Source organism: Oryzias latipes, chromosome 1 (assembly GCF_002234675.1).
Source record: "Oryzias latipes chromosome 1, ASM223467v1".
NCBI classification, from domain to species: Eukaryota; Metazoa; Chordata; class Actinopteri; order Beloniformes; family Adrianichthyidae; genus Oryzias; species Oryzias latipes.
The window spans coordinates 19,693,689-19,816,053 of NC_019859.2; the positions used below are offsets into that span (position 1 = coordinate 19,693,689).

General features: G+C 38.8%; 9 protein-coding genes and 1 non-coding gene across 18 annotated transcripts; 7 read left to right on the forward strand and 3 right to left on the reverse strand.

The window, feature by feature from the left end:
- Positions 1–233: 233 nt before the first annotated feature.
- LOC101159322 lies at positions 234–2,870 on the forward strand. Its single transcript, XR_908974.3, has 2 exons — positions 234–733; positions 867–2,870. It is a non-coding gene; the product is annotated as an uncharacterized LOC101159322 (transcript).
- Positions 2,871–3,590: 720 nt separating this feature from the next.
- On the reverse strand, positions 3,591–5,854 carry fgfbp2 (fibroblast growth factor binding protein 2). The gene is made up of 2 exons (XM_004065944.4): positions 3,918–5,854; positions 3,591–3,780 (listed from the first exon to the last, which is right to left on the reverse strand). Exon 1 carries the CDS (start codon positions 4,622–4,624, stop codon positions 3,941–3,943), a length of 684 nt encoding a protein of 227 aa, XP_004065992.2. The 5' UTR covers positions 4,625–5,854; the 3' UTR covers positions 3,591–3,780; positions 3,918–3,940.
- A 502-nt stretch (positions 5,855–6,356) lies between these two features.
- LOC101156064 (prominin-1-A) lies at positions 6,357–39,207 on the reverse strand. Of its 7 annotated transcripts, XM_023957866.1 has the most exons (30): positions 38,507–39,206; positions 22,127–22,188; positions 21,509–21,535; positions 21,191–21,396; positions 19,939–20,059; positions 19,792–19,855; positions 19,612–19,701; positions 19,249–19,272; positions 18,800–19,017; positions 18,615–18,689; positions 18,450–18,513; positions 18,312–18,320; positions 17,165–17,324; positions 16,862–17,014; positions 15,595–15,718; positions 15,363–15,466; positions 15,053–15,137; positions 14,821–14,967; positions 14,532–14,603; positions 13,636–13,728; positions 13,375–13,392; positions 13,167–13,220; positions 12,999–13,079; positions 12,492–12,560; positions 12,116–12,205; positions 9,215–9,330; positions 8,752–8,814; positions 8,516–8,603; positions 7,306–7,340; positions 6,357–7,222 (listed from the first exon to the last, which is right to left on the reverse strand). In XM_023957866.1, exons 1-28 carry the CDS (start codon positions 38,775–38,777, stop codon positions 8,543–8,545), a joined length of 2,721 nt encoding a protein of 906 aa, XP_023813634.1. In that variant the 5' UTR covers positions 38,778–39,206; the 3' UTR covers positions 6,357–7,222; positions 7,306–7,340; positions 8,516–8,542. The 7 variants fall into 7 exon arrangements, with proteins under 7 accessions (XP_023813634.1, XP_023813640.1, XP_023813616.1 ...); XM_023957872.1 differs by lacking the exons at positions 8,516–8,603; positions 8,752–8,814; XM_023957848.1 differs by lacking the exon at positions 6,357–7,222 and having other exon boundaries at positions 8,516–8,814; positions 38,507–39,207.
- A 1,339-nt stretch (positions 39,208–40,546) lies between these two features.
- LOC101156305 (transmembrane anterior posterior transformation protein 1 homolog) lies at positions 40,547–49,491 on the reverse strand. 2 transcript variants are annotated; one of them, XM_023957881.1, is made up of 14 exons: positions 49,267–49,491; positions 48,387–48,517; positions 48,167–48,285; positions 47,609–47,771; positions 47,371–47,506; positions 46,949–47,046; positions 46,794–46,863; positions 46,535–46,615; positions 46,269–46,378; positions 45,153–45,212; positions 43,585–43,653; positions 43,409–43,485; positions 43,141–43,313; positions 40,547–43,048 (listed from the first exon to the last, which is right to left on the reverse strand). In XM_023957881.1, exons 1-14 carry the CDS (start codon positions 49,439–49,441, stop codon positions 42,795–42,797), a joined length of 1,716 nt encoding a protein of 571 aa, XP_023813649.1. In that variant the 5' UTR covers positions 49,442–49,491; the 3' UTR covers positions 40,547–42,794. The 2 variants fall into 2 exon arrangements, with proteins under 2 accessions (XP_023813649.1, XP_011475168.1); XM_011476866.3 differs by having other exon boundaries at positions 40,547–43,051.
- Positions 49,492–53,003: 3,512 nt separating this feature from the next.
- Positions 53,004–56,285, forward strand: clrn2 (clarin 2). The gene is made up of 3 exons (XM_004065945.4): positions 53,004–53,808; positions 55,533–55,712; positions 55,819–56,285. Exons 1-3 carry the CDS (start codon positions 53,556–53,558, stop codon positions 56,085–56,087), a joined length of 702 nt encoding a protein of 233 aa, XP_004065993.2. The 5' UTR covers positions 53,004–53,555; the 3' UTR covers positions 56,088–56,285.
- A 1,300-nt stretch (positions 56,286–57,585) lies between these two features.
- lap3 (leucine aminopeptidase 3) lies at positions 57,586–66,169 on the forward strand. The gene is made up of 13 exons (XM_004065946.4): positions 57,586–57,789; positions 57,920–58,035; positions 59,470–59,524; positions 59,607–59,712; positions 60,027–60,186; positions 62,058–62,222; positions 62,295–62,453; positions 62,544–62,668; positions 62,920–63,008; positions 65,179–65,281; positions 65,422–65,501; positions 65,586–65,698; positions 65,785–66,169. The coding sequence occupies exons 1-13, from the start codon at positions 57,697–57,699 to the stop codon at positions 65,969–65,971; spliced, it is 1,551 nt and encodes a 516-aa protein (XP_004065994.3). The 5' UTR covers positions 57,586–57,696; the 3' UTR covers positions 65,972–66,169.
- A 734-nt stretch (positions 66,170–66,903) lies between these two features.
- Positions 66,904–69,632, forward strand: med28 (mediator complex subunit 28). The gene is made up of 4 exons (XM_004065947.4): positions 66,904–67,115; positions 68,744–68,810; positions 68,896–69,008; positions 69,108–69,632. Exons 1-4 carry the CDS (start codon positions 66,957–66,959, stop codon positions 69,309–69,311), a joined length of 543 nt encoding a protein of 180 aa, XP_004065995.1. The 5' UTR covers positions 66,904–66,956; the 3' UTR covers positions 69,312–69,632.
- Positions 69,633–72,852: 3,220 nt separating this feature from the next.
- klhl2 (kelch like family member 2) lies at positions 72,853–86,507 on the forward strand. The gene is made up of 16 exons (XM_023957903.1): positions 72,853–72,943; positions 73,073–73,327; positions 74,914–75,033; positions 75,135–75,241; positions 75,345–75,466; positions 77,654–77,816; positions 78,192–78,301; positions 78,381–78,497; positions 81,229–81,378; positions 81,498–81,615; positions 82,272–82,469; positions 82,571–82,672; positions 82,800–82,928; positions 84,348–84,488; positions 84,575–84,718; positions 85,081–86,507. Exons 2-16 carry the CDS (start codon positions 73,260–73,262, stop codon positions 85,107–85,109), a joined length of 1,818 nt encoding a protein of 605 aa, XP_023813671.1. The 5' UTR covers positions 72,853–72,943; positions 73,073–73,259; the 3' UTR covers positions 85,110–86,507.
- A 1,905-nt stretch (positions 86,508–88,412) lies between these two features.
- msmo1 (methylsterol monooxygenase 1) lies at positions 88,413–93,659 on the forward strand. The gene is made up of 6 exons (XM_020704079.2): positions 88,413–88,501; positions 89,077–89,358; positions 89,448–89,596; positions 90,159–90,285; positions 90,407–90,561; positions 92,952–93,659. The coding sequence occupies exons 2-6, from the start codon at positions 89,104–89,106 to the stop codon at positions 93,139–93,141; spliced, it is 876 nt and encodes a 291-aa protein (XP_020559738.1). The 5' UTR covers positions 88,413–88,501; positions 89,077–89,103; the 3' UTR covers positions 93,142–93,659.
- A 2,895-nt stretch (positions 93,660–96,554) lies between these two features.
- Positions 96,555–110,730, forward strand: cpe (carboxypeptidase E). Of its 2 annotated transcripts, XM_011476912.3 has the most exons (10): positions 96,555–96,957; positions 103,500–103,696; positions 103,793–103,960; positions 104,083–104,200; positions 104,544–104,726; positions 107,275–107,414; positions 108,161–108,260; positions 108,517–108,635; positions 109,631–109,745; positions 109,898–110,730. In XM_011476912.3, exons 1-9 carry the CDS (start codon positions 96,723–96,725, stop codon positions 109,727–109,729), a joined length of 1,359 nt encoding a protein of 452 aa, XP_011475214.2. In that variant the 5' UTR covers positions 96,555–96,722; the 3' UTR covers positions 109,730–109,745; positions 109,898–110,730. The 2 variants fall into 2 exon arrangements, with proteins under 2 accessions (XP_011475214.2, XP_011475207.2); XM_011476905.3 differs by having other exon boundaries at positions 109,631–110,730.
- The last annotated feature ends 11,635 nt before the right edge of the window (positions 110,731–122,365 follow it).

The following is a 122,365-nucleotide window of genomic DNA, read 5'->3' on the forward strand; positions in this document are numbered from 1 at the left end:
GTACTGCAGGGGGTACGTGAAGCTTTTCAAAATATCTATCTAAATCAGTAGGCTCATCCTAATAATAAGTCTTGAAAAAAATATTTAGTAAAAAGTTCGATAAAATATAAATATGTGTTCATGCACAGTATTTTACAGTCAGTATTTAGTTTCAATATCCTTTGAAATAAAACCGCCCCCCCACCAAGTTAGTTTGACCCACTGACGTCACGTACTCATCAACGACACGTCGTTACCATAACACTGTAACTATGGAGACGTGGTTAAGGCACAGCAGCCATGCTGCTGAAAGTACAGATGGACAAATGAAAAAGAAAACAAAACAAGTGGCGACGAAGGCCAGAAAGTACATGGAAGAATATGTTTTAAAGGGATTTACGTCCACGAGCTCTGACCCACCCCAGGCACTGTGGGGTTTTTTTTGCCGGCAGAAGTTAGCCAACGCTAGCATGAAGCTAGCGCTCCTCCAGCGGCATCTCACCACAAAACATGGATGTCACGTTGGTAAGGCACCAGAGTTCTTCAGGAGAAAACTTTCTGATTTCAAGTCATCCCAAGCCACAATTAAATGATTAACGATTTTTGTAATGATCACATTAAAAAATGTGCCTCTGTCTAATAATGACACCGTTTGCTGCAGAATAGATTGATATCATGGGCACAGACATTATCGAACAAGTTGTGGGGGAAACTTGGCGACTCATTTTCACTGCAGCTGGATGAAAACACAGATGTGAGTGGACATTCGCAACTTGTTGCATTTGTAAGATACATTGACTGTGAACACATTCTATTCTGCAAAGAAGAAATGGAGGGGCGAACAACCGGGGAGAACATTTTAATGTCGTTAACATGTTTTTCACCAGAAACGCTATCAGCTGGAAATCCTGCAGCAGCGTCTGGACAGATGCGGCTGCATCAATGACGGGCAGCGCGAAAGGCCTCATAGCACGGATCATTAAAAAAGAAAATCCCGACATCAAGTGGACGCACTGTGTGTGATACACAGGGCAGTGCTGGCGTCCAAGAAAATGAGCCCTGTGTATCACGATGTTTTGAACGACAGCATTAAAGTTCTAAACTTTATCAAGTCAAGGCCACTTAATGCACGTTTGTTCCGCAGCCTCTGTGAAAATACGGGAGCTTGCAAAGCTTTGCTATCTGGCAGATATATTCAGGAAACTGAATGAACTGAACATGTCCCTGCAGGGCAAGGACACCAGCATCCTGAACCTGTATGACAAGGTGGGTGGTTTCCTGAAGAAAGCAGAGATGTGGAAAAGGGCACGTGATCAGGAGGATTTCACCTGCTTTCCTCAGTTGGATGTGTTTCTCTCAAATGAGGATGTGGCGACAGCTCCGGTGAAGTTAGTCACAGTGGGACATTTGGCTAACTTGCTCAGTGGTTTTCACTCCTACTTTACTGACATTGATGAGAAATCTGTGCAGCTGGATTGGGTGAGAAACCCATTTCTCTTGTCTGAAGCAAACAGAAGCAAGCTTCACTGTCACTCATCAGGAAAAACTGATGGAAGTAGCATCTGACCGTGGCCTGCAGATGAAGTTTGGTGCATCCACTCTCACACAGTTTTGGCTGTGTGTGAGGCAGGAGCACCCTGAGCTGGGACAGAAAGCTTTGGAGCAGCTGCTACCGTTTGCATTAGGGCTGGGAATCACTGGGTACCTCACGATACGATACGATTAAATACGATTTTTGTTATTCATGTATATTTCTTATTTTATGTATTATTAACAGCATTTTTACATTTGAGTTTTGACTGGTTTTATGCCTTCTGGTGGTCAACGTCTTCTGTTTTTCTTTTTTGTTTGTACATGCAATGTTTGCCATCTGAATCTTTTTGTCTGGTTCACTGTTGTTTGGCTTGAATAAATCTGACTTTACAGCACTGTACCTCCTTTTTCTTCCAAAAATGTTTTGCCCATGTCAGGGGGTACTTGACTAAAAATATATTTCTAAAGGAGTACAACACAGAAGGAAGTTTGAGAACCACTAGTCTAACAGACAACATCAATGCCCAAATGATGTCACCAATGGCAGTCTGCACCTGGGTCGGGTTCACCATTTTGCTGATTCCTGCCAGTGAATCCAATTCAGGTTCGTTGAGAAAAACAATGACTGTTATTCTGTTGAGGATAGTTTTTCCTATAGTTGTAGAGTTGACCTTACTCCTTTATTCGGGCTTGGGACCGGCAAAGTGATTGTAAAGTCACTCTGGTAGAGTTCATTTTTCTTTTTTTTTCTTTCCAAAGACTATAGAATTTTCCGGACAATAGCTATACTTGTCGGTGTTTACAATGACTTTATAAAGCCATTGGTGACATCATTTGACCTTGATGATGTGTGTTAGAGCATACGTCATGTTGTTGATTGGTTGTTGTTGTTTTTTTAATCATTGGGAGTGAATTTTAATTTTCATGAAAACAAAAGTTGATAACGAAGAAGCCACACAGTGATCACAGAGGCCCATGTCAATATTATAAAGACATTTGGGATATTTTTGGATCTGGCAGCGACTGATCTAGAATTTAGCAGAGATTAATCTTCTTTTTTTTTTAATCAAAACCTCAATTTTTAAGTTATTTTTTAATTTAGTGCTCATAATTTTTATTTCTGGAAACATGTATGAAATATTGTTCAGTTTGTTTGTCTATTTGTCTTTAATTGCTCCCAGAGCAGATGCTTTTTATTGAGCTATGGGAGACGCACAGATGTAGTTTCAGACTGTTTTTAACGTAAACAAAGGCTGTAATTCTCAGAAATAATGTTAATACATTGCCAACAACGTAGAAGTTTTCTGAGGAATTCACAATAAAGTGACTTGATTGATTTTTTTTCTAAACTCAACAGCTCCATCCTGTGGTTTACTGGAATAATTCACATCAAGTTGTTTCTGTGTGAGTTTCTGAAAGTACCTCATCACTTTTCATGATACATTTTTTTGGTTTCTAAGGAAAAATGCAACATTCCATGACTTTTTCAAAATAAAATGTTTACTGACAGAATAAGAGTAAACATTAATAAAAAAAGAAATACATTTGAAGTTAACATATTTTTTCAGTTTTTTTTTTATTTTATTTCATTGTGTTCTTTAATCTTACTGTCATTTAGAAAATCAGACATTATTTAGGTTAAACTGATGAATTTTGATTAGTGAATTTCCATGCCACTAATTGACGCATTTAACTCTTTCTTGGGGGGAAAAAAGGAGTTTTGGGGAAACAAGTACAGAACTGTCCTGTATGACATTCACTGTGAATCTGTGTGGGTTCAGTGTGTACTTTTTGGGGTGGGGGTAGGGGGTAAGTGAGTGTGTAGCTTCGACCACATGCATTTCCAATCATCTACAGCCTCCACACAAACCTCCTCTGTTTCTGCACAGCACCTCCTAAGACTCATTTCATCAGCTCACATAAAGAAGCGTTTAGCTCCACTCAGACACCTTATGTGTCTGCAAAGTAACGACTTCCTCAGCCAGGCAGCAGACATAAACTTTTATGCATGGTGATCATTGGAGCAGAGTCTCTTTTTAACACACTTTTTCGGATAATCAAACAAAACAAAACACTAAAGAAGATCAAAACAACTTTATTATGTTAATTTGTTTGGGAATACATTTGAATTCATACATCATACATGGCTTTTAAATGGAAACATACAATGTTTTCTCTGTGAGTCCCTCTCTTTTTTAATGCAGGAGTTATGTCCTCACACAGAACCAGAGAAGTCAGATAGAAGAGTGGATTGTTGATCAGTCCAGCCTAAAACAACAACAACAGTAAAAAACTCAATCATCTGTAAATTTATAAATATATATATATATATATACATACATATACACACACAGTTTTTAGCTCCAGTGTGCACCTTAGCTTTATCATGTCTTTCTTTCACCCACCTGGAGGCATCTGCAGCACAATCTTAGCTTTGGAACCAGTTGATGAAGTAGGCACAGATTCCTTGGAGACTCTTCCAGCAGTACTCAGAGGCAAGGTGGGATGCCATGGAGTCTGGCTGCTCTGTGGCCAAAGTGGTGGTCATCAAAGTTTTAGGGGTGGTTCTCTTGTTCTGGGGGCTCCTGCCTGGTTTGGGTTTATTCGGCTTCATGGGTTTTGGAGTATCAATGGGTTTTGTCTGAGCTGGCAGGTCCTGAACAGGCTTTGCCTGCTTGGGAGGGCTAGTCTTGGGCCAGGAGGTCAAGAAGGTCATTTGAGCCTCATCTGGGTAGTTCCTGCACATATGTGGTCGGTAAAGTTTGGCTCCCTGGCAGGCATGCTTCATCTTCCTCAGCTCCCACATCATCTGGGTGAAGTAATGGCGAGGGTTGGTGCTGTAGGGACGGCACAGGCTGGGTTTGCCTTGGAAGTCACAGTAGTAGGACCGTCCTGTTGCCTGGCTCGGATTTCTGCAGGACACGCGCAGGCGAGTGTAGTTCCCTGCTGCAGATACAACCATGGTGCACAAGTCTTTAGTCTTTGTGCTGAATCGGATGGGCTCATCCCAGAGGCTGCGCGGCTGCTGCTTGCCATTGTTGTTAGTTTGAGCAATTGACACATAAGCAGTTGCTCCGAGAAGTAGCAGCAAAACTCTCACCCTCGCTCCCATTGCAAAGTTGGATGTGGACTTCTGTGGTCCAAGAAGGAAAAGCCGTATCCGTGTGAGCACAAGGGTTAAGATGTAAAAGGGCAAAAAGCACACATGGGGCACTTTATAAAGCAGGAACACACAAAGATGGTATTATTCAGTAAAACTCTGAGTCTGACTCCTCCTTCAGTTCCTCACATTGGTTCTCACACACACACACATATATATGTGCACAACGCTCCAATTTAAGAAAATGATGTATAGTCTAGGTGGAAGGGGTGGGGGATTACCATAAACTGAAGGAAAAGAAGGGGGGTAATTTGCAGAACACACAGAGCTGGGCTCCAAAGAATCTTTTGAAAAGAATATGTTTTTGGAGTCATCATAGATGACTCTAGATAGAGGAGAGGGAGAAACTGGAATTAGAAGTGGTCCTTCTTTATATGAAATGTTTAGTATGGAGTCATCAAAACCACAAAAGAATGTACAAAACTTCCTTAAGAGATGCATGATTCCTATAGTGGCAAATAAGCCACAACGATGAATTGCATTGTGATGCAGAAAACATATTTTTCTTGTGTTTGAGAGACTTTTTTACATGAACATTCAGAAAACCTTGAAGGCTTTTGAGACTTCAGGCATGAGGCTCACAGTCCACCATTTCCAAGTTTTCATGGAGAACGGATCTTTACATTAACTGGTCTGGTAATTATGCTTAACAAAAACACCAATAACTGTCCTCTCAGCTTACATGTGGTTGCAATTTAAAACTGTTCTTGCTTGCCTTTGCTTTTCAAGGAAGCAAGGAGTAAGTTTTCAGGATAATAGCCAATCTAGGCCCTCTATATCAATGAATGATTTTAGAATCATTGATGATTTTTAAATATTACAGTTTCCAGTCATAAACTACAACGGCCATTAAGGCCAAAATACAAAAAAATACTTACATTTACAAGCAGTCGTAAAAGTAAAGTTGTAATATTATGAGGAAAAAATAGTCAAACATTTTGGAGAAATTATAAGACAATATTTACAAGAATGAAGTCATAACATTATGGGAAAAGAGTGGTAATTTAACAAGGAAAGAGACATTTTTCAAAAATGTAGTTGGGTGTGTGCTGTTTTTTCAAGTGGCACTTCAGGTTAAAGAGAAGCAAATTGACACAAGACAACAATCATGACAGAAACTTTGTCCTTCAAAGATGAAAATCAGGCGTATGAGCGTCAACGTGAGGTCACTTGAAAAAAAAGTATTTAAATATTTTAACACAAGTAGTCACGTTTAACCTTTGTGCTATCTTAGATGACCCCACCCTTGCATTGACGTGTTCTCCCTACCATGACAAAGGTGGATAAAGGTGGAAAGATTTCATGTAATCCATGGACACCAGTGAGGTTCACAAATCATTGAAGAAAAAAGGTTCAGAGCACTGTCTAGTGGGTCTAGATGACCCAACTTCCAAGGTTAAAGTGCCTAGGATAGCACAAGGGTTACACAGAAGAACAATATTGGGAAAGATAAATACTGTTAGCGCATGTCTTTTGAATTACACATACTTTGCATTTAAACATTACACACAGTAATTTTGTGTGTGATATTGTAGTTTTTATTTTGTGAAGATGTCCAAACACAGGAGCGTTTTTTATATATATGAAAATCCATGATAAAACTAAGTTGCAATTGCTTTTTGTCAGAGAACAGTCCCTTTCTTTTGTTATTAGTACTCCTCTGGTAATAAAAGAACAAGAAACATGTTAGGCGGACGTTTTATTACAGATCTGCAACCTCTCCACAAGCTCCAACATTGTTGGTGTACATCAGACCTCTGTTGTCAAATCTACAACACTCTTACTAACAGTCAGGTGAGATTGAAAAGTCTGTTTGTTAGCCGTCTCGAAAACTTTGCCGAAAAAGATGTGCTGAATGAAATGCGACACTTTGAAGAAACAAGGATAAACTCCTGGGCTCCTAATAAAGATTACAGAGCAAAACTGAGCTGCCAGTTAACTCGTTAGTGTTTAGAGGAACAGTTCAACATTTTTGGACGATGCCTTTCTTTGGTAAAAAACAAAAGAAAACACTGGCTTAAATTCATTTTACACCTTGTATTTGGTTTGTAGAAAATACAAATCCTTTAAAACTTTATTTGAGATACAATCATCTGACCTGAAAGTGAGTCTTTTATTTTTTTCCCCAAAATGTCAAACCATCCTCTAAACATCTACCTGATAAGTGCGTCTGATAAATCAAAAATAATGAAAAACTATGTTACAAATATTCACCAAAAAAAGCTATCTCTAAAAAATACTAGTGACATGTTATAAAACAAGGATTAGTAAAAATATATAAAACTTTCAAAAGCTTTGAAAGTGTAAAAAATGTTGTGTCACCATGACGATGTAAGCTGACGATGTTGTTGTACATATAAATCCAATCCTCTACATGTAATTCTGAATATGCAGAAGTTCAGCATGAAAAGTTACAGAAGCAAGTGTGGTTGAGAGAAAACATCAAAGCTTGGCAGCTGGTGAAAATTGGAGGGAAGAGATGCCGTCATCACTCATCCAGAATCCTACCGTACGTCATGTTTTGGTCTTAACATGAATCCAGAACAGATTCTGGAAAAAATAAGAATCATTTATTTGTGTGGCTGTCAATAGATATTTTGCTATAATAGAGTGAGGCAGTGATGATAGATTACCAGAGAGATCACATCAGTTCCAGTTCTCCTGACCACTGTGGGGGGAAAAAAACAAAGAAATTTGACTTAATCCAAAAATAATCTTTTAAATTTTAAACCACACGAAAGTTATTTATCACTTCATTGATAGACTGACTCAAGAAGCTTAAGCATTTTTTGTTATTTCACTCTCCTGTCATGAAAAAAGCTGTGAAAGTTGATTTGCTGTCTTCAAATAAAAAAAAAACTGTCAAAATCTGAACTTTGCTAAAAATATGAGACATGTTCTAGGTCAGAAAAATGTTTATTCAATTTTTTTAAACACCTGTTAAACATTTGTCTTTTCAGGAGCTGCACATCCCTACAGATGATCCTTCTCTATCTATTTTATCCCTAAATAACCATTCATATCATATTTGATACAGGCAGTTCTCAGACCACTATCCCATTAAAATGATCCAAACTTTCCTTAATAACCAATTGTAGGGCTCTAGAGTGCGATCAATTTGGTCGCACATGCGACGGGATTTTTCAAATGTGTGCCTAAAAAAACAACCATAGTCGCACTGCTGCGGCCAGCCGTTCTGTGAAAAAAGGAAAAAGCATAATCTCTGCAACTCTGAAAGTCTCACAAATTTAAAGGTAGGGAGAAGCCAAAAGGATAAGGAACCATATCGGGTTTGGCAAAACATTGTTGTGACAACAGCTTAACAAATCACCCGACGTATAATAATAATAATGCATAATAATAATAGATAATGATATCTATAACTCGTAAAAAACAAGAAATGTTTTCCCCTGTCAATTCTTTGATGTATTGGGCTTTTTTAAGGTCTCCCAGTCCTTTAAATTTATAAAAGTGGCGTCAGGAACTTCTAATGCTCCTCTATGAATAATCCAGCTTTATATTTCAGTCAGTCTATCAAATGCAACTTTAACAAACCGGTTCTGAAACAAATACAAGGATCATCACAGATGAAGTGAAATGATAGAGGACCAGCACAGTCAGATTAGTTGACTATTACAGGTGAATTCAGTTTGTTTATTCTTGGTAATGATAGAATGTCAGATGAGATTGACTGAGGATGAAAAAGAAAAAAAAAGGAGAATGAGATGTTAGTTTCAGCAGCAACAGGGTGATCTGAAGATGCTTTGACTCCTAGTGGTTCTTGAATGAGTTAGCAAGATGTCAGAAGAGGGTTAATGGATGGTTGTCTCTTCTCGTCCATACCTCTGTAAGGCGGACCGATCCTGTGAGTCACCATTCGCTTGGAGGTGCAGAGGCCCGAGAGAACCAAGTCAGAGTGTCATAAGGAGAACTAAACGTACACACATAGGGGCAAGTCTTTGGAATTTGTGGAAAAATATGAAACTTTAACCTTCCGCCTGTTTGAAGGCAAAAAGTTCCCCCCGGGAGCTGATAACCCAGAATGCAAGTGAAGGGGGTTAGGTAGACACGGCTCGTACCTGACCTCATTGACGTTCCCGCGGATATCAAACACTTGACCACGATTACCTGTATTATCCAAACTGCAACACAAGATTGAGGAAGGACATGAAAAAAGTGATGGGAGAGCTCCCGCCCCTCCCCAAAAAAACAAGTGGAGCGATCCATTAAGAGCTTATGAAAGAATTGATGTTGAAAAATAACTGAAGAATCCGGGCGAGAGAAAAGGGAAAATGAAGGAATCCAAATCATCCCATCCCAAAAGAGTGCCTTTATTTCTTTAAGGCAACAAGGTGCATGAATAGCAGACAAACTTTACAGAGCAACAAGCCATGGGTAAGAGTAGCTGAAGAGGAAATGACATGAGGATAACGCATGTGGATAATTGACGACCAAGAGAAGGAATGATAACAGAGAGGTAAAAAAAAAAGCATCATTAATTCCACTACAGTCTATGACAACAGACTTTGTCTTTGTACTTACTCTTCAAACACGTCCTCAGTGTCCATTCGTCTGTAGTACTTGGCCAGTTTAATGGAGAAGATGATGCTGGGGATCAGAAGGATGCAGCAGCCTCCCAGACCAAACCAGAAGGTGTTCTGTAAAACAAGAAAACATCAGATTATGACATAAAACGAGAACAGATTACTACAGGAGGATAACTGTTTTTTGGAACAATTGGAAATAAGTAGTAACATGAGATTAAATATTACCAATGAGCATAAAATATCCACTCAGAATTAGCCAATTTAAATGTATGATGCTTTAAAGTCCAAACAAAAGAATTGTTCTGTCCTGTTTCCTTGTTTTTTTTTTCCTTTTTACCGTTGTTGTTTTTTTATCATTGTGACATTATAACAGCTCTATAGATTGCCTCCATTGATGACCAGCTTTGTTTTTTGAGTGAAGGTTATCGTATAGCAAATCATCACACCCCTCCCATCAAATGATGTTACCCTATCAATGTAGCAATGAGCATTGTTGTCAATGTCTTCGCCACATTTTGACCCTTAAAATCCACTTCCTGATCTTAGTTTTCCTCGACATGTTCAGTGCTTGTGGACTATTAGTAGGGCTCATTTCAGATAAAGTTTCCAACATTTGTAAGCATTCTTAGCTGACCGCAATCTGCTTTCAAACAACATTATATTCCCCTTTATATAGGATGTACCAGAACTAAAGCAATAAAAAAACGAGTTGCTGAATGACCTCCATTGTTGTTGTTTTTTTAAGTCGTCGCAACTAACAAACTGCTCAACTTCACTGAGTGGAAATGCCCCTTAAAATTAACTTGACCGTACCGTACCACTCTGTATCGTACTGTACCGGACCATACAGCTCAGTAGAAACGGGACTCTACGGGCACTTACATCTCAAGTGCACACCCCCTGTGTGTAGTAGTTGCGCACAATCAGTAAGGAGCCAGTACATGCAATGACTAGAGTGTAGCGTAAAGACACCATATGACAGCATCACCCGTACACCATAAGTGTGTGTAACTTCCATTATCTTTACAAATACTTTACAAAACATTTACCACATGTTACAACCGTATGTTACATATTCACAATGGCCCTTGAGGTGGGCGTATGACAAACCTGCAATCCCCTTAAGATGGCAGCCGCTTCTGTCTACAACCCTCTACTGCAGGGGTGGGCAATCATTTTAACTCGCGGGCCTCATTGGGTTCTAAAATTCAATAGAAATGCCGGACCACGAGCAGATGCGTGGAGTGAGAATGATATAACATGGAATGTAGATGAAAACATTTATATTGAAAATTATATTCTAAACCACAATTTTCTAGAGTTTTTAGTTTAAAACTTTTGTTCCCATTTTAAATCTCATTTTTTTAAGTCGTTTGCTACCTTCAAGGAGTTGTAAAGTGCTATATGAATAAAGTTTCATTCATTCATGATCCTTTTAAAAAAATTAATAACATAATTTATGAAATAAAACAATGACCAAGTAATACTCTATGCTTTTCAAAGACAAAAATTCAGGAAAAATATACTGATACATAAAAAAAATAAAATAAAATAAATCATCGATCCTCTCCCGTCATAATCCTAAAGACTTTGAGGGCTGCAGCACAACTCCTCACTGCCTAAATACACTTTTCTCACAGAAACATGAACATTTTCACCGTTTTCACTTGTTTAAATCCTCAAACCTTCCTAGAAATTAGGTCCAGGATCTTAGAATGAAAACAAAGATCTGATCGATCACAGATTTCTGTAGATCTGAAGAGCTCCGCGTTTCTGCACAGGAGAAACGGCTCGTAAGGAGATTTATTGACAGGGTCTCCAGCCACTCAGGACACAGAACAAGGTGCACGGTTTAAAAAAAGCCACATAATTGCTTTAAAAGAATGAGCTAAACCTGGAAAGATGAACTGTGATGTAGAAAGGAAAGACTGTCTTCTGTTCTGTTTGACAGAGATTTTTAGAGGGTTTCAGATCACATTTTGATCGTGTGGTCAGATTAAAAAAAAACAAAAAAACATGGGTCTCTGATTTTGTGGGCCGGACCAAACATGGAAGCGGGCCAGATCCAGGCCGCGGGCCGTAGTTTGCCCACCTCTGCTCTACTGCGACAGGACAACCCAAAAACCTGCAGCATCTGTATGGGTCAACCCCCAGTACAGGTACATGTGACTGAGGCCTTAGCTTAAGTTTGGAGATGGTACTAGGGCTCACTCCAGACAGTGCTGCAGCTAAATTTTGAGCAACTCCAATTTGAAGTTGGTCTCTCATATATTCTCTGTTCCACATTAGTAAAATGTGACAGGATTATTTTTGACACCTACTGAGCACTGTAGCAGGGCTCATGTTTACAGGGGCTGGTATCAGAATTTGTCAAGATTTATTAAGAACAGTGACATGAGAAGGCTGGCACTGACAAAAAAAGACATGGCCTTTTTTTATGGGCGTAAACCACAAACTCAGCTTCACAAAACATTTTTGTGCTAAGTTAAAACTCATAAGAAACTCATACTAAACTGACTCAACTCACAATGAAGCCTTACAGATGTGTCTATAATTAGGAATCCACTAACATAGATGTCAGACATCAGTGGGGTTCCAAGTGGAAACAGAGTATTTTTTGTTCAGATGACACACATCCAGTCTTAAAAAAACACCATGAATGCAAGTAAGAAATTTCAGAACATCCTGTTCCTGAATGTATAGGTAACTAACTCAAGTCCAAAAACTCCACGGCCCCCACCAACTGTCAAAGAGCCATTTATATTTGCAGTAACCAGCAGCACTCATAAAGGATCTGTGTACTGTGCACACAGCTGCAAAGTGAACAAGTTCACCTCAATAGCCACCATGCTGGTCAGTGAAGCACAGAGAATAAATAAGGACACTGAATTCTTACCACTGAGTCCACTATGAAGCTGCAGCCAACTATCTCCATGCTGTCCACCATGTTGCTGATGGGCTTGCACTGAGCAACCTCTGATGTTAGCTAGGAAAAAAACACAGATGCACATTTCTGAATGCCCTAAAATATTTGTGGGAATGTGCTAACACTGACTGAGAAGCTGTGGATCCTAACAGGAAAACCTCTAAATCTGCTGTAATTGACTAAAACCAACACAGCTAGTTCAAGTCTGCTTATTAAGGCACACATCGGTTAATTCACTTCTGTCTTTACACTGTTCCTTTGTGCAGTTGAGTATTTCCAACTCAATTAATCAAAACAAAGACTTATGATCCTCTGGAAATCGAACAACTTATGATCATATACTCACAGAGCTTTTAACCCATCCTGTGTACTGTTTGAAATATCCCTCTAAGCTTTGCATGAAGTTTTTTGTTTCCTAGAAACCAAACAAAAGAGAAAAATGGTTATTGGGGACGATAAAATGAGTGATTTGCAGGCATTTTTCTTTTTATTTTATAGAATAAATTCTATATTTCCTTTTATTTTCCTTTTGCACATGTTCTATAAATCAAGTGAGAAAACATGAAAAACAAGCAACATTTAAATAAAAAAAACTTTCAATCTAAAGAAATCTTTAAAAACAAGAAATGCATGCAAAAAAAAACAGCATCTCTGCCTCTTAATGCCCTCTAAATATAACTTCACAGCTTTGACTAGCTTTGCATCTAAATGGAAATGTGGATAAAATTGTTTTGTTTTTTTTACAATTTTTTCTTGTAATGCGTTGAACACATTTTTTAAGTTTAGAATGACTGTAAAACCACACATCTATTTAGAAAGTTAACTTCAGATGTCATTCATCACAGTCTTTTACCTGCTTAACCACAAAGGAAGCATTATGAACGATGAGAAACTCTGCTGCATCAATGGCGCTCAGGATATTTGTCACTTTAACCTAAACAAAAAATAAAAAGTATTTGATTTTAGTTTTGTTCAGCAGGTTGACTGAATATTAAGTCTTTTAATGGGTAATGTAGCTCACTGGCAGGTCGTCTGAAGTCTTCTGCAGCAGCTTGATGCTCTGGCTCAGGGTGCTCTGCAGGAGACACAAAAAGCACATGCTGTTAGAAGGTTGAGAAGTTTCACTTTGTACACTATTCCACAAATAGTTTTTCCAAACTTGCACCATATGGAAAACACCACAGCAACCCAACTAAACCACCATCACAGTGCCACTGACAGCCTCTTACCCGCGCTCTGACATATTTCTGTCATCATTTTTTGAAAGAAAAGAACAAAAAAAGAAAAGTGTTGAACAAAAAGAAAACAGGAACATTCTTTGCACCCAAAAAATAAGTACATCATTCTGAAATGGTAATTTATCATGTAGTATTATTGGCTGTGGAGTCATTTTGTTTGTGACAGGATCTAGTCTGTATTTACTCCTGAGATTGTAAATGTGAAGTGAAAGTTTTCCTGTTGATTTTTGATGTTGTGGGATGAGTAATTACCATTGCTTGCTCCAAAAGCACCACCTGTTCTCTGTGAATGGTTCTGATGCTGCTGGCATGTCCTTTCAGTGCATTCTCCAGAGCTCCACGTGGCTACAAACACAAAGAGTGGACAAAAAAGTGAAAATGTAAGACAAAACAGAAAAACTGCTTGTAATTGCTTGTAAATCCTTGATAAGTTAGGCACAGTTGCAGAGTGCTTACATCAAAATACATGTTTACAGAACTATCATGCACAAAAATATTTGCAATGTGAGGGGAAAAAATGCAAAAAATGTACACATAATTAGGCCATAATGATTTGTTTTTATAATTTTGCTTTGACATGAAAGAATATTTTCACTTCACATGACAGTAAATAGAGTGTTTTAAAGGCAAATACCTCGTACAGCTAAAGTGCTTTAAAATCTATGTGTATGTGATTACAGTAAAAGAGCAGTTTTTTCAGACGAGTCATAAACTCAAATTAAATTCTCTTAAGGGAGGGTTAACTATACTCTGACACATTACAAAAAATTATGAAAAGTCTTAGTGTACTTATTTCAACAAATGTCTATTCAGAAACAGTCAAAGAAACACAAAAACTATTCTGCTTTAGCGAAAATAAAATTAATTCTCTTCACCGTTTGTGTTGAACCTAAAGGTAAAATTTGAAGATATGTTAGAATTACACATTTAGAAAACCCCTTTTTAGAAATGTAGCTAAAAAGTGTTTTATTTAATAATTTTCTGTAATAACATTATCCTGTCAGATCCCTTAAATATACATTTCCAATAACAGATTTTCTAAGACATACATCAGTAAAAAAAAAAAATCAACTATTTTTAAAGTGGAACATTTTCCTTAAACAAATGGTTTTTGTTTTTCTTTTGATAGATTGCGATGAAGGACTCACCAACTGGTCAGCCTGATCCTCCAGATCAGCGCAGAAAGACAACAGATCCACAAGAGTAACTCCTTTATTAACCTAAAAAGACAATAATACTTATGTTTATAAAGCAGTCAACACAACAAAAAGGGGCTTTTACAACAAAAATATTGCTAATAATCATTAAAAGTGTCACAAGCAATGTTGACTGTGTAAAATAAAAAACAGACTTTTACACATTATTGTTTTCTAAAAAAAAAACATATAAAATTATTTAAAAAATACCAAATTTTGATTTTGTTTTAGACTTCATCACCTCAGAAAGGAAAGCGGCATAGTCAATCTGTCCTATTCCAGAGTTGGCAAAGTTCATCAGATTGTCTCTGCCTGCCTGCTCCAGCAGGGTGATATCTTTTAGGTCCACTTTCACACTTTCAAACAGTTTGGCCAGATCCTTGTTGTACTATTAGGAAACACAAAATAAAAGGGGTAATACGTCTTTTTTTTTTAAGTTGACGTAGCATCAAGTGAGCTGAAGTGATGCCTACCACTGTTCTGTTGAGGAATGAGTTGATGTTGAACATGGTCTCCAGCTGCAGAGCGTGATACAGACCGTTGTTCTCATAGCACTCCCTGTTAGACAAAAATCTCACATTTTACTTCCACATGTTCTGAATATTTAAATCCTTATAGGACTTTAGATAATTATGAAAAATTTGCATTTTGATCTAAACTGCTTTACTTTTTTTAACTGTCAAATGTGAAATTGTATTCGAATGGGCAAGAAATTCTTTAATTGACTTTATATTTGGTGTAATTTCTAGGCTTTTTAGAACTACTAAACATGATTAGATGTACCTGTAAACACTACCCAAAGTCAAGTCAATGTTTGGATTTTGGAAGAGCATCCCAGGAAGAAAATTCTTCTTTTCAGGATGAACCAGGAATGGCGTGTCTATAATCTGCAGACATACAGGTAAACAGCTCTGTTTATTTTGCACTTGCAATGGTAATATGTTTAGATACATTTTTATAAAAGAATCTTAGAGAAAGGATGGGAGAATATGAAAAAAGAGCTTGTCTTTCATACCTTGAAAAGCTGTCTGTTGGCCAGAGGTTCACATATTAGCTTCTCCGTGTTTCCACTGACAGCAAACAGGGTTGTTACGATAGCCATCAGTGCCCAGGAAAAGATGAAGGAGAAGCCTACCCCACTGAAACAGATAACTTTGCTTTAAAAATGTCTTATATTTCATGTCTTCAACAATATCATCCCAGCTAATGCCAAAATAAACACCAAGGGTATGAAAAATACTGACATCTGAAACTACTGTGACTCTCTCAGTGCAATATCAAAGCCCAAAATATGACCATACTATACATGAACAACAAAAGCTGATAGTTTGATTGTGGAATCTAAAGAAAAGTGTGGTGCTGTTTGCCTTTTTGTTAACAGTTTTAATTTAAATGGAAAAACAACCTGAATATTTTTGTGAAGCTAAGTGTATATACTATCTAACTAACCACTCCCACTGACTTTAGTTATGTTAAATTTATGTTAACTTGGTGTTTTTTCTTCTTCAGTTCCTGTGTTTCTTCTTTCCTTAGCTACTGTTTACAGCATGTTTCAATGATCAGTGATCACTGGATTACTAGTACTGGTTTCCTGTCAGGTCCTCCTGCTATCTTTTCGTTTCTTTTCTCATTTCAGATTTGTCAATTTAGTTCCTGCTCTTGTTATTTTATCTATCAATTTGCATTAAAAAAAGGTTTAGGTTTTTCCCCCAACTCCATCTAATCTGCTGCTCATACCTTTGCTCACCCACGGTCCTTGATTAATTCTTACAAAAATTGATCTTAAAACTCCAAATGAATTAGAGCTTTTTCGGTATCCATGAAATAACCATGTTATAAAAAACAAAAACAATCATAATAGTTGTTGAAGATTATAAAGATCTGTGAAAATTATCTTGAAATGTAGCTCTTGCACAGAGTAACTTAGAATAATCCTAGATTAATATCAACTTTAAACAAATTAAAAAAGGTCAAAGAAGAATGAGGATGATTAATCAAAACATGGTTATATTTCAAAAGACCTTTTACATCTACTCATGTCATGTTTTTATGTTAACTCCACACAAAAGAAAGAGCGGCAATATTTAAAAAAATCAATCACATGTTATCCGCCCAGTATCAGTGCAGGAACACGTCTATTATCAAAATGATCATGCAAGGTGTGCTTAAGGAGAAAAAAAAAAACCCCTGAAACAACAGTTGATTGCATTGCAATAATTTAAAAATGAACTGACAAGAATCTCCCCGGGTAATGAAAAAGGGGTGATGTTAGGGTGACCTACGCCATCAGCAGATTTCCTCCAGTGTTTGACAGGCAGCCGCGCGTTGTTGGGGTGGCCTGCTTATCGTAGCCGCAGGAGCCGCAAAGCAGGCCGAGAATGTTGAAGGCCAGGATCAAAACAATCGTGCAGAGCACTGCTACACAGGCAATCCACCTGCAGCAACAGACACGCTGATGACTGAACGCTAAAAAAACACTGACTTAAATCTACTCAGAAAGATTTAAGATGTGACATGTCACACATGACAAAATAAACAGCAACCTCACCACATTTCTGAGTAGTTTATTATTTATAGACACAAACCTGTAAAAATCCATTTGGTCAATCTGTGGGTAAAATGCCTCAATGCTCCGGTGTCTTTCATTAAGGAAGTTAGTGAAATTGGCAAGTGAGGCTTCCACTGGGAACATCTTGGAGAAGCCGTTGATCTCTGCACCAATCTTGTCTAGCATGCCTTTTACTCCTACAAACACACAAAAAGTCATATTACATACCACACAAGACCAGTGGTGGGCCGTCAGGGCCTTCAAGGCCTTCTCTGAAGGCCTAAAAAAAATATCTGAATCATGTGTTTATTATATTTTGTCCATGCATGCTCATTAAATCATTCCAAATGGTCTGTCTATTCCCTTTTATTGTGTTTATGATTGTTATGCTGCTTCCAGAAAAATGAATTTTCATATACTGTAGGAGCATTTAACCAATTGCATTTCAGCTGTCCTTTGTTGCCGGGCAGGATAAGGGTCTTCAGCAAGAGTTGTGAAGGTCTTGTAATGCAAAATCTAATGTTGGACATTAATTTTTTTCAACCAATCTAGCAGTCTTAGGCAATGTCACAGTATTCAGACCTTCTGAATCACCAGAAAAATCTGAGTGAGAGCATGAACCAGCTATGCACATTAGTGTGTTTGGCACTGACCATCCCCATGCCCACTGTCTGTCGAGCGGACATTTTCGGCTCTAAAGTGAATTAAAAGCTATGCAGAAACACAACTGGACAGATTCGGCTCTCAGCACTGGCCTTGATGGAATAGAAAAGGACTTCTTGACGGAACTGAAGACCATAATCTACATGACAGGGTGATCAAACTGTTTTTGAGGAAAGAGAAGAGGATGGATTTTGTCTTCAACTAATCAGATGTTTTGATGAGTGAAATGATAAATATCGTAATAAATAAAATTCCAAATAATATTCCATATGTGGTTGTTTTCAGTGTTCTGTTCTGGCTGTAGTTGCACAGCGAGAGTTGTTTACAATTTTGTTTATTTAGTTTATTTAGAGGCATTCAGATGTAGCCCTACTGAAGGCCCAGGTGTGTAATGCATGGTCCGCCACTGCGCAAGACAGTAATAAATGTACTGTTCCACTGTTCCACACGTTTTTATTGGAGTGATTGTACAAGAGGTCATATGAGCCAAAAATATGAGATGAGATCAAAATCGTACTTACGTGGCAAAGCTGAGTTTCATCAAACACAAGAAGGCATGTGAGAAACAAAAAGGTATATGAGAGATCCTTCATTCAACACATTATCTGATCTTATTTACAAGGTAGAGCTGAATAAAACACACCAGTGAGCTTTCATACCTGTGACAATGTTTCTGGTTTGTTCTTTGACCAGCTTTGGAGTGTCATTAAAAGAGGCATAACCCTACATGAGAAAACATGCAGAGAAAAGGGGAGGAAACTGATGGTGAATTATACAAACATTAGTAGAATGAAGAGCAAAATGAGCTGCAAATAGACACCAACCCTTTGAACGATGTTGCTGAGGTCTATTCTCAAAACAGTGTTGATATTGGCCAAAGCATGACCAACATTAGGAAGCTGGGAGAAAAGACACAATGCCAAAAAAAGCAAAACACGTTGATATTAAAAACCAAGTTTCCATGAAGTTAAATCTCTTTAATAAGTTCTGCTTGACCGTTTCTCATTACCTTGGAGTAGTCGGCATTGATTCCCAGCTGAGGCAGAGTGGAACGGATGGTGTTACAGGTGGGTGACACGGCTCCGTTGGTGCATGCGGGGTCAGACAGAGTGTTGGACAGAGAAGCACGCTCCTCAGACAGACTCGCCTGAAGTTTCCCTATTCCTTCCTGAAGAATTTCCAAAGAGGAGCTGACATTCTCCAGGGCCTCTTTGGTCTCCCGCATGGCTACAAACATGAATCAATTCAAGAATATTTTAGGACAAACATGTTTAGTCAAGCCGTGAACATTTTAAACTCACAAAAAAAAGGACTGATAAAAAGAGTGAAACACCAACACAGGCTTACAATTCACAAAGGAAACCATGACAAAGGATGGAATTGAAAACATCAATATTTGTTTCCACTAACACAAAGTCTTGAGAACGACACCAATGAATCCAAATCAGCTAAGTTTACCTTTGATGGCATTCTCAATTTTTGCTTAAAATGAAAGGAAATGTGAGAAAATCACAGAAGAAAAGAGGATGTGAGGATGACAAAAAAAAGAATAAAAAGTTGTAAAGAAAGGATTGTGATTGGTAAAAACAATTAGGAAAACTCAAACAACATGTATTAACAACCTTTGCAAGTTTTTCTGCTGGGGGACCAAATACGGTAGAAACAAATCAGTTATTAACAACTGATGGAAATGAAAGTGTTATATGATCTAAAAAAGTGTTTTACTTTTGCTTAAAGCTCTCATCATTTAACAGTTGGCTTGTAATTCACAGAATGTACAGAAACTTCTTTTGACACTCCAACAAATAAAATCATGATTACCTCCTGCCAGTCGCAGAGCACCGTCCAGTGCAGGAACCACTTCTTTTTCCAGATGGATGTGGATCCTACCTCCAAGTAAAGGTCCAATGTCTGCAAGGCAGCACAGACAGAGCTTCATGACAACTTGTGTAAGACCGTGAACGTGTCAAATAGGAGGTGAAAGAAGACTGCATGGCTTACTGTCAAGGTCTGACATGACTTTGTTCTTTGCTGTAGTGTACTGGGCTGTCAGGTATTCGATTTGCTGCAGCAGGAAACACAGTAAAATCAGAGTCTGCCCTCCTTTCCATGATTTACATGTAGATTTGTGTTTGTGGAAGAACCTACCGCAGGAGTGTTGTTAGCAAATGTCTTCAAGTCTCTCATGTTGGTGTTAATGAGTCGCCGAGTGTTTCGGATTTGAGAGCTGATATTGTGATTGGCAGCATATGCGACAAACACCCCCAGGCTAAAAAAACGCAGTAAGCGGTTAGGGTCAGGGGTTAAGAGGGATTAGGAGATGTCAGTTAGCCAGCAGGGGGCCTCAGTGACACATAGGAAAGACTTCTGCACTGTTCGGGTTCAAATGTTGGAGAACTCACTTGGGTTTAGTAGCCAGGATGAGGTTACTTACAGTTACTTTATAGGACAAATACGAACAGTTAGGAAGAATAGGCCAGTGTTTCTGTAACACCAACTTCCTTTCCCATAGTTCACATGCTTTTTTTCATTTCTGTTAAAACACTGATATCATCAAAAGATGAAAATATTCACTATGATTCTTCAAAAACTTTTGGGCAATATTTTTAATTAAGGTGGCTAAAAACACGAAATACAAGATTCAAGCTAAAAATTAAAATCCTGACCTTAGTCACAAGAGCCAAACTCTTATGCAAAATTGTTGGAAATAAAAGAAAGATGAGCAAAAATGAAAAGTACAGCAACATAACTAAACCTACCTTAGGGAGGCTTAATGTGTGGATTTTGTCTGTATGACCATTCATGTTTGTAATATGAAAGAACTCATTCAGGCAGAGGGGCTTTTCCCCGCCTATCAGTGATATCAATAACATCTAACTGTCCTGCACCCTCTGGATCTAGTTTCTGAGCAACTACGTCCTTCACATTTGCAGATACACATACGCACAGATCTGGATTGTTTATTCGAGGGTGGATTTCAGCAAAAATTCAACAAGGAAAAATGTTGCTTTCAAATTTATTTTGATGTTTACGTGTTGCTTTAGTTTAATAACAAAATAACAGAAAACTATTTTATACAGAAAACCAAAAAAATCTTACATAAATTAACCAATAAAATGGAAAAGCTGTGGTAAATATTCCACATTTTTATTCTTAAGGGTCTAACCAACTGTATTTGTTAATGTGGGCTCAAATTAATGCAAACATTAGGTTGCAATACATTTTAGTCCACTAATACTAAGTTAAAAGTATTTTCCAAATGTCCTTAGTTGCAATCCCAGTATGACATAACAGGGTCCCCAAATCCTCCCAATGCCACTCAAATATTTCCTGATAATAAACAATAACTGTATTAGGAGAGCTACAAATAATCTTAATAAAGAAGAGGATGACAACTCACATGATGAAGATGGTGGTGGCGATAAGAGAGGCGGTGAAGAAACCTCTGTGGCAGTCTGCGTTTTTCCTCTGCCTCTGATGCATCTCACCTCCGCAGTTATCACAGCATCGACACATGCAGAAACACGTGGCTATGATGGGAGTCAGGACCACAAACACGATGCCAATGCTCGTACAAAGTAGGAATCCAGCTTCATAGTGGATCCACTGCAGAGTAAACCAACAGTCAGGCGGTCATTACGATACTCTGTGCTCCTGGATGGGATTGTGATGAAATGTGCAACGTGTCGGTCAAAATGTCAGTTTTGAGGAAGTTTACCTGTAGCAACAGCACAACGTTTTCTGGCTGGAAGAACAAACACAGACACAAAAAGCAGGGTGAGTGCAACAATAACAAAAAAATCCATGAGAATTATTGCTTTGAACATTATTACAAATAAAAATTCACTATTATTTCTGTGACAGAATTTATAATATTTAAGAGTTGAACTATTTATACTTTAATATAAATAAGACTACCAAAAATGTTTGTAAACTGGTGCTGCATTGGTGAATTAAATTCATTTTCCCTTACATAAAAATGCATCCACCAAGCTGGTGCAAATTTGAAGCCAGGTCCTGCCTAAAGCCCTTTTTTCTTTCTTTTTTGTTGTGGGAGAACCAACCCCATGCTTCTGCTGTCTAAACACCAACTTTAGAACATGTTCTTAACATACGCTAACACTTAGCATTTCTGTTGGTTTGCCAACAACCAGGGGTGGAGGAAAGAGGAACATTAAAACACCAAACCCACAGCCTTATTTACCAGCACGATGCGGTTTGGCTCTACAAACAGGATTAATTGGAAGCAAATGAGTGTAACCAGCTGAGCACTGGCTCTAGAATAAAAAGCACCAGCTCTTGTTTGATGGAAAGGTGGGTTTTAGAAGAAACATACCTTTCTCCACTCTTCCATTTTAATTCCTCCCATGTTCTGCTGAATGACTCTGACAATAAGATCTGCATGAAAAAAAAATTTGGAAAAAAAAATGTACACAGGCATGATATCATGTACAAGTATTTAAGCTGCGTATGCTTCATCACAAGTGTTTCACAAACAGGTGCTGGGATGGTATTTCCTCCAAAATCTAAACAGCTGTCCACTTTGACGGACTCGTTTGAACTGTGTGTTCGACCACTGAGGATTTCAGTTCGCTTCAGCTGTCACCCTGTTTACTGTATATAGGTCAGCCGACACTAAGCCTACCTGCACAATGACTCATCCAGACTGTTACTCATCAGGAAACTCAGATTACTTCACAGATATAAAAACCATTAGCAGTTGCACACAGTGTTTAATAGCGGGTGCTTGAATTTGCGTGCCACAAAAGTTAAACACAAAATGATGTTCAACTGGCATAACTTTTTTACAAACCTTTTAAAAACAGGACCAAATTTTACTCTTCTATAGTCTTGGACTGCAACATTTTCTGAAAAACAACCTTTTGGAATAAATTTAGATATAGCACAGAGGAGCACGTCATATTCATTTTGTATATACTAAACAGGCGGTCTCAAATTTGGTAATCTAACATAAAACCTTTATCCATAACAGCCACGTTTAGAAGTTTAAAGGTCTGGGATATTTGCATTTTACTGCAAAAATGATAAATAGACATTATCCCAAGAATTCTTCATCCAGTAAAGAATTTAAATACAGTAATATAAACAATTTATATATATCAAATCGAACTCTAGTCTCTAAATAGTAAATGTAACCTTAATTAAACTGTTCTGGACAAAAAGGTGCTAGGTATTTAAAGTTAAAAATTTAACCAAAAGAATTCTGGGGAAAAAAAGATAAATATTTGCTGATTTAACTTAAAAAAATCTTAAAATACCACAGTCTAAGCTCGGTGACAAATTATCAAATTATTGGATTGTGTATTGTGTGTCAGAAAACATCCAGAATTTGGTTTCTTTTTTGCAAAAAAGAGAACTTCAAACGAAATTGTCCTCACTAAACAAAGGTTAAATTTGCTCATTAGGCAAAAATAATCAATTACACTTCTGACTTGGTATAAGTAGTCTACAGTATGTAGATGTGAAGGAAGGAGCATGGACCAATCTGGCCTCACTAAAAAGTGCTGGGAAATGTGCAGCGTTTAAAGGGGAATGATGACTTGACAACTCAAATGCTTCATATTTTGTTGTTACAAAGCTGCATTGTCTATCGGCTATTTCTATTTAAATTCAACAAAAATTTCAAATGCCATGTTGTATTGCTTTTTCGACGTGAATTTTCCATATTTATTATCTTAACAATTCTTTTGTGCTCTTATCATTTTTACCTTTCACTGTTAAAAGCTTGAAGCTGAGTTTAGGCACATTTGACACATGTGAAGGTAAAGGTCTGTTTATTGTGCTGATGCTGGCGCAACTATCACAAACAACAACGAGCGCAACAACCATGTTTAAAGTACTTAGAACTTAGCATTAACCTTGGTTTTTTTTCTGGAATTGCACTTTTTTTTCTACACGCAAACAGACACAAAGATATTTCTGTTTACACACTCAGTGACACTCAGGTGACATAAACTACCATCCTGACAATTCCTGGTTCAGGTTTCAGGTAAAGTAGGGTTAAACTTGGGTGTTATGGATGCCTAGCAGAGTTTGTCCAACTCCTAATGTGCTATGGTGCCATTAAGCAAGGTCCTTGACCCCATTGAAGCCTTTCAGAGTCAAAAAGGGCATCTAGAGATGTCTGTAACAATGGGAGTGTGTACTTGTAAAAGAAAGTGTGCTCTATACTGACCCTTTAGTATAAAAAAAGGTTTGAATAAAAAATAAAAAAAATTCCAATATCTGTCTTTTCTTTTTAACTAAGAAGGTATTTTAAGACACACAAGATTGTTCTGACCTACCGATCTCACTCCTTACAAAAGCATAGTTTAGAATTAGACCATAAATGGATAAGGGGCTGCATAAGGGCGCAATGGTTAGCGCTCTTGCGTCATAGCGAGAAGGCTCTGGTTCAAAACCCAACCAAGTCCTCTCTGTGTGAGGTTTGTGTGTTCTCCCCGTGCATACATGGGTTTTCTCCTGGCATTCTGGCTTCCTCCTGCAGTCCAAAAACATGCTACATAGGTTAATTGATGTCTCAAAATTTCCCCTAGGAGTGAATGTGAGTGAGGCCCTGCAACAGTTTGGAGACCTATTCAGGATGGACCCCGCCTTTGCCCAACAGTAGCTCAGTTGGCTCCTGTATCTCCCTGATTAAGCAGGTTTAGAAGATGGATAGACGGATAAATGAATAAGATTAAAATGTAAAGAGATCTTGAACCATAAATGAATACAGTATCCTTTACCTGTGCTTGAAGTGCTAGCACAGGTGTATTAGGATCATAATACATGCCTACTCCCCAATTCAAGTCTTTGTCAGTCTCTGCAACAACAAAACAGAGCAAGGTGACATCAAACTCCATACAAGATGCTAAGAATGGGACAACTGTAACTTTCTGCCCTACATCATGATAACATGAAACTATAGCACTTTTCGCCTATTAATCCACGTAACCAAATCATGTTTTTTTTTAGATAACTACATTTCTTAAGGAGCCGGTTTCAGTTATTGAAAAGAGTGTTACGGATGTTTTTACACCCCATCACTTTTGATCAGAAACTAATTAATGTGGTAGGTACTTTTTCCTAACCGCAGAGAAACCATGTGGCACACAGTTTAAGTTAAAGCAGAATACCACAGATGTAATTCTTTTAGCCAAATCCAGACTATAAATTCACTACAGAATTTCCTTAAACTGCTATGAGGTTTGACATCAATGCTTTTTTAACTGGCCAGAAAACTACTCCCCTTACGAATTTCTTTATGACAAGCTGTTAGCTTAGCTATCAACAGGTAGCTCCAATAAAGGAAATCAAAAACAAATAAACAAAAAAAAGAAAAGGAAGAAAGAGAAAGGACTTTTTCTGTGTCCCTGGTGAGCAAAATAAAAAAACAACAGTGATTTGGGGTGTCTTTCATGACCATATGGTTAATCCTCTCAACAACATCCTTAGATCTTAGTGGGAAACGACCACCTTGCACCTCTTGGATTGTTGGTGCTGTACAAAATGGCTGAGGAAAGAGGCTGGCCGTCAGACTGTGCCAGACTTTGACGGTGTAATGACACCTATCCCTGCAGCTTACTCTGCAGATATGCCTTATGAGCATATCTGAGTTGTGTCAATGCCACCTGCTGTTGCTCAACTACTTAGTTAGCTTAACCACTGAGGGGCAGTTAAGCTTAGACAGCTTAGTTCAGTGACCCAGTATAAGAGGTAACTACAGTAAAGGAAAAGAAGAGAGGGAAAATGATAAACATCATAAAATAGTCAAAAATAAAAACTGAGCAATGTGATCTCCTGCATCTAACAGAGCTGCAATTTGATTTATTTACACATGGCTTTCTTTACTAAAAATGTATACATTTCAGTGTATTCAGTGTATATGTGTATGTCAGAATTTTTAAAAGTAGTCTGTGAAAATTAGGTTTCAGAAAAACACATGTAAATAAAAAAATATTTATGAAAAGTTTATTTGGTTTGTTAGTTATTTAAAGTGTTTTAAAAACATGATACCTTTGCAATATGTTATTTCTTTTCACAAAATAAACATTTTACTAAATGCAGTATATTTTTTGGTAATAACAAAAATACACGGCCAACTTCCTTTGGCAGCTACGGCTCAATTTTGCAAAAAGAGATTCTAAAAACACTCTTACTTTATTGTTTAAATATAGACGAGCACAACCCCCTGATCTGCTCTGAGAGATTATTGGTTAAAAGGTGTTGACAGAGCCTTACACAACCCTAGAACCATCTTTACCACCTTTGACTTGAAAAAGCTTTCGCTGTATAAAGTTCAACAGCACAATTATACCACAAAAACAAAGTTTAAAACCACATATTTACATAAACCTATGTTTAGTTTAATATCTGAATCCATCACAAATGATTACTTAACAGACCATTGCTTTGGCCAAAGCAGCACTGTATGTTGTTTTAGGCTTTTACTTTGGAAAATTACTTTTGTGAAGCCATTTGAATACATTTGGGCATATTTGATACTGAATAAACTACAGGTAATACTAAGACAAAATGTGTTTAGGGCCTATAAGGCATACAATGATTCCAGACTTTTTTCCTTTTGTAAAAAAGTTTTGAAGTTGCACTTTAGGAGGAGCAACATCTTTTTCCTTGCTTTAAAAATTGTGCATTCAGTCAGTGAAAAAAGGAAATGTACTGTGTTTTTGTAGTATTTTATAATCTACATTTTATTATTGTGTTTGTATTTTTTTTAACATGTTTCCGCAGCATACTGTTAGCACTCGCATTGTAATAGCTTTTAAACCATTTGAGGGACTGTAATCTAAGCCACTTGATTCCTGACAAACAACATGTCCACCAACCATCACAATAATTAAAGTTAACAGACAAACACCAGGATATGACCCACTTTGCATGTGTCTGGGCATGTGTTTGCACACTCATGTGTCCCACTATGCCATCTGTAGCACTGGTACCAGCGTTAGCGTTAGCCATGTGAATGCTAATCCTCTAATCTAGCCTTTGTGTATCGAAGGGATAAGACACTGAGTGAAAGAGGCCAAATGCCCCATGGAAGCAAAAGCAACCTTGACTGAGATTTATCAGGGAAGTAGGTGTCAATTTTTTCATTTGCATTTTTATTGACTGTTGACAGACAGTTTGGCTGAAGCCAATAAAAAAAATATTCCATTTCCTTTGTGGAGTTTTGGAAATCTAAAAATCACTTATTGTTCAGTTATTTGGTTTTAGCTGAGATATAACCATCGATTGACTTTTTATCAACGACAGTTTAAGGTACCACCTTCTTCATAGCCCACCTTTTTTGTTGTGGGAATGCATTTGAGCTGTAGTGCCGCCTAAATGCTGGAGTAGGGGTGTAACCATTACTCGACTTAACTAATACATTGATTTATATTCCTACGATTACAACCAGGTCAACCTGTCCGAGGCAAGTTGTTAATCAGATCAAATCTAATCGACCTATAGCATTATAAAATTGCTTCAAAATGAAATAAATCGATTATATCAATATTGGAAAATATCATTTGGATTGAGGCACAATAGGTTTATTTTGCTATAACGTAAAAACTAATAAATGCCATCCCATCCATGTGATGGCAACAAAAAATGATCACTCGTCATTCCAGTCCAATGGAATCCACTTTGAATTTAGCAAAGACATGTGACCATACAGTGAGGAAGAATGTTCTAAAAATGTTCCCTTTGTATTATTTTGATGTAAAAAACAACAGTGGATTGAAGTTTTATGAAACTAAAATGTTAATGGAATTGACATTAATTCTTGTTTACTTATTTCCTTGTACATTTTTTTTATTTACACTTGATTCTGTTGCAAGAAATACAAGGAATCTGTAAACTTCACCTGCGCTGTTCACTACCAGGTATTTATCTCTGAGTCACACTGGTGGAAGTTTTGGCTAAAGATGTCCTGGATTGATTTTAGGTCAGTGAATTAGATCAAATCAGATCATTCAAAATGTACCAACATTGACTGAGAATCATATCATCAACCACAAATTATGACAAGAATTGAATCATTGTTGAAATGAATTGTTACACCCTGGAGTGTGTGGGAGATTTTTGGCAGACTTTTGAGTTTGTGAAAGGATACTTAGATGTGTTTTTCAAAAGAAATTCTGCCTCTGACTTTGCTACAGTCCCTACCTCCACTCTTTCCTTTCTTGTTTTTTTTGAGTAATAAACACTTTTAAATCAATTCATTGTGTGTCTTCTGTTAATGTCACCTAAGACCATTGGCCTACCATCTTGTGCACCAAGAAAGAGTCAAGATTTTTTCTCATAGTAAGGTTATTTTACCTAAAATAAAAAGAAAATATTGCAAGAATTAAGTCAAATAATGTACAAAAAAATGTAGTTACATATAGTAACAATACCAAATCTACTGTTCAAACGTTCTTTCCAGCTCAGCCTTTACCAGAAATGTATAATCCAGCTGTTTTATTCACAAAATTGTGTTTACAGCTGAAGTTGCAAGTCTAAAAAATCCTTTGGACCGTTTTAGCACACTAATAGCTGATTAAATGACCAAAAATGGCAACACGCATCAATGTAGCCCACAATATACACTGAATAATTGTATGTATGATTTAATATTATTGTTAAAATTTGTATTATTTTAATTGTAAACACTAGTTTTTGCCCAAAATTCACACTTGAACTGAAACTTGAGGGTCCTGTGATCATGGAGCTGAAGAGCAATCCAGTTGGGAGCACTGTGCAGTAAAGTCCACACATGTCATAGACTTCTATTATAAAATACTGGGTTTAGAAATATTTGCAAAAATGAAACATTTATCTACTAGATTTTGTCATTTGAAATCAAGGTTAAATTTACCTATAAAGTAATAGACTAAAATTCCCAACTGTAAACTGAATAAATAAGGCAATAACTTTACTAATTTGTAGAAATGTGTGACTTTTTAAACAAGGGTAGGAATATTTCCTATGTTTTCCTTTATAGCACCTAGTTGTTAAATATTTGCAGGATAGAAAATTTAGCCTTTGCCTGACAACAGCTGGGTAGGCTCTAGCTACCCTAAAACCCTGAATAGGAATAAGTGGGTAAAGAAAATACTGGTAGATAGATAATTTATTTAAAAGTAAAACAGCCCCCTTTGTCATTAAGTGAAAGTTGTTTGTCACAATCCAAATAGTCTCATAACCAATGTTTTGCTTATATTTAAGACTATTAGGCTGCAGTTCATATATTATCCCACTGCTGACTACATAGCATGCACTGTCTTCTTTTGCGCTCACAGCTCCACCCTATCCTCCACCATACTCCTGAGACCAGGGAACAGTGTGGTGACTTCTGCAAGCAGGCAAAGCATTCTGTGGCTATGAACAGAACAAAAAGTGATTAAATATATGCTTTATTCACAGCACACCATCTGTACCAGCTATTGACTGTAAAAGAAATTGGGACTGAGCGAGTGTCACGTGTCACGTCACCCGAGGAAAAATTGATTATTTCCGGCTCCAATAAAATTAAGCCAATTCGGTCGCCATTTGTCGTAATACGAACACCAACATGTTGGAGTCAGACATTGTCAGTAGGTATTGATCGGTCCGAACAGGTCTAAGTAATTGTTTCTATAGAAACCGCTCTCGCCAATCAAGAGTGGGGTTTTTGGAAGGCCAAACCCCCCACTCGAAAGCGAGCTCGGGAAAATCTGTCAATCAAACATTTTGAACGTTCGACGTGAGGCTGCATACTTTTGTTGAGGCATCTGATTTGCCAGTGCCAGTGCCAGAAAAAAAAATATTAGGATTGGCAAGAACATGTTCAAAACAGCTATAACAACTGAGCAAGAATATTTATTTTGACAATAATAATAAGTAATATTATTTCTATTGAGAAATAATTCTCAATAGAAGTCTATGGAATCTTGGAACCAGCAGGTACTTCTTGTTTGGAGCACGAGGGGGGACGAGTCACTCAGTCCAGTTTTCTTGTACAATCAATATTACCAACCATTGACTGTATAAGAGAACTGGACCAAGCGAGTGTGACTTCACCCTTAGAAAATAGCTTTCTTTCAGCTCCAACAAAATACGCATACTGCCATTTGGAGCCAGATGACATCAGTAAGTAGTGATTGAGTCGAGTCAGTCTGACTTAATGTTTATGTGGCAACTACTGTTGCCAATCAGGAATGTGCTTGTTCAAAGCAAGCGGGAACCACATGCTTTTATTAAGGCTTCTGATTGGCCAGTTTATACCTTTAATAACTTGCAGTAAAGAAATATCAAGGAAAAAGATAGGATTAGCAAGAATATGTTAAAGGGGGTAGAAAATGCTATTCTTAAACCCTTCATAGTAAACTATGTCTATATATATATACCGTATATATAAATTAGTTATTTTTGCCAGTTTTTTTCCTACCCAGAATTTAAACAACTCTATCTCTGAGGCACCAGCTTTCGCTCCTTGTGGGTAACACCCATTTTCTGAAGTCAACCTAGAGTCGGCCTCGGCAGCGTGTCTGCGTTTCACCCATTGAAAACAAACAACATCTAAACTTTTGCAAAGATGGATGTGCATATTGTGCATTTTTGAAGATCACTGCTGATCACTGCTAGAAGGGACTGTTCCCCTCTTTTTGACATCTCCGCTCCACTTCCTCTCTCCAACTCCATGTCCCACCTGCCCGTCTTGCCACCATGGAGGGCAGAGCTTTCAGTCGCTCCGCCCCCCAGCTATGGAAATTCTCTTCCTCCAGATATATGCAATACCGACTCGCTGCCACTGTTCAAATCCAAACTCAAGACTCATCTCTTCAAACAGTCATACAGTTAATCCATTCAGTTAACACAACCTCATTTGTCTGTTTTTCTATCCTGTCTTTATGTCTTTATGTCTTTATGTTTACTCATGTTTTACTCTGATAATTTCTTATTGATGTTTTATTCAGTTTTTCTTATTTTTAACCTTGTACAGCGACCTTGGTTGACCTGAAAGGCGCTTGAAATAAAATTTATTATTATTATTATTATTATTATTACAATGTGAGGACCCACTTGTTTTTGTGTACTGGGAGGGGCTGGTGCTCAAAGCGCAGGTTTTTAGAGGAATGCTCTGAGATGGATCAATATCTAACTTTGGGGTTGTTTTTTGTAAGCAATTAACATTATAATACCCTTCAAAGCTCAAAAAAGTTGATAAATGCCCTTTAAAAAAATTCCAGAGCAAAAATGATCATTCTGACAAATAGAATGACTGAGTAATAGCTGTTTATTTCTCAATAGAAGTCTGGGATTTTGGCTTCATGGAACCAGCTGGTACTTGCTAGTTGTAACGTGAAGGGGGATGGGTCACTCAGTCCAGTTCCCATTTACAGTCACTGCAGCCAACCTGTGCCAAAAACACAATCAGGCTTTGATATCTCTCTTCTCATCTTTTACTGTTCATGCTCGGGCACAGATGCTGTGTACATCAGTACAGCAGATGGTGGTGGTTACTCCTACTGTCAGTAAATGGTGTGCTGTAAAAGCTAGATACTTAGGAGAAGAAATTGCAACTTATTTGTCAATAAAAGCATAAAATTACACAGATTTGCTAATATCTCGTGGCCTTGTTTTTTTCCTTTTTAGGAAAAAAAATCTTGCCTGGTCTTATATTGCATTGCATGTTTTTGAACGTGCAGTGAAGGAAGTATTACTCAATGTTGAATTTTAGTTCTTTACACTACTGTGCTACAACCAAAATGTATATATATATTTTTTTTGTAAAACAGCACAAGCAATTTTTAAATTGTTTAAAACATAATGCGGGTCCTCTGTGGAACACTGGTTAGCGCTCTTGCCAGCAAGAAGGCCCCAGTTCAAGTCCTGACTGGGGGACCTGAAACAAAATCACCTTGTGTGGAGTTTGCATGTTCTCCCCGTGCATGTGTGGGTTTTCTCCAGGGATTCCAGCTTCCTCCCACCGTCCAAAAACATGCTTCATAGGTTAATTTGTTACTCTAAATTGCCCCTAGGTGTGAATGTGATTGTGGCCCTATTTAAGACTGGCGACCTGTCCAGGGTGTAAGTCAATGTCAGACACTGTAATTATCTCTGGTCCCCTGCCTAACCTAGTCAGTGATGAAATGTCCAGTCATTTTTCATCACTTAAATACTGGATAGCAAGATGGTGCCCAGAAAACGGCGTTGCTTTTGTGGATAACTGGAGCATGTTTTGGGAAAAGCCCAGTCTCATGCAGAGAGATGGCGTCCATCCTACTCTGGACGGAGCCGCTCTTCTTCCTAGGAACATTTCAGCTAGCCTTAGTCGTGCAACCTGACAACCCAGATTCGAGACCTGGGTACAGAGCAGCAGTTTACAACTCTCCTCTGAGCCTCCTTTAGTGCTGGTGCAAACCCAATGTAGGGATAGTTGAGCAGTTCCTAGCTTTAGCTTACATGCTGAAAGGCAAGTGAGAGGAGTGAGACACAGAAACCTAAAAGTAATAGATACTGGTACTCTCAATAACAAGGAGAGTTATGATTTAATTAAATGTGGTTGATTAAACATTAGATCCATTTCCTCTGAGTCCCTCTTAGTCACTGAGTTAATTAATGATAACAAATTTAGTCTACTAGCCTTAACAAACAATGGCTCCAACAGGATGACTATGTTAGACTGAATGAAGCAACCCCCCCCCCTTAGTTATTGTAATCCAGGAATTCAAGGAAAGGAGGTGGTTTAGCAGTCATATCACAGTCTAGCCTCATTCTCACCACTAAAGTCAAACATGTTTGTGACTCATTTGAATATTGTCTATATATCACCCAAACAGAAAGGCTCAAAGACCTGTTTTATTCATAGTTATTTATCGGCCCCCCCGGCCGACTAGTGTTTTAGATTCTGATCAAACTATAATATTAGGGGATTTTAATATTCATGTTGATGACCCCAGTGACTGTCTAGAAAATGCTTTTGCAGCTTTATTAGATGATGTTGGTTTCACCCAAAATGTAAATGAACCCACTCACTGTCATAAGCACACCCTGGACCTTGTCTTAACTCATGGTATAGAGATTACCCAGCGGAGTGTCCTTCCTCATAACCCATAATTTCAGATCACTTTCTAATTACCTTTCAGTTTACACTAGAACATGCTACTGCCCCAGTGAATAAAAAACAGCTTAGAAGGACATTATCTGACCATTCTGTGTCTGACTTAAACTCACAGTTCAACCAACACTTAGTAACATGCTGAGCAAATACTCTGAGACAAGATCCCATAGCGTCAGCTCTAGTATAAATGACCAGTTTGTTAATAATGCCTTACAAGCCCTCTGAAGTAAACTCAGTATTTTTGCCCCTTAGAAACCTAAACTTGTTAGACAGTAGCACCGTGGTTTAACGCTGAAACACATTGTCTTAAACAAGTAACCCTTAAGTTGGAAAGAGAATGGCACCACTCCGGTTGAGAGCAGTCTCTGAAAACCTGGAAACATAGCCTCCTAAATCATTAAAAAGCTCTGCGTAGAGCTTGAACCCAATACTATTCAACTGTAATGGCAGAGAATGGAAATAATCCAAGATTTCTTTTTGGCACAATTGCCAGACTAACTGGTAGTTAGAGTCCAGTAAAATCTCAAATATTAGACATAAGTTGAATCAATTTATTTCTACTATCAGCCCAGAGCTGGCTGAAGCGGTAGAAGTGAAAGCCTTCATAGATACCTCTGTAACATTAGACTGCTTCACTGCTGTGGATCAAGCGGAAATAGCATCAGTTATCACGTCCTCCAAAACCTCAACTTGTCACTTAGACACAATTCCCACTAAGCTTTTTAAAGAAACCTTCCCCCTAATTAATGAATGCATATTAACTAAAATAAACACCTCTCTAGAAACAGGTTATGTGCCACAGTAATTTAAATAAGCAGTGGTTAAACCTCTTCTGAAAAAGCCCAGTGTAGATCCTAGCAACCTGGCCAACTGTAGACCAATATCAAACCACCCCTTTATTTCAAACATCTTAAAAAGGCTTTTCAGTCAGGGTTCAAACCACACCACAGCACTGGCTCATCTGTGCTCCTGCTCCTGTGCTTGGCTGTGGACCCTGCTTCTGGCTCGTCTTGTACCCCCAGTCGTCCCCCAACTCCATCTGGATGAAGCCCATCTGCTGGACTATTTAAACATGTAGTTCTAGAGTTAGATAAGCTAATTTTTCTTTAAGAGCTCTGGTACATCGCCTGTCCGTCCTTGGAGAGGATGCCACCTTCATGTAGACTTCCCTCAGGTTTCATCGCTTTTTTTTGGAATCTGTTTTTTTAGGAGTTTGTCCTTACCAAGAGAGGTGGTCCAAGGTCAGGGATGCCCAGTTTAGTTTAGTCTGTTTAGTTTAGTTTAGCCATTACCTATTGAATTCTATGACTCCATTTTCCTTATGATTTCATGTTTATTAGACAATTACCGGTATGCAGCTCGTTGAGAAGACTATTGTTGTCAAATTGGGCTATATAAATAAAATTGAATTGAAATCGCCCATGAGTGGCCAGGTGTGACAACGAAAGAGACAAAAACGGGTTTAGAAAATGAATGAATGAATAAAACATAATGCAACATAATACAGCTTTATGAGTTAATCACATTGGATACTCACAAAAGCCCAAAAATTTGCATAGCAAGTTTATGCTATTATAAATATTTTCTATTTATATCAAGATATGAAAAAGATTTTACCCATGAAAAAAAAAAACACTTTAGATATTTGTAGACGTCAAGGCGTTAAACACGTTCATAGTGTTACTAAAAGGCTGACATCCAAAGTTTCTGAGAAAGGAGAAAAGGAGAAAAACTATAACACAAACTTTGACAAAGTACATTTTTATGTATATAAAATAAAATGAGGAAAACGCGCAATTTGTGATATTAATGATCAATATTGCGATGACAATATAACTTTATAACTTGCAATACATAAACACATAGCAAAACAATCAAAAACATGATTTCCATTTCACTGCAACAGTTTAATTTAAGGAGATTTAAAGAGTCAACATACCTCAAATTATACTTTAAATGGCCCTAGTCTACACAGGAGGCGCACATCTAACAGAAAATGGCTTCATCCAATTAGTCAACACCGTGAAGGGGTCCATCCGATTGGTCGAATGCATAAAGTGATTTATTTGATTAGTTACATACTTCAAGCTGTCATAAGATTGTTTTAGCACTTTTAAGGTAATTTAATATAGCTTTTTTGTTGTTTCTAACAGAATAGATACATAATTCCTAAATGTTAATGTTGTTTTTGAAGAAGCCACAGAACAGACATTTAAAACAAATTGACCAACATGTTTCTGATATCTCTCATCCTTTAGAAGCATAGAAACAATGTAGCTTTGCTAAACAAGAAAAAACTCAGAATATTGCTTTTCTACTTTAATTCACGATTAAGTTGCCACCACTGCTAACCTGGTCTTTGTTGCAAAACACAGATCCATTGGTAATTAGAACCACAAAGAGGCTCATTTAAAGCCTATTAACAATACATCTATAAAAAGAGAAAAATGCTTTCAATCGTTTTCAAAATTCTAGGTTTACATGTGAATAGTTCCATTTTTCTTTTCCTTTTTTCCTTTACATAAGATTCAAACTGCTCCAAAAATGTGTGCAAAACATAAAAAAAGAGAATCCCTGCTCATTGTCGACATATTTATTTAAATTAAATTTTAATCTGTGTAAACCAGGTGTAAACACAATTTTTCTAGGTGCCAATCTTTCATACATGCAGCCCTTACTTTAATATTTAACCTTTATGCTAGATTCTGTTGAAGACAACCAGGTGAATCTCAGGTATTGAAATAATAATATCAATCGGCAGGTAAGCATAGGATTTTGTGATGATGTTCTTTCGGTAAACCCATTATCTGACAAACTCAACTAAACAGGCAGCCTCGCACAAAACTTGAGGCCCCATTGATATGGAGTTAAAGTGCAGTTTGGAGCCCTGTGCAAACACAGCAAGTCAACCAAAGATTAATTATCTCTAGGATTCATGTTTGTAAACTGCTGGCACATTTACATTTGTGAGCTGCTGATATTTTGCTTTTATCATCCGCTGTGTTCAACATGTGTGTTGTGTTTTCGAATCGAATCGAATATATTCAAGGTACAATTTGATGTGAAACAGAGAGTCAAGGCTGCCCTTGTATGTGCTAGACAAGAGATCATCTCATATTTCACATCATCGGTCTTCCCCATCCACAGTGTGGACGTTACTAACCACACAGCGTTTGCTTTTCTTAGACTCAGACTCAAAGGAACTAACTCTGAAGACCTTAAAGGAACCAACTAAAAACTGTCAACCACAAGATAATAACAATAAACACAGCTGGTGGCCTCAGTTGTTACCTGATATTTACAATGCAACAAAGAGTTTCTTATGGCCATTTCCACACTGAATAATGCGTCCAAAACAACTCGCACATGAGCTCTGCTGCAGACAACGACTCCAACATCTTGCAAAATGAGTGAATCAATTCAAGGAAAATGTCTTCATAAACATTTACAGTACAGACCAAAAGCTTGGACACACCTTTCCATTCATTAGAATGAGAAGGTTTTGTCCAAACTTATGGTCTGTGCTGTATATCAATCTATATATCCATTGAGTGCTTCTTGGACTCAATGGATAGCTCAGCAACTGTTATTGTTTATATCATTTCACATCAGTCTAACAAGCTTTTTAGAAGAGAAATGCGACATCTTAAAAAAACAACTACAAGAAAACAAGAGCAGTTGTGAGCATTTTAAGCTCTTTGGATTACCATGACCTGGATGACAAAGACTTCACGGCAGCAGATCCATGACAACATCACGCAAACAGATCGTGGCACCAAGAAAAATAGGCAGTCTCCATTTCTTACCCTTTGCAAAACATTTGTGATGTAATTAGATCTTAGCAGTGAACTGGTACATTTTTATTATGCATAGAAGCCACTGTATTACACATTATTTTCTTTCACTTGTTTTGAGAAAAACACTTGTATTACATTTTATTTGATGGAATGAGAGCTAAGAACTTTTGAAAGCATTAGCTGGCATTGCTCTTTTGCTTGTTTACTAGTTTCTGAAGCGACAGGACAGTTCAGGTACAAGCAAGCCAAAACTGGAGATAACATCCATGTGGTGATGCAGATGACAGTGAATCCCTCTGGAAAGTCCCTAGCAGTTGCAGCATATGGTCCAGTGGATTAAGGAATTATGTGGTGATGCAGGTGACAGAGAAAGCCTCCTCTAATCACTGATTTACTAATTGATTACCCAGCCAGCATCCCTAACTCTGGGCACCAAAATGGCAGCAACTTAAAACCTTCAATCCTATTGCGCACTGTCATAGCCAACGTGACCGCCGATAGCTGTACGTAAAACAAATGGAGAAAGTGCTTTTTCAGTGCTCTTCTATATGCACTCCATAATTAATTCTTGCTTCACTTGACACGGCATAGTGAGGTACAAGGAAATCATTAGGTATTGATGAGATGAAAGACTTGATCACTTCATGTCAACAAGCTTACGGAAGATCACGTCTGACCTATGACAGCTATTGATCCTATTAATCTGCTCATAATATTGGCTTATGGGCTCAACAAGTGCTGGTATCACTTTGTCATCTGGTCTTGCTCATGTTCTTCAAGTCTGTTGCATCACAGTTGATATTTCTAACAGATCTACCCCTCACCGAGAGAGTGTGCAGTTCCTGCTACAAAGGTTGCAGTCGTTATTTTGAGTTTTAGGAAATTACCCTCTAGTATATATGGGCTGTATTGGGTTTGTGTGAATTACTTGTATTGAAGACCTATGTCTTTGATTATTTACCCCCTCATAACTTTAATAGCTGCTACTAAGAAGACGCCATGGGTCAGTGAGAACAGAAGTTATCAGAGAACAGATCTTCAAGGCCTGCAGGTTTAAAAATATCCTGTAAATTATTAGTAAAGCTTATTGTTATGTTCTAAGCGTTTTGTCTGTCTATTTTTCTTTAAGTAAGTATTATTTATGAGGACCATGCTTCCCAGGGAACTTGAATCCCAAAATGTAGCTCTTGTGTACAGTTCTGGGTTAATTTAGAGTCAGATTTTTAATCTAAAGTGCTAGGGTGATAAAACATGTAGCACTACAACCATAAACACAGAAAACATTCATGTTTTTGTTGCATTATTTATGAAAAAATGATTTATCAGTGCCCTAATCTAAAAATAAGGACTAAAAAGAACCTTCTGTACGTTTCAAACATCTTTTCTGTTATAATGCAACAGGTGATAATCAAGTACTGCTCATAATCGTCCATAAGTAGGCTACCATGAGGTCACTTGAAGGCTGCTTTACATAACCCTGATCACACCTATAGTGGCTGCACTGAATACAACAAGGCCTTCTAATGATCAATGCATTTCAAATAAAAGCTTATTCTAATTTACTAAACAGTTTATATTTTACATTTAACTGACTCATCTAAATAACTCAGCACCCGTTTGTGTCCACTGCCACACCATTTAAGTCCCTAAAATTTGAACTTGAAGAAAAGTTGTATAAGAGTTCAGTAAAACCAGGAAAATAATTACTGAAAAATATTAATTGAATCAACTCTGTTTACATAGAAAAGGGAAATAAAGATGGGTGATGAATAATCTCGAAAAATAAAGAAGACAGTTTGGAGCTTTGAGGAAGACACCATAATCTCACCTTTGGGGAAAGGGTTAGGTTGAACAACGTAGAGAAACGCGTGGACCATGTGGAAAAGGATGCTTATGCTCCCTGGCTCGTAGTAAGCATGGGTGTCATATATCGCCGATGGGACAAACCCAAAGTCCAGCTGCTCCACCGGCGGAGGAGAGCGCCTTCTGGGGGAGTCCGATAACACCTGAGTCCGGGCTTCGTCCTCCTCCTCCGCCTGCTGCTCGCCGCTTGACGCCCCCCAGCAGAGCAGCAGAACGAGCCACCTTATCCACAGCATGGCTCGGGGAATGTCTGAATGTGTAGCTCACGAAAAGACAAGAGAACGAGGGAAGGCAGGCGACGTGCCAGGCGGTACGGGGAGGGGGGGATGAGGAGGGCGGCAAACTCCTCTTCCTCGCTCCTTTATCCCCGCAACCCCGACACAACAGCCCGGAGCCGAACCTCAAGGATGAACATCAAACGGTCCAGCTCGCGTCTGCCGCTAGCTCGCAATTCCCAGGCACCACCGGGCTCATCACTGGCATGCTCCTGGAGGATGAGCTCACTGTCCCGGTGTCCTCGCGCTCACCTCCGCGCGGGCTGAGATCAACTTAATCTAACGTGCACGTTACGCGTTCGCGTTTAAAGGCGCGTGCGACGATTTGGACAGCCAACCTGTCCTCCGCCTCCTAGGTTCTATCGTCACAGGTGATTTCTGCCTCGGTGGACACACACACGTTTGAGAGGAAAACCCACAAGAATTACACTTTGAGTCACACAGTTGCAGGTCAATGACTGCAGTGGCCTCACTTTCACGTGATTTTTTCCGAGTTTGACATGTTCAAGCTCTTGCTTTGAAATGAACTTGTTTGTTTGATTGTTTTGAAAAAAATGATTGATGCAATGAGTTGCATTAATGTTTCTGGCTTATTTCACAAAAAAAGGGTATTTTTAAAAGGTGAAAGGTCATTTAATAGTGAAGAACGGTGAACTTTATTTTTTTTAAAGGGGCAAACCGGAAGATAAGCCACTGTAACAAGGGCGGGAAGCAATTTTGGGAAAACTGTTTGGCATGTAACGATTCTTCATAGTTTGTGGTCGCTGATACGATTCATAGTTGATATCGGTTCATTTTGAACTATCCGATTCACTTGTCCAGGACTTGTCCATTTTAGTTTCCTAAAGTTCAGCCCAATTTTGTTTTTCCACATCAAAATAATCCAAAGGGAACATTATTAGCACATTCTACCACACTGTATGGTCACATGTATTTGCTAAATCAAAATTTTTCCACACATTGGACTAGAATGATGGATTTACCATTTTTGGTGCCATCACGTGTTTGCCCGCTGTTATTACTTATAGTAAAATAAATGTACCCCGCCTCCATTCAAATGTTATTTTTCTATATTGATTATTATTGATTTATTTCATTTTGAAACAATTTTAGTATAGTTCGATTACCGATTAACAACTTGCCTCAGACAGATTGATCTGGTAAGAATAGAAATCGATTCATCGATTAATCATCTAGTCTGCAGCATAAAGAGACAAATCCATTGACAAATGCATACAACTCATTCATTAAAAAAAGAACATACTTTTCAGCTTTGGAAAAATAGATTGTCGTTCAATAGAATTTGTCCAAAAGAATCACACGACTTACATGAATATGGTGGGTTATTTTACACAAATATTTTAGAGATGGAAGTTCATTTGAAAGGGCACTGCAGAACAGTGAAATTGGGCAAACAGTTAAAAGAGCATAGTGCAAATTTGAGAAAACTGCTTTAAAACACGAAACATTTGCATTTTTAACCTTCTTAAATAATATGGAACCTACAATAATGCATTTGTTTTATGACGTGAAATGAAACATTATCCAGAAACTGAAAAAAAGTCTGAATTTGAGATGAGAGATTATCTCCTCCACTATAAGGTGTGGAAAGTAAACAGTGTATTTCAGTGTTTCCTCTGACAACACAGTCTACGGAGTCCTTTCAGCATAAAATGAGACCCCTGCTTTCACTCTCAAACACAGAACACGACAATTTCACCAGAAAGAACTACAAAAGAAATTCTTGTTTAATTTTCTTCCACCTTGAGCCTGATGCACCACACAAATGAGCTGTCTATGAAAAATAAAAACATCAAAATGTCTGATTTATACATGTAAACAGAAAAGCCATCAGTACACTACAAATAACTTCACATATCAAGCACACATTCACTTTTATAAAGCATTCATGCTCTTTAAGATTCTCTTTGCACCTGTCCATTTCCCTTTTGAAGAGACAGTCCCTGCTTATTTTTTAACAAGGATGTTTCGTTCTAGCAGAACTTCCATTAACACTTGTTGAACAGTCAACAATTCAAAACTGTGAGGACATTTTCAATAATTTATTAAAATAACAAAAACATCTAAAAGTATTCGTTTTTTAGATCTCAAACTGTTATTTGAATAATGATAGATTTCACTGTTCTTCTCAATTTGGAGAAAACAATTGTTTTAGGCTTTATGTTTTTCTGAAAAATAATGACACTAAACAACAGCAAGCATTATATTATCCCAGTGATTAACAGATTCAACTCAGATTTTAACTATAAATCCGATTTACACATCTAGTGCAGCAGGACCTTCTTTAGCCAGCCAACAAAGAGACCACAACAGCAACTTTTATGAAATCCTCACTTGTTTAAAAGCTCAATTGGTAGAAAAAATGCTACTTTCATAAATTTGAAATAAACACACAGCTTTGCAATCAATTGACATTTCTATCTGCAATGAAAGCCCAGCTATAAACTGAAGAGCAGATTTGCAAAATAATAAATAAAAAGAATAAATCTGTTAATGAAAGATCAGATAAAAATCCTGAAACCGCTGAATATGATGCAATAATTTAGGAATTGTAAAAAACCAACACTTTTTCCAAAGTTTTATGTTTTCTGTCATTATTTTTACTTTAAAATTAAGTACAACAGCACAAATATGCTGCAGATAAAATGTTGGACATTTACAATTCTGCAGACTTGAGGTTCAGACTTCCTGCTGCACATTTTAAATGTTAGAACTATTGATAGTCCTGGAGAGCACATATTTTTGAGACTCCTTGAGTAATGTCCTTGGTGCTAATGTGAACAAAGTGGGGACATCTGGCTAATCTCAGTTAGCTTTAAGACCTTGTGATGGAAGACTAAACACATGAATTGGTGGGACTATCAATGGATGCATTGATTGAAAGTGAGCCAACAAATCCAATTAACAGGCAAGTACTTTTGTGCAAACCCAAAACACAACTTTCTCCTGTACCAACTAGAATTCATTTATTTAAGATCCATTTTGAAATTTGTATTAAATTGACTTTTGGGAAACCAAAAATTAATTTACAAAAACTGGGGGAAAAAAATTAAGAAAAATTGTAAAGACCTTATTTGGGTTTCATTTTCATGTTAAAACTCTGTAAAACCTTAAAACAGACAGAGGCATGTTCTCCTCTTATTACAGTAGGTCGGCTGTTTTCTTGAAAGACTTGTAAAAATGATCCACATTCAAGAGAATGAATACAAGAAAGCAGAACGCTTTAATTTTTGGAACATGATCGGTTTCTATTCCATTAGTGCCTTTACAAAAAAAGGCATTTTCCTCAGAGCTTTGCTGTAAACAATAAACAAAAATAGTTGCTATTATATGGAAAGAGCTCTTAAAAAGGGAATTGGTGAGGGTTCAATAGAATTAAACAGTCCTGCAGTTGAGTGGGATCATTTTACAAAAAACTGTTCATAAGAAAAACTTCCATCTGCAATATTTCCTATTTTTCACACTTCTAAAATAAAAAAGTACAAGTTTTGTTCTTTTGAAACAACTTTTGCTGCAACTACAATTGTGCTTTTGAACACACACACACACACGCACACACATACACACAGTCCAGCTGTAATGCTCAAGAAAAAAAACAAACAATCACATTTAGTTTGTCATCTGCAGTCATCTTTGCATGAAGCTTCTTCTTAACAGGTGTTCCGTGTTCAGACCCAATCTTTGAGTCTGCACGTGTCTTTCAAGGGCGTCCGGGCCGAACCGCAATCGTCTGATCTTACCGCAAATGTAACAGCTTTATGCCTTGGCTGGTATTTGTTTTGATGTCGGTAATAAATAAATAAATAAATAATGACTTGAAGGGTCAGGTGCATAAGAAAGAGTCAGGTCTGTGCATGCTCCATGACCTTCGTCTGATCCCTGGACCCTGCTGCGTTTCCAGGACGCCCCCCCCCCCCCCCCCCCCCCCCCCCCCCCCACAGGTGGCTCCTAAAGCAATTAATCTATCCTGTTGCCACAGATGGTGAATCGGTCAATCTCCAACAAGTCTTTCTTGGGCGTTCTGGGCTTAAGTTCCTCCCCATCGAGTCCCGTGTCTGAGTTTATGATTTTCTCGTCATCCTCTTCATCTGGCGTTGTTAGAAATTTGTCAGAGTCACTTTTGGGTAGGACACAGTTGGCATTTTCTGTTGCATCTGTTGTCTGACAAATGTCTGATGCCTCTGATACGCCTGGTTTTTTCGGCATGGGCTCTGCTGGAGAGAAATTCGAGACACGTTTATCAGCACATGACTATGTAAAAAATTAGTTTTCAGGTGAAAGTAACACAGAGTGAGTGGACAACCTTGCTGTGGTGCCGTTTGACCGTGTTTGCTCCGATGAGCTCTTGAGTTTGCACGGCTGGAGACGGCGGAAGGAGGGGGGTCGAATAATTTTTCTTCCATTTTGGCCGCTTTGACGAATGAACAAGATGTTCCAAGGAGAACAATGCTGTTGAGCACCTTCAGAGTGATCATCCTGCTCACAAAGACACATTCAATCTCATATAACTCCCATTTTTTATTTAAAAAAAAAAAAAAATTGGTACTGGAGCCACAGTGTTCAACAATTACCCCATGTAGAACAGCAGGACACACATAAATGAGAGTGAACCTTGGATCTTTACGGAGCTGGTCACTACTCTGATCAACTGAGAAGGAAACACAAAGAAGTTCTCAGTTTATTCCATGTATGCTGAACATTTGAATCATTGAAATGATCTTGAATGAGACAAACATAAATGACTGACCAGCAAAGCCAAAGGAAGAGGGATGAAGCCCATTCTTCTGGATACTGAGTCACTGTAATCCGTGTAAGCCTGTGGACACATTTCCACATTATGCAGAGCATCAACAAGCAGCATTGTTCTACTTCCAGAACTAATGTGTTCCTAAACAAATTACGCTTTTAATCAAGATCTGACACACAAAAACAAGAGCAGGTGAATTCAACCGGCAGGATAAAATATAGGATCTGGCTGCAGACAAGATGGCGCCTGACATCATCGGACAAAACTTACCCTATCCCTAAACCAAAAGTGTTCAGGATAAAACAACAATCTTTTATTGAAGCTGAAATTGTGAAAACTGTTAGGGGTGCCAGTTAAAATAAAATGTTTTTTAGGATGATGGGGGTACTTCCAGTTCCAGTCCAGAACAGAACCTCTGGTTCTGGCTGTTGATGTCTGCAGCCGGGTCCTCTTTTTTCTGTTTTAAGCATTTACAACACTGATGGGAGCAAACAAGCATGTGGTTTTTTTAATATGTACTGCTACATAAAGACATATTTAATGCAAAAAGGATCTGCGCCTTCATGTGATTTCATTAGACGGTAACAGTCTGATAGATTTTGGGATGTTACTTTCATTTTTACAAACTGTGACTCTAATTGTTCTACTAAGGATACCACTTTGCATGGTAACTGCCGTACCTAAAAATAAAAGACTGATGTTAAAGTCCTGCTCCAATCCTCTTTTGACCTATTGTAAACATGTTCCCAGTGGTCTTTTAATTATGATTAAGCCATTTTTAGGCTAAATTTAAAAAAAAACCCTGTGACATAGTTTTTGCAGAGCGGCAGCAGTTTATCAGAAATTCACCTGAGTGTTGGGGGGCGGGACCATTGGCCGCTGATATCCCACTCTCTCCTGCTAGCTTACGGCCTCTCACAACCTCAAGCTAACATTAGTACTCAAACAAAAACTGCAGGCAATATTGGAGCTACCCAGATGTACGGTTTTTAACCAGATGTCTGCTCAGATGAGGAAAATGACGACGTATGTGGATCTAGACGTCTGCAAGTGGATGCATCAGAATGGAGCTGAGAAGAGACTTGGACTCGCCCGTTTCTGTTTCTACATCACAACTGAGAACGTTTTCCAGCAACATTTTTCATCTGCTCCTGATTCACCGCGATTTGAAGAAAGAAATGCATTTTTTCTTCTTCTTAATTTTCCTTATAAAAGAAAAATGCTACAAGAACATGTTAAAAAAAACACAGTTTTTTGCAGTAAGTGCCAGCCCTATTGCCAACTATAATACAGTGGTTTGGCTGAGTGTAAAATCTAGATTTAACTCCCAAATAAAAAGTTTCAACTTTAAATCACCTGATTAAAACCATCAGAGGTTCACAATCATGCAACAATAAATGTTTTCCTCTCTGTGATCAATTAAGTTAATTCCTTTAGAGTCAGATTTGAACAGTTTCACAAATCAATATTTTACAAGATTATGTGTTTGGTCATGGACGCACAAATACTAAAAGGTTCTTATAAACATCGGTCGGTACATTATTTATCTTAGCAGACACTGAACTTACATTTTTCTGCCGACTGCTGACAAGGTCAAAGGCAAGGCTGGCTCTGTATTCTCCATACACCTATGAAAAGATACCAACAAAGACAAAATAAGAACAATAAGGGAGAATCATTTCTGTAGTTTCCAAGGTTTTAATGCTTTAATATCTCAGCTTTAAGCCTTTTGTTAATTGCTTACGTGAAACTTGATTAATGAAGAGTGAACTTATTAACAAATCATGGTTAAAAAAGAAATTATCTAAATTTGCAAACTGCAGATGACCAGTAAAGGTGGAATAGCCTTGATTTTGCATGATTGTGTTTGACGGTTTAAAGACAAATAACTCCATATTTTCCTAGGAGGTCTTGTTCTTCTACCTAAGCACCAGTGCAGCTCCTTGAGGGAAATTAAAGCTACGCAGAGCTCTTGAAGGAAGGGGTGAAACTAACAGGTGAAATGGCTCATTTGACTCTGCTTCCTGCTCTCTGGTGGGCAGTGTTAAATGTCACGGCTGAGTGGATGGCACAGTGTGTCAGAGACGGACAAAAGGGAATAAATACCAGTTTAACACAAAAGATGTGGGTCAGTGTAATCAAATAGAAACCAAGAAGATACATGCTTTTTTTTTTTTTCTAGAGTAAGCGTTCAGTCAAAGGCATGGTTTTATTAGGGATTACAAGAAAGTATTTTGTCAGAATGTTAAAAAGAAAAGTCTGTTTCATCAGGATGAAATAGAATAGCTTTAGAAATAAAGAAAAATAGGAAGAAACATCACATTAAAGCTGGTCAACATGGCAGAAGGACATTGCTTACACTATATAGTGCTTCTCTATTAATTCCACTTTATTCTTGTTAAAACAAGATGACATAAAGATCAAACAAATGCATCAATGATCCAAACATTACTGTTCTACAATTTTCTCTTTTCTGCAACTTTATTTTTCTGAGAAAAGAGACTGATGTCTATACATCTATACAATAACCAGCTGGGCTCACAGAGGAGGCATGCAGCAAAATTCAAGGTGCCATTTTGTTGAGTTACAAAGCAAATAAGAAGAAACCTGAACAATCCTCTCCTAATCTGCATTCCGCTTTTGCACAGACAGGGACATACGGAACAAGTGCGTAACGGACTCACGTCGGCATTGATGTCATTGAATTTTGTGATGAATGCGTGCTTCACAATGTCCACAGCAACCTCTGAGGTAATCACCATGACCACGTCAGGAAAGAGCACCCACAAGTGGTCTGAAAAGAGACAACAAATGTCAAATAAATTCAGTTTAACAGAATCAAAGTGATGCAGTGGATGCAAATGTCAGACAACGATGGGAATATTGTGGAGTAATGTAGCATTTGAACGTATGTTTATGTCAACTGTTTGCAAAGTCTACTTTACTTTACCGGGGTTCCATGAAAATTGCTCCATGTTTCTCAAACAAACGATGAGCAGAAGAATATAGTTGGTAAACCTCTCCTTTATATCTGTTGGGGAGAAAAAAAAATCCTGGATTAACCTACTTTCTGCTTACTGACGCCGAGTTCAATACCAGAAGTCTACCTCAGATTAAATCCATTTTAGGAGGTTAAGGCAGACGTAGTGAAAGTTTCGCCAGGTTAAAAGGAAAACCTCCTAAAATTCTGTGTATTTATAACCACTCACCACTATTAGACATCTGGAAAAGGTTGTTCTTTTCAAACTTCTTGAACACACTTCCTTTGATTTCCACAAACTGAAAAACAAGACAATATATCCGTTTGATCCTCGCAGCAGGATGCACTTTAACCAGAGCCATTCTGTAGAAGGCTCACACTCACATTGTTTGACATCATTATTGTGAGCAGAGACTTGTTGTGGGAGTTGAAGGCTACATTGAGTGTTGTGGCCTGGACCATGATGAGGATGGCGTGAAGAACTGGATTCACGTATGCTGAGGAAAAGAACACTGCAAGCAGACTAATATCTTTTTTTCCTTTCTAAATAAAATAAAAACAGGTTTTATCTGTAAAAATAAACCGTTTTCATAAAGATTGTTTCATCAAAAATGTTCTCCATTACTACCTTATACTTTTTTTTTTATTTAGATCAGTTTAAAAGCCAAAATTTAAACAACAACCATTCTAAATAAAGTGCACTTAGATGGTTGACTTACTATAATCAATGCTACAAATTAAAGTGTGAGCCTTTTTATCAGCACCTGGTGGTTTCAAATAAGTGACATTTATTTCTGGAAGGATACAGACGTAGAGCACAGCCATGAAGAAGTGAGGAATCACTCCAATGTGGGCTCTCTTCTTCTCTTTGGGCTCTGTGGCCGTCCAGTACAGAGCATCCAAGATGTCTTGGCCAAAGGACGAGAACAAGCGATCTGCCACCTGACAGCAAAACAACGGAGGAATACCAGAGAACAGTTTGCTCAGTCTTTGGAGCGCAGTATCAGTTCATGTGATACAAAGATCAGATAGCCCGTTATGTACCTCCAGCATATTGTAAATGATGTAAAGCTTGATGACAGACTGTCCCCTGATGAGGTGATACATCATAGAGTAATCCACATAGCTCATCATCGAGTAGCACAGCACCATAATAAAACCTTTCAGCACGTCACACACTTGGGCTGGTTGGAGCAAGCGGGAACCTCTGCAACAGAAAGAACGACAAAAAAATGTTACCAAATAACCCCAAAACAATCCATAGAAGAGGTTGAGAAATCTGGTCAAAGTCAGACAGAGCTCTGCTGCCCTCTAGTGGATAAAAGTCAGATTTATTTCAGCCTAAAAATTATACAGCAGAGAAATCTGTTAAATTTAATTTTTACATTGTTATAAATAAATATAATATTTTATTAATCATATAATGGTTAAGTGAGTTTTTAACTATTCACAACAAACAAATTTTCTGCAAGGTAAAGTAAATGAAGTAATACAGGTCTCATGCAGTGCTCTACAAATTTGAGTTATTACAAGTTATTACTTTAAAACTACAAGTTTTGTGTACAGTTCTTCTACAACAGATGATGATGCAGAAACACATACCTGAGGCCACAGCATGGCACAGTGAAGAGCCGAAGCAGAGCAAGGATCACTCTCAAGGGCAACAGAGTGAACACGTAGAGAAAGGTGTCCAAACAGAGGAAGAAGCCAAAAATCATCAGCTACACAAAGACACCCGGGAAAAACAAGAAAATAGTCATTGATTTTTCTGCTACAGCTGTTTCTTTTCATTTGCCTGAACTCCGTTTGTCACCACGCTCACCTTCTCCAGCTCCTTCGGGATGCGGAGGCAGGTGTACACCCTCTCCCTGCGCTCTGTGTATTTGGCCTCATTATGCTCGAGGAAGTAGCCCCTGTTTAGTTCTGTTGTTATAAACCGTCCAAGAGACAAGTCTGGAAGCACAAAACAAAAGTATTACAACAACAACAAAAAAGGGGGAATCTTGTTCTCTCTGTAATCTTTACGAAATAACGGTGAAATTATTGACCACCATTGATCTTTTTAATATAGTTTCTCGGATTTTCTGTGAACTTTCTACAGATTAGGGTCTTTTAACCAGGTGTGCAACATTGCAAGGCTTATGGGTAATTGTGTTTATAGAAAAACATCCGCAGTAAATGGACAAATAACCTTTGCAATGACTAACAAAGGGGAGAGTTTTAATAGCCATCCTTTGGTCTCCTTTACTCTCAACGCTATAGTGATGTGTGCAAGCGTTATTGTCGCCCATGTACAATACAAAGGCAGGGTCAAGCATTGTCTCCCATTGCGCATGCGTACAAACCAGCAGGGCTAGTTCTGAGAGAATCACTTTGTGACTGGCTTTGTGATTCAGCCGAGCTGTTTTAAAAGCATTCAGGAACGGCGTTGTAAACTACAATATGGTGCACGTGACGCAGTGCGTCCCTAGGGTCCCTATAGGCGACTTTCATGTTCCAACGTTTTTGTCACAAACAGTAACTAATCGAGAGCAGATTTAAGAAGAGTTAATAGAGCTGCAAGGGTTCCGCTCAGTGTAAATAACTTAATACGACGTAGGACTTCGTCTTTAGGAAGCCGTTTATTCGAATTACTAAAAATTATAACCAGAAAAGCAGCAAGCTAGCTTTGTAAACACAGGGACTGTGACTCCACCACTCACCTGACAGGTTGCCGTTCTTGCTCTTGCCGCCGTCACCCTTTTCCTTGTGCCCCAGCGTCTCGGCAGGTCCTTCTCTCTCCGTGTTCGGTTCCGTTTTCAAACCTTGTCGGTCCTTTCCACCGCCCTCCTTTTCTTTCTCTTCTCCTAACAGCGGAGTCGACGGCGAATCCGCCATTTTTGCCAAAGATGTATCAGCTGCTGGCTGGGAAACTGCGTCACGTGAGGGGACGTCATCCCGTGGTGTAGTTACGCCAGGGGCGGAACAAGGAACTTTTAACCCTTGTGCTGTCCTAGGCACTTTAACATTGGGAGTTGGGTCATCTAGACCCACTAGACAGTGCTCTGAACCTTTTTTCTTCAATGATTTGTGATCTTCACTGGTGTCCATGGATTACATGAAATCTTTCCACCTTTATCCACCTTTGTCATGGTAGGGAGAACACGTCAAAGTAAGGGGGGGTCATCTAAGATAGCACAAGGGTTAACTGGGGCGGTGGGGTGGCTCATTGAAGAAGTCACCTCACACAAAATGAGGACCGTAGGAATATAGACTTTAATAAAACGATAATAAAAAAATGAATGTTAAAAACACATTTTAGAACTGAAATGCACAACTTGTGAGGTTTCTTTTCTTTTTTTATGTTTCTTATCTGGTTTTAGATGTGCATGAAAGACTGCATGAAAAGCAGCACAAAGCTGTACCCTTTAATTAATCACAATTATAAATGCAAACAATTATTTTTACTTTTTCATTTAGGAATTACACTGGTCCTCATGTTCAGCTTTTAACATCTAACTTGCTAACCTCTGCAGAAAACATGTTGTGCTGCAAAGTTCTCTGCTTTAAGGCCCGTTCACACCGGAATGAATTTCGCCGGCGATTTTCGCCGACGTTTAACGCCCGTGACTAAACAAAGGGCACCAATGTGAGTGTGCACACCGACGCGAAAAAACGGCACGCGTCAAAGCGTCAAAAAAAACAAAAACGCCTTGGGTTCGTTTTTTTTTTTTGACGCGTCGCTTCGAAATTTATTCGACCAATGAGAATGGCGCTTTTGCACACGTGTCTGGAGCTTCTGAAGTTACAGTAAAACACAACTTGGGGGCGCTCAAACACAAAACTGCCTTGCTGAGCACACATACAAGTGAAGAAGACAGACGCCAAGTAGCGTCTACGCTGCCGCGAAGAAATAATGACGGACATTTTAAAATATCCCCGAACCAAGCACCAGTTGGAGCTACTGGTGCTTGAAATATTCATGTTTTCTTTGTATTTTTCTGACAAGCGCGTAAATACTTGCTCTCTTCTTCTGAGTGAAAAGCGACTTTAAGAAGCGTAAAGTTGCGCAGCGCCACCTTGTGTACAGGAGTATTTGTGTTTACATTAAGCGCCATCTAATGTTAGGGAATAAAATTGCATGTTCGCTCGGCTCATCGTCAGCGAAAATCGCCTGGGTGTGAACACAAAAAACGTGGCGAAAAACGCTGGCGAATAACGCCTGGCGAACATTCGTCCCGGTGTGTACGGGCCTTTAGACAGTCACTTTGGACTTTAAAGACATTGGAGCTGTCTCAACAAATATTAAGCATTTGTCCAGTTACTTGCTTAAAAGGTTTAGCTTCACAAAGACAGACGTGATCAATGGAAAGGAAATGTGTCCAACTTTTAGACCAAAAATGTAAAAATATTATCACACCTATCCAAGTTAAGTTACATTTTTCTGTTTTCAAACCTAGATTGTGGGTCTGTGAACAAAATGTTGCAGGATAAATAAATATTATTGTTTTTATTGTATCATTTAGCAAATAATCTATTTAGCAAATAAATAAAACTGCCCCAAATAAAGCATGTTATTGTTTTTAAATTTGTCTTAGTAGTAGCCACGTTTTACATCCTAACTAAACTAATTTGCTCAGACACAATACAAGATGAAACATGTGCAAATCATCTGATATGAGTTGGTTTGAATACTGTTTGTTTATTTTGGCTGGGATAAAAAGACCCAAAATTGTTGTATAAAGGGTTGCTGAGTTACAAATTTGAGTTAATTCATTTGGTTTGAGGATTTTTAAACTTTCATCCTCATCATTTTCACACGCCCTTGTTAAAACTTTGGAAAATTTCAAGCATGAGAAAAATAAATGTGAAATGTGTGGGATTTTTCTTTTTCTCTTCAAAAGGGCCACATTTGTTTAGATCGTGTATGTTACCTACCTGATTTTGTTGTGGTCTAAGAACAATGGTCAGCTGGGAGCAAGTTACCAACGGCCGTACTGTCCTACTTAAGACGGATTTTTGGGGATTTAGTATGTATAGTTTTACTTTTTAGTTGGCAAGCACAGATATAGGAATTATGACTTTTATTGAGGATTTAACAAGAGTTTTGCACTTGCAACCATCCACAGACTGTAGATCCTCCTTGCTCTGGGGTGGTCACCCTGTTGTAGGATGGGATTTCGTTCTTCGGTTAGCATATACCAGCTATAAGGAAATGACTAAATGCCACCTTTGAGTGTTCATTCCAGAATGTAATTATTCACAGACCAAATACATCTTCAAATTTTTATTGTGCTTTCCTTCAACATTGAGGTTTTTTTTTTTATTTAGTGTGAGAGAGCCCATAAACCACCCCAAACCATTATACTGTCCCCACCAAATGCTGTTATTCCTTAAATCAGGGGTTTGCAACCTGTGACTGCGGAGCCACATGTGGCTCCTTTTATTAACTCTGTTGTGGCTCTTTGTCTTTGAAGAAAAATGCTAATAATTTGAATAAATAAGGAGTTCATAGTTTTAGGTCATTTGTTTTTGTTAACTAAGCTCTGTCATTTATGTTTAGATTTTTATCAGATAAATGAAAGTGAAATATGAAATAAATCTATTATTATTAGAATAAGCCCAAAGTGCATTTTCTTATCTTCTGCCGAACAGTTATCTAGTTGCTGTTCAGAGGGAAAGTCCTTACATATTTGTATTTACACATATAGATTAAAAAAATAATGATTCTACACCAATGTTTATATTTACAGCAAAAGGAGAAAAAGGGTGAAGACACACCAAGGCTGTATTAATAGAAAACACCTAGTTTGATTTTCTTGGATTTTTATTTTAAGTAAATCTGCTGCAGCAGGAGTATAGGGGCCAAAATGTAGTTTCTTTGCACATTTCCTTTTTTACTTTGTAGTTTTGCATGTTTCATCTTTTTTGATTAGTTAAAGCGTGACACCTGGGTGAAAGGTTAGATGAGCACCCGCTCACCTGCACACTGGATGGAGGAGGAGAGGAGAGCTTGGGCTCTTTATCTCTGTTGACCTTTTATGCAACCATTTGGTCAACCACGTTCATCATCTGTACAAAGTCAACTCAATATTTTGTCCCTGATTTTCTGTTAGTAAAAATAAACACCCAAGACAACAGAATGGACTGTATTGTATTAATAAGACAGAAGTGTCAAAGTCACATCGACAAGGAGAATCGTATTTGACACAGGGAGTGTTGTATTTGGAAAGGGACTTATTTGTTCTTCTGTCAAAAATAAAAGAAGGTGAAATAATTATATATAGAAAAACATGACACAAAAAAAATTCAGTGTGTGTTCATTTTTAAAAAGCTACATTTTAAAAATGAACAACTTAATAGCCACATTCTTTTTTTTTCTAAACATTGAGGTGGAACTTGGCGGCTCTCCCAGTGTTTTTAGGTCAGTAAGAAAGTGTACCCAATGGCTCTTTTAGCGTTACAGGTTGCGGACCCCTGGCTTAAATGTAGCTTTGGGTTTTTGAAATGTTTCAATTCGTTCACAGTTCTTAGGCCGGTTGTCAGACGTCCTTCAACCAAACAAAGGGGCACCAGAAATTCCCAAAAAAACTCAATATCAACACCATGAGCAGAGAAGAATGGAGCATCCATAATGTGACCTTTAAGCTCTGAGCTGTAAATGTTCAGTGCAACAATTAAAATGTTTTATGCGACTTACAGCTGCTTTTTTTAAGGTCATGTTAAAATGTCGGCCTGCAGGAGTTAATGAGATGGCTGAATTGAAGAGAATGAATGCGTGTGAGGGAGGAGGATCCAGTTTCTCCCAGTGAGGGATCACTTTGACTGCCGTGGATTCGGTTTCTCCATCCCTGTTGACTCTTGCTTCATGGACAACCGTCGCTCTCTACAATTTCTTATTTGCACCTTTATGATCTTTTAATGCTTTCCAGCTTCCAGCTAAACTCATGGTGATCTCCACGTTGCACCGCGGCGTCGTGTTACCTTCCTTGGGGCGTAATGGCCTCATAAGATGCCTTCGCTGTGGAAACGGATAACATTCTCGGTCGCCTCGGTGCTGTGTATCGCCTCGGTGGCCCTGCTTGTCGTGGCCCTGGCCACAGAGAAGTGGGTCACTGGCCGGATCCTGTGCAAGACGGGGGCAGAGATAGTGAACGCGTCCCACCCAGAGATGGACCAATTCATCGGTGACATTTACTACGGTCTGTTCCAGGGAGGAAAGACCAAAAAGTGCGGGCTAGGAAACAGGCGTTCCAAAATATACAGTAAGATTTGCCCCATTTTGTTAAATAACTGGTGGGTTTGCAGTCAGATCTATCACAATATGACTCTGTCTGTATAAGATACAGTTATAAATAGTCCCAAATTGATATTTAATTGTTCTATTAAAATGTCTGATTATTTCTATGACTATTCAGACTCAGAAAAATATATTTTCAATGACTATAAAGACTCTCATTCATCCAGGTTGATTCCATCATAGTAGTGGGTTTAAAGGCTGTCATCTGGACTTAGTTTTTAAAGTTGAAGATGTTTTACCTCTCATCCAAAAGGCTTTGTCAATTGACAAAAAATTCTTATGTAGTTTCATTTATCCATTTTATCACACGTCTATCTATCAGCATTTGAAATAAGGAAAAACCTCCTTACAGCAAGAAGGTCTGGTTCAAATCACGACTGAGTTCTCTCCGTGTGATGTTCTATGTTCTCCCGCATCTGGCTTCCTTCAACAGTTCAAAACACATCAACGTTAGAAAATAGGATCCTCGTAATCTGCAGTAAACCACACAATCAGTAGGTAGACCAAAAATTCTCTGTTTAAAACCAAACCATATGTGACATCGTTGAAACAAATCGAAGAGAAAGTAAATGGTTGCATCCCTCCTGCCAGAGATGGACTGAGCAGTTGGAGGACCCAGGTGAACAATAACATGGCCTCTTCTGCAGCAGTTGTATCAGTCTGTCTATTTTTGTCCACGTTTGGACAGTATCAGTGTCAAGGATCCAAATGTTTTGATCATTATCTAAAAACTGAAATCCCATTTAAATAATGAACATATGTATTATATCTACATTATTATTATTTTTTTTTTCTTGGGAAAAAACGTTGAATTTGTTGAATGCGCTTATTTGTTACCCACTCACTTTATAGTAGGAACAAGTTATGGGCTTTTCTTTCATTTGTCAGGTTTTACTAAAGAGGGAAAAAGAAACAAAAAGTACTTGAATGACAGAACAAAACAGTATCCTATAGTGGCGTCATTAAAAGAATAGATGTGGCTTTCCTCTCATTTTTTGTCTTTTTTGTCATGTTTGACTTTCTTTATCTTCTTCTTGAGTTTCTTAAAATATTTTTTTGTTCTGTTTTGCTTTTCTTCCTGCACTGTAGAAAGTGTGGCTTTAAATGTCTTACTTGTTTTTTGCCTTTTCCTTTTCACACTTCATCCCCCCAATCTCTTAGAGGTCTCTCTGCTTGCTGAATTGCTGTTGATGGAATAGTACAATGCTGCAGAAGGACAAGGGGGGACTAAACCCTTTTGCACAACCAGCCTTATGTCATATCAATGATTTAAATTTTTGTCATGACAGAGTTAGATAATTATAGGAATGGAATATATTTTAGACATTTTTATTATATGTTCAACTCAGCCCAGGCAAATGAAGAACAAAAATTCTGAATTTTTAGTTTTGTTGTTGTTGTTATTGTTGTTTTTCAATACACAAATCACCAAAACAAAACTGTGACCCAAAAATCACGATTTGAACTGAACTGTGGGAAAAGTGATTTGTTGCCTCCCTTTCAGATGGTCGGCAAAAGCCTCATGTTCTGCTCAACTTTTACGTACTTGATTCTCATTGAAAGCACATCAATTTTTTACTTGTACAACCAGTAATTGTTAAACTTACTTAGTTGTGTATTTTAGGTTTATGAGGACTAAATTCAACTTTTCGGCTGTTTTCATCGGCTGTGCTGTTTTTGATTCCACAGTTTTTCCCAATCTGGTGAAGACATTGAATGGTGGCCTTCACATGATGGTGATCCTTTTCCTGCTGGTGGCTGTGGGTTTTGCACTGGTCAGTCTGTCCTTTTGCATTTATAATGCACGCAAGGTTCCATACCAGAGCATCAAAGGTCACAAGGGACTCTATCTGTGGAACTTCATAGCTGGTAAGAGTTCGTGCTTTTCTGATGATCTTTATGAAACTTTGGAATCTTTCTTACTATGAAAAAAAATCCTGTTCCTGCTCTGACAGAACCTCCCTTGTGCTTCCAGCTTTTTTTGCCTCCCTGGCTGATTTGTGTTTCCTGGCTGCCGTGAGACATCACAGTCTGACAGAGCGGGTGGCAAACTACAAAGAAAACCTTTTTGTTCTTGTCGTTCTGGGCGACTCTCTGGACTGGTCTTTCTGGCTTGGTGTTGGCAGCATTGGGACTCACTTTGCCGTCTGTGGAGTGGTTGCCATGAGTCGCATTAAGCTCCCCAAACCAGAGATGAAGAAGCCGGAAGAACCCACTGTGTCTTCAGTGGACCTGCTCTACTGAGGAACAGATTAGTCATCGGTTGTTTTTCCCTAACCTGTGGCTGAAAAGAGTAACGCACAACGCTGAGAGGAGACTGCGACCCATTCTGTGCCAATGACCTTTTTAGTGAGCTGTGTGGTTGTTTGCCTGAGAGCAGCCTCATCCCAACTGTTCATGCAAATTCTGTCAAGATTTTTAAATAAAAACACGTCTCTCGAATCATTTCAAAGATGTAAAATGAATACTTGTAGTAACTTCTAAAACCTCAAAATATAGGCACTTATTGTTTACCCATGCAGCTACTGAACATGGGGATTAGTAAGCCCTTTTTAGTTACAACAACTTCATTATTACTCACTCTACTTTCTGACAAACACTAATATCTTTGAATCCTCAGGAAATCTGGGCATTTGTTTTCTTTATCCATTGACGCTAGCATTTTCTCAGCTGTTGTGCATCAATAACAATACTGAACATGGTGAAATGTAGTGCAAGCAGACTACATCGTGTTCAGTTTATTCTTAGAGTAAGTCTTTTTAACCACCCATCCATACCGGCATCATCCTGTTGGGAAAAAATATTAGCAAGGCTATCAGTTTAGAATTTATGCACAATTTGGAGAGCACTAAAACAGGGTCAAAAGAAGAAGAAGCTGCCCTTTTTTATTTGGTCTTTAGCACCTGTATGTAAATGGAAGCGTAAAACCTTCAATATGGACACAACACTGATATTTTTGTTGAAGTATTCATAAGTTGCATGAAATTTAAAATTAGAATTGTGATGAGTAAGGTCTCAGAGATTGCTCTTTTTGTGAAATGGCAGGTCACACCCTGTTTAATGATCACCTTGAGTTTATTGCAGGAGCTACATATATAGACAAAGGACCACACACTCAACATATTCAAGGGAATGTGATGGGGAAAGATGTTTAGGCCAAAATAAATATTGTGACCTAAAAAAGAAATAGGTTTTTGTCCTTTAAGTGTAAGGTCACCTATAGAGGAGCTCAACTTTCAGTATTTTTTCAAAATTGAGACTGAGAATTCTGTAGTTGCAGAATTGGATAATATTTTTTCACATTACAATTCATAAGACTGAGAAGTTTAGCTTGGTGTGTAATTCAGCTGTGTAGTTCAGGAGCTTGACATGATAAGAAGTTGTATTGTTTGGTTGCGCAAGACCAGGAACAAAAATCTTCAAATACAACACATTTCCAAGAAAGATGATTGATCATTCTTTAACAAATAAGCATTTTTGACATGCTGCATTATTCAGTGTGGTGAATCTATGAGTGTAAATAATGTGTAAAACGTCCATATTGTATGTCTGTTGTATGTTTTCTGTCAAATAATTCAAATAAAATCGTTAGTTTATTGTTTATTAAATTCTATATAAGTTTAATTAATTTATAACAATGTATTATCATTTGTCTGCGTTTTATATTGTCGTTTGTTTTTGCAAGATTAGTGTCCGCCGCCAGGTGGCGACAAACGACTGTTACGTGACACAGAGCGGCGATTAGTCGATGACGTAGTATACATGCGACACCGGCTTTCACGTGCGGATTTTCGACCTTTACACTAGAAATCTTTCATTTCATTTTGATTGGACGCATGTCCCGCAGGTGACAATGCTTCTGGTTGGAAGAACTGTGCAGACAGTAGTCCGGAGAAACCTCTGCAGACCATTTTCTGCTTCAAAGAATTACCTGCACGAGCGGAAAGTGAGTAGTTCTAGTCCAGGATCATGTCTCGAATGCAACAGACTGCAAGGGGAGCTAGGATGTGGATCCTCCGATGCACTAACTTTAATAGATAGGCTGAACGCTTAGAGAATATCTTCTATTTTTCTAGGGTCTGGTGCTGGGAGTATTTGAGGATGAAGGAGAAGAGGGCCGCCTTCAACTGACAGAAGCAGCAGCACACTTTAATCAGTCTGTATCCGGAAAACTTTCAGAACTGCTGCAGATGTGAGTATTTTGTGTCCCCTGGTTTGTTTCAAGTGGCAATTTATTTAGCCTATTTTTTTATTTTTTACTGTTGAGAGCTTCTGCTTGCTTCTGTATGTAAGTTTTTTTTCCACCCACAAGAACAAGTGATGTGAAATTCTCAAATGACTATTCAATTTTGAAAATAGATTTTGTAACTGCCAAGTCAATGGTTGCAAGTTGATCATTTAAGACGTGCATATCACTTTGACTTATGGGTGAAAACAACTTCCCTACCTCTGAACAATTGTTCAACGATAGTTTCCTTGAAACTTTTTTTGTTGTTTTTACACAGGACTGCCAGTCTGTTTAAATTTGTTTTTACGTAATTTGAAAACATGCATTAGGCATTGTAGGTCAAATAAATTAGACACAATTTTAATAATAAATGGTAGGCCTGCACAATATACCGCAAATTTATCGTTATCGCGACATCAAGCTGTGCAATATGCATACCGCAAAAGACGGCGAAAATCGCAATAAATGGTTACCTTGACCCTTGTGCTATCCTAGGCACTTTACCATTGGGAGTTGGGTCATCTAGACCCACTAGACAGTGCACTGAACCTTTCTTCTTCAATGATTTGTGATCTTCACTGGTGTCCATGGATTACATGAAATCTTTCCACCTTTATCCACCTTTGTCATGGTAGGAAAAACACGTCAAAGTAAGGGGGGTCATCTAAGATAGCACAAGGGTTAAATGTGCTAAAACAAACTCATGGCAGCTTGAAATATTGAATAAATGAAATAAATCCCTTTATGCATTTAACCAATCGGAAGGACCCGTTTACGCTGTTGATCAATCAAATGAGCCCTTTTATGTTTGATGTTTGCCTCCTATGTCGACAAGGGTCATTTGGACTATAATTTTTATACTGTTGCATTGAAATGGAAATTATGTTTTCGGTTGGTTTGACATTTGTTTATATACCGCAAATTATATCGTTATCGCAATATTAATCACCAATATCGCATATCGCGAGTTTTCCTCATATCGTGCAGCCCTAATAAATGGTATCTTCTTTTTTTTTAAGCCATCTTGAAAATTCAGGAATGATTTTGAGAAGCATTTTTTACAATCTCTTGTCTTAGTTTTTGCACTGTGCAAGATTTTTAAACATTTTTAATGTATATTTAAACAAAAATTATTGAATGCTTTTTTTGGGGGGGGGGGGGGGGGGGGGGGGGGGGGGGCTGATGTTATTCGCCCTTATTTGTGTGCGACCAGCACAAAAAAATGATGGAAATTCATGTTGGACACACATCTCTGCTGTATTTAAGTATATTTATGAAAAATGAAAATAGTGGGGATTCATTTTGAAAATGCTCTCACTTTATTGGAATATGGATTATAAAAATTTTTATTTATTTGCTAAATACTAAAATTTGTGCTACTAAAATGTGTTTTTATAGCTCTGGACCAAAGCTCAAAAAAGGCAAAAGCAGAATATTTTATGGAATTCACAAGGTATAAAATATGCCACACTAGTATCCTAAACCTTTTGTCTTTCTGACTTCTGAGTACGGTAACTTTGCTGTTCTCTCTGCAGGACTTCCCATGTGTAGCAGTAGTTGGTTTGGGCAAAAACGATGCAGGTGTGTGTGGGGCTGAGAACTGGGACACCAGCAAGGAGAGCATTAGACAAGGAATGGCTGGTAAGACATAGTTCTTCAAGTGGACTCGTACACTTAGTCCTTATTTTCCTGAGATTTCCTAAGATCGGCGACCGGGTAGCTCGGTTGGTAAGGTGAGAGGTTGTCATGCAGCAATCCAGGGTTCGATTCCCAGAATTCCCGAATGAGCAATGGTACTGCAATATCAGTGGCGAGCAATTAACATCACCCAGTGATGGGCAATGCCCTTAACGCCACTGCAGCTCACCGCTCCCCCAGGGGATGGGTCATAATTTCCCCATTGTGGGATAAATTAAGTATCAATTTATTTATTTTTTATTTTTTTATTTGTCCAGCTGGCTGCCAGTTACTTCAGGAACTAGAGTTGAACTCGGTTGAGGTGGACGGGTGCGGCGATGCCCAGTCGGCGGCAGAAGGAGCCACGCTGGGTCTGTTTCACTTTGACCAACTAAAGTCCAAGAAGAAAACCAAAGTATCACTGCAGCTCCATGGAAGGTACCCTGAAAGAGCCTTCCTCTGTGATTTTAATGGAGCATTCTTAATTTTGTGCTCATTATAAACCAGAAACTTGGGTGCAGTGATGGACTGTCCTTAATTTTGATGAACACCTTAAGGCAGTCAAAAAAATCATCAGCCTACTATCATCTTCAAGACCCACTACGATAATAATTGTGTTTTTAACACCTTCTTGTGGCATTTTTCAGAGTACATATATTTAAAATGAGTTTTTTTTTGTTCAAGACGTGTGTGGGAAAAAATGCCAGTTGGGAAAGATTTTATTCATGGCATAGAAAATACACTGGGGTGCTCTGCACCCCAACAGGGAAGGGATGGGGGGGTGGGGTTGCTACACCCTGCCCACAAATCAGAGGTGAATTTCTAAGTCTTTCTGCTGCTCTGCAGAAACTATGAAAATGACGCAAGTGTTGTGATTTTGGCTAAAATCGGCATAATGACAGTTGAAAGAATTTCAAAGTAGAACAAAAGATGGTTGGAGTGGGACTTCAAAAATATTTCAATGAGAAAAGATCAGAAAACTAAGCAGAACCTGGAAAAACTAGTTTGCTCATTCATCGTTGGACAACTAAACAACTGTAGCAGTGCTTTTACAGGACTACCAAAAAAGCGATAAAAAACTGCAGATTATTCAGAACTCTGCTTCTTGGGTTCTCACTAGTACCAACAAAGTAGACCACGTGAGTCCCGTTCTGAGGTCTTTACACAGCCTGGCTGTCTGTTTGCCTGCCAGAGGATAAACTTTAAAGTTCTGTTGCTGGTTTGTAAATCTTTGAGGGGTGTAGCACCAAATACATCACTGACCTCCTGACCCAGTATGTAGCAGCCAGACCTCTTGGGTCATTTGGATCCGGACTGTGTCAGTACCTAGAGTCAAAACCAAACACGGAGAAGCTGCTTTCAGCTTCTATCCTTCACATATCTGGAACAGACTTCTGGAAATCCTGAGACCAGCAGAAACACTAATAAAAAAAATAAATTTAAAATCATATTTAAGTCCCACTCCGATCATCTTTTGATCCAATGTAAAAGCATTCAAAGTGTGCTTTTAATTATAATTGTGCCGTTTTATGTATTAAATTCAAAAAACCTTTGAACATAGTTTCCACAGAGCGCTGGTAAATCATTAGAAATTCGACTTCATTGTAGGCGGAACCGTTGGCGTGGAGCAACCCCACCCCCACTTCCAGTCACCCATCTGTTTACATTCTCTCCTGCTAGCTTACGGCCCTTCACAACCCCAACCTAACATTACCGGTCCAACAGAAATGGTGAGCAATATTGGAGCTATCCAGCTGTACGGTTTTAAGCCAGATGTCAGCTCAGACGAGGAAAACAAAGACGTATATTGATCCATTTGTCAGCAAGTGGATGCATCAGAATGGAGTGGAGCAGGGAGCTTGTGTTCTGCCCAGCTTATTTTCTACGTAACAACTACACTCTTTTTTTCTTCTGTTTTTTGCAAATTGCTGTTTTTCGTCTGCTCCTGATTCATCATGATTTAAATAAAGAAATACTCAGAAATGCAATTTTTGGCTTAATTTGCTTTCGATATGTCCTTCATCATCAGAAAAAGTGCCACAAGAACATGTAAAAAAAGAAAAAATCAATTTTCATCAGAATAGGTTTTTAAAGACCCACCTACTCTGAGCTGAATTTGATTAGTTTTATTCAAAAGTTGACATCTCCACAGTTACTTTAAGCTTTCATTAAACTTTGTTTAAAAATGTATTTCAGTGGCTTTCAAATTTCTCTTTTAATGTTTTCTGTAAAGCACTTTGAATTTTCTTTAAACCCAGAATGTGGTTTACAAATAATCTTGCCTTGCCTAACGTTTTTCATTTTGCCAGTGCTGATGCTGAAGGCTGGGAGAAGGGTATTACTTATGCTGAGGGCCAAAATCTGGCCCGACTTCTCATGGAGGCTCCTGCCAATCACATGACTCCCACTGCTTTTGCCAACATTATCGAGGAGAAACTAGCCCCACATGCCGAACGAGTCACAATCAATAAGAGGTTAGTATTGTCTGTGTGTTAGTTGGAAAGCAAAAAAGAAAATATGACAACAATTAAATCATTTGCTTTCAGAGCCCAGGACTGGATCAAGGAGCAGCAGATGGGAGCCTTCCTCAGTGTGTCCAAAGGTTCAGAGGAGCCTCCGGTCTTTTTGGAGCTTCATTACAACGGGTCACCTGACAGTAAAGAGCCACCCCTGCTGCTCGTGGGCAAGGGCATCACATTTGACAGGTAAACACTTCACATCTTTTTGTACCTACTTGTATGCATAAAAACTATTTGATGTCCTTGAAACGACTTGTTTGCTCTCTGTATTTGTAGCGGTGGTATTTCCCTCAAGCCCTCTCCCTCCATGGACGCAATGAGAGCCGACATGGGTGGAGCTGCCACGGTGTGTGCATCCATCGTCACAGCAGCAGCTCTGAAGCTGCCAGTCAACATTATTGGTGAGCTCCCTGGTGGCAAAAACTCTCCAAGATGGTTTGGTTTCAGTTAGAAAACTTTTTTTTTGTCTAAAGAAAATAAACGGAGATTCCTCAAAGAAGTAAGAACCTCTTCAGAATGATGGGGTGTGCTACCACCACTAAAGAATCACACAATAAACAGAAAAGCAACAAAAAGCAGTCATAGTTTAATAGCAGCCATAAAGGAGAGTTTGAATAAGTCAAAGAAATACTGTCTGCTGTGACTCACTCAGGTCTGGCTCCACTTTGTGAGAACATGCCTAGTGGAAAGGCTACCAAACCCGGTGATGTGGTTACTGCCAAGAATGGGAAAACCATCCAGGTGGGTGGAGCTGTAATTACACTTCTGAATGCAATCCACAAAAATGTTTTATTTTTAATCGGTATGCAATGCCCCAGTGTTTTTTAGCCCGTTTTTTTTCTCTTTTTTTTTTACTACACATATAGTATGAATATTGTTGATCATTTTGATGAGAATTCGTTTTGACTACCATAATGCAGTTGGGTAAAATGAAAACTTTGAGGATGTGTCATATTTAGTTTTTTCATATATTTGTCAATGCTTTTGTTTATTTCCAAGGTTTGATATGCATTTTTGATGTTCAGAAGGTTAGCTGTCAGAATAACATCTGTAAATGTGTCAATTGTCAACTCATTATTTATATATAAATAATTGTTCAGTCAAGTTCCATGACTGGGTTTTTGGCCGCCAAGGCACCCGCCTCTGACTGCCACCTGGCCCCTTTTGAGGTCTCCTATGGGCGGTGGACCCATGGGAGAGTGGTCCCACATCGCTACTTCGGGCTGTGCCCGACTGGGGCCCGTGGGGAGAGCCCCGGTCACCAGGCGCTCGCCTGCGAGCCCCAACCCCAGGCCTGGCTCCATAATGGGGTCCCGGTGATGCCAATCCGGGGGACGCATTTGTCGGTGTGTTCCAACTACCGGGAATCACACTCCTCAGCCTCCCTGGGAAAGCTTATGCCAGGGTACTGGAGAGGAGAGTCCAACTTCAGATCCAGGAACAACAGTTCGGTTTCCGTCCTGGTTGTGGAACAGTGGACCAGCTGTACAGCTCTTTAGGGTGCTGGAGGGTTTGTGGGAGTTCGCTCTTCCAGTCCAGATGTGTTTTGTGGATTTGGAGAAGGCGTTCGATCGCGACCCCCGTGGTGTCCTGTGGAGGGTGCTCTGGGAGTATGGGGTCCGGGGAGCCTTACTGACGGTTGTCCGTGTCTGTATGACCAGAGCAAGAGCTTGGTTCGCATAGCCGGCAGTAAGTCAGACCTGTTCCCGGTGCATGTTGGACTCTTGCAGGACTGCCCTTTATCACTGATTCTGTTCATAGTTTTTATGGACAGAATTTCTAGGCACAGCCAGGGGCCGGAGGGGGACTGGTTTGGGGACGACAGTATTTGCCCTTTGCAGATGATGTTGTCCTGTTGGCTTCATCGAGCCAGGACCTCCAGCGGGCATTGGGGTGGTTTGCGGCAGAGTGTGAAGCGGCTGGGATGAGGGTCAGCACCGCTAAATCTGAGGCCATGGTACTCGACTGGAGAAAGTTAGTTTGCCAGCTCTTGGTGGGTGGAGTGTCCCTGCCCCAGGTGGAGGAGGACTGACAAGTGGATTGGAGCGTCATCCGTAGTTATGCGGTCACTGTACCGGTCCTTTGTGGTGAAGAAAGAGCTGAGCCAAAAAGCAAAGCTCTCAATTTACTGGTCGATCTTTGTTCCAATACCCACCTATGGTCATGAGCTCTAGGTCATGGCCGAAAGAATAAGGTCCCAAATACATGCGGCTGGAATGAGCTTCCTCCGTAGGGTGGCTGGGCGCTCCCTTAGAGATGGGGTGAGAAACTAAGTAAACTGCGGAGAGCTCGGAGTAGAACCGCTTTTCTTTCAGATTGAAAGGAGCCAGTTGAGGTGGCTCGGGGATCTAATCTGGATGCCTCCTGGACGCCTCCCTGGAGAGGTGTTCCGGGTCCCACTGTGCAAAGGCCCCAGGGAAGACCCAGGACACGCTGGAGAGACTACGTCTCTCTGCTGGCCTGCCTCTGCTCGCCTCGGGGTACCCCCAGAGGAGCTGGGGGAAGTGGCCGGGGTGAGGGAAGTCTGGGCATCTTTGCTTAGACTGCTGCCCCCATAACCTGGTCCTGGATAAGTGGAGGAAGATGGATGGATGGAGATTAATTGAGCTAAATAGGGGGGGTGAACTCTGATCTGAAGATCCTAGGTACGATTCCTGCCCTGCCCGCCCATTTGTCGAAGTGTCCTTGGGCAAGACACTTAACTCGTCATTGCTCTTGGTGGTTATAGGTTGGTGCCAGTGTTCAGCAGCAGAGCCGCCATCAGTGTGTGTGCGTGCGCACGCCTGGTGTGTGTGTGAGACTATTCGACTGTAAAGCGCTTTGGGCCTTTCGAAGATGGTATAATAGTGCCATGCCACTTATCATTTGTAGCTGAACTGGGTTTTTGTTTGTTGTTGTTTTTGTTTGATAGGTTGATAATACAGATGCTGAAGGCAGACTGATTCTCGCTGATGCTCTGTGTTATGGACATAGTTTCAACCCCAGAGCCATTGTCAATGTCGCCACTTTAACAGGTAGGATCTCTTTTCGTTTTTCTCTTTTTTTCTCTTTTGAAAAGTTGTTTAGCCTTCACAGTAACTCTCAACGGAGGTAAAAGTTAAAATGTGGTGATATATGATAGTGATTAAAATAAAACACTTGCTTATGTTTTTAGGTGCAATGGATGTAGCCCTCGGCTCAGCAGCAACTGGTGTCTTTACAAATTCTAATTGGCTCTGGGAGCAGCTGCACAAGGTACTGTTAGTGCAAAATACACCAGAAGAATGTGTCACTCTTGTATTTCCTCTGTTGAGTAATGAATGGTGTGTGCATGTATAGGCTAGTGTTGTGACAGGTGACAGAGTGTGGCGGATGCCTCTGTTCCAACACTACACCAAGCAGGTGACTGACAGCCAGCTGGCTGACCTTAACAACATCGGCAAGTACAGTCGGTACGCGTCTCCCTGCCGCTCATCAAATTCCACTGAAGAGTCTGTTTGAGGTTGTTTCAGTCTGATGACCGTTGCTTTCCTGACAGCTCTGGTGGCGCATGCACAGCGGCGGCGTTTCTCAGGGAATTTGTCACAGCTCCTCACTGGGCTCATCTGGACATCGCTGGAGTGATGAGCAACAAAGATGAAATTCCCTACTTGAGGAAAGGCATGTCTGGAAGACCAACGCGCACGCTGGTGGAGTTCGCCGCAAGTCTGGCCCATGATGGCTGAGGATGTGAGAAACCAAAAGGTTTCACACCCAAGACATGTATGAACGTTATGCAGAGGAACAATTCAATATAAAAGCTACAAACACACAAACATGTTTAGTACAACAGGTTGGTTGAAATTGTGGTTTATAGTATTTTTAGCAATATTTTGTTCGACATTTTGTGTTTCACTTTTAATAAAAGTCTAATGTATGACTTAGTTGGCAATATCGTGGTTTTTACTGTGCATAGATTTAAACTATATTAAAGATTGACGCAAGTTCCTAATATCTTTATATACAATGAGATTAATTCAAAATGTCAAAATGATGTATTAATATACTCCTTTTAATTTAAAACAAATTGAAGGCTAGGAGTTCTCTTGAGAAATGAATTAAATAAATGTCTTTTGACTGAACTATAACAGCACAAAGGTGAGGAAAGACCTTCAAACTGCCATATTTGAAAAAAAAAAGGTTAATTCTTTTTTATTTGTGCACAGGTCTATTTTTATGGTTGTGTACTTTCTTTGGGGCGTTAATTTCTTATTATCATATTAATAAATGTTCTGTTTTTACTTTTGCATCTATTGACATCTTCAGTTTAATCTTTCTTGAACTGTAACCGAAAGCATTTTAGTTTATGTCCAGTTATAAATACAGGGCGTGTAAAAGGTCACAATTATTTCGAGGGAACGAATTACTATTTCTTAAGAAATAATTTGTTGTTGTTTTTTTATTTATCTATTTATTTTTTTATCCATGTCAGGTCATGGGCTCTGTATTAACTCTAAAATAGTTTAACTTCGACTCATCCAGAGTTTGCCTGTATGTGTTGGCTTTTATTTACGCTTACTCATACATAAATCTTAGTTTTTGTCAGCAATTGTTAAGTAGCTGTGATTGTTATCATGTCACTGGAATAAAGTCAGGGGTTACATTGAAGTGCTAATAAGGGTCATTGGGTTGGGCGCATGCGCGACTCTAGGAGACGCAACACAGGTAAAGATGGCTTCCTCCATAAGCGGAATGTTTCCCGGCCAGCAGCTGACTGGTTCCCATCCTGTCGGGGGACCTGGTGCACCTGGACAGCCGGGCTTTCCCATGGGTGCTGCCCGAGCTCAGGGTAACAACACACTGGTTGATGAACTGGAAGCTTCTTTCGAGGTAGGTTGCTCTTCTTATAGGTGTTGTTAGCTTCGCAACGCAACCATCACAGAAAAGGCGCGTTTCAAGATTTGGGAGACCAGATACATTCATATCTGTAGACTATAGTTGTGTTATACTGTGATGTCTTGGCTGTAAACTGTTGCCTGCCTTCAGTGTTGCTCTGCAGAGATAAATGCTCTATTTTTTTATTTATGCTAACTAGCCGTGACATGCTAGTTAGTTAGTTAGCTAACAAGTGGATTGGCTAGCTAGCCTATCTGTTCTTGGTAAAGAGATTTACAATCCATTGTTTGGCATAGTGTAGTTGTTCTTATTTAAACTTGATCAATAAGCTTCCCCTTCCTATCGATTCGTAGCCATTTCTGATCAAAGTAATGTCCAGAGGTTCATTCAAATGTTGCTACCGACTGAACAACAAATATTTCAATCGTAATTCTGAAAGAAACAACAAATTGGGATCCATTCCTTTGACTTGATGGACCCGTTTAAAGAAACTGCTAAATATTTCCGTCTTCATGCTGTCCCTCAGTATCATGCCCATCATTGACTATCACACAATGTCATCAAGGCAAGTCTTACGGAGAGCAAAGCAGCACACGGACGTGGATGTGGCTGTCAGTCAATTAAATCAATATTCAGATCCATTTTATAACATTGGTTAAAAAGCTTTAAATGTAATGTCATCTGTGGTCTTTAGATTAGAAATATTAAAAATATTCTGCTACATATTCCTGTATGTCCAGCATGGCTCCTCCTCCAGCATTTACGTACTGTAGCTGAATGGAGACATTTGTATTGAGTTATGTGTTTCCCTTATTGGATCATGATGTGTTCTGTGAATTTCACTTGTACAAAACAATGACCTAAAAACTACAAGATTTTGTCTATTTAAGAAACAAGTGACGACACATAAAGAATATTGGTATCAGTCTGCTCTAAAAACGCACTTAATTTTACCCCTTCTAGTTAATGCAAAACATGTCATAAAATCTTTTTCTTTGGGGATTCTGCAACAGTTTTAAACTTTTTCTTCTTAATCATGTTCATTATGTACTCATAATGTATTATTTATCAAATCTGGGCCAGTGGAGACTATTGAGAGAAGGAGGTCTTTAAGTATTTTAGTATGTAAACATGTATTTCTGTGCATCTTATCCTTTGCTGTTAGCAAAGTTTACCATGTTTACCAATCCACTTGGCACCTTTCAGCACCAAGCACATGCAGACAATTTACCATATTAGTTTGAGACATTTTCTTAAATGCTTGGCTTGAGTCAAAGTTCAATGTCAAATGATTTTGTAAACCAAAAAGATGCATCATATTTTAAAGGGGAGAACGGGACAAAATTAGGGAAACCTTAGAAATAATTAGTACATTTTGCTATTTAATTTTTGTGACTTAAGGTAATTCAAGAGAACTGTAAAAGTTTCTTGTACAAAAAAGGGAAGGGTGACCTACGGGTTGTTTTTCATTGTGGAAAAGGGTATTGGAGAAACTTCCCTTCTTTTTTGTCCTGCTCATTTTCTTTGCAATAAAAAACTATTATTGAATGTAGTGGACACAGTAATCTCACCTGCCCACTTTTAAGAAAAGGAGATAAAACAAGCTTTTCTTTATCATGTAGGCTTGTTTTGCGTCCTTGGTAAGCCAAGATTATGTTAACGGAACAGATCAGGAGGAGATACGTACTGGTAGGTTACATCTTGATGCTGAACATTGACTGTATTTCTTATGTTAACCCGGTGTTTAAGGCCCATCTTAACTTGTCTTTTGTAGGTGTGGACCAGTGCATACAAAAGTTTCTGGATGTAGCTCGCCAGACTGAGTGCTTCTTCTTACAAAAGAGGCTCCAGCTGTCCGTACAGAAACCAGAGCAGGTGGTGAAAGAGGTAAATTGCTACACTGATTAGCTTTTTTTTTTTAAATCAATTTATCAAACTCTTTTCTCCTATGAAGTTCATTCTTTTTTTTTCTTCTTCTCACTTCAGGATGTGTCAGAGTTACGTAATGAGCTACAGAGGAAAGAACAGCTGGTACAAAAGCATTTGGCCAAGTTGCACCACTGGCAACAAGTTCTGGAGGATGTGAGCGGCCAGCATCGCAAGCCTACAGACCTACCCCCTCCTGGACCGCTGGCCTTTCTGGAGCAGGCCTCTGCAAACCTGCCCCCTGCTCCTTTAAAGCCTAACTAACACCCACACGCAAAAGGCCATGTTTTCAAATGTGAGACTGATGACTGGAAACACAAAAGCAATGGAATGAGTTACTCATTGTGGAGGTGTGGGTGGGATTATGTCAGAATAATTTAATCCACAATGTTCTGGGACTTGTGTGTGTCACAGCTGACTGGATGTGACAGGAAATGCAGATCTGCATTTATCACTCCATTTGTTGAACATACGGGAGGTTTATCCATACATTTTCTTTTTTTTCATACTTACAATGTGTATAAATGTTTACTGTAGTCACATGTTTGTGTAAAAATAAAATTTGTACTTTGAATCTGCCCTAAACATTTTCTTACTGTGTTTTCTTAGGTATTGGTCATGCTACTGTATTATAGTCACATGCAAGGATGCTTTTTTTATCCTTTAAGTAAATCAGTAATCTCAGAATAGTCGGGAGCCGCATCATGAGGTCCTGATTATTTATGCCTGACAGTCTGTTTATCTGGAAACTACGCAGCATTTTCGCACTACAGCAGACTTGTTCTGGTCGACTTCGCAGCTCCTGCGTGGTCACTGCTGGTACAGTCAGACAAAAATCCTCACAGATGGACCATGGGGACATAGCTCTCCAACAGGAACCCCTGATCACATTACAACTGCATTTTTAAATGTATGGAAGGGATCTTTGATTCTCTAATGTGTGATGTGACTGAGACTATATCTGCTGTGTTAATTTAGCTCATGATGCTTCATTTGCATCTGGGTAGATGAAAGCTTTTAAATATCAAAATTGATTTCATTAAGATTAAAAAAGCAGATTATTTTCAAATTCGTGGCTTTTCTTCTGTTCCTTTCAGCGAGAGTAAATCAGCTACTGTGAAGTATCTGGTTCTGTCTGCATCCTCCTCACTCATAATGGGTTGGATTTAATCTGTGCTTTTCCAGACCCTCAAAGCACTTACATTGTGTCCATTATGAAAACTGGAGTCAGGGAGGGTGGAGTGTCTTGCCCAAGGACAGAACAACAGTTGGCTGGGGGGGAGTGGGGATTGAACCGCCGACCTGCTCAACTGCCTGAGCCACTGCCGTTCTTCACTTCATCCATGCACCTCCGCTTTGATCTCCTGGACCTTTCAGCTTCATCCTCAGCATGCTTTTACAGACAGAATCACTGTGTCTCCTGTCAATGTGTCCAAACCAACTCAGTTTACTTGCCTGCATTTATCTCCAAAAACATCTAACATGATCTGTTCCTCAGATGGATTCAATCCTGATCTTATCCATCCTAAAAAAAAGTACCTTAGAATCTTCATCTCGGCTTCCTCCAGCGCTGCCTGCTGCCAGTCTCTCAGACCCACTGTCTCCAAAATAACGTGACTGATACTCTGAATATATACCACAACAAAATGAAGAATAAAAATTAGTTTGTCAAAAAAAAAAGATTTGATTTAATTTTACAGAGGGGCGACAAAAAAACCCATACTCAGGTTCAGTCCAATTTAAAATGATCATTTAAACCTGATTCTGCAACCTGAGGCTCCAGGGCCACATGACTCTTTTACCCTTTTTGAAATTCTTAACAATTGAGAACAAAAAAAAAAGAGTAACATTATTTTTAAACAAACTGGTGATAAAGAATAACCAAATAAAACATTCACAGGGCAATAAAATAAAATGCGAGACTTAACTTGTATAACTAATCCAAAAGATTTTCCGATGTTAATCGTTTTTTTTGAAATGACATGTTTTTTTCCCTCAAAAATCTTTATTGAAGATATACAGGATAAGAGTACAAAATCGACTCAACTTTAAAGTACACAGATAGACAAAAAGGGTAAAAAAAATGTGCCAGGGGAACATAAAGAACAAAGAGGTTAAAAAAATTAAAAATAAAAAGATTTTAAACAAGAGCAGTAGAAGCAGTAAGTTGCTACTCTGTACATTTAAAAAATTCCAGAGTGTCAAATGCTCTTATATTGTTCAAATATATTGGTTTAACTCAATCATAAAAAGTTTGAATAAGGGCTTTTTTCCCCCAGAAAATTTGCATTTATGAATATGAAATTTGGCTAATATTATTAAAGGGTTAATTAAGTAATATTCCCTTATGAGTTAATTTTTAACATTATAAAAACCAAATAATATATCTTTGTACACCAGATCAAATCTTTTATAAATTTTACATTGAACAAAAGAGGTAAAGTCTTTCCAAAAAAGTTGCTGTTTGGGGGCATTTCCAGAATAGATGTATGACTGTTTCTGTGTCTAATTTTCAAAAGGAGCAGTTTTCATCAAAGTCTATGTGTAGTGAGGATTTGTCTAGATAGCATCTGTGAAGAAGTTTAAAGCAAACATCCCGGGGTTTATTTCTGAGGTGTTTTTTTTGTTTTTTATTGAACAATTGCAACATACAAAACAAGAAAATACAACAATTATGCACATATAATGTACAATAGAATTCTGAATACAGAACAAACGTGTTACATTATTTAAAAAATATTAATTATTAATAACAAACACAAAAGGGAATAAAAAATAAAAAGAAACAAAAAAATAAAAAGAGAAAAGAGAAAATGCGAGAGTAAATCTATGTTGTTGTTTTTTTTCCAACTTTATTGAACAAAGCATAAACATACAAAATCCAGCATCAATGAATCAGAAAGAACATCAGCAGGGAAAGTCAATGCCATCAATTCAGACTTATTGAATTATCTCAAATAAAAAAAAAACACATAATCAGAAAAATATCCAAAATAGAATATGCTGTTAGAAAAATAAAGTATCTTAAAATATATAAAAGGGGATTACAAAATAATGATAATAATAATATTTATGATACAAAGTTTTCTTAGAGGAGGGGATTACCTATCAAACAAAAAAGCACAAATTATTTCAGTGTTACTTGCTTTAGGTGTGTTAATTTTTTTAATATATTCATAAAACTGGAGCATCTCGATCTTAAACATGGTGAAGTTGGGAGTTATTTTGATTATTCGGCACTTATGAATGTAAAATTTGAAATGGAGAAGTAACAAATTAATTCTTTTTTCTACTTGTTTATCATCCGAATCAAAATATGCGACTATTTGTTTCAAATTTAAAGCAATGTTACAGTTACATTTGTTGTTTACAAAGCGTTCTAATTGGTTCCAAAATTCACGAGAAAGTTTACAAAAGTAGAAAAGATGAAGAACTGATTCAGGGAAATCAATACAAAAACTACAATTATTTTCTATATTTGAGAATTTGGATATAAACATATTTGTGGGGTAAATGTTATGTAGAATTTTTTTGTGTATTTCTTTAACTTTGTTATTTATACAAAATGTATCTGGCAATAACCAAGCTTTTTTCCAATTCATATCATTTAAAAGGTTGTTCCAAAATATTTTTCCTTTTGGTGTGATATTTCTTTTTTCACTTAAGGAGAGAAAATCTATGTTGTTTTTTTTTATGTTGTTTTTTTTTATGTCAGCAGTACAGTCCCGGCAGTAGTGACGTCAGGAGTGAGCGCTGCTGCAGTTGGCTCCTCCAGTCGGTCTTCCACCGCTAGAGGGAGACAGCGCTTTCTTCGGGGACGCCTTCGCTGCTCACAGGACCGTCTTTGCCGACATGTCCTTGTTTGTGCGTTTTGATCCGCTCTTGGAAAATAACAGGTATTCTCCCTCGTCCGCCTCTCAAACACGCACACGCCCAAGGAGGAGAGAACGACGAGAAGGCTGTCAAAACCCGGCCCGTTTGACTCGGCGCAGGCTAATTTCCTGTGTGTTTTGAACCGATTGAAGGAGCAGTCCGCTGGGCACAGCAGCCGCGCCGAGCAGCAACGTGTCTGTCTGTGGAGAGACTGTCACCGCAGTCGGGCTGAGTGTGAACCGGGCTGCCTTTGCCGTGGCTGTCGTCGCATGTGGAGCGATCGCTGCCGAGAGTCACGCCTGAATTCAAAGCCATCGAAGACGGCAGCGCGGAGATGGAATGGTGCATGCGGCTGGGCCAAGTTTACCGCCTCTGAAACCCACAGGAATAATGGACAGTCATCCGCTGTAAGTGGTTGTGTCCGCGTGTGTGTGTGTGCGCGCGCGCTTGTGTTGACGTTTCCAGCGGCTGCTTGATGGATGGTGCCGCATTGACAGGGACAGCGACCAGTCGCGGAGGTTGTCCGCTCACGCAGACCGAGAGCCAGGGACGGTGTGTTTGGATTACGGAGGTGTTGTTGTTTGTGGCTCCGTAGTTGCACGCGCGTTTCTGACAGAGGGGAGGTATAGGAAGTGATCTTTCATTGATGTTTTCACATTTTTTATTTTTTTTATTTTTATTGAACTTTTCAAAGACAAAAATACAAACTCCAGCAGAGGATGAACACACTACAAAATACACACTCACTGGGGGGGGGGGGGGGGGGGGGGGTAAAAATACTCTCAGAAGTCATCAATATATAATGTTTTCACATTTAAACAAGTAAAGAATAGCAAAATAAGAAATGCATTTTCAAAATAATGGCATTAAATTACAATTTAAAGGCTATTTTTGGCCAACTTTAAGCTTGAAAACTTCAATTTATGTGGATATATGTAATAAATAGCTAATTGTTTTAAAGGTTACATATTAATTGAAATGGTTTCAGTGTATACTATTGAATAAATCGAAATCCTTCCTTTGTTAATTTGATTTAACATTAAAAACATTAAAAGCACGTTTTTATCTTGTGATTATTTTACATTTGGTGTTTTCCATATGGAGGACTGGGACTCTTTTTGTAGTTTGTGGATCTCGGAGGGAAAACATTCCTAAAGCTAAAATCTTGGATAAACTCTAGTGGTTTATTGTAGTTGCTGAAGTGGTCGGATCATTTTTTTAGCCATTTTCAAAGCATTTCCAGTTGTCTTTTTAATTATGATTAAGCCATTTTAGGTGAAATCAAAAACCTGTCATTTACTAGGGCATAAGTTCTGCAGGGCAACAGTAGTTCATTAAAAAATGAGTGTGTTGTGGGTGGGACTGTTGGTGTGGAGTAAGCCCCACCCCCCCTTCCAGTCACTCTTCTGTTTACACTCTCTCCTGCTAGTTTACAGCCCCACACACCTCCCCAAGCTAAAATTACAGGTGCATCAAAAATGGCGAGCAATATTGGACTTTGTCATCTACAATTGGATGCATCAGAATGGAGCAGAGCAGTGGGCATGTGGCATGCAATTGTATTTTCGACGTCACAAATAGGATCCTTTTCAAACTACTTTTTTTTGTCTCTTCCTGTTCATCATGATTTAAATGAAGAAAAAGCTCAGAATTGCAATTTTAAGTTCAATTTTATTTAATCATAAATGTCCTCCACCATCAAAAAAATGCCACAAGAACATGATAAAAACAACCAAAACACAATTTTAAACATTTGATCAAATGATGAACCGTATCAAAGAAGAGTTTAATAATGATACTGTGATACGCAGATCTAAAGTACTATTATTTAGGAACCCTAAGATTCACGAAAGTAAATTTATCAGCCGAGGTTTTTTAGAGTTAAAGTTGCCCAAAGAACTGGATCCTGCAGATGATTGGCCGCTCTTGTGTTTCTCTCTTTTAATGTCTTTGTGTCGACGTTAAGTTTACATGTCTTTACTGTCCCTGTCAGGTGTACCAGACTCTGTCCACACTCTCTGGACAAAGAGGACGGAGTGGAGAGGCAGGGTCCTGTTACTCTGAACCCTCGCCACATGAGGAAGGCCTTCAAAGTCATGAATGAGTTGCGCAGGTGTTGTTGTTTTTTTCCTTTTTAAACAAAAAAAACGTTTGTATGCCTTCATGTAAGCTGTGAGTCTCATCCCTTTTTTTGTCTCCATCTCCTCCATACAGCCAGAGCCTGCTATGTGACGTGACCATAGTAGCAGAGGATGTAGAGATCGCCGCTCATAGAGTGGTTCTGGCTGCAGGAAGCCCATACTTTCATGCCATGTTCACCGGTAAAGCTCATCCTCTATTTCTCCATGCAAGAACTATGACTTTTTATTTGTAGAGTTTGCTGTTCAGACATGTTCGTAGACACATTCTCTCGTGTCCTCACAGGGGAGATGGCAGAAAGTCGGGCGAAACGAGTGAGGATAAAGGAGGTGGATGGGTGGACTCTGGGTCTGCTGGTTGACTACATCTACACGGCAGAAATACAGGTCACAGAGGAAAACGTTCAGGTACACCTCCGTGTATCTAAAGTGTTTTATGTTAAAAGTCCTGGAGTACCTTAGTCTTGGAAACCGCTGCGTTGAACTCCATATTTCAAAGGCTCAGTTCACTCCAGCTGCATTGCTGCTGAAATCTGACTTCACATGTGAAGCTTTTTTATACAGAACAGTAGCCTTGTTAAGTGACCGGAAATGCAGTCATGATTCAAAAATACATCATTTTAGATTGCTAACCATTTACAACTGGAGACCAGCGACATGCAATGGACAAAAAGGACTCCAGATGGGACACCTGTGCAGCCTGAGCTGAGATGTCACACAGCCAGTGGCACGCAGTAATCTGTTCAGAAGGAAGCAGATGTAAAAAGTATGAAACTACACACAAGACACATGCAGAGTAGCCAATGTTTAAAAGCTGAACAACCGTTGTGACAAAACTTTATTTTGTTTTCTTCTATTTTGTAAACTATATCACTAGCTGTGTTACTACATATAAAAAAAAGATAGTTTAGTTAAGAAGTGAATTCCAATCCTTGACTCTACCTCTGTTTTCCTACAAGGCTAAAGGGTACGTGTAGAAATTAGGGGTGTGTACCTTTCCCTCTCACATGATTTGATACATGGTCCATGAATCGATACATAAATGATTCAACTAACCTAGTGGCATCAAAATACAGTCTATTTCTTTTACCTTAATGGATACAATCCAAATATTTACTACTCATTTGGTGTTTAAAGCTATAAATGACAATGTCTTTTAACAGACATGTCTTTTTTTTCTAACTGGCACTTTTATTAAGCAACAACAGAAATAACTACCTTAAACATAAATATCTGGCATTTGAGGATTGTTTAACTGTTTTCTGGTTTTAAAATAGGTGTCAGGGGTTATGCTATGTTTAATGTAGTTCAGCCAATTGTAACTGACCCAAGCAAGCTTGTGATTGGATGTCTTTCTTTTTCTCACATCACCTGCACATACAAAAACAAAGGCAAAGACAGTAGACATAGCAGGAAAAGAAATGCACTATAATTGCTAAAAATTAGTTGTTCGCTTTCCGATAGATTTTTGTAATACTTTTTACTAGAGATGTGACAATTCTCCGTTTAAAAACTGAACTATATGTTACTCTATTGAACTGAATCGTGGCAAAGTGTTTCATTGCATCCCTACTACATACCAGGATTTTTACACTGAAAGTCAAACACGTGTGTATTATTGTTTATTTGATAACATTACACCAGGCTTAGACAGCTGAAATCTTTTTTTTTATTGTTACTGTCTTATTTTAGAAGTAAAAACTGAAATTTTTGAATTTGTTGTTTTTTTTTGTTGATGTTTTGTTATACACAGATCATATATTGAACCTAAACAACACCGTGACTAAAAAATCTATGTTTGAACTGAATCAGGGAGACAGCGAATTGTTGCATTCCTGCTTTTTATAAATATAATCTCATTGGTATCTGTGCATTTTTCCAAATGGACATGTTAATCTTTACATCCCATAGTAGAAATGCAAGCACTGCGATAGCTATGATCTCAGTAAAATCTTTTGGAAACTACTGTGGTTGGTGCATAAAATAATAAATAAATAAAAAAAAGTTATGGCCTAGATTAAGGATGGGCAACTTCAGGCCTCGAATGCCACATTCTTGCATGTTTTCCAACATTCTCTGCTCTGGCATTTTCTATTTGGCTGGACACACCCGAACCAGGTAATAAGTCAGGTGTTGGGCTTGGATATCTGGAAATCATACAGACACAGCGGCCCTCAGGGCCTGGAGTTGGCTATCCCTGTTCTAGAATATAATATTTAAAGAATTAAGTATGTGCACAAATTATTTGATATGAACAATTATCTTAAAAAAAGATTAGTGCATTGTTTTTATAATGTGAAGTCCTCTCAGACGGACATTGAACACTTATAACACAAATATAACCCATACAATGGGTTTCTTGACTAAAAAACATCCACTTTTGCATGACTTAATATTCTATGTTAAGAGCATTGATAAAGAGTTATCGCTTTATCTAAATCAACATTCGAAAGACACTCCTCTTTCCTGATGTAAAGCTTGGGCCAAAATGCAGAATTGGATTCACCTATAGTCACTTTTAGAGTGGTTGCTCGATTGACGTAACAGATGTAACCGAACTGTGTTCAGACCTTGTGTTGCTTTGCTGTTTTCCAGGCGCTGCTGCCTGCAGCAGGGCTGCTCCAGCTCAATGAGGTGAAAAAGGCTTGCTGTGAGTTCCTGGGCGCTCAGCTTCATCCATCCAACTGTCTGGGGATTCGCGCTTTCGCTGACTTACACGCCTGCTCCCAACTGCTTGTGCAGGCTAACAGCTATGCAGGTTCTTGTGGCTTTAAAAGTCCGTTCACACACATATGTTTTTAGGATCTAAAATCACACCTAGAATGATCCAATAATGCCTATGATCTCAATCGTAACGTATTACCTTTACATATAAGACGTCTTTGCCACTTGTTGTTTAGGGTTACATCAGAGTCGTGTACTTTTCCAGTTTTTTGTAGGTCATTGTCATGCAGTGCAGTGATACTCACTTTATTGAAGCGAGTTTATGGGAGTCCAGAAGAATTTGGAACAAAAGAGGGGACAGAATGAGGACGGGTGTAATTAATGGCCCGTTGGAGAGAAGCAAACTTCTTGCATGTTTTGTCTGCTGCCACAGAAAGAGGCTGTAAAACTTTTGTCTTTGTGATGACAGAGCAACACTTCACTGAGGTGGTTGGAAGTGAGGAGTTTCTCAATTTGGGCATGGAGCAAGTGTCCAGCCTGATTGCAAGTGACAAGCTGACGATCCCCACTGAAGAGAAGGTATACATTTGTCTCGATGGCCATCCACGATAGGGCTCTCAGGTTATTGTTCAGATTTACAGATGTATCTTGTAAACAGGTGTTTGAGGCAGTGATTGCTTGGGTCAACCATGACAAAGATGTCCGCCAGGAACACTTGGCTTACCTAATGGAGCATGTTCGCCTGCCACTCCTCTCCAGAGAATACCTGGTGCAGGTATGTATTCCTGCTGTCGGTCTTTTCCTACCTTTGTCTCGTGTCTTTTTCTGTACATTTTGAACCATTGACTATATAATGAAACTGGACAAGTTGTGTGTGAGACGTCACCCTTGCCTCTAGTTCCAACCGTTGACTGTAGAAACGATGGTCAGCTCAACCCCTCCCTTCTCGTGTTCCCAAATAGGAAGTAACATTGCTTTCTAATACGAGTGCCGCCATGTTGAAACCTGTCATCGTATCTATGACAACTACTGTCGCCATTGCCATAGATACGATGGCTCAGAGCGACTCTGACTAATCACTGTCGACTGGTTTTTACGGGCCTGTGTCAGGAAGGAATGGTGAGGGTTTTTGCCTCATTTCGCGAGAGCTGGAGGTAAAGTTCCAACCAAATGAAATCAATTTAGTTTCCATTTTTCTGCAATATGTCCATCGCCAAGTTGGAACCAGACATCCTCAGTACTCCATGATTGGTCTGTCTACATTTCTGTGGCAACCACTCTCTCCAATCAGGAGTGAGCACCCCTACACCTGAAAGTGGGCACTGTAGAATCTGTCAATCAAATGCTTTGAATGTTCAACGTGAGGCCACCTAATTTTATTAAGGCATCTGATTGGTCAATTTATAACTTGAATAACTTGCGCTACAGCAAAAATATAGTGGAAAAAAAAATCAGGATTCGCAAGAACATATTGATAAACGGTATTAGAGCAAGAATGGTTATTCTGAAGAACATTATGAATGACTAATAGCTATTTATTTCTCAATAGAGGTCTATGGGATTTTTGCTTTTTTGGACCAGCGGTTACCCCTTATTTGGAACGCAAGGGAGGAGGGGTCACTCAGTCCAGTTCTCATTTACTGTCAATGATTTGAACAACAAGGGGTGTTTTGTAGGGGTGTAACAATTCAATTTAACGATTCTATTCACATCATAATTTGTGTTTGCTGATATAACTCATAGTTGATATTGGTTTATTTTGAACTATCCGATTCACTGGCCTAAAATCAATCCAGGTCATCTTTGGCCAAACATTTTAACCAATGTAACTCAGAGAGAAATACCTGGTAGTGAACAGTGCAGGTGAAGTTTTCCAGATTCCTTGTATTTCTTGCAAGATAATCAAGTTTAAATAAAAAATGTGTACCAACATACAAGTAAACAAGAATTAATTTCATAAAGTTAGTTTCCCTAAAGTTCAGCCCACTGTTGTTTTTCCACATTAAAATAATGCAAAGGGAACATTAATAGAACATTCTAGCACACTGTATGGTCATATGACTTTCCTAATTTCAAAGTTTTTCCACACATTGGACTGGAATGATGGACTGATCATTTTTTTTTGCTGCCATCACATGTGCGTCAGCAAAATCAACCTACTCAATACAAATGGTATTTTCCAAAAGCGATTATCATCAATTTATTTCATTTTGAAATGATTTTATAATGGTATAGGACAGGTAAATTTGATGATTTTCAGGTTAAGTTACTGAAAGTTACCCTTCTTTGACAGAAATGGGTTTTGATGTCAAGTCTTTGGCAAGTGCATGCGTTTGTTAACTGCCATTGTTGATTGGACTAGTCAGTGTCTAAAAAGGAATTTAGCCAATCAAATGTTTTATAGTAATCACATGGGATGAGCTGTAAAATATTATATCATAAAGTGCCTTTAGGTACATTTTTTAATTTTTTGTCTTCTTGCTAGTTAACCCTTTAACACTGGAGATGTCACCGGCGACACCTGAATAACACATGTTCTTTAGCCTATGGTAACTTTCAACCGTTTACTTGATCAATGCGAATCAGCTGATTCTGACACTGAGAAAAGCGGCTTTGCATTTTCTGCACGATCGAATCAACTGATTTATGTTAGTTGCGTAAACACTTGACTACAGTAATGTTGCAGGTCTGCCCAAGGCTGCTCTTCTCCACTTCAGAATCCACTGAAGCTACTTCAGTCGCTTTAACGTTGAAAGAGTAACAGTAGTTGATAGAATTTAAACACTGAAGCTAAAGCTCTTGTGTTAAAGGGTTAAAGCCTTAACTTTCATGCGGGTCTATACTCAGTAAAGGTAATTTTGAAACTGGGTCATTGAGTTGAACTGGGTCATACAGCAACGTTTCATGCAGCACAGTAAAATGATAATGTATGTATTAATGTTCTATTTTTTCCCACCATAGTCAGACTTCAAAGTTCTTTTACATCTGAAATAACTTCAAAACTAAAATACAGCCATTGTTTAAAAAGTAAATATATTTGATGCTACATACAAGTTTACATGCACCCAATGGCCTTTAACCCTGATCTTTGTTCTATCATGTTGCTTGTCTTCCAATTATGCATGTCCTGCCTGGTACTACAAACCTGAATCAGGTGTGTTCTTTTAAAACTTTGGATCACTTTATCAATAAGCATAGGGGATCAGGGTTGATGGAGGTTTAGAGGTAAAGTATTTTAACTTCAGAAGGTTTAAGGTCAGCCTTAAAGGTCACTGTATTTACCAGCTAACTGTAAACTCTCACCGGTGTTGAAGTGATTTTGGGTAATAGGTTTATTTAATTCTTTTTTAATCATACATTCTTTCCTTCATCTTTACGAAGATTTAAATTGATGGTACTCAGAAATGTGTAAAAATCCACTTTTTTTTATTAACAAGAAAATCTTTGACTTCTGTTAAAACTTGGCTTCATTCTTGTGGTTCCTCTCTGTCTGCCCGGATGACCAGCGGGTTGAGGAAGAGTCCCTGATCAAGAATAGCAGTGCGTGCAAAGACTACCTGATCGAAGCCATGAAGTACCACCTTCTGCCTGCAGAGCAGAGGGCGCTGATGAAGACTGCTCGCACTCGCATGAGAACTCCAGCCTGCTGCCCAAAGGTACAGCCCTGAGAAATGGAACATTTACTTAGACTTTCACTGCTTGTAAGCAAAAAAAGAACATCATAGTAAGGCTTTTATTTTAGTGACACATATTGGGTATTTTGGGGGGGGTTTAGGTCATGGTAGTGGTTGGAGGTCAAGCTCCTAAGGCTATCCGAAGTGTTGAATGTTATGATTTTGAGGAGGAGCGATGGTACCAAGTGGCTGAACTCCCAACCAGGAGGTGTAGAGCAGGTAAGAAGCCTTCAGCAAAATATTTTTGATAAAATCAGACAGTTTCTAAAGTCCTGACTGCAGCCAAAGATAAAAAATAAACCAAGACAAGTTGACTTCTATTTTTACCAAGCGCTCTGTTGCTCATCACCTGTAATTTGGTATGAAAAGGTGAATAACAATAACATAAGGCTTTATTTGTCAGATAACGGTGCCATATGTGGCTCTGTGTGCTCCATTTCTTAGTTTTACTGTTCATATTTCATCAAATATTTTGTAGTCATGTCTCCAATAAGAACAATAAAATGTTTACGGAATGTTTTGCAAGTCAGGTTGCTGGTTGAGATTTTTTAAAAAGGCTGATGGGAGTAAACTTTGTTGTGATCATCTTAGTCTGTGAATTTACTTTTTGCTAAAACAGTGACTGCCCCTTATGGTAAAACGCAGGTACATGTACGACACTCCTGGGGGGCATGTATATTAATGGATTCCAGCACAGGCATCAAAATGTAGGCCTCATTAAGGCTATTTTCACACAAATGGGAGAATATCTGGGGAGTCCGTCTTTAGTCAGTTGTATCAGACAGACCGCGTGTGCGATCTCATGATGGGACAGCAGGGAGGATTTGTTCCAGCGACTTGCTCTGAGCGTAACTTCACGGCTGTGTGTTGTTCAGGTGTGGTGTACATGGGTGGGTGTGTGTATGCAGTCGGGGGCTTCAACGGCTCCTTGCGTGTGCGAACGGTCGACTGCTACGACCCGACGACGGACCGCTGGACGAGTGTCAGCAGTATGCAAGACCGCAGGTCCACACTTGGGGCTGCAGTTCTCAACGGGCTCCTCTATGCTGTCGGTGGATTTGACGGCAGCACAGGTACCCCCCCCCCTTTTATTTAGTTTTTTAAAGAGGTGGAACTCTTCTTCGTGTTTCCAGACCATGTTTTGTTTTTAATAAATGCTTTTTAACATTTGCAGGTCTGTCTACAGTTGAAGCTTATAATGCAAAGACGGACGAATGGTTCCACGTGTTGCCTATGAGCACCCGCCGCAGCAGTGTAGGCGTGGGAGTTGTTAATGGTGACTAAAGTGTTCTCCTTATTTTTAAAGTCAATGTCTGGTAGAAGGTGCTTTAAGAAAGGCAGTAAATGACACCTTCCCATGATCCTATATTCATATTCTCTTGTTCTCTGTCTGTGTTTCTTAGGGCTCCTGTATGCTGTAGGGGGTTATGATGGAGCCACCAGGCAGTGTTTGAGTACAGTGGAAGCTTACAACCTTAAAAGCAACACATGGAGCTACATAGCAGAGATGGGCACTAGACGCAGTGGAGCAGGTGTGTGGGGGCTGGGCTACAACTAACCATTGACTGCACTGATAGTTTTCACAGGAGGTCTCGGTGTGTGTGTGTGTGTGTGTGTGTGTGTGTGTGAGGGTGTGTGTTTACAGTTGCCTCAATTCTTTTTTCATAAATGTCAGAAGGTTTTTGTGCTTTCCAGTGCCATCATCTCTGAGGAGACAGACCAGGACTTTTTTTTTTTTTTTTTTATCAAACTCACAAATGTATGCTTTGAAATGAGCACTTGACTCACATCAAATGTTGCTATAATTATGATGTTAGCTGCAGTGGCGGACCGTGCATTACACACCTGGGCCTTCAGTCGTGCTACGTCTGAATCACTCAACCCCTCATTAACCATTTTAAGATGCAGAAACAAGCTTTGCATTGTTTATTGAAAATTCCTGTATCCTCAATAAATGCCTCTAAATAAACAAAACAGTAAACAAATGCTGTTATGGAACTACAACCAGCTCAAAACATTGAAAACAACCACATAAATTTGGAAATTGAATTTATTACGATTTTTATCCTTTCACTCTTTAAAAAATCGGATTATTTGAAGACAAAATCCATCCTCTTCTCTTTCCTCAAGAACAGTTTGATCACCCTGTCATGTAGATTATGGTCTTCAGTTCCGTCAAGAAGTCCTTTTCTATTCCATCAAGGCCAGTGCTGAGAGCCGAATCTGTCCAGTTGTGTTTCTGCGTAGAGTTTAATTCGCTTTACTGCTGTCCGCTGGACAGACATAGTGGACACGGTGATGCTCAGCGCCAAACACACAAATCTGCACAGCTGCTCTCACTCAGATTTTTCTGATGAAGGAAGTCTAGGAGATTAGTGGGAGATTTTCCTGCAAAATCATCCATGGCGTACATTACAGTTATTTTATTATGTATATATATTATGTTTCATAAGATATAGGAACTGCTCCCTGAAGTGGGTGGAGCAAACCGGCCTTTCCCATTTCAGGCCTTATTTTCATCATTTAGAATCCAGTGTTGCTTCTTTGTACTAATTTAAAGATTTTGTGTTATAGATCACCCACATTTGAACTTCCAAGAACCAAAGAAATGCACATGTATGTTCAGAACAAAACCAGTAGTTTAATTGATGGAATGTTGGAATGTTGGGTACATTTTATGTCTTCTTGGATGATCCAGTTCCTAGTGGTCAAATGGGAAAACCTTTAAGCTTTGATATCCTAAAAACGTTACTTGTGGGATCATGTGATGTTTTATTAAAGTGTTTATCCCCACAGCAGGAACTGTACATTTGTAAAGAAATCAGGATCTGAAATACACTAAAGCATTCAGCAGTATTTTATGAAATACACACAGAGAGGCATTTAATTATCCACATTCAACAGTTTTGTGTTTACTTTGTGGTTTAAAATGTGTACTTTGTCTTCTCCAGGTGTAGGTGTGTTAAAAGGTTTGCTGTATGCCGTGGGGGGGCACGATGGTCCTCTAGTGAGGAAGAGCTGTGAGGTCTACGATCCATCCTCCAACAGCTGGCGTCAAGTAGCTGACATGAACATGTGTCGACGCAACGCAGGTCAGTGAAGGGCGCGTCTCTTCCACCCCCATGGACCTGGTAGATCCCTCTGATGTCAGGTGACCTTTTCGAACTTGTGTTTTCAGGAGTGTGTGCTGTAAACAACTTACTGTATGTAGTGGGAGGAGATGATGGCAGCTGCAATTTGGCCTCAGTTGAGTTCTACAACCCCAACACTGACAAGTGGACTTTAATGCCCACTTGTATGAGCACAGGCCGCAGTTATGCAGGTCAGTTCATCCCTGAACCTTTGTTTGACTAACGCGCGACGTATTCGGAGAAGATTCCGAGCCAGATTCTGAGAATAGAGTAGAAAATCCCTGTTTGTTTACTCCTTGAGTGGGTCATTTCTTTTCATGTGTACTTCATTGGTTTATTTCAAACATAAAAAACAAAGGGAAAAAAATCAAAGAAATTTAAATGTATATCAAACCTATTTATGATATTAATTGAAAAAATAAGCCATCTTAAATAAAAACCTTTTAAGACAGATTTGGATTTCAGCCTCAACTGTTTGTTTTCATGCTTATGATCCTGCTGCAGGTGAAGCTTAGCTGTGACACCACCGATCCATATTTTTTTTTTTTTACAGGTGTGACCATGATCGATAAGCCTTTATGACTGCACACCTGCCACTGATGGAAAGCAGAATGTATTCTTTCACTGAATCCTGATATCGGATCTCTGCAATGCAGATGTTTTCGGTGTTGAGCAGCAGCAGCACTGACGACGATGAAGACAAATAACACAGTGGTTATTGTTGAACGCCATGAGGATTTTTGCACTTACCTGAATGGGTGAAGCTGAATCGAAACAAGGGCTGTGTGATTTTAGTCCGCTCGCGGTAGGACTGCAGCCACAGCTGCCAGACAAGCAAGTTTGAAGCACCATTGTACCACTGCAGTGCCATTGAGACGCTACTGACGGGAAGCTGCTATACCTGCGAAGCTACTTTAACATAAGTAATGTTAATACCAACCAGCTCTGAGGAAAGCCACTCATCTGATCTATGGGAAACAAAGCAGAAAAAGACTGTTCTGGATACATTTAGTTCTTTTTTTAAAGGTTTTATTCTGTTAGGGAGTGTGCTTATGTTGAGTGTTTGTGCGCACTAGCACATGAAGGGTGCACCATTGCTCGCACATGAAAGCATGTGTCTTTTCTGCGTATCTGAGTCTGTATGTGGCGAAGCCTGATTCAATAAGGCATGAACACACAGTCACCATCACCTATTAGAGTATTGCAATGAGGCAAGTTAGAGTGCCTGAATGAACATGCACTATTTCTTTGGTTTAGTCCTGTTGCCTAACAGGGGAAGGCTGTTCTTGGACACAATTCTGACTTTAGATCGGCAGCATTTTTGCTCTCCTAATCTCAGATTTTCTGATACTCTTGAGAATGTTTGATGGAACAAGTCCTCGCTGGAGGAGGAAGCCTCATAAATGTTGCCAAACTCAGCAACAGAGTATTACACTGTTCAAAATGAGAAACAGCTGGATGTATCTGTGCTTTATCGTTGCCTGGCAGCCATATTTACTGTGGTCATAGCCAGTACTGAAAACAGCAGTCTGAGCTCGCTGCATGGTCCTTGTCTCTAACCTATCTCTCAGCAATTTCCTCCTCTCCTGTTCTTTGGTGTAACCACCCCTAATTACCACCGCACACCCTTTGTGCTACGAATGTGCCAATTTTAATGTATCCTCTTTTCTGTATCTTTACGACTCTGTTACTAATCTTTTCTCTCTTTATGGAAAGTGACCAAACCTCCCTTCTGTGTTCATTTGACCTGACGTTTGTTTTTTTCCTGGCTTTTCTGCTATATTCAAAACTGCTATAAAAGTAACTGGTTTTGCTGTTTGTTAGTGTATTGAGGAATGTCATGTAGGCTAATAACCTTGACGATGTTTCAGTACTTGTTTTATATTGCCGTTAATAAATATGCTTCTTGTATTTAAAGCTGTGAAATGAAATGACCTGTTTTTAAACCTTGCCAAATCAGTAAAACATCTAAATGAAACAAATGCATATTTATTTTATTATTTCATTGTCTTGCATGAGGGGTAGGACTTTATTCGTTTTTTAATTTCTAAAATTTCAGCTAAAACCTTTTACGTACACTAATTACAGATACACAGATGGCAATTTGAAAAAGCAGAGTTAAAATATTTGCTGAAATTATCTATAATTAGTTCAAATTGGGTGTATTTGATCAAGAGTTCACATAGTTCAGATTCTTTGCTCTTTTTTTCCAATAGGACAAATAAACATTTCTACAGACCTAAGAAAGTGTTTTAAATATCCACATTTTTTCAGCTTGTCTTAACTTTCTAACCCTCAAGAGATGATGTACACATGGACAAAATTAGCAGGAATCAGTTATTTTGAAATGTGGAGATGGTTAGTACTGCAATAAGAGGCCCATAATAATATTAGATAAGGGCAAACCCTCATCTAATATTTTTGTAGAGCACATTTTACTTCTGCAACTCAACATGCTTCACAGTGATTCAAAATCAGCAGAGAGAAAATTTAATTAAAATAAAATGCTAATAAAAGTAAAATAAAAAAGAAACTGAATGGAGCAAAGTTTGGACAAGAAAAACGTTGGAGAGGATCTCATCAGGATCTCTCTCCTGTGTGCTGCAGTACAGCTAAAGGAGGCTGTCAGGGTTATGACTTTTCCTTTACAAAGAGAAGAACCACACAGGAGATGAACATGTTTGTCTGACTTCGGTCTGTCACAGCGCAAAGCTGTCACAGAGGAGTTCTGCCTTCATAGTGTATCCATTCTGGTTTTATTGGTGGCCGGGTTGATAACATGAAAGTGGGTCATTCAATCAAGCAGTACACTAACATCATATCTTGTAAAGTCAGAACCTTTCACCGAAGTGTTTTCTTACTGATGTTTGATGGGTTTGTGAAAACCAGAAAACTTAGAAGTATTGGGGTCACACATCAATAAGTGTTTACAGCTTTCAAAACGTCACTGTTTTGGTCTTGTTTCCAAAAATGAATGCCCCTGTTTACCGTTTAGCAGCAACAAAGAGAGTATGACAGATCACGACTATTTGGCGACAGAGCTGCATGAATCATGTGCTGCATATATCCATGAGTGGTTTTCAGCTTGGACTAGCAGTCCAGTAGCACTGAATTTTATAACCCTGGGCTTCCTTGACCTCCATTCCTACAGGGACATGATTTGTTATTTGGGTTCATATCGAGGCAGGACCCCTTCTGTCTCCTCTGAGCTGTCTTGTTCATGTGTTTTGACAGACTGTGTCCTCTCGTTTGTCGTGCATGGCGGGGCTGTTTTGTTCCACAGTCAATAGTTATAGTCTATGAGGACGTTCACAAAAGTTGATTGGAAAAAAGCTTAACCTAAACATTTTTCAAAAAGTTAGGAAAAAACCCAGACTAACAAAACTGTCTTCCAACAGTTGTGAAAAGAGATGGAGAAGAAAGCATGGAAAGAGCAGCTAGAGAAAAAAGTGTAGTTTATGAAGTAAACTAGAATGTTGAACATTTACCTCTATTTCAGTTAAATCTACTAAATAAATGTACTCCACTACTATTTTATGACATTTGTGCTACAAACATTAGCCAGAATGTCATTTTACACGACTTTTATTTTATTTAAAAACGAACCAAGCAACTCAAAGCACGCAGTAAAACCTATTTTTGACTTCAAGACACGTTGAAATAAAAATGAAGGAGAGGTATCCAGATCCTCCTCAAGCCTATGGCCGAAGGTTCCGCTCTGACACCCCACCACCCCATCTCCTCCTTCCTGCAGCCTGCCACAGTTAGGAAAACAATCCGGCCTTCTGATTGGCTGTCACCGCGAAGGCCTCCAGTCTCACTATCATCACTCCATACCGACGACCAATCAGCGACGCCGATCTGCAGTACGACATCCCCCTTCTCCCATATCGACCAATAGGCTTCGCCATATTACTGTACTTCACACGGAACGTCGGCCTCGCGCTCAGGTAGACGGGACGTACTGCGGAAAGGTGAGAGTTTTGTTGTTGTTGGCTAAAGGACATGAACTCGACTTGACTTTGTGGTACCAGGTTGTTTTTTCTTTTAGATATTCGGTTGTACAAACTGTGGATAAAGATCAAATAAATGCACTTTAGTACAATATTTTGACGCTGTCTGTCGAGAGAAAAGGGAGAGTCAGCTAGCCCAGTGTGAAAGTCTGCCTGGCTGCACAGTCCAACAACTTCGTTTTTTTAAATACATTGTATTGTCATAAAGGTCGGCACGTGTGTTTGTTTGATAATATATATAGTTTTAATAAATATGAATTGTAGTTGAACTTGCAGTTCATTTTGGTGTATTTTAAATTCAGTAATGAAGAATACAAATATTATCCGCTGTGTGTTATTACTAGTAATATCCTAAGCAAGTTTTTCATACCATATTGGGTTCAAAAGGTTAAACGAAGATATCCTATTTTGTAAGTAATAAAATGGTTGTGTTTTAGTCACATTTCCAAGAATAGTGTCTTTGTTACAAGGAGGTAAAGAAACTCTATTCTAATGAATCTTTTCTAATAAGACCTTCTTTTATTTTGATGTTTCAGAGCTACAGTCACCTTGCCTCCTCCATCATGGCGATGAACGACTCCGCTAACATTCTGAGCTCAGCCTATCTGGCTGTGGAGTATGTCGATGCTGTCCTGCCAGAAAACCCCTTCCAGCCTCCCCTGAAACACGCCTGGAACTACATGCTGGACAACTACACCAAGTTCCAGATCGCTACCTGGGGATCACTTATAGTCCATGAGTTAGTCTACTTCGTTTTATGTTTGCCTGGCTTTTTATTCCAGTTCGTTCCCTTTATGCAAAAATACAAGATCCAACAGGTTTGTGTCTTATTTATCTTACGAGATGATATTTTAGATTTGTGGGTCTTAGTCTGATCGTTTATGTGTGTGTGTGTTTTCTCCTGCAGGACAAACCAGAGACTATGGAGAAGCAGTGGAGATGCTTCAAAATGCTTCTTTTTAACCATTTTTGTATCCAGTTTCCTTTGATCTGTGGAACATATTACTTCACTGAATTCTTCAGCATTCCTTATGATTGGGACTCGATGCCACGCTGGTCAGTGAAAGAATCAAAATACTTTTTTAGTAACGTTCTTCAAAAACTTACAAAAAAAAAAATAATTAGGAGAGTAGGCACTGTGGCTTTAAAGTAAATAATAAGGGTTTTAACCCAGGTCATTACCTGGAATCTAATGTTGAACATTGTTTAGCTACTCTTTCATGAACCAAACTTGTAAACTTCTTGCTGTATTGAGTGACCAACTTCAAGAGTTTTTGCAGTTTATGCAATGATAATGATACTCAAGAAAGCATTTTTTTATCTGTTAGATACGGTAGCCCTGGAGTGCTGAATTTCAGACGTCATCCTCATCATCCTATCAGCGATATCACATTCCAGTTTCTAAATGTGTTTCAGTTGTGTTTTGTTGTGTGTAATTTTGCTTTGATTTCTAAAATATAAAGTTTTTATATTTTTATTTGTTTTGCTTATTTAATTGTTTTACATTGAGTGATTTGTTGGTGTGATTTGCACTTCAGGGCCACCGTAGTTCCAATATCCTAATCTCTTGGCTTTGATCTCATCCTTTTATTATCTAACGATGAGTTTGGTTTTCCAGGCCGTACCTTTTAGCCCAGTGTTTTGGCTGTGCTGTTGTCGAGGACACTTGGCATTATTTCCTCCATCGCCTGCTGCATCACAGACGGATCTACAAATACATCCACAAAGTTCACCATGAATTCACTGTGAGTAGGCACTCAGTTTGTTCAATGTTTGAACAGAGAACTCTCAGGCTTGATTATTTACTCAATAGTTGACTATTAAACACGATAAAGTCCCTATGTCTGACATGCCGGTGTCTGTTAGTCTCCATTTGGTATGCAAGCGGAATACGCACACCCTGCTGAGACGATTATCCTGGGTGCTGGTTTCTTCATTGGCATCATGATCTTCTGTAACCACGTGTTCCTGCTGTGGGCTTGGGTCACATTCCGCCTGCTGGAGACCATTGATGTGCACAGGTGAGACAGGACAACAGCTGTGATGTGGAGGTGCTTACACAGATTGGAAGAGAAACTTGTTTTCTGAATAATTCAGATTTCTCGGGTCAACAAAGCAAATCTGTTAGTAGGCGGGCCGGCCAGTCATGTGACAGTCACCACAGGTGATAATGGACCTGTCATTAATGAGATTGACACCAGAGGGCGACAGGGAACACTAGAAATGTTAGTACATTATTGAAAGAGACAAATAATAGATGTCTATTTGTGTTTAAATTACATGACAATATAATTTTGGTTGCTTTATCCCTTAAACATGTACTATTATTGATACAAATAATCACTCCTTACAAGAAATGATTAAAGCATTTTCTTATAAACAAAAATACAAATAGAGAATACTTCAATGGCGTTTCATGGCTGTCATAAAGTGAAAGGGCCTAAAGACAACTGAGCGTTTGTATTCAGGAACCGACTGAGTGAACCTCACAACCGCTCAGGCGCAATTCTACCCGAGCGACCCCGCAATTTACAACTGCAGTCCTTCAATCCTAACTGAGCGGGGATCCCGCACGGTCAGTTCCACTTTGCGCCCTCACCTGGATTTGCGCTCAGTGTTAAGAGGGCGTTTTTGTAACTTGGGGGGCGGTATTCAGGGGTGTGTGTTTGTCACTTGGGGGCAGGAACCTTTCTGGTTGATCTAATTGGCCGAAATTTATATGTCAGGTCCGGCGAAGCAGCGGGGCGGGACTTTCATTTTTTAGAGCAGGGGGGGTTAACAGGTGGCTCTTGAGCTGCATGCGGCTCCCTGCCTTTTATCATATTTTCTATATACTGTACTTTCACAACCATAAGGTGAAAGTCTTACATTTTCTTCAAAATGTACGGAGCAGCCCTAATGTGTTGTTGTGTGACTTCGGTAAAGAAGATCTTGGAGAGAACAGCATGAGAACTGTATGGAGAGAGGCGAGGACGTGAAAGGAGACCCCCCCGTAGTACAATGGTACAGATATGAGCATAATGCAGAACAAAATCGTTTTGGAAACCCTGGAAATGCAAAGAAGCACGATTTTGAAGCACAGTTTAAACTGCAAGCGATCAGCTACGCGGAGGAACACGGGAATAGAGCAGCTGCAGTTCGGTTAAATAAGATCTTCACAGATTCGGACTTCTGGCCTCAATAACTCTTCTGATAAACGTTCAAATGTGACAGCAAGTCACAGGGCCGGACGAGTTACGCCACACTTTTGGACTGTAGAACTGAAGCTGGGGCTGACGTGTCTGCCTGCACTGTTCGTTGGAGCCGCACAGCAACGAGACGGACTCTGACGATGACGAAAGCGAAGCTGGAATGTTTGATAGAAATTAAGCTCAGCTGTTCATTTCAGATGCAGAAGATGAGGACTTTGATGGATTTTGTGATTGATGACTGAAAAAATAAATCACAACCAACTCAGTTTTGGCAGGTCAGTGCTTAGTGTGGCACTGGCCTGTGGCTCACCGCTCAGTTAGGGTTGCAGGCCTGCAGTTGTAATATGCGGGGTCGCTCAGGTAGAATTGCGCCTGCGCGGTTGTAAGGTTCCTCACTCAGTTCCTGAATACGCCCACTCAGTTGTCTTTACGCCTTTTCACTTTATGGCAGCCATGAAACGCCATATTATTCCTCTGAAGAATGAAAAAAAAATTGAAGGATGACCATAATACAATAAAAACATTCCCTCAAACTTGCCATTTGGTGGCACTTCAACTCACAATTGGAAAAGTACAATTTGAAAGAGGTTTTTACAACATAAATACTGAAGCTTTAGTCATATTTTTGTATTTATTTACTCTAATTAACACAAGACCAGAACCCTGCAGCACCAAAAGATGCACAGGACAACTTAACAAAAAAAAACACCATCCAACGATTTTTTTCTGTGTGAAAGAATATCCTAAAAGTATGTTTAGACTGACCTTGCAAACATTCACATTCAGCTGCGATATCATGCAGGCATTTGCAATTCAAAGCAGTCTAAAAAAACTGTAACATTAACCTCAGTACAGCTATACTGTTATCCAAGTCGCAATGTGAGGCCGCAGTTGTAGTTCCCGGCTCCACAACTGCATCCTCTGTGGAATAGCACATCTGTGCGTCATCACGTTAGAACTCAGTTGTCCTTAGGACATCTTTTCTAGAAGTATCAATGATTGTCAGTTTTTACCATTTACAGGACTTATTGAAAGTGTTTGTTTTTAAAAAATTTTTGTTTTGGTAGCGTCACCTTAATAGTTCTATAACATTACCACTCAATGGAGAACACCTCTTTGATTCCCAAAACAATTGATGCTTTTCTTCGATTAGAATAATTACAAAATCTTTAATGTTAATTATTCCCTTTTTTGTGACTTTTTGTCATCTCTACCCTCAGTGGCTACGACATTCCCCTGAACCCGCTTCACTTGATCCCATTCTACGCTGGCGCCCGTTTCCATGACTTCCACCACATGAACTTCGTCGGGAACTACGCCTCCACCTTCACCTGGTGGGATAAGCTGTTGAACACCGACAGCCAGTACAACAAGCACATGCAGAAGCAAGGAGACAAGAAGGAGCAGTAAACAAGGCGAACCTCCTCCTATATTCACTCTGTGGGAGGCAGAAGGACACAAACCCAACTTGATGTGCACAGAAACAACAAAGATGCACAAAAACTGATCGAGTGGTGTGTTTGGTTCTGAATCAGACTAGAGGTTCACATCAACCATTTGTGCCTGAATGGAAAAAGATGGTGACTAAATAAAAAAGATTAACTTCCTGATGTTTTTTTTTTTTTTGGCTTGTCACCAAATGAAAAAAAGTTGATCACATGACTGTTGTGAAATGCTCCTGTTTACCTCTGAATGTTTCAGCACTTTAGCACTTCTCCTTAAGTTGACGGTAACAAAAATGTTGTAACTTCCTGCAGTTTATTATCAGTGTAGTCAGAACTTTCTGAACTAAATGCAGCTTTTCAAAGAATGCAACTTGAGTCACAGTGGGATGGAAGGGGAATTGGTTTGTATAGCTCTCCCAAAATGTTCGTCTATTTTTTTATTGCTATAAAATCACAAAATGCTTTTTAAATTTGAACAAAAAAGACTGTTTTTGTTGTTTTTCCTTTTCTGTGTTTGCAACATTAAAATAAATAAATATAAAATATAATCAGCTGTTATATTTGGTCGAGTTTGGCCCAACAGCATCTCGACCCGTTGATGTTATGAAAAATGTCCACACCTACAGAACATGACTGCCGGTACAAACAGTGTTGTAGGATAATATTTCAGGTGGAGTGGTGATGTACTTCAGCTGTCTGGGTGTACAGTGAGAGCTGTATCCGCTGCTGCACTGAGGTCACACCCCTGCAGCTTCACCAGATGTGTCAAGTTAGCCGCCAACAGACAGGAAGTGGCAAAAGTTCTGATGAAGGTTGCTGTAGATGCCAGCCATTTCAACAGTTAAACAAATACATTTTAACAATTCAAAGTGCCACTGCAATCATCTTTTGATCTATTGTAGAAGCTTTCCCAGTGTTTTTTTTTCCTTTCTAACTTATCCAACAGCTGAGCAAGCAGATCAGAGCTGAGTGCCTCTTGTGTTGGACAGATTTTACTGTTATGATTGGGATTTATGGATCTTCAGACAAACAGAATGTATATTTGTATAAACCCCTTTTGTGTTTGAGGGTAAGATTGATTGATAATAATTATGTTTATATGCATTCTTTGTTGGACTGGACAGAAGAAAAGATAGTGACGATGAGAGAGTGGGATGCTAGAGATGGAGGATAAGGGCAGGACGCCAAGCACACCACACCCCGGAGGTAGGGGTATGCAGCATAGCAAACGTGGTCGATCCAGGCATCCAAGAACCCCACCATCAGACAAAGACCCGGGAGCCATTACAAGCATGCACAGAGCCGGAGCCCCTGCCAGGGCATGGACCCACCCCAAGGCGCTCCAGGCCCATACCCAATGTCCTGACCACATTAGACCTACGCTGGTGCCCAGATAAAAGGCATGCCACCGCCTGGGAGCCCTGAGCCCCCCCCCCCACCTCCCCCCCACCTCCAGAGGTAGGCCAATGACCAGCCCACACTGCACAGCCAAGCAACCTGTCTGCCAGCCCCACCGAGGACAAACTGGGGGGAGCGGAAGAAACTGACCGCCCGATTGGAAAGGCGGACACTGGCGACCAGCAGAGGCCCCAGACAGGGCCAGGGAACAGTGAGCCTGAGGACTTGGGGTGCCCTGGTGTGCCCAGGAAGGGGCACCGGCTCCACTCAGCTCAGATGTTGTGGACTCCTCACTGCGTGGAAAAGAGCTGCAAGGTCAAGGGCGCAGGAACCCCCGGGATGGCACCAATGCCCTGGTAGCAGCTGCTGGCCCGCCCCACCCAGTCTGGGGGCCGTGAAACAGATAACAAAGTGACTGTCTCCCTCTCACTGTGTGTGTCACAGTGGTCTTTTAATTATGAATATGCTGTTTAGGCCTGCACAATAAATCGCTAATTTAACGTTATCGCGATATCAAGATGTGCAACGTCTATAGCAAAAGACGGTGAAAGTTACCTTAAATGTGCTAAAACAATCTTATGGGTGCTTGAAGTAATTAACTAATCAAATAAATCCAAATGAATCCATTTATGCATTTGACCAATCAGATGGACCCCTTCAAGTTGTTGACCAATTGAATGGAACCCTTCTAAATTAGATGCTCGCCTTCAATGTAGACACCTAAACTGTTTAAACAATTAAACTGTTTCAGTGAAAAAGAAATTATGCTTATGGTTGTTTTGCTATTGATTAAGGTGTCGCAAGTTATATTGTTATCGCAATATTGATCATTATTATGGCAAATCGCGAGATTTCCTCATTTTGTTATATTGGAGCTATCCAGGCATAGAGTTTTGAGCCGGCTGATGTTGATGCCGGCTCAGACGAGGAAAATGAAGACGCATATAAACCTGTAGTATTCCTTCATGCCATAAAATGAGTTATTAAATTACTACGTTAGTGCTTTACATATCATTACTCAGAATAAAATTTTTACTTTTTCCAGGTTTTAATTTGCAATGTTCTTCCGGTGGGGATGGCATCTGTATGGGGACATCTCACCTCTTCTCAACATCTTCTATAATAAATGATGACTCAAGTTCAGTTATTTACATATTTACCACCTGATAATACTCAATATATAAGATTCTACACAGACTAAGGCTGTAAATCTGTAAATGTGGTGTGCCTCACATGCAAAAATAGTGTAAACCATCCTTTGTTTACTCATTTGCTTAAAAATTCTAACAGTTAATGTCAGTGTTGATCCCAATGGAACCTCAAATTCATCTTATTTGCAACAGGTTTTAGTTTTGTGCCTCAACATTATGATCTTTACATGGTCAAGATGAAATATTGAACTGTCATCTGCCTTGCCTTACAGATTTTGTAACTACAGAATTTGCCAACTAAGCTTCAGATTTAAATTGAATCAGTCACTGGAGCTGAAAGTAATAATTAAAACGCAATAACATTTTTCATGAACATGACAACAAATTATAAGATTAGAGTAATCATAACCATACAGCTCCCTGACAGAGCTTAAAATTTTTTTTTCCTCACTGAATTTTTATCTTTTGAATGTTTTATGGTTTTATTGTATTTGATTTTTATTGTTGAATATTACATGTTTTTTGCATTTTTAATTAAGAGATTGTATTACTTTAATGTTTTAACTGTTTTATGATTTTTATTGTTTTTCGGGAATAGTGTTATTATGAACGCAATCAGCAAGTCGGTTTTGAGTTTATATTCTATTCTTTTCTATTTGTGGGAATGTCTTTAATAAAATGTAATATATATGCACATCTTTATGTGAGTTTGACAATGTTTTTAATCATGCATAAAAATAGCTTTTTATGTAAATGCAAATTTTCATTGCTGGGGAAAAAAGGCTCTTATTTTATTTAAGCTGTGCCCGGAAGTGTGAATGTGCCTGGCTTGACGCAGGATCGGACTGCGCTCAGGTACACCGTCGCATCACACTCACAGAGAGAGGGAGGCAGAGGAACGATATTTATAGCCTAGAGCGAGGCTGGAGAACAGACAGAGCCAAAGCTTGGGAAGCAGCATCGACCAGAGAGGCGCACAAACGAGGGCGAACCAAACATGAAAGCCTTCCTTTTATTATTTGGAGCTGCGGTGGTTGCGCTGACACGCGCAGCCGCTTCCGACGGGGAGATCTCCTTCGAGTACCATCGCTATGACGAGCTGCGGAAAGCGCTGGTGTCGGTGTGGTTGCAGTGTCCGACCGTCACCCGCATCTACACCACTGGAGAGAGCTTTGAGGGCCGCGAGCTGCTGGTGCTGGAGATGACCGACAACCCCGGAACGCACGAGCCTGGTCAGTTTACGCATCAAGTCTACTCTATAGCACAGTGGATGTACACCTCATCCCATATCCTAGGCATTTTTTAAAACCCTTTTTTTGTGTCAGAGTGGTAAGAATCCAACATCCCTCCGTTTTTATCACACAAAAACCCATCAGGTAGAAACTCCTGATGCGTAATTTTTATTAATTTGAGCTTATTGATAAACTGATATTAGAAGATGGGTGCAGGTGTGAGTTAAACGAGGGGGCTGCAGGGCCTCCCGCATGACTTCCTAAAATTCTCGATGATAGATTGTGGTATCATCAGCAACGCCAGGCCGCCATTTTGCTGCCTGATAAGAATCTGCTCAGTCGTGATCCCGAGGAAACCCCTTAAGGTGTTGGATCAGGTCTCAGCTGCCTTTCAGAAGAGACGCTGCATCCAAAAACATGAAAGGCTTAGACCTCTAAAAATGGGGTTTAACACTCTGGAGTCTATACAATATTCAATCACTATGCGTTTAGAAAACAGAATAAAAATCTACCAATCTCACTTGAATTTTGGATTTCTATGGCTCCAAAAACACACATTACAGATAGAGCGTTTTTTTCAGATATGCTGCCTTTTCCTGTTCCTTAACCCTTGTGCTATCCTAGGCACTTTAACATTGGGAGTTGGGTCATCTAGACCCCACAAGACAGTGGGCTGAACCTTTTTTCTTCAATGATTTGTGATCTTACCTTTATCCACCTTTGTCATGGTGGGGAGAACACGTCAATGTAAGGGTGGGGTCATAGGATAGCACAAGGGTTAAACCTGTGCAGTGAGGAAGATTCTATTTCACTTTTATAAAATCTGCCAAAAGAGCACAGACTGCTGCAGCAGAAGTGTCAAATCATATTTTACAATGGGTTTATATCCAAATAAGCAAAAATCATTTGTTTGCACTGTTCATAAGGATCTCATATTAAACTGAAATGCAGCTGATGTATTTCACTTGGCTTGTTTGTGTTTGTCATCTTTTTGGAATGACTCTTATGTCTGATTACTAAAAAAAAAGAACCTACGAATGTATCTTTTGTCATATGTTCCACTTTTTTGCTGTTTTATTTTTGATTTCATTGGCAGGTTTCATTTTTTTGTTTTTTTTTTACATTTTCCAAAGGTGTGCCACGCCTGATGCTCTCTCAATTCAAGAAACATGGAGAAACTCTAAAAACATATTTAGTTCCTGCAAATGAATACGAATCCAACACTAATAGAGAAATCATTTTTTTGCTATTTGCTATCTATTAAGCCATGTATTTTATATATTTTTGGATTACATAAAATGTAATCCAAAAATATAACATTTCTTTGTATTAGACCAAAAAAAAACAAAAAAAAAAAACAAATTCTGAATGATTGTAAAACATACTGCACATTTGCTCAAAGGTGTGTTTTCCTTATGTGGTTTCATTGGTGTGTCGCAGGCTTGGTACAATTTAGCTCACGTGGTCCCAGAGTTTAATGAGCGTACATGTTAAATAGGCCTGTAATAGTCTTGTGGGCGTGCACAGGCATGAGTCACAGTAACAATGTGGAGCCTGATGTGGAGCACTTATTACTACCAGATGAGTTTACAAACTGCTGCTCTAAAGCTGTGCCTCCCCTCTCTGACCTTAAATCTCAGTTTAGCAAAACAACCTAGCTGAGAGTGCTAGAAAAGAGATGAAAAAACCCTGCATGGATGGACAGAGTGAAGACAGGCTATGTGGAATAAACGTGGCTGTTTTTAGGTGCTCTCCATATTTGTCTGACTCTGCAATGTGTGTAGTCGAAGGTGGAGCTGAAATAGCGGTTGCCAGGGCAACAGATCGGCTTAGTGCATTGAGCTGACTGGAGGCTCGCGGTTGGTTGGCTGGCTCAGGAAGACGATGGACCTGAGCAGATGCATCTCTCAGTAAACAACCATCTGTCATACGCTGCAGCAGCACGGGAGCTGCCTGCAGAGATGAACAATGGTGACTCATTAGTATTTAGTGGAAAATACGAGTGGGAAATAACTGTTGTAATAGACTCATTAAAGTTCTTAATTTAAAAGGCTCATTTGACAGTTTTTGGAAAAAGTAAAAAAACTCCAACAGACCCTTGACAACCTACTAATGCAAATATGAATCAAAGCACTTTGGCTCCAAAATTACCTTCATTTAGCATCTACATTAAAGCAAAAACACAAAAGATTTCATAATAGTGTTTTGGCAAAAAAAAAAGTTCATTTTTAAAGATCCACTTCAATGAAAATGGTATTCTTTTTGTTTTTAATAAACATGTTTTTGTGGCATTTCTCTGATGATGGAGGACAAGTACAGTGTATAAAGAAAATTTAAAGCTTAAAATTGCGTTTCTGGGCATTTCTTTATTCAAATCGCTGTGAATCCTGATACGTCGAAAAAATGCCATTTGAAAAAGCCTGTAGATGCTACACAGGTGCCAAAGCCTCTGGGCTGCAAGCTCCCAGTTCCACTCTATTCTGATACTTCCACGTGCAGACAAATAGATCCATGTACATCTTTGTTTTCCTCATCCAAGATGGTATTCAATTCAATTCAGTTTTATTCATATAGCCCAATGTTACAACCCAGTTGTCTCAACAGGGTACACTAGTTGTACAAAACATAAAATCAGTAATATCTGGCTAAAAACTGTACGGCTGAATAACTCTGATATTTCTCGCCATTTTTGTTGCACGGGTAATGTTATCTTGGGATTATGAGGAGCTTTAAACTAGAAGGCAAGAGTGTAAATAAAGGGATGATGGGAAACAGCATAATCATTATTTTTACAATAGATCAAAAGATGATTGGAGTGAGACTTTAATGCAAGGATTCATTGTTTTATTTTAAAAATTCCAACTTTTGATAATTCAAATGACCAAATATTTAAATGTTTTGGAATAGAAATTTGAAAAAGGAATGAGTATTTAATAAAACTGAATTTAAAAAAACGAACTTTTAATACTAAATTGAATCAAATTAGAAATTTAACAGTGTTGGCCACCATCATTCTAAGAAACTGATTTAAAAGCTACAAAGAACTACGTGAGTTTATTCATTAAAGTGACTCACTTTAAGACTATTTACTTCACTTTTCATTTATTTTTTGCCTTTGTCAAACTGCACCAGAAAAATACTTTACTGACGTCTTTCTCCAAACCAAGTCTCTAGAGCATGTGTGGTGGTACATAACACTTACACACTCAGCCACGTTCTCTCCATAAAGAGATTATTTTGGTGACTGCTGCAGTCAGACGGCCTAAAACAAACAGATCACCATGGCTGTTCCACGGATTACTCCCAGCAGGACACACTTCCTCATGCAGTTCCTGGAAATGTTACATTTGCATCACCTGTTCAAAGCGATGTAAAGTACTAGTTCAAAGTAGAAACCTAAACTTGTATCCATAAAGGTGTATTCACTCCAAATTGTGATGCTGTTTTTAAAAATGGTCAGGCTCAACATGAAAGGAAATTTCAGCTGGGGTTAATTTATAGGAAGCATTATTAAAAATAGTACATTTGATGGTAGTGATTATGTCTTTTAGTGTGTTAGCCCACCCTTGTGCCAGATGTTTTTCTCATAGGAAGGAGGCGTTTATTTCTCGTGTCTGGCTGGGATCTGAACTCAAATTGGGGGCCTCTCTGAAAAGAACAAGGGCTAAATTCTTCTGAATTGTATTTGCAACCTTTTTTTTAACATGAGGAGAAACTCTATCTCCTAATGGTTTTGGCTGTGTCTGTAGGTGATGAAAAATTAATGCTCACATTGCTCCTTCCAATCTCATAAAAGTCCCATCTTTTCGGACTGAAGAAACAACAATAATCCTCTGTGAAGAGCAGAGGAAATTAGCCAAACACATGGATGAAACCACCATGTCGGATGACGTCTTCTGTTCTGGATTTAAAGTAGCTTTCAAATGGAACGAGTTCTTTATTAGAGGGACTTGCAGAGGAGGAGGGCAGAGTTTTAACCCATAAAACTTGGTGTATTTTTGGAAGTTTTTCCCTCCGAGGACGCAGAGCCTCTTCCTGTTGAGATGTAGGGGGAGCTGATGAAAAAGAGAGACAGAAAACAACAGAGGGATGATTGAGAAAACAGTAAATGTTGCATGAAATGAGGGAGAAGAAAGAAGAGTGGAGCACATTGACAAACCAGGGATAAGGTTAAGAATCAGAACAGGAAGGAAGATAAAAAAGCACAGTCTGGAGGTCATCTATTATAGATCAGATGAAGCCCATCCACCTTTCACCCCTCTTCCTTTGGCCTCCTTTGACTACCTCTACTTTTTGGTATTTTGATTAACATTTAAAATGATAAATTATTGTTTTGTTTAAAAATTTCCTACAGCTACACCAACTACAGCTGATGTCCAATCAGTCTGAAGACGTTGATCTTAAAGCTTTTTCCTTTAAACTCCAATCAGAACTTTCTATATTTTGAATTCCTTTTGGATCTCAGTGGCAACAAGCAGCACAACTCCAGGGCACTTTTTTCCCCCAAAGTCATAGACAAGTGTCGGCTCGGGACTGTAGTAGAAACTACAAACTGAATTGATTATTGATTTAAAAGTAAAAGTTATTATCTTCACGTTATCCCACACATGTCCAATCTTAGGAGCAGAAAATACTTAGTTATTGTGCAGCTTCTTTAAAGAAAGTCCCATTGTTTGTTTTTGGGGGAAAAGACAGGTCACAAAGGGATGCAATTGTTAGAAATAGAAATCCCATTTTACAAATCTACAGATGAGACGAGTTAGAACATTTTGAGGAATCTCAGCTCACAGAGATTTTTTGAATCCTGGACAGCTTTTTTAAAGACCCATTCCAATGACATTTGTGTATTTTGTGTTTTTAACATGTTTTAGTGGCGTTTTTCTTATGAGGGAGGACATATAGAAAGAAAATTGAGCTTCAAATTCCATTTCTGAGTATTTCTTTCTTCACATCGTTGTGAATCAGGATGAAAAAATGCCGTTGGAAAAAGATTGTATTTGTGATGTACAAGCTACAGTTAGTGGGCAGCAAGCTCACCGTTCCACTCCATTCTGATGTATCCACTTGTAGACGACTAGATCCATGCACGTCTTGATTTTCCTCGACTGAGCTAAATGGAGCGTAAAGTGCTCCATCTGATTGGTCAAATGCATAAAGGGATTTATTCAGTTCATTAAATATTTCAAGTTGCCATAAGTTTGTTTTAGCATATTTACGGTTTACCATTTATAGCGATTTTCGCTGACTTTTGCGATATGGATATTGCAGAGCTTGAAATCGTTATAAAGATAAATTTGCAATTAATTGTGCTGGCCTAGTGTAACATAACGTTCAGTTTTAAACTGAGAATTGTGGCATCCCTATTGTAAATGAGTGATGGATCTGTGACTATAAAGCGCTTTGGGCTTTGAGGAAAGAAGAAAGGCACTATTACCATCTAGCTCTGGTCGTGGCACATATGTCTGTAATATGAGATGTCATGGCTAACAGAGTGCTTGTGCCCTTTGGTGATGGTGTGTTTACTCAATCTTCTAGTTAATTTGTCTCCCCAAGCACCTGCTCCTGTCAGGGTTTCCACGACAACTGAAATTACTCAGAGGCGCAACTTTATCCTTGATGCTGCTGCCGGTCACCAAACAAATCACTATCGATGAACTGTCATAAAACGCAGAGGTTTCTGTCAGCTGACGGATGAGTTTTGTCAGCAGCAGATAAGTTGTCGTCACCTCTGCTGCTCTCCTGAAGCATTTCAGATGTTTTATTTTTACAAATTTAATCATAGAACTCTTTTTAAGCATTCAAAAAATTGCCAATACAGAATGCATCATTGAAGTCTGCACCTTTTTTTAAAAGAATAAGTATTTTAAAAAATGCATCTTGACAGAAAAAGTTAAGTGTGGTCTTGAAATCATTAGGCAGACTTCAGCATTTAAGAGTAGCCTGACTGCCAGATGTGCACTGGGTTATGTGTGTGTAGCCTGTTAGTAACGAATGAAGTCACTGGCTTTGCTGCAGAAGTACATCAAACACTGTGAGAGAAAAAATAAAAACACAAAAATACAGGAATGGGTAGCAAATCTTGAACGATCACCCACATCTTGAAGAGATTGGTTTAATGTACTGTTTGTGGTCAAGAAAAAAAAAGAACATGGAAATATCTCAATCTGGGCACAGGTAAAGGTTTTAAGCAAAACCAGATCACTCAAACCTTTTAGCGCACGCACTGTGAAAAAAACTCTCCAAAAAGTTATTTTTGTCATTGTGGAAAAAGAAATTCTTTGTTGTCACAGAAAACCGGAGAGCTATTAATCTTCAGGTAACAGATAATCAAAAGGATGTCTGGACTCTAACTCATGCTTTGTCATTTTTGACATTTAATGACAAAAAAAAGTCATTTTTTTTGAGGCAAGAATGTGAATTTACTTCCCCGTCTTGGGCTTGTGTGTTTGTTTGTTTGTTTTTTTTCATTTTTTTTTCCGTACTAAAGCAAATACCCTTAAAAAACAAAACTACAAATACCAACGCCTGCTGTTTTCCTGCAGGTGAGCCGGAGTTTAAGTACATTGCCAACATGCACGGCAATGAGGCAGTGGGGAGAGAGCTGCTCATCTACCTGGCCCAGTATCTCTGCAACCAGTATCAACAAGGCAACGAGACCATCATCGACCTCATCCACAACACCCGCATCCACCTGATGCCCTCCATGAACCCTGATGGCTTTGAGAAGGCGGCGTCACAGGTAATCAGTGGGTTTGTGACTGCCTCTGCTATCTGCGCTCAGGAACGGCGGGCGGCCTGTGTCCTGTAACTTTTGGCTTTCCGTTCTGCTGCTCAGCCTGGAGAGATCAAGGACTGGTTTGTGGGGCGCAGTAATGCGCAGGGGATCGACCTGAACAGGAACTTCCCTGACCTGGACCGCATCGTCTACATCAACGAGCGAGAGGGCGGAGCCAACCACCACCTGCTACAGAACATGAAAAAGGCCGTGGATGAAAACCCAAAGGTGCACCAACACACTGAGACTAAATGATACGGCTGATTTCATTGTCTTTACACCTAAATAAAAATAAAAAATGATTGTATATCATATATTGTACGGTAATCATAAAAATGTTTCTTCTTCAGCTGGCTCCAGAGACCAAGGCAGTAATCCACTGGATCATGGACATCCCCTTTGTCCTCTCTGCAAACCTGCATGGAGGAGATGTTGTAGCCAACTATCCATATGATGAAACCAGAACTGGTACGCACTCAGACCAACGCATATCAAACACAGTCTGTTTCTTGTTTAAAATAGTAATTTCTATATAAACAGCTGTTTCCCTATCTGTTTAAATATGTAAACAACTTTGAAGGATGTTTGTTTCGTTTTGTGGATACAAATGATTTTTTTCCCACCAGTTTGGATTTAATTTGAACCACATGCAAATTGTTTTGCTCTGAAAAGCCTTCCCAGTGTTATTAGTAAGCAAACTGCATGCATCAACAAGGTGCAATGCTAATGTGCTCCAGCTGTAGCGGCTTTGATTTTGCTTATTGTCTAACGATTTTTTGCATTCGTTTGTTCTCTTTCCTCCTCCCTGAAGGATCCACCCACGAGTACAGTGCTAGTCCAGATGATGTGACCTTCAAGTCTCTGGCTAAAGCATATTCCATGTACAACCCTGTCATGTCTGACCCTCAGCGGCCCCCCTGCCGGAAGAATGACGACGACTCCAGCTTCAAGGATGGCATCACTAATGGCGGAGCGTGGTACAGTGTGCCTGGAGGTGATAAAAACACTTCATCCTCTTCATCGGAGGGATACATATATATATATATATACAGTGGTGGACAAAATTGTTGGTACCCCTAAGTTAAAGAAAGAAAGTCCACAATGCTCACTGAAAGGACTTGAAACGTTCAAAAGTAACAATATACTAAAATTTATTGAAAATTAAATAATCAAAATCAGCCATTACTGTTGAGTTGTTAATTAACAGAATTATTTAAAATAAAAAAAATATTGAAATAGGGCTGGACAAAAATGATGGTACCTCCATAAAAGACTGAGAACTAATTGCCCAGGGGGTCATGATGAACTCAGGTATGTCCTTTAATTGACATCATAGCTGTTTTCAAACCCATAATCAGTCAGTCTGCATATTTAAAGGGAGACAAATAGTCACGTTGCTGTTTGGTGAAAAGGTGTGTACCACACTGAACATGGACAACAGAAAGCCAAGGAGAGAATTGTCCCAGGACGTTAGAAACAAATTTATAGAACCACCCTAAAGGTAAAGGCTATAAAACCATCTCTAAGCAGCTTGAAGTTCCTGTGACGACAGTGGCACATATTATTCAGAAGTTTAAGACCCACGGGACAGTAGCCAACCTTCCTGGACGTGGCCGGAAGAGGAAAATTGATGACAAATTGAGGAGACGGATAGTTGGAACTGTATCCAAAGAGCCCAGAACAACCTCCAAAGACATTAAAGGTGAACTCCTATCAAGGTACATCAGTGTCAGATCCCACCACTCGTCGTTGTTTGAGCCAGAGTGGACTTCATGGGAGACGGCCAAGGAGGACACCACTGTAGAAAGGTAATCATAAAAAAGCCAGACTGGAATTTGCAAAAATGCATTCTGGGAAAATGTCCTTTGGACAGATGAGACAAAACTGGAGCTTTTTGGTAAGGCACATCAGCTCTATGTTGGTAGACTCAAAAATGAAGCATACAACAAAAAGAACACTGTCCCTACTGTGAAACATGGAGGAGGCTCAGTTCTGTTTTGGGGCTGCTTTGCTGCATCTGGCACAGGGTGTCTTGAAGTTGTGCAAGGTCAAATGAAATCTCAAGATTATCAAGGCATTCTGGATAGAAATGTGCAGCCTAGTGTCAAAAAGCTTGGTCTCAGTCTCAGGTCATGGGTCTTCCAACAGGACAAGGATCCAAAACACACAGCCATAAACCCCCAAGAATGGCTAAGAGAAAAGTGTTGGACTATTCTGAAGTGGCCTTCAATGAGCCCAGATCTGAATCCTATTGAACATCTGTGGAAGGAGCTGAAACATGCCATTTGGAGAAGACACCCGTCAAACCTGAGACAACTGGAGCAGTTTTCTCATGAGGAGTGGGCCAAAATACCTGTGGACAGGTGCAGAAGCCTCATTGACAAATACAGAAACCGTTTAATTGCAGTGATTGCCTCAAGAGGTTGTGCAACAAAATATTAAGTTATGGGTACCATCATTTTTGTCCAGCCCTATTTCATTAGTTTTTATTTTTTAAATATTTCTGTTAATCACCAACTCAAAAGTAATGGCTTACTTTTATTGTTTAATTTTCAATAAATTTTAATTTATTGTTACTTTTGAACGTTTCAAGTCATTTCAGTGAGCATTGTGGACTTTCTTTCTTTAACTGAGGGGTACCAACAATTTTGTCCACCACTGTATATACACAGCAGGTTTCAGTGTTCAAAATGTTTACTTTAAATTTTAATTTGTCAAAAAATAAAACCCCTCGTCAGTTTTTCACTTCTGCACTCTAAACAATTTAAATAAGAAAATGTTACAACAATAGTGTGCATCTTTTTTGTTAAAACTTTTTAAAGGGAGGAGGATGACAAATTTCAAATTCAATATTTAGGCCTTTTACTGTAAAACTGGCGAACCCAGTTGTATTTTTAGTCAGCTTAAGTGATTTCAAAGTACTTCATTTAAGTTTTAAAATACTGTTTCAACTTCAGTAGCTTCCTCATCTTGTAAGTGTGCGGCCAAAATGGCAAGTTCTTGTTTTCTTCAGATTAAAAGCACGTAGAGATGACCTACGTCGGCACAGCGGGCATGTTCAAAACTACAGCGGAAAAAGGAAAAAAATCCCTCACTGAGATAATAAAACCAGTGACAAATAATCACATTTTTTTCCATTTTGGCATTTTAGATTCATTTTTAAACTCAAAGTAAAAAGTGAATGGAAGAAATAAGTGTTAATTCACTAAATGAGAAGGCTGTTCAGTGACATTTGAAGGCTCTTAAGATTCTCGTAAGGAGCAAAGTTTCGATTAACTCTATTATATATTTGGTATTATGAGACATTAGCTTGTATTTCTCCATCTTAAATATGTCTACATATATGGTTGATTAGCTCAGGACAGAAACTAATGTAGTAAAATCCATTAAAATTAGGGGGCTTTTTGAAAACAGCAAATTGCATGTTTAGATTTTTTTTCAGTGACCTTTTGCTCTAAAATCAAAAGGGTTGTTCCTGCAAATCTTTTATTAAGGCTTTCTGCTGTCTCTTTCATTGCCCCCCCACCCCACCCCACCCCCAGGTATGCAAGACTTCAATTACCTCAGCAGCAACTGCTTTGAGATCACTCTGGAGCTCAGCTGCGACAAGTTCCCCAGTGAAGACACGCTGAAGACCTACTGGGAGCAGAACCGCAACTCCCTCGTCAACTACATCGAGCAGGTCAGCAGAGATCTGGAAGTTTAAACAGCTCCTGTGTTTTTTGTGCAAAGCGAAAAACCTCTGGAGGTTATGCTGATGGTGGAAATGAAAATGACAATTGAGGGAAAAGCCTCCATGTGTCAAAGACAGTGTGTGTGTAACACTGAATTATCTTTATTTTTCTATAACTTGTACAGTATTTACCTTGAGTTAAGCGGCTACATGATATCTAATACTAATTGAGAGGTATACAAGTAAGATATCCTTAATTTTTAAGCAAAAATAAATGTTCTGCTGCTAGATTATGAAGCCTTATCTGTATTTTACAGTTGTTACTGGGTTTTCATGATTTCCCATTTCAACATTTAACCACAGACAGAATGAAAAACAGTAGGTCAGTGTATCACTGGCAAAACACTAGATCAGCTTGAATTCTTTTTATATTTTGATCCAACAAATAATGATTCAAATTTAAAATTTGCATTTAAAACCAATTTTGTTTGGGTATGGTAAAAACTTTACATAACTAGTGATATAAGTAAACAAGAGTAACTTTGCTTGATAAAATCTATTGAAAGGTGTTGGTTGAGAAAAATACTGAAGAAAATTGATAAATAGTTTATTTAGTCAGTACTTTTAATAAATGCAGCATCTTTTAATCCATCTTTTAATATCACAATTCTGTAACCCAAATTATATCACACATCATTTTCTACCCCAAGTGTTACAGTAATTCTACTTGTGTGTGTGTCTGTTTGTGTGTCCAGGTTCACCGTGGCGTGAAGGGCTTTGTCCGTGATCTGCAGGGAAACCCCATTTCCAATGCCACCATCTCTGTGGAGGGCATAGACCATGACATCACCTCAGGTATTTCCATTCAGAAGAGAATTCCCATAACCCTGACACCACTGCAAACTCCACAATGGTGTCTGCTTTTCCTGTAAAATAATTAACGTTTCAGTGGCTCCCTCTTGTGGACACAGCTGATACTACATTCTCTCAGTCGAGTTCCTTTGCACAATACAGTAAATTCTAAGTATTATTGTACATGAAACCCAAGCAATGATCAACTCCTTGTATGTCTTTTTCCAAAGTTGAGCAGCATGTAATGTTTATATTGCAGCCAAAGATGGAGACTACTGGCGCATTTTGGCTCCAGGAAACTACAAAGTAGCAGCCACTGCACCAGGATACCTGACTGTCATCAAGAAGGTGGCTGTCCCCTACAGCCCTGCAGCTCGGGTAAGACACACACAGACAACAGATCTAACTAACAGTAACTTAAACCGTCCAACATGAGAACAGATATGATCTATGTGCAATTTATGCATAAAACTTTAAAACACAGAAGGATGAACAAATGTATGAATCCTAGTAATTGCATGCATAACCAAAAGTTAACATTTCCTACATTTTATGTAAGAAACAAATATTTGAATGCACCACAGGTTATAAAAAAAAGAAAATTTTCTGAAGTACAGACAGTACATTTCTGAATGTACTGCTTTTGCTCTCATGAATAGTTAAAAATAGAAGAAGTAGAAGATCTTAGATGGTTTTGGAGACCTCTCCATTTTTGTGAGCAGTCACTTTGAGTTTGGGTCCCAGATGGTATACAATCAACTCTCTGTTCCATATATTTCACATATTTGGGGAATGTTGTGAACCTTTTGGAATTATTCAGCAGTGTACGAGGAAGCTGTGACTTGGTGCCACAGAGATGCAATTATTTGTAAATCATAATTTCTCATAAAAACACTTGATATAGAAAGACATTTTTTCTGCAGATATTTATGCAACCTAAATAAAGAATTAAAAAATATTTGTAAGGAGTTAAACAGGAATGGAAATAATTATTTTATTAATCCCTCGACGTCTGAATTAATTTCTAGCTGTGAAGAAAAAGAAAATCACCTGTGTTTGTGCTTTGAAGTAAGGACATTTTTGAGCTTAAGTGGTTCAATGCAGAATGGCATCAACAGGAGTCAAAGCGTTCATATTAAATTCAAATCTCTAAAGTTTCTCAATCAGATATTAGATCAAAGCAGCATCAAATAGTTTTAAGAAGTGTGCACACAGTTCTTACATATGTTCATGAAGTCGTATAGTTGCATTTTACATTTCCATGAGAAACTCTGTATTTTTTTTATTGCATTTAAAATAACCAGTTTTGTTTGCCATATCAATCTTTCCCAATCTTCTGCTTTCATTTGTGTTCTTTCCATGTGCACCTACAGGTAGACTTCGAGCTGGAGTCATTGATGGAGAGGAAGGAGGAGGAGCGGGAGGAGCTGATGGACTGGTGGAAGATGATGTCAGAGACACTAAACTTCTAGAGCGTCTGTCTCAACGGTCCGACCATTCGCACATCGATGTAGAAAACCCATTCTGTGTGCCCGTCCACTCTAAAGAGGATATATATATATATATACAAAATATCATCTCTTTCCAGTTGTTTTTCGATCACACCTTTGATTATCTTCTTTGCCTCACAACTCCTGTAGATGGTCTGAATGTTCTGCACGCAGTGAAAGACAAGCAAGAGGCGAGCGGGTGGCGGTGTGGCTGCTGTTGACTTCCGTGGCATTGTGTTCTTTTGTTGTACACGTGATTGGTAACCATGGCACCTATCTATATAACCGGTGAATGATGGCGTAATTAGAGAAGCTGTTTACATGGCTCTGTTTATGAGAAACCATGATTTTATTTCTTCCTGTTTTAAATGTCTCTGTTTTTCCGGTCTTTAGTACACACACACACAGAAAGTTACTGCACACAAAACGTCTCTCCTCCTATCATCTTTAATCACAGTGTGTGAAAATTTTATGTTACTGTACTGTAATATAATTTAAAAAAAAAGCAACAACACTATAGTTCTGATATAATCAGGGACATTAGAAACACTGTAATATAACTGTACACATTATATTGTATGCAGTCCATAAAGGCCGGCTCATTTCCCTCATCTGTTAGTGATGTTGAGATTTTTTTAAACAGCAGCACAGCTTTGAGTTTAGCACAAGAATGAATATAATATTTAATGTATTTATGACTTAGGTACAGCAAGAAATATATCGCTAATTTGGTTCCCTTAACGCAAATAGAAACGTCTTGTCAGACTGACCTCTGTTAGTTCACTGCACATGCATGTAAGGAAGTGTCAGAGAAATTGCTTTTTAGAGATGAATTATTGTAAAACTCTATTCTTAACCTAAAAAAAATGCTGTGGATGCAGTTTAACAAAACTGGACCTCCAGAAATGAATGTACAGAGAAAGAAACTTTTTAAGTGTCATGAATGGCCTGATCAATAAAATTCCCCCCTTTATGTTGTCAAACTGGTATCAGTGCCTTTCTTTTAAGTTGAACCATTTCTATATTTATTATTGTATGCTACCATTTAAACTCTCCATTGAATTAACACACGTGTGTTGTTCATAGTGATTTTTTAAAATGGTTTTTCCTTAAACTATCTGTCTTCTAAACTGTTCAAAATATGTTATAAAATCTTACAAGACTGAAATTCACTGATAAAATAAAGCATTATATTGATAAAGAAACATTTTTTCTCAGTTTCAACATTTTTAGAAATGTTTAACATTGACCACTAGGTGGCAGAAAAACACATATAAAGCAAAAAAGTACTCAACTGAATTAAAGCTAGCATAATGTCTGTTTTTCAGTATTCCTGTTTGTAAACTTGTCATAAAAAAATGCATTTGAAAAGAGACATTTGAAAGAGCGTAAGTACAACATAAAACCATATTTCACCTACAATTTAAGCCATTTTTAGACAACAAAGACAACTTCTGTTAACTCATTATATTGTCTCTTGCAATATAATGACTTATGTGCTATAACAACCATTTATTTTATTACAACTGCTTAAATTACCATTATTTCCATGATACTAAGGCTTATTGTTTTGTCAACTTCCCTCAAAGTTAAGTTGATCTTTTTGCTGCATGTTAGACTTTAAAAATCTCGAGAAAAGAATCTCTTTCTCAGGCTAATAACCCTGTTTTTCAGATCATAGGGATGATCTGCCAAAAAGGAATGATTAGAAATTTGCTCTCAAATAGCTTAATATATTGTTGTATTTTTTTGTGAAGGGTTTTCTGTGCTGGGATACAAGTTTTCAGTTGAAAAAAGAAAAGAAAAACAAAACCTTCTGCAGGTTGTCCTCCCTAAAACACGAGAGAGGTCTGCAATGTTTAATATAGGAAACACTTCAACTGTGACAAATGTAAAGAAATAAAAACAGGAAATCACATTGCATGATTTTCAAATAATTTATTTGTGCAAAAACAAAGTACTTAACAGAAACAAACTAGGAAGAATTCTGCCCTTTGCAGACTTGTTATTTATAGAGAGCTCTTCTATCCTCTACCTTTTTATCTGTATTAATGTCACCTGTTTATCTCTATCAAATACACTTGTCTACACTTTTAAACAGACTGCAACTTCTCCACCATTGCCAAGACAAACGGTACCAGAGACACGATTGTAAAGCTGAACAAGATTGGAATAAACCAATTTACACCTAGCATTTAGCTCGATGAGAAGAGGTTGACCTGACAATCTTCCTCCACCTGAGGCTCCATGCCAGATCTCACCTGGTGGAGAACAGTGAGAAAAAGACAAGGGAACTGGTCATTGACCTGAAGAGAACTGGGACCACATCTTTTTAAGTGGGTCAATTGTTCAGTATCAAATTATTGTTGTTCCCCACTGTACTTATTTTTATATTATTTTTTCAGGCTTTAAGAATAGATGATAAGCCTTCTTATCTGTTCTGCTAAGACATGTTGAACTCTTCTAGCAATTCAGAAAGACCAGTGTAAGTGATCCTGGACTTTTAACACAAACAGATTTGTTGATATTCCTAAGCAGCTTTTCTGAAATTGGCAAATGTAAGCCAAAAACATTAAAATGTTGGAAATGTCAGAGTTGCTTTTCTTTACTTGCAGAATACTGCAATTAAAAAGACTAAATCTTATGTAAGTATCTCAGTAAATTTAGGAGTCACATGCCTCGACAGTCACATTGTAAAAATGTCAAAACTCCAAATTAATCACCCCAAGTGGAGAAATGCTTTCCCTAGCACCACACATTCGCTCCTCAGAGATGTGTCTCCACACAGACATAAAGATAGAAATGCCAAGTTGTAACCTTGCTAAATGATGATGCAGTCATCTGTATGATCAGCAAAAACAAATCATGATGTGGGAATCTTTCAAAAACTGTCCCCCCATTCTTTATTTCTTCATTTGGAAATTTTCCAGATGACTACAAAACCAGTTGATTCATGTCTCTCTGGTCCATTCTAACTACTTTCTCATTAGACTTAGACATGATTTTTATTGCACCTGTTTAAATCTGAAATACATCACACAAATCAGAGGACCCCAGAATCCAAAGATTCGCCACACAAAAGGCTCCATTGTTGAGATTTTTTTTTTGGCTTCTGAAGAAAAGTGGACAAGCTATTAGTATTTATTGAAGCTGAAATGCATTGGTTGTTCCTGTATGCCTTCACTACTCACTACTTAGTGCACTATTTAGTGCGTTCGCCATTTTGTAGAGTTGTAGAGATTCCTAGAAGTCTCTGTGAAAAACTAGCGTGCATTGGACTGGCAAATTTAGACCACAATGCAGTGCGTTTGAATGATTTATCATGTGAAAAAACTGTCTTTTAATTTATGTTTTACAAATCATCTATGTTTTCGTCTTCAGAACACAAAGAATGATAGAAAATAGTTTTTGTAAAAGGTTCATATTTATTGGACTTTTATTTAAGGAAATAAGTGACGTTGTATTTGTTGTTCTAAACAAACAAAACTTTTTAGTGAGCATAGTGTCTGAATTGCTTGTAACCCTTGTGCTATCCTAGGCACTTTAACGTTGGGAGTTGGGTCATCTAGACCCACTAGACGGTGCGCTGAGCCTTTTTTCTTCAATGATTTGTGATCTTCACTGGTGTCCATGGATTACATGAAATCTTTCCACCTTTAACCACCTTTGTGTAAGATAGCACAGACATCCTTAGAAACAAAAAAATGACACTTCCCAGCTTGGCAAGCAGGGGGTGTAACACTACTAGACCACTTATTATTGATAGAAGATTAATAACACCGCAGGAACTTCAAGACAAACATGGAATAAATAACTTCTTGGAATATCAGCAACCTTAATTTATTATTACAAAAGAGTTTAAATACAAAGACAACGATTTAAAGTCACCAGAAGTAGTTGTCTCTCTGATTAATTTTTCGGTTAATAAAACTCTCACCAAAATATACAAACTTTTATGCAACCTAGATAATACCATTTCAGTTCCGATAACAAAATGGGATGCAGATTTGAACAGCAGCACAGATGAAAACTTGTGGTCAGAACTTTGTCTAAACACCTTTAAACTGACAAAAAGTCCAAATTTGCAGCTAATCCTTGCCTACCCGCCAATTTTAACTGCACCTTAGTCAGTTAGGGCCCCTTGGTGGGGAGGGTGATTGGACATCACGGTGAGTAATCATGAGGTGTCCTCTCAGTGCCCTACCCGCCAATTTGCCAACTGCACCCACTTAGTACACACACCCTTTAACCCTCAAAATATACACTCCAATACAAACACACATACATGCACACACACACCCTCACAAACACACACGCATTTCACAAGGAAGGTGGGACCTCGGACCATCTGTTCCCTACCCCATCCCTGGTAGGGGGTACTGGGCCCTTGACAACAGCGGCTGTGTTCCCTGGGTGCTGGCCTCCTGGGCCCGGCAGTCCTCTCTCCACGCAGTGAGAGGGATCCCTGAGCTTTCTGGCAAGACACAGAGCCAGGTATCACATTACATCTGAGCCTGTCCGTGTCCCTGTGGTGTGGGTTCTGGTCCTTGCCCCTGAGCGCTGGGCCTCGCCAAATTTCCAACTGTGGGCGAGCCTGGACAGGCCATGTTTAAAACACTTCCTGTGAAACCCCTCTTCCCCTGGGTGTCCTCCTCCTGGCCCCTGGGATGGCTGGCCCCTGCCTTGCTCTCTCCTGGACCAACCCTGGGCCGGTTATGTGGCTGCCTGGAGCGTGGGGCGGGTCTCCTTTGGGGGGTCCTGACTCGTACCTGGGGTTGGGGGATGCTCAGAACCCCTGGGTGGTGATGAGGTGCTCGTATGGGGCTGTGGGCGCTCTTCTGGGGCGGGGTCCCACGATGGGGCCTCCCGGCGCGATCCTTCTTGGGCTGGAGCTTGCCCTCTCTGTCCCCCCCATGCCTCCCTGCTCTCTGGCTTTGGGGCCCCCCGTGGCGGTCCAACGTCCGTGGCAGATGTTATCGGTCCCCATCCGCTGTCGTGCGGGTGTTGGGGGCTGCCGCTGCGACGGGGGTCTTGGTGTGGGGATGGCTGGGCACCCTCCTTCCTTTTTACATCCCATCATCCATTTTAGAAGAACATAAACACTCACTTGAGCACAGGTGTTATCTCACCTTTGCACAAATAGTTTGTGTGATTGAATAAAATATTTCACACTAGTTGGTTTGAATGAATAGGTATGCATGTGGGAACAGTATTTGTATTGTGTAAATGTTGACATGTGAATATTTTTGGACAGGTGTGTTTATAACATTTGCGTGTGTGTGTGGACAGGCCCCGCCTTTATAGAATTGTATTACATCTGAACCTCACCGTAATAAGTATAACCATCCAGAAACTTGCTGTTTTATGCTACTTCATAGTTTTACCCCCCCCCCTTCTATAATCACCCTCCAATCCCCCCCCCCCCCCCCCCCTCTCTAATAACCCTCTTTCTTCTTCCCTCCTTTCCTTTTCCGTCCGGTTCAACACAATAGATTTTCAAATATGATTAAAATGAATAAAGTTGTTTATTCAGACATACCTCTGGTTTGTCAGAAGATTTATAACCCCTGTTGTTAAAATAAAATATGTCCAACACAAGAGGCCCTCAGCTCTCATCTGTCTGCCCAGCTGTTGGACAGGACAAGTTAAAAAAAATAAAAAATCCAGGCCACTGGATAGTCCCAAACTATAGAGTTTTTTTCATAGTCAGAAAGTGGACAGGGAATTTGGACATAGCCTAAGTCTTATTAACGTCATTTTGTAAATTAAAAGAACTTAGCCACACAGTACAAAAAGACAAGGATCACAAGTTGAGACCAATTACCAACATCAACACTTCATAATCGATTAAGTATCCACTGATTCCAAGAAGCCAAAATCCCATAGACTTTTATTGAGAAGTAACAGTTAAAACTCAGTCACTCTATTTGTCAGATTAACCATTCTTGCTCTGCTACCTTTTCTAACATGTTCTTGATAACCTTATTTTTTTCCTGATATTTGTTCTATAGTACAAGTTATTCAAGTATCAGATGCCGCAATAAAAGTATGTGGTCTCACATCAAACGTTCAAAATGTTTGATTGACAGATTCCCCCGAGTCTGCTTTCAAGTTCACTCTTGATTGGCGAGAATGGTTGCCATAGAGACAGACCAATTCTCAGACTCAGACCAACTTGGACCAATCACTGCTTACTGATGTCGTTTGGCTCCAACATGACATCATCCGTATCACGAAAACATGGCGACTAAATTGACTTCATTTTGTTGGAGCAAGAAGTAAGTCATTTTCTAAAGGTGACGCCACACTCACTTAGTTGGGTTCTCATGTACAATCAATGGTTTGGATGAATGAATAAGTGATTTATGTTTATTACGCAAACAATCGGTTTGAAGCCCATTAAGATGACCATTGTTGTAAATATTGGGCTATATAAATAAAATGGAATTGAATTGAATTAAAAAAGTCTGTTTTTAATTCAAATGTTACAGGTAGAATTTTTATTAAAATACGTTTTCAAAAAGAATAATGAGAAAATCATCTGATAGAATATGAGTTGCCTTTTTTGAGTTTTTATCTTCAGTGAGGAACATTTTAGAGTCTGCAAAATTCTGTTATAGCTCTATTTTAGCTCAGAATGTAGTTTTCCCTCTGGTATTGAAAATTCGTTCACGTTTTCCTGTAAACTACCAGTACCTTTATAAGAAAATACAACAGTAAGTTAAACTTATGTTAAAACATATCAAACCAGAGGTATTTATCCTCCCATGCACTAATGTTATTTAAAGCCGATTATTTTGCCTTTGTTCAAACTCAAAATGTAAACCTGCAGTCTCAGGTTTTCACGTGAACTGCATTAGATTAATATGTCAGTTAAAACTCTTTTAGTCAGCATTACAGTAATATTTAGATATTTCTAGTAATAAGATTACACACATGCAACAAAAGCCAGCAATGTTTCTATAGACTAAGATTTTAATACAATTTTAAAAGAGTTCTGTTGTCAGAGGTTTTGACTGGAGGTTGCTCTACTGTCTTGGCTCCACAATCAGGTTTTTCTAATTAAGCAGTCAGAACAATCAGTATAAACTGTACCTCATAATGTCTTTGCATAAAACATTACCTTAAACAGAGCAAAAACACGAGGAACTATTGAAAGCCATCATATTATATACAAATTCTAAATATACGGTGGGTCACAAAAGTATTTATTCAGCCACCAATTGTGCAACTTTTCCCACTTAAAAAGATGAGAGAGACCTGTAGTTTTCATAGTTGTTTACCTCAACCATGAGAAACAAAATGTCAACTAGAGGGGAATTTCTACTGAACTACTGCTGCTCTGCAGAAACTATGACAGAAAAGATTGTTTGATTTTGGTTTAAACACCATAGCCATAATTAAAAGACCATTGGGAATGTTTTTAAAATAAATCAGAAGATGATCAGATTGGGACTTTAAGAAGGAGGTGGTGAGCAGATTTTGGTACGAACAACCAAAATGCATAAAGCATGATGGTAACCACAAAATTCAACAAGCAAAGATGATAAAAAGGAGAACAGAGACTTAACAAAGCAAAAACTTTGTCACATGATGTAATAGAAGGGTGACTCCAAAGCATTCCAACAGTTGAAACTGTGGGTTTAAAAACTGTACACTTGGGACTAATTAATAGAAACAGCTGGTTAACTGGCCACTAAAGCTTGGTGAGCTCATGACAAAAGACTATTGAACCCACCCTGCATATGAAACAGCTATTACATGACCTTAAAGCACAAAACCAAGAGACATTTACTGTAAAGTCACCAATTTTATACAGTTTAATTATTATTTTACATTGATTCTTTTTATTCAGAAGGGATTTAAATTAAATAAAATAAAAACATTTTGCATTGTATATTTTAATTTAAATCTATCTTTATATTTCACAATTTTGTATCTGCTGAAATGAAAAAAAAACTATTTTGTGTTTCATTTTTTTTTTAAAGTTACCCAACCATGTTGGATCAAATGAGGCAGAGTGGTCTTCAATTTATGTAGCAATTCTCACACGGAGTCACAGTAAGTTAAACTGTGATAAACAATGCGCAGAAGTCACCATGTGGGTGAGTTTACAGTGAGAATCCCCAGGATGGTATTTATCACAGCATGTAGATCTGGAGGGATAAGTTCTTGATTTGTGAGCTTTTAAACATTGACTGCAATTAAAAAAAAAAAAAAAAGCAAAAACTGTATGAAATAAGCCTGCAGAATAAATTTTAGGGTGAGCCGCTCCCAGCAGTTATTTAAGTTCATGTCTCATTCTACCTCCCCTGCAGACTCAGTTTGACACTGTGATCATTTATCAGGAAAGAGGAAGTTCATGCAGATAAACTTCTGGGGAGATGTAGAGCCGTGAACATCTAAGTAAAACTGTAAAAGAGAAAGGTTTTATGCAGTAATTTATGAAGGCAGTCAACCTGTGATGCACGAGATAGAATTAGTTCTGAAAGGTTTGTTAGAAAGTTTGTTTCTATGTTGTTTGGTTTGATTGTTTGTGTATGTGCAGCGCTGGCAGCAGATAGCTGTTTCATCCCCAGAAGGATGTGTTATTCAGATTTTTCGACTCTGTCAAACTTATCTTAAAATTTTTCCAATTTCTTTTGTCCCTTAAGAAATGTTAGAGCAGGGGTTCCCAAAGTTCTGTTATCTAAGGGCCAATTTAGGAAGCCAACATTGGACTGGGGGCCAATGTCGGTTAATAAGCTTTGTTTTTTGCTTTTGCTTCACTTTCAAATTACAGTCTGGCACAGATTCTCTGTTACTGAACGGCTTGTTCCACTTGGCTATTTCTTGAGCTACCATGAAGCTAGCTTCAGTCACAGCTTATGACGTTGTCTGCTGTACCGCATAGCCTCTTTGTATTTGTTTAAATTTGCTGGTGCGCTCTTCGTCAGTAAATTTTTGGGTAGTTTTTATGATTTGTAGAATAATGTTGAACTCTTTGAGCATCGCGTCAACCTGCTTGTAGATCAGGCACATTATTGCATTCAACCCAAAGTATGTGTTTGAATACTTAGATTGAAAATGCCTTTCCTTCTCACCAATGACTTATATTCAATAGCGTGGTCACATGGCCCCTTCTTCTCTTCCCAAGGGCAGAGTGACATTAGTTGCCCCCCCCCCCCCCCCCCAGTGTTACACTTCACCGTAGACCCCTGGGAGTAATTACTTCTTATTCCAATAGACATCGCCAACAAAATGTTAATTATAATTTATTGTGGGCCACTAAAAAAATGGCTGCCTGTGGTCCACACTTTGAGTACTGCTTTTGTTAGTTTGTGATTTATTTGTTTAGTTCAAGCATTCATTGTAAACAAACAGAAAAATCACACTGAAATATTAAACTCATTACAGAAGAAATGAAATGCACTGGTTTAAAAAAAAAAAAAGTAAATTTGTGTGATTTCTCATCATTATAATTATAGATGTTTGCAATGATGCACGCAATAAGGACACATTTGATTCAATAAATATGATTATAAACTAAAGACAAGTTTGATTTATTGCTTGAAGGAGTGGGAAGAAGTGAATTTATACAGTCCCAACCCTCCAGAGTCATTTCATTTTATATTTTTCCATTGTTGTCATAATTCGGTTCTTATCAGATCAAGTTCAGATGTTTTGTCAAGTAGCATAATAATTTGCCTTTAATCACACACATTTTTAGCTTTTCCACAGGATGTAAAACCAACGTGACCCCTACACCTGAGAGGCAGGATGGTTTCCAGACATATTTCTTTGGAGAAAAATAAAAAAAGGGTTTTCTCCTCTAATTGGAAATGGAAACTGTTTTCCGGCTTGACTTTACATTTAATCTGGTGTGATTTTGGATTCACAACTTTGGTTAGGAATGTAACCAGTCAGCCAACAAGGATTATAAATGAATCCCTGTAAAGAGGAAAAAGATGCTGATTGATAATGAACTGCAGAGACACAATCTGCTTTGTTTTCATGTCCAGACATATACAACGCTTCTGTTTAACCTTCAGATGATCAGAAGTGCTTTGAAAACGGAACTATTTGGCCATATTTCCATAAAGTGCCAAAAGAAGAAACTCTACACACAGCATCACCTCATTAATAGCACCACTACATTCTAAACCAGTGATATGATAGCGAGCATCTTCCTTTGGGGGATAAGGTGAATGCAGAAAAAAATAGAAAAGTACTTTTCCAGAGTCTACATCCCTGAGGTTTAAGTTTATATTTCAACAAACATGCCAAGAAAACACAGTTGAATGTCAGTTACAAATGGCTATAAATGGAACTGCAAACAAATGGTCTGAAATGAAAAACTGCCTGTTAGGAGTCAACAAGAACTGAGATTCCTAATTGAATAATCTAATATTTTGGACTTCAGTTTGTTTCTTTCTTTTGCTCCTCTTCCTTAGTTCCTCCTTAAAAAGATTGTGATTATGGACATTCATTACAAATACCTTACTTTGTATCTTTGGGCTTTTTATTTTTGTTTTTTTGGTCCTAAACAGAGTTCCAGACACAAACACACAAAGCAAGGATGGCACTTTTGGTCCAACTATGCAGTTGAATCAGCTGTTTTAGCATCAGATGCTAACACTGCAGATCAATGAAAACTTTGGTCTATTAGTCAAGCAGCCCTATTAGCATCTGCTATTGCATGTTTCAATCAATAGCATTGATCAAGCTGCTTTGGCATCAGGATGCAGCAGGACACGAAGGAGACCTGCTGAGGGAAAAGGGGAACCTTAATCTGATCAGAGAGCCAGTATCAGACAAATCTTACAAAGTGAGACTTTGCAGCTCCACAACTTTCTACGCCACTTTTAAATGGCGAATGAGAGGTGGCCAAAATAACAAACAAAATGTTAATGAATGCAGCCCAATTCGAAAAATAAATAATGGCCAAAACAAGAATGATTCACTTTACTTTCTTTAGTGTTACACACAGTATAAGTAGAATTTCATCTGTACAGTCATGTGTCCATTTTTTGTGCATAATATTTGTGAAAACCAAGAAATCAATGGAATAATTTTGAATCTGTATCTTTTTGGTATACTTTTTTTTGGGGGCGGAAAGTGATTTTCATATTTTTATTACACATCTTTAAGAGTTGAGACTTTTTGTCATATTTTATGTCTACAACAGTTTTAAACCCCTTATTTCAAGAAAAAAAAGATACATATTAGAAATAGAATATCGTGAAAAAGAAATGTTGTGTCAGTAATAAAAGCAAACAAGTATTGAATCATCACACATTGATTAAAATGTTTTGAAACATACAAACAACAACAAAAAAAAACTTCTTGTCAATTTGATGATTATGGTTTACATTTATAGAAAACCTATATATTTAAGGGGAGCAACTATGCGTCCTACTGGAGGCAACTAAGCACTTAATATCTTGCCACTGACACTCTGACATGTAATTGGGGTAGATGGGAATTGAACAGAAGGAGACTGCTCTACATCTGAACCACAGCTGCTCATAAAACCTTCTTTTTTGGGTTAGGGTTAATATTGTCAAAATACATTAAACCATCTTTATTTGTTATACTTCCTTTTTTTTTAAATCAGCCCACTGGACCTTCTGCATAACCAGTTATTTGAATCCAGTGTGTTTTCTCATCCAGCTGCATTGCTTCAGACACACAGGAGGATGTTGGGCAGGTGGGAGGCTTTGCTCTGGATCTGGGAGGAACGACCTGACAAGCCTCACAGCTCTTAGTCCTCCCTCCTGCCGTGTTTATGCCTCAGATTAGAGTACTCTTCGCCATTGATATGGTCGTTGAAGCATTAATTTGGGGTGCCTTTAAACTTTCCCTTTCTGAAGAAGAAGCTGACATCATTGCTGCTTAAAGAAGTTGTCATCTACTCCTTCTAGGAGACGCTTGCAACCATATTGTCCTTTCTGTCCTGTGGAACTGCAGGGTGAAAGGTGGAGCTCAGGGTTCAGACTGCAGCTCTGACAAAGGTTTCATGCAACTTCTAGGTTTCGAAGGCCCTGACAATATGGAAAGTCTCCTCTACATGTGAGCCACTGGACCAATTTCCTTTTTCTGAAGTATTCCAGGAACAGTTTGGACTTGTCTTTTGAAAAGGACACAATTTTGGAAGGAACAACTTGGCCTATGTACATGCCCAGAATGGCTGCTGGTGCTTTGAAGGTCCTGCAGCTGTGTTGAGCCTTGAAAGCTTCTGTTGGGTGACAGCTAAGACACTCATCAACTTCAGACACCAAAAAGTTTTGAGTTTGTAACTCTAACAAAATGCATTGCTGGATGACACTTTTGAAATAAAGCTCTAATTGTCCAGGTGGTCTGCCATTCTGAATTATTTTCTTTTTCTAAATGTGTTTTTGTGAATTTTTCATAAAAACAACTAAGCTCTAGAACTCCACATTATATTTAGCTATTTGTCGAATCAAATTGCTTTAGAGCAAAAAACCCAAGTAGAAATAAGTCTGGTTATTTCCCTCAGTGTCTTTTTTTTAGTTTGAATAAATGAAGCTAACTTCGAATGTTGAAAGGGTCAAACGTTTATTTAGAGCATAAATACTTAAACTAGTTTGGAGTGGTGCTGTTCGGTCTTTGGTAAAT

Bases quoted from the DNA above. Each gene is read 5' to 3' on its own strand.
- fgfbp2 (XM_004065944.4), bottom strand. From the start codon at position 4,624: ATGGGAGCGAGGGTGAGAGTTTTGCTGCTACTTCTCGGAGCAACTGCT.
- LOC101156064 (XM_023957848.1), bottom strand. From the start codon at position 38,777: ATGCTGTGGATAAGGTGGCTCGTTCTGCTGCTCTGCTGGGGGGCGTCA. The intron at 15,719-16,861 runs GTAGGTCACCCT...TATCTGTTTCAG, and splicing joins GGAGGAAATCTGCTGATGGC to TGGGGTAGGCTTCTCCTTCA. The intron at 14,604-14,820 runs GTGATGAAGTCT...TTGTCTTTTTAG, and splicing joins ATGCCGCTTTCCTTTCTGAG to GTTAATAAAGGAGTTACTCT.
- LOC101156305 (XM_011476866.3), bottom strand. From the start codon at position 49,441: ATGGCGGATTCGCCGTCGACTCCGCTGTTAGGAGAAGAGAAAGAAAAG. The intron at 47,772-48,166 runs GTATGTGTTTCT...TTTCTGTTGCAG, and splicing joins GTGCCATGCTGTGGCCTCAG to AGGTTCCCGCTTGCTCCAAC. The intron at 43,486-43,584 runs GTCAGTCATTTA...TTTCCTTCTCAG, and splicing joins CTCTTCCTTTGGCTTTGCTG to TTGATCAGAGTAGTGACCAG.
- clrn2 (XM_004065945.4), top strand. From the start codon at position 53,556: ATGCCTTCGCTGTGGAAACGGATAACATTCTCGGTCGCCTCGGTGCTG. The intron at 53,809-55,532 runs GTAAGATTTGCC...TTGATTCCACAG, and splicing joins CAGGCGTTCCAAAATATACA to TTTTTCCCAATCTGGTGAAG. The intron at 55,713-55,818 runs GTAAGAGTTCGT...TTGTGCTTCCAG, and splicing joins TCTGTGGAACTTCATAGCTG to CTTTTTTTGCCTCCCTGGCT.
- lap3 (XM_004065946.4), top strand. From the start codon at position 57,697: ATGCTTCTGGTTGGAAGAACTGTGCAGACAGTAGTCCGGAGAAACCTC. The intron at 59,713-60,026 runs GTAAGACATAGT...TTATTTGTCCAG, and splicing joins CATTAGACAAGGAATGGCTG to CTGGCTGCCAGTTACTTCAG. The intron at 62,454-62,543 runs GTAAACACTTCA...CTGTATTTGTAG, and splicing joins AAGGGCATCACATTTGACAG to CGGTGGTATTTCCCTCAAGC.
- med28 (XM_004065947.4), top strand. From the start codon at position 66,957: ATGGCTTCCTCCATAAGCGGAATGTTTCCCGGCCAGCAGCTGACTGGT. The intron at 67,116-68,743 runs GTAGGTTGCTCT...TTTATCATGTAG, and splicing joins AACTGGAAGCTTCTTTCGAG to GCTTGTTTTGCGTCCTTGGT. The intron at 69,009-69,107 runs GTAAATTGCTAC...TTCTCACTTCAG, and splicing joins CAGAGCAGGTGGTGAAAGAG to GATGTGTCAGAGTTACGTAA.
- klhl2 (XM_023957903.1), top strand. From the start codon at position 73,260: ATGGTGCATGCGGCTGGGCCAAGTTTACCGCCTCTGAAACCCACAGGA. The intron at 77,817-78,191 runs GTTCTTGTGGCT...TTGTGATGACAG, and splicing joins GCAGGCTAACAGCTATGCAG to AGCAACACTTCACTGAGGTG. The intron at 81,616-82,271 runs GTAAGAAGCCTT...TGTGTTGTTCAG, and splicing joins AACCAGGAGGTGTAGAGCAG to GTGTGGTGTACATGGGTGGG.
- msmo1 (XM_020704079.2), top strand. From the start codon at position 89,104: ATGGCGATGAACGACTCCGCTAACATTCTGAGCTCAGCCTATCTGGCT. The intron at 89,597-90,158 runs GTCAGTGAAAGA...TTGGTTTTCCAG, and splicing joins TGGGACTCGATGCCACGCTG to GCCGTACCTTTTAGCCCAGT. The intron at 90,286-90,406 runs GTGAGTAGGCAC...GGTGTCTGTTAG, and splicing joins AAGTTCACCATGAATTCACT to TCTCCATTTGGTATGCAAGC.
- cpe (XM_011476905.3), top strand. From the start codon at position 96,723: ATGAAAGCCTTCCTTTTATTATTTGGAGCTGCGGTGGTTGCGCTGACA. The intron at 103,697-103,792 runs GTAATCAGTGGG...TCTGCTGCTCAG, and splicing joins TTGAGAAGGCGGCGTCACAG to CCTGGAGAGATCAAGGACTG. The intron at 104,201-104,543 runs GTACGCACTCAG...TCCTCCCTGAAG, and splicing joins ATATGATGAAACCAGAACTG to GATCCACCCACGAGTACAGT.